Source organism: Aquarana catesbeiana, linkage group LG08 (assembly GCF_042186555.1).
Source record: "Aquarana catesbeiana isolate 2022-GZ linkage group LG08, ASM4218655v1, whole genome shotgun sequence".
Taxonomy (NCBI): Eukaryota; Metazoa; Chordata; class Amphibia; order Anura; family Ranidae; genus Aquarana; species Aquarana catesbeiana.
Genome location: NC_133331.1, coordinates 45,175,935 through 45,320,113, shown reverse-complemented (window position 1 = coordinate 45,320,113; position 144,179 = coordinate 45,175,935). Strand labels below are relative to the sequence as shown.

The following is a 144,179-nucleotide window of genomic DNA, read 5'->3' as shown; positions in this document are numbered from 1 at the left end:
CCCTCTTGTGGCTACTGATCCCAGCACCACCTCTTCATGCACTGCTAACCCACCTGGCTGCAGCTGCCCCTTTCACTAGCCCTCCAGGCTAACTCCACACAGCAGTCCTCTAGACCAGTGTGTAAGAGTCCAGGGCTTACTATGCATGCGCCAATAGAGCGTTGCCGCAAGAGGAAATCCGTGCCAACTAAGCATGCGCCAAAGACGCCTCAGTGCGCCAACCCGCACCTGTGCAGAAGACCTGATGGAAAAAGGCAGGAAAATGACCAGGAGGCACACAAGAAGTGACCTCAACCTGATGGAAAAAGGTGGGAAAATGCCCAGGAGGCACACAGGAAGTGATCTCAACCTAATGGAAAAAGGCAAGAAAATGCCCAGGGGGCGCACAGGAAGTGACTTCAAACTTCCCTATATAAGCCCAGCCCAGACACTGCCAAATTGCTGGATTATCTTCAGTCTCCCTTTGTTCCTGTGCTAGTGTGTGATCTGTCTGAACTTGTTGTGACCTGGAATTCTATTTGACTACTCTTGATTGCTGCTTGGCATTGACCTCGGATTTGTACCTTGACCATTCTACTTCTTTGCCCCTTTAGTACTCAGCTGCCAGATTGGAACCGACCCTGGCTTTGCTCTCGACCATTCTTCTTCTGATTTAACCCTTTTATACTTCATTGCCAAACTGGACTTGACCTCGACTCGGATCTCGGACTAAGGATTGCACGGTGCTCCGCACCTCTAGCACCGTGCCACTCGGTGTCCGCCAAGTCTCTGTCTCTATCTCCAGAGGCTTCAAGAACCCGAGGTGCAAGGGAGGCCTCCCAATTACTTCGGTCTCACCTCAGGTACGTGGCCCTCGTGACACAGTGGTTCTCAGCCCTGTCCTCAAGTACCCCCAACAGGCCATGTTTGCAGGTTTTCCTTTAAGAGAAATTCCTAAAACATGGCCTGTTGGGGGTACTTGAGGACAGGGTTGAGAACCACTGCTATGAGAACCACTGCTCTAGACTGCCCTGCTGGCTCTGAAGAAGATCTCCCAGTAGTTCTGGTGTTCTCACACTTGCTCTGGTGCCTCCAGGAAGGGCTTCCCCTGTGTGTTGGGAAAACAAAACAACTATACTGCACTGTCTCTTTAAGTTGTTATATAGCAGCCGGTGTTCTGTCGGATAGTGCCCGCTATCTAAAAGTGCCTGGGATGTACTGTGCATGCTCCGTACGGAACAGCACAACAGCTGATTTTACTATCAGCTGTTGTGATGGCGAGACGACGCCTGCGCACAATAGCCAATGGAAGAAATTTTTCTGTCAGATTATGCCTCCTGCTACCGAGGCGTCTTCATATCGGTGAGGAGCGGATTTGTATATGTTGGGGCGGATTGTAAAATTATGGGCAGTGCTGGAAAGATGGGGGTGGATTTTTAAATATTGCCTCATGTCGGTGAGAGGCGGATTTGTACATGTTGGGTGCAGATTTTTAAAAGATGGGCACGCCCCGCAAGTGTCCATGAAAAATAGCAGAATAAAATTTGTTTTGCAGCGCTGGCCATCTTTGCAAAATCCACCCCCATCTTTGCAGCACTGCCAATCATTTAAAAATCCGCCCCCAACATTTACAAATCCGCCCCTCACCGACATGAACACGCCTCGCCAGGGCCAGGCACAATCTGACAGAAAAACATTTCCTCCATCGGCTTTTGTGCGCATGCGCAGTCTCGCCGTCACGAAAGATGATTGTGAAATCAGTTGTTGTGCTGTTCCGTACGGTGCATGCGTGGCGCATGCACGGCGCATGCGCAGTACATCCCGGGCACTTCTCGATAGCAGGCACTATCCGAAAGGACACCGGCACAACAAAGGATCAATTGCAAAGTGAAAAAGTTATAAACAAGTGCAGTGCTAATATACCGTCTTAGAATAAACCAAGAATATTTGTGCAAGATGTACACTGTATATGAACCCCTTGGATGGTGAAAAAACCTGTGATGGGATAAATGTGATTATATACAAATTAAATGTACACAATACACAAGTATAATTGGTGAAAACAAATCTTAAAGATAAATGGCACTCAATGTAATACTTATGCCCTGTACACACAGTCGGATTTTCCGACGGAAAATGTGTGATAGGATCTTGTTGTCAGAAATTCCGACCGTCTGTGGGCTCCATCACACATTTTCCATCGGAATTTCCGACACACAAAGTTTAAGAGCTTGCTATAACATTTTCCGACAACAAAATCCGTTGTCGGAAATTCCGATCGTGTGTACACAAATCCGACGCACAAAGTGCCACGCACGCTCAGAATAAATTAAGAGATGAAAGCTATTGGCTACTGCCCCGTTTATAGTCCCGACGTACGTGTTTTACGTCACCGTGTTCAGAATGATCGGATTTTCCGACAACTTTGTGTGACCGTGTGTATGCAAGACAAGTTTGAGCCAACATCCGTCGGAAAAAATCAATGGATTTTGTTGTCGGAATGTCCGATCAATGTCCGACCGTGTGTACGGGGCATAAGAGTGACGTATCTCTAATATATACAAAGTCAAGTGGATAAAATGAAACAAATGAACGTAATGACAATTAAGCAAAAGTCCAAAAGTAATTCAGAGTCCATAAATGGATGGACAAAACATCATTGTGACTTCAAATATAGGATTGTGCAGAAAAGTTGCCGATAGACGATCCACCCCCAATAAGTAAAAGGCTTACCGGAAACATTGAGCATACGCCTAATGCCGCGTACACACGACCGGACTTTCCGGCAGAAAAGGTCAGACTGAATCATTCCGTCGGACATTCCGATCGTGTGTGGGCTTCATCAGACTTTTTCTTTCTAAAATTCTGACGGACCTAGAAATAGAACATGTTTCAAATCTTTCCGGCGGAATCAGTTCCTATCGGGAAAACCGCTCGTCTGTATGCTATTCCGACGGACCAAAAACGACACAAAGGCAGCTATTGGCTACTCACTATTGAACTTCCTTTTTCTAGTCCCGTCGTATGTCATCGCGTTCTAAATGATCGGGCTTTGGTGTGATTGTGTGTAGACAAGTCCGTTTCAGCGGAACTCTGTCGGAACTCCGTTGGAAAGACCATTGGAGTCTGTTGTGACGGAAAGTCCATTTGTGTGTACACGGTATAATGAGTCAATCAGACTTGCGGTGTGACACACCAGGGGATAATGGCCTCAACACACACAACTTCCTGTTAGGGGTATAAACTCCAGTGGTCCCTCACAATGACACTCCAAAAGCATTGAGCTGGAGAGCCAGATGGATGATCTCTCCCGTGTGATGTAGTTATAAGGAAAGAAGGAAAGGGGCCACATAGTCCTTCTCCGCGGGATGTGGAAACCTTGCGAAAAGACCTGAACAAATGAATGGGGTGGGCAACTAAATGGCAGATGAGGATCAATGTAGAAAAATGTAAAATTATGCATTTGGGTGGCAAAAATATGAATGCAATCTATACACTGGGGGGAGAACCTCTGGGGGAATCTAGGATGGAAAAGGACCTGGGGGTCCTAGTAGATGATAGGCTCAGCAATGGCATGCAATGCCAAGCTGCTGCTAACAAAGCAAACAGAATATTGGAATGCATTAAAAAGGGGATCAACTCCGGAGATAAAACGATAATTCTCCCACTCTACAAGACTCTGGTCCGGCCGCACCTGGAGTATGCTGTCCAGTACTGGGCACCAGTCCTCAGGAAGGATGTAATGGAAATGGACCGAGTACAAAGAAGGGCAACAAAGCTATTAAAGGGTCTGGAGGATATTAGTTATGAGGAAAGGTAGAGAGCACTGAACTTATTCTCTCTGGAGAAGAGACGCTTGAGAGGGGATATGATTTCAATATACAAATACCATACTGGTGACCCCACAATAAGGTTAAAACTTTTTCGCAGAAGGGAGTTTAACAAGACTCATGGCCACTCATTAAAATTAGAAGAAAAGAGGTCCTTAAACTACGTAGAGGGTTCTTTACTGTAAGACCGGCAAGGATGTGGAATTCCCTTCCACAGGCGGTGGTCTCAGCGGGGGGGCATAGATAGTTTCAAGAAACTATTAGATAAGCACCTGAACGACCGCAATAAACAGGGATATACAATGTAATACTGACATATAATCACACACATAGGTTGGACTCGATGGACTTGTGTCTTTTTTCAACCTCACCTACTATGTAACTATATAACATAGTGTAATTCCTTTAAGGAAAAAGGGTATTTAATGAATAAAAGGAACACTCACATTTGTGAAGATTAAAAAAAAAACGCTTGATATAAAATATGACGCATCAGCAGAGCCCGTCCCGACATGTTTCGTCTAATAAGACATCATCTGGGGTGTTGTAGCAGGATCCTTCCAACACCCAAGCCCCGGCCCACCCCAAGATCTTACACCCGACTGCCCCGCCGGCATGGCTCATACCTATTTATGAGGCAAGCCTTGCCCCCTGCCAGCCCTTTACTGGGGATTTGCTGAGGCCCTCATAAATATTCCAAACAGCTTCTCCTAAACTCCACCCACTAGCTCTAGATATCTTTACAACTTTCTAGGCCAGGGGAAGGCACCAGAGGAGCTGGATGCACAGCTAAGGCTTAGTCCTGAGCCAAACTAAATTTTCCTACACTAACAAACCTACCTTACTGCTAGCACACTACTAGAGGGTGCCACACAAGAAAGAAGCACACATTCTAGCATGAAGTATCCACTTGCTGACCGTAATACGTATATATACTATGTTGAGGTTTGCAAGTGGTTTACCGAGATTATGGCTGAAGTTTTCAGCTATAAGTCCAGTCCAGTATAAGTCCAACGGTGCGGCTGGCTGGTCACCGGGGTCGATAAAAGACCAGATTTGATCGCCTCTATGGCCTTGGAGGACCGGAACAACATTATGACGTCACTTCTGGTCCAGGGTGGAAGTAAACCATTTCTTCTTTATTAAAGCAAAGGATCAAAAAAATGTTTATTTTTTTTTGATCCTTTGCTTTTATCCACTTGCCGACCAGGTGCCGCAGTTTTACTGCGGCAGAATGGCACGGCTGGGCGAAACGATGTTATGTTACGTCGCTTCGCCCTGTGGTCACTAGGGGCGTGCACCCGCTGCTCCCCCCCCCCCCCGAGCCGATGCGAGTGCCCGGCGGGCGCAATGACTACCAGGCTCCCGCGATCGCTCGTGACACACCGAGAACCGGGATCTGTGTGTGTAAACACACAGATCCCAGTTCTCTGAGGGGAGAAGAGACAGATTGTGTGTTCATACTAAGTATGAACAGCAATCTGTCATCTCCCCTAGACAGTCCCATCCCCCCTTCAGTTAGAACACAGAGAGGGAACATGGTTAACCCCTTGATCGCCCCCTAGTGTTTAACCCCTTCCCTGCCAGTGACATTTTTACAGTAATCAGTGCATTTTTATAGCAGTGATCACTGTATAAATGCAAATGGTCCCAAAAATGTGTCAAAAGTGTCCGATGTGTCCTCCATAATGTCGCAGTCCCAATAAAAATCGCCACCATTACTAGTAAAAAAAAAAATAATAACAAAAATGCCATAAATATATCCCCTATTTTGTAGACACTATAACTTTTGCGCAAACCAATCAATAGATGGGGTAAGTGTGGGGCTGATGACCAGGGGGTGTGGGATGGATTGCCGCTCCCCAAAGAATATACCAGCCACTGATAATAATAGTGTGTGTGACTGTGGGTGGGACATTAGAGTGTAAGCTCCTCTGATAGAGAAACTGATGTAAATGTCTCAGTGCCGGTTCACACCAAATGCTGTGTGGAAAAAGCGCATTTTGTGCGCGTTTCTCACACACCGCTTGAACGCACTGCCCTCGCAATATGCTGCGGTTGCCAAAGTCATTTTAATGTTACCCAAAAGCAGCACGTTTGTAGGCAGCAAATCACATAATACCTCAGTACCATGCAATTTGGTGTGGCATGTTTTTAAAAGTAGTGCATACACTTATTTTTTTGCTTTGAGGGATGATTTGCAGCCCTTTCAAATGAATAGGCTGCAAAATCACACCACACGGGAATGTGACATGTGTTCCTGTGTGATTCCGCTGTGAACTGGCCCTCAGTGTTCTCTGTACAGCAGGGGTCTCCAAACTTTCTAAACAAAGGGTCAGTTTAGTGTCCTTCAGACTTAAAGGGGAGCTAGACTGTGGCCACTGGGAGTAGAAATTGTCCTGGCATCAGTGGGAGTATACAATGCATCTTTAGTGTCCATGGGATGAATATTGCCCATCATTGGTGTCAGTGGAAAGAATAGTGCCCCATCATTGGTGTCAGTGGGAGGAACAGTGGACCATCATTAGCATCAATGGGAGCAATAGTGCCCCATAATTGGTGTCAGTGGGAGGAATAATGCCCCCTCGTTGATATCAGTTTGGAGGAATAATGACTCGTTGTTGGTATCAGTGGGAGGAATAGTGCCCCATCATTGGTGTCAGTAGGAGGAATAGTGACCCATTGTTGGTGTCAGTGGGAAATAGTGACCCATTGTTGGTGTTAGTGGGAGGAATAGTGTCCCATCATTGGTATCAGTGGGAGGAATAGTGACCCATTGTTGGTGTCAGTGGGAGGAATAGTGTCCCATCATTGGTATCAGTGGGAGGAATAGTGACCCATCGTTGGTATCAGGGAGGAATAGCGACCCATCATTGGTGTCGGTGGGAGGAATAGTGACCCATCACTGGTGTCAGAGGGAGTAATAGTAACCCATCATTGGTATCAGTGGGAGGAATAGTGACCCATCGTTGGTATCAGGGAGGAATAGCGACCCATCATTGGTGTCAGTGGGAGGAATAGTGACCCATTGTTGGTGTCAATGGGAGGAATAGTGCCCCATCACTGGTGTCAGAGGGAGTAATAGTAACCCATCATTGGTGTCAGTGGGAGGAATAGTGTCCCATCGTTGGTGTCAGTGGGAGGAATAGTGTCCCATCATTGGTGTCAGTGGGAGGAATAGTGTCCCATCGTTGGTGTCAGTGGGAGGAATAGTGACCCATCATTGGTGTCAGTGGGAGGAATAGTGCCCCATCATTGGCGTCAATTGGAAAAATAGTGCCCCATTGTTGGTGTCAGTAGCAGGGATTATGCCCTATTGTTGGTGTCAGTGGGAAGAAAAGTTCCCCACAGGCTGGATAAAGTCGAGCAAAGGGCGCATCCGGCCCCCGGGCCGCAGTTTGGACCCCCGCTGTACAGCATTGCAGAATATGTCAGAGCTATATATAGTATAATAATAATAATGTTGGGAAGCATTAGAGTGTAAGCTCTTCTGGTGCAGAGACTGATGTGATTGGCTCATTGTACAGCACTGCGGTATATGTCAGCGCTATGCACATATGGAGAATGAATGAGGCCGGGAGAAATGTGGAGGAAGGCAGCAGACTGGCATTTGTGGGTGGAGCTGTGTCGGTGATGAGTCAGGGTGAAGCTGTGTCCAGCCAAGTTCTGCAGAAGTTTCCAGCAGTTACTTGCACCCTCTGTCTCCTCCTCCTCCTCCTCCTCCTCCTGTATACTGGCAGCCTCCCTGCCCAAAGTGCCACTCTACTCCGAGTCTCCGCCCACAGCGTCGCCCACTCTCTAAGTCCCCGCCCCAAGCCCCACCCATTCGTTGAGTTCTCCGCCCCAAGCTGCCATCTCCTACATAGACTCACTCTCTCGTATCTCCGCCCACTCCTTTGAGCCCCCGCCCATTGTCCCCGCTGTCTCCGCGCAGAGCCCCGCCCTCTTCTCCCCCCTCCCGGTGTCGGGTGTCCTCGGTTCTTCCAGACATTTCCAGGTCGGTGTCTGGCGTCACCTGAAGTCAGTAGATAAAGTGTGTCGGGGTCGGGATGGCACATCAGCCTCTTACCAGGAGCACCATGAAGACTCACCTGTCCGGAGACCCGCTGCCACCCGGCTGGGAGATCAAAGTGGATCCGAACACCGGCTGGCCCTTCTTTGTGGATCACAATAACAGGACGACCACCTGGAGCGACCCCCGGATACGGGACAAGGTGAGACCTGCCGGGACACCATCTGTACCAGACAGGGGCCCCAAACATCCAGGGGCCCCAGACATCCAGGGGCCCCCAGACACACACTGCTACATTTAAATGTCCAGGGGCCCCCAGACAGCACTGTCACCAGCCATTTAGGGGCCCCAACGAATGATACATGTAAACATCCAGGGGCCCCAGGCACTACTGTCATAGGGGCCCCAGGCACTACTGTCATAGGGGCCCCAGGCAATACTGTCATAGGGGCCCCAGGCACTACTGTCATAGGGGCCCCAGGCACTACTGTCATAGGGGCCGCAGGCAATACTGTCCCAGGGGCCCCAGGCACTGCTCTCATCTGTTATGCAGGGGCCCAGGCATTGCTCTCATCGGTCATGCAGGGGCCCCAGGCACTGCTCTCTTCGGGCATGCAGGGGCCCCAGGCACTGCTCTCTTCGGGCATGCAGGGACCCCAGGAACTGCTCTCATTGGGCATGCAGGGGCCCCAGGAACTGGTCTCATCGGACATGCAGGGGCCCTAGGCACTGCTCTCATCGGCCATGCAGGGGCCCTAGGCACTGCTCTCATCGGCCATGCAGGGGCCCCAGGAACTGGTCTCATCGGACATGCAGGGGCCCTAGGCACTGGTCTCATCGGACATGCAGGGGCCCTAGGCACTGGTCTCATCGGACATGCAGGGGCCCTAGGCACTGGTCTCATCGGACATGCAGGGGCCCTAGGCACTGGTCTCATCGGACATGCAGGGGCCCTAGGCACTGGTCTCATCGGACATGCAGGGGCCCTAGGCACTGGTCTCATCGGACATGCAGGGGCCCTAGGCACTGTTCTCATCGGGCATACAGGGGCCCTAGGCATTGCTCTCATTTGGCATGCAGGGGCCCCAGGCACTGCTCTCATCAGGCATGCAGGGGCCCCAGGAACAAAGCTGAATTTAAAGGTCCAGGGGCCCAAGATACTATTGTCTTCAGGCACTGAGCTCATCAGACAGGCAGGGGCCCCAGGCACAGCTGAATTTAAAGGTCCAGGGGCACCAGACAGCATTGTCATCTGGCAATGATCTTATCAGACAGGCAGGGGCCCCAGGCACAGCTGAATTTATAGGTTCAGGGGACCCAGACACCATTGACACCAGGCATGCACTGCTAAATTTAAAAGGCCAGGGGCCCCAGATGCTGTTGTCATAGGGGCCCCAGATGCTGTTGTCATAGGGGCCCCAGATGCTGTTGTCATAGGGGCCCCAGATGCTGTTGTCATAGGGGCCCCAGATGCTGTTGTCATAGGGGCCCCAGATGCTGTTGTCATAGGGGCCCCAGATGCTGTTGTCATAGGGGCCCCAGATACTGTTGTCATAGGGGCCCCAGATACTGTTGTCATAGGGGTCCCAGGTACTGTTCTCTTCAGATACAAGGGGCCCAGAGCACTGCTGGCATTATACAAGCAAATCCCTATTGGCTAAAGATGGTCATACACATTACAATCTGATTGTACAATCTCCTTGACCACCACTGACAACTCTTTAGTGCTAGGGCCCGATGGATAAATGGCTGTTTAGCTGGGCTGGCATTTAAAAGAGGTTGTACAATCAGATTGTAATGTCTGTGGCCAGATTTAAGCAGATCTTTATTTGTGTTTATGACTCTGGTGTGATTTCTTTTCCTGTCTTCCCGTGAAATAGCTGGGCATGTCACCAACTGGCAGAGACTTTCCTGTGACCCCCCGGATTCTAGATCGGTAGTCTATAAGGACAGACATACTGTGGGCTATGACAACATTTACATTGTGCTGAAAGATTATTTGAGATACTTTGTGATGAATGATACATTGTAGCAGATACTTTGTAGCTAACTTGTTATTATTCAGTATTGTATTTATTTAGCATCAACAGTTACAGTTCAATGCAGGAAAGGTTAGGAGGGCCCTGCTCATAAGAGCTTACAATCTATTTACAATGTTAACTCGTAGGGGCTGTATCAGTGGTGATGGAATCACACGCTCACTGGCTGAGACTTTCATTAATTAGTGAGAGAGCCACTAAAGTTTCTGGCCTGCCTATAGTGAGGGAGGTGCTCCATAGTGGCTCAGTGGTTAGCACCTCATCCCTAGCAGCACTGGGGTTGTCAGTTCTAATCCCAATGGTGACACTCCCTGCCTGGAGTTTGCATGTTCTCCCTGGGCCTATGTGGGTTTCCTCCGGGTATTCTGATTTCCTCCCACATTCCAAGGACATGCTGGTAGATTAATTGGCCCTAGTGTGTATGTGTGTGGGACCATAGATTGTAAGCTCCTGGACAGTAGGGACTGAATGTATAATATATAAGTAAACCGCTGCGTAAATTCACAGCGCTATATAAGTATCTGTAATAAATAAATAGAAGGTTAGCGAACCAATCACCTATTATGACCATATTTGGGTATTGACATTGTCCAGATATGGTCATGAGGCCATATTAGGTCATTGATGTCACCAGCATCCTCACCACTTTGTTACGTGGAGTTGCAGGGTGAAGAATTCCACGACTGCGGTTGATTGGGCCGGTGGCCTGATATCATGTGACAGTTTCCCATAGGTTTGTGTCAAAGTGAGTTAAGCTTGAACCTTACATCACCATACTGTCTATGGGGGTGTTGGGTACAGCAGCTTCTAGCCATAATCTGTTAGCCATGATGTTTATTATCAGGAAGGGGGTGCCATACCGTCTATGGGGGTGTTGGATACAACTGGTAACAGCCATACTCTGGTGTTACTGTCTATTGGCAGGTAGGGGTGCCATATAGTCTATGGGGGTGTTGGATACAACTGGTAACAGCTATACTCTGGTGTTACTGTCTATTGGCAGGAAGGTGTGCCATACTGTCTATGTTGATGTTGGGTACAGCAGCTTTTAGCCGTAATCTAAAGTCATTATCTATTATCAGGAAGGGGGTGCCCTACCGTCTATGGGGTGTTGGGTACAGCTGCTAACAGCCATACTCTGTTGTTACTGTCTATTATCAGGAAGGGGATGTCATACTGTTTTTGGAGTTTTTTGGTATGGCAGCTTCAATGGGTATTGTGGTGGAATGGGAGATGTTAGAACTGGCAGATATCAGAGCAAGACTGTAAGGTTTTAGCACCAGTGAGGTAGATTTACCATTTTATGGGGTACCTTAAAAGAGAAGTATGTTTTTTATTTTTTTACCTAGGTGGATGCAGCATCGGTCCCCCGCTGACTCATAACACCGAGAACCGAGTGATCAAACACTGCAGATCGCTCGGTTCTCAGGGCTCCCTGAGCAGAGAGCTGGTGACTGTCACCAGCTTTCTGCTCTGCCCCCCCCCCCCCCACCACCTTGCTCACTGGAGTGCTGGGCTGTGGAAGGGGCAGGAGCGGTCAGCTCAGGCTCTCAGCAGATTGCTGAGCCGGGTGCCAGTCTAGGCATGTGATGATGAAGATATTTTGCCAGCACACCACGGATCATCAAGTTGAGTCCTAAGCAGCTTTTATTGAAGCAGGATCACATCACAAAAAAGACAGTGCAACGTTTCGAAACTACGCAGGACCCCTTCGTCAGGCTATCGGTGGATCCCAACTTCATTGTCGCGATCTTGCCCAAGCCTGGACCGGATCTGTGATACCAACCGACAGCGCTCTACAGCCCGCTGTCTGCTAAAAACGGGTCACAGGAATGCAGAACAAACTGCACTCCTGTGATCCATAGAAGTACAGCTAAACTAACTTTGGCTGTACTTCTCGTTTAAGTTGGCCATACATTATAACATTTTTCTGTTCAATTTCCTTTAGGTTTACCTTCAACTATGCAGTGCAAGGGCCTGCCTGATTCAATTTGTATGCAAAGTGTTTAGGTTCGACCTCAATATTATATGGTTTTGGAAAATTGTACAGGAAATTGTATAATGTATGGCCAACTGATCTCAGGCTGAAGATTAAAGAGACCTGTCAGGATAGAACTATGGGAGCCGCCATCGCTAAGCTGGTTATTAAAGGTGTTGGCTCTAGGTGTGTCATCCTGAATCCAGCCTCGCCACCCGGACACTCCCTCCCTCTCCTACATCCTTGTCTCAGGCCAGTAATTCCAGGGATTAGGATATCGTTTGCAAACCAAGTCCTGGATGGAAGCTCCAAAATTTCAAGCTAAGAACATTTTCAACAAATACAGAACATGCCTGTTGATCTTGGCAGAAATGCCGTGTCCTTGTCATTCCTTGTGAGCTGCACCGAACAAGACGTTCCTTCCTCTAGCTATCTTCTGTAAACTACCTATTGCTTGTAATGTAGATGGATAGTTATGGACATGTTTGTAGTCCATATCAGGAGAGCAGCCTAGGATGACAACCATGGCTCCCTTTATAGATGAAGTGGAGCTGTTGCAACCCACCACACCAAGGACCAGCAAAGCAAGCCGTAGATTATGTATTCTTCTTTAATTCAACAATGGGTTTAAGGAAAGAAAATCAGTTGATTTCCCCCATCGCCACAATCGTGGTTAATGGGGGAATCCTTGCTGCGCTAGCAGTGGCGTCGCTATGGGGGTGCACACAGCACCCGCCAAAGGGGTGACATCATCAAGTAGGAAGTTCACCCCTATCCGTAACAGCGAACAGATCAGCGCGCTGGCACCGACCGCATCATTTACAGGGAACGGTTTGGGGTGCGCACCGTGACCTTGCGCCGCTGACCCAAAACTAGCCTGCCCAGGGCCCTGTGGCAGGCTTGACTGGAGAGAACCCATTGGAGGGGGGGTTGGCTACCAACCCTAGTGAGGCCACTGTGCGCTAGCCTCTTGGTTCCCGCTGAACTAACCAAATTTAAATTCATCTATAGCCGACCTAAGCTGCAACATTTTTGGGTTTGGATACACTTTAATTTTAGGGGTTAAGTTTGGGTAGACAAGGCTTATCGATATGGGTGAGGTGAGCTGTTGAGGGATAGGTTGTACCATGTATTTTCCTCACTATGGCCCCCAACACTGAGATGAAGACTAAAGGTGGCCATCCTTTAGCTTTACCAAAACGATGTAATATGAAGACAAACCTAAACAATCATTTGAATTGGTATCAAATCAGGCAGGGCCTTGTACTACATAGTTGACGGTAGATCGAAAAAAGAGATTACAACCAGATTATATATTGTATGGTCAGCCTTATGAACCTGCATTGAGGAGAGTTTCAGATTTTCATGTTGTTCTAAAGTAGAGAATTGTACAGATTATGAAGTGTGGATGTCGAAGGCCTGTTAACTGCTGGTGTCTCCTCTTCAGCCGCATTCCAGATCATCGGAATGTTCCGCTATTTATATCGCAGCAGCAGGTTGGACCTTTCTGTAGAATATTATGTGAGCGGCCCCTGGTCTCAGACATAAAGCAGAACATTGGCGAGTCCCATCATGCTCCGCAGCTTGTATACATTGTACAGGCACACCCTGCATCTCTGGCTCTACCAAACCCAAGAATAGTTTTCTATAAAGCAGTGACACCGGGGTGTCATGACTGCAGGGTGACAAGTTCTTCCTGATTGTGACCTTCCCCTAGGAGAATCCCAGCTGTCTCTGCTCTCCTGTCACTTGTCAGCCGTTCAGCTGTTGCGTATTTCGGGGTAAGCCACGATCTGGAACACTCTGAGATTTCTCCTAGCATTCACACTATACCAACCATGCAGAACATTAGGACACCCCAACGTGAGATAGAACCCTGAAACAGGACCTCTAAGAATGAAACTGTATGGGGACTGCCATTTGCTGGCTTGGTTTTTGAGGCTGCATTCACACCTGAGCGTATTGTTTTCAGGCGTTTTTTAGGGGATTTTTTCGGGCGTTTTTGTACAGGCCTTTTGAGGTCCAAAGGTCACCAATGTAAAACGCCTGTAATCTGCCTAAAAAGAAGCTTGTGTACTTTTTTGAGCTTCAAGCGTCAGAACGCTTAGATGTGAACAGGGTTTTTTAAATGAATGGGATTTTGCTTGTTGGGCGTTTTGGAACTTTTGAGATGAGCGTTTTACGAGCTGAAAATGCTCAAGTGTGAATGCAGCCTAAAGGTACAGGTGTTTTGTCAGATTAGGCGACCTGTCAGAATGTGTAACGGAAGTGACGTTCCGTCACCGCCATCTTGCTACACCCGCACTCCTCCACAGTAAAGATACACTTTTTTACAGCTGAAAAACTCCTCTCAGAACCCACTACTTTTGGGGGTTTTTTTAAAGCCAAAAACTGCTGATAACAGCCTATGTGTGCATGGGCACATAGGATAACATGATGGGGAGTTTATTGACTGTAGAAAAAAACTGAAGCCAAAAACAGCTGCTGTAAAAATGTCCAAAAATGTCCTGTGTGCATGAGGCCTAAAAGTTCTGGAGCCTGTGTTTCATCAGATTCGGTGACCCGTCAGAATGTGTAACGGAAGTGACTTTCCGTCGCCGCCATCTTGCTACACCCCACACTCCTCCATAGTAAAGATACACTGAGAAGGGGGAAAGTGGACATCTTGTTACACCCACCGGAGTTTTGCATTTTACACTTCATTTTAACAGTAAAGTGAGTTTATATTCTGAAATATAGTACTTAGAACTCCGTATGACTGTTTGATGTTGAATTTTTACAGCAGTGAACTTCTGTCAAATTAGAAAACCTATGAGATGAGCAGGCTTGCTGCTGCTTTTAAAATTCAACATCTTACCAGTCATACGGAGTTCTAAGTACTGTATTTCACTATATGAACTCACTTTACTGTTAAAAATAAGTGTAAAATGCAAAACTCCGGTGGGTGTAACAAGATCTCCGCTTCCCCCCCTACTCAGTGTATCCTAACTATGAAGGAGTGCGGGGTGTAGCAAGATGTCGGCAATGGAAAGTCACTCCCGTTACACATTCTGACGGGTCGCCTAATCTGACGAAACACAGTCTCCAGAAATTTTAGGCCTCATGCACACTGGACGTTTTTGAACATTTTTTTACAGCAGCTGTTTTTGGCTTCAGATGTTTTTTTCTACGGTCAATAAACTCCCCATCATGTTATCCTATGTGTCCATGCACACATAGGCTGTTATCAGCAGTTTTTGGGTGGGATGTTTTTTGGCTTTAAAAAAACCCCAAAACTAGTGGGTTCTGAGAGGAGTTTTTCAGCTGTAAGAACACTCTAACGTCAAAAAACGCTGATAATGGTGGCACAGTGGTGTAGTGGTTAGCACTTTCGCCTAGCAATAAGAAGGGTCGCTGGTTCAAATCCCAACCACGACACTACCTGCCTGGAGTTTGCATGTTCTCCCTGTGCCTGTGTGGGTTTCCTCCGGGTACTCCGGTTTCCTCCCACACTCCAAAGACATGCTGGTAGGTTAATTGGATCCTGTCTAAATTGTCCCTAGTATGTATGAATGTGAGTTGGGGACCTTAGATTGTAAGCTCCTTGAGGGTAGGGACTGATGTGAATGTACAATGTATATGTAAAGCGCTGCTTAAATTGACAGCGCTATATAAGTACCTGAAATAAATAAATAAAAATGAAATAAACGCTCAAAAACGCGGCTCACCAATGTTTTTTAACATTTTTGATCCATTAAAAAAAAAAAAAAAGGCCAAGAAACACTATTGCAAAAACGTTAAAAAATGTTGAAAAACTCACTGCAAAGCTCAAACCTACTGGTGTTTTTATAACGTTATTTTAACGTCCAGTGTGCATGAGGCCTTAAAGTGATTGTAAGGGTTCGTTTTTTTCTTTTAAATAAAAAACATATCATACTTGCCTCCACTGTGCAGCTCGTTTTTCACAGAGTGGCCCCGAACCTGGTCTTCTGGGGTCCCCCGGTGGCTCTCGCGGCTCCTCACCCACATCAGATAACCCCCTAGGAGAAGCGCTCTCCTGGGGGGGTTACCTTGCGGGCGCGCTCCCAAGTCCATCATTCGGCGTCCATAGCTGCCGAATGTATGACTCGGCCCCCCCCCCCCCCCTCCCCGCGTCATTGGATTTGATTGACAGCATTAGGAGCCAATGGTTGCGCTGCTATCAATCTATCCAATCAGGTCATGAGACACCGTGTCGGAGCTGGTGTGCTCATTCCTGTCACGCAAATTTTGAGGCTCTGGTAAGTAGGGGGGTTCGGGGGCGCTGCTGCATTCAAAAATGTTTTTCACCTTAATGCATAGAATGCGTTAAGGAGAAAAATCGGCGAGGGTTTACAACCCCTTTAAACACATCCATGGTTCACAAGCTAGTGAGTCACAATCCTGGAACAAACACAGCGCCAGTCTGAAAGCCTGCCTTGCATAGTTGTTCCAGGTCAGTGACTCACTAGGTATTGAAGCCAAGTTAGCCATGCACGCTCCTGCTTTTCTATTTAAGAAGTCATTGATCATAATAAGATCTTTTCATAAAAAGACTCGAGAGTAGGTGGCATAGACCCACGTTTTTTTCCTGGTAATACAGTTTTCTGCCCATAGCACATGGGGCTGGCTGGAATGTGGCACAGACAATGGCTGTACTAGGGCTCATACACACGGGCGCTTTTGCTTGTATAGAGTAAAAACCAGGTGTATTCTGGTGCCTAGGAGGATGCACAGGTGGTGCGTACAACCCACTGCCAGCAGCCCTGTAATAATCAATGACAGGCTGAAATGTGTGGTGGCTGTACGCTGCTCTAAGTGGTATTATCATTCAGGGACATATTCCCCGAGACATTCCGTGTTCAAGGCATAGGACTCTGAATGTACAGTGCTTTGAAAAAGTATTCATACCCCTTGAAATTTTCCACCTTTTGTTACAACCAAAAACCTAAATGTATTTTATTGGGATTTTATGTGAATGACCAACACAAAGTGGCACATAATTGTGAAGTGGAAGGAAAATGATAAATGGTTTTCAACATTTTTTACAACTAAATATCTGAAAATTGTGGTGTGCATTTGTGTTCAGCCCCCCTCAGTCAATACTTTATAGAACCTCCTTTCACTGCAATTACAGCTTCAAGTCTTTTTGGGGATGTCTCTACCAGCTTTGCACATCCAGAGAGTGATATTTTTGCCCATTCTTCTTTGCAAAACATCTCAAGCTCTGTCAGATTGGATGGAGAGCGTCTGTGAACAGCAATTTTCAAGTTTTGGCACAGATTCTCAGTTGGATTTAGCCTAGGTTCACATTGAAGCGATTGGGCATGCAATTTGACATGTCAAATCGCATGCCAAATCGGCGGCTATTGCCGGCAATGGCGCCGTCTGAATCGGTGCAACGCCGTTCCGTTTCCCAAAAGAAGTTTCTGTACTACTTTTGGTGACTTCAGGCTGCGATTTGTATAGACATCTGTGCAGGAACCCACACAGATGTCTCTGAAACTGCTCCCCTAAGTCGGACTGACATGCGGGAATGAAATTGTGCGAGTTCAGCTGAACTCGCACGATTTCAACCCCGCTGTCAGTGTGAACCTGGGCTCAGGTCTGGACTTTTACTGGGCCATTCTAACACATGAATATGCTTTGATCTAAACCATTCCATTGTAGCTCTGGTTGTATGTTTAGGGTCGTTGTCCTGCTGGAAGGTGAACCTCCGCCCCAGTCTCAAGTCTTTTGCAGACTCTTCAGGTTTTCTTCTAAGATTGCCCTGTATTTGGCTCCATCCATCTTCCCATCAACTCTGACCAGCTTCCCTGTCCCCGCTGAAGAAAAGCATCCCCACAACATAATGCTGCCACCACCATGGTGTGTTCATGGTGTGTTTAGGGTGATGTGCACTGTTAGTTTTTCGCCACACATAGCGTTTTATTTTAAGGCCAAAAAGTTCAATTTTGGTCTCATCTGACCAGAGCACCTTCTTCGACATGTTCGCTGTGTCCCCCCACATGGGTTCTTGCAAACTGCAAATGGGACATCTTATGACTTTCTTCTTGCCACTCTTCCATAAAGGCCAGATTTGTGGAGTGCACGACTAATAGTTGTCCTGTGGACAGATTCTTCCACCTGATCTGAGGATCTCTGCAGCTCCTCCACAGTTACCATGGGGTTCTTGGCTGCTTCAGTGATTAATGCTCTCCTTGCCCGGCCTGTCGGTTTAGGTGGACGGACATATCTTGGTAGGTTTGCAGTTGTGCCATACTCTTTCCATTTTCGGATGATGGATTGAACAGTGCTCTGTGAGATGTTCAAAGCTTGGGATATTTTTTTATAACCTAACCCTGCTGTAAACTCCACAACTTTATCTCTGACCCGTCTGGTGTGTTCCTTGGCCTTCATGATGCTGTTTGTTCACTAAGGTTCTCTAACAAACCTCTGAGGGCTTCATAGAACAGCTGTATTTATACTGAATTTAAATTACACACAAGTGGACTCTATTTACTAATCAGGTGACTTCTGAAGGCAATTGGGTCCACTATATTTTAGTTAGGGGTATCAGAGTAAAGGGGGCTGAATACAAATGCACCCCACACTTTTCACATATTTGTTTGTAAAAAATGTTGAATACCGTTTATTATTTTCCTTTCACTTCACAATTATTTGCCACTTTGTGTTGGTCTATCACCAGTGGTGGCTGGTGGAATTTTTTTTTTTTTGGGGGGGGGGGGGGGGCAAACAGTATGACACTGACACCCTCCGTCAGTCGGTGGGACAGTTGGTCGCACTTACCCCATCATGGCTTCCCATGCTCGGCGGCGGCCTCCCGTTCCCCTGGTCTCCACGGATTTCCAGGTGTTTCAAAAAAATGTTAAAGCGGAACTACACTGTATCTGAACACCACAAACCAAAAACACAATTTAATTCATTTTTGTTATTCAAATCAAACTCAGCCATGCATCCATGTCTCCATGCTATATTTTGCTGAGAAATCACGTTGAAAAAGACTCCCTGCATTTCTGGCCACAGCCATTTTGAGTAAGGGCAGATGATTCTTGTTGCATTTACTTCCTGGAAGTCATCTGCCCTTAGCCCATGCATACAGGCAGGAGGGTTTGCTTTACCCCTTGCAAACCCATTCTTCCCTCCCGAAGACTCCTGGGATATATTGTATCATTTATCTAGGCATGGAAAGCAGGAAGTAACTTAAGAAATGCAAACAAAGTTTAAAACAAGTAAATATGATATACTTTCCTATCTGTTTACTAATGCATAGTGGTTACAAATAATCAATGTTGATTGAGAAAGTGAAGTTCCACTTTAAGTCACCAGCAATCCAAATGAATGTTGCTGTGAAGAAAGCATCACATAAGGCATACCAAACCAATGTTTCGGGTTCTGCAGGTTGCCTTTCTAGGAGAGATTACATGCCTAGAGTTTGCATGTTCTCCCTGTGCTTACATGGATTTCCTCCAGGTTCTTCAATTCCCTCCCACACTCCAAAGACATGCTGGTAGGTTAATTGGCTCCTGAGACTTTCTCTCCCTCTGGCACTACAGCCCTTGAAAAGCTCTGCACCTTGCTTGGTGTTACCCTTATTCCCCAGTGTCTTCCCAACTGTTAGACCAGGGGTTCTTTACCTGGGGTCAATGGACCCCTAAAGTGGTTCATGGGAGGGTTTGAGGGGGTCTGTGGGGGTCACATAAAAAACACTATACAGTCCTTCCCCTTGTCCCAATCAATGGTTTCCTTTGAAGGAAATGTTAGAAAGTGCACCCTGCCACAGCTTTTAGCATGGACCAGTAAGTCTCTTGACTCGTTGTTGGCCCATGTTAACCATTCAAAATTGTATCATTGTGGGGGTCTATAGCTTTCATCAGATTCTTAAAGGGGTTCGTGGCTAGAACAGTTGTTTTAGACCATCTCTTCTATGGTTACTCATCTTTCTCTTGAAGTTCCGAGAGAAGTTTTCTGGATTCTTTCTCATATCCTTTTCACATGACCAATCCTTCTAATGCTATTCTTTTCGCCTCTAATATAATTTCATATTTGAAGTGTTGTGTCTTTATTTTTCCAATTATTAAACCTCCATAAAACCCTTTTTTATGGCCACCTTTGCCTTCCTTAGTACTCAAATCTTTGAATAAGAAAGGTTGTAGGACAATTCCAAATTCTGAATCTCAGAGCTGCCTTCAGGAAATAGTAACGCTGTGCTCTGCCTATACTTCTTGGGAAACTATGGGTTCTATTTCTTTATTATGGAGCCCCGGCAGTAGAATGGTTTAGTTTTTATCTTTCCTCTCTACACTACATTTCTTCTCTTATTTGTTCAGAGTAAATGAGGGTGAACACAGTGGTGGAATAACTGTCCAGTGGTCAATCAAGAATCAAGTTCAGTAATACAAGGTTGGACAAATTATTATGAAATTCAGGAGCTAGTCTTTTCAATCCAGAAGCCAGTTTTTTTTTTTTTTTTTTATTAGGAGATCGCTCCATTGACAACAACTAGAGAGAACCTTCGAAAGTTAGGCACCAACTGTAATTTTTAAGGAGTATTGTCTACCTGGCTCATGGGCAGTGGCGTAACTAGAAACTACAGGGCCTTAGCGCAAAAAACCATGAAGGACCCCCCTGACCCCCAGCCGGGGCACTTCCCTCCGAGCCCAGTGGCGGAACACCAGGGCACAGTCACAAGTGCGACCTTTGTGACCCGGGTAGTACTGCCACTGATGTTAGTGTTTTTTATTTTATCATTTTTTTTTTTACCGATTTTTGTTTTTTTCATCATTTTTTTTTTTTAAAGTTCCCTTGGGGACTTTGGTGAAATATCAGGGATCTAAACAGACCTGATGTTTCACCTTTAGGACAGAGAAAGGAGATTGAGGGCACAGCCCTCAATTCCCAGCTCTGCGGCCTCAGCAGCACAGAATAATTGGACAGGAATAGCTCTGTACAGAACTTCTGGTTCATTCACAAACGGAAGCATAGTAAATATAGTTTACTATGCTTCAGTTACTCTCTGCTTCAGAGAGTCAGTGGTCTGTACTGATCACTGACTCTCCATTCAGAAAAGGAAGGAGCCAGTAAATGACTTACCGGCCCCTTCCCCGCTCTCCATCTTGACAGATCTGACAAATACCAGAGGGGAGCATGGGGGATCCCAGGAGAGAGCACAGGGGGGCGGGAAAAAGTACAGGGGGGTTGGAGAGCACTGGGGGGGGGGGGGGGCAGCAGAAAGCCTGCTTCTCCTTCTCCCCCCCCCCCCCCAGGCATTCACTCTGCAGGAGGAAAATTGAGAGTTTGATTTCTCTATATACAGCCGCTCTTCCTGTCCAGGTATACAGGGAGAACGCACGGGATTTGCCTTGCCTTGATTTGAAGCTGAATTTCAGGTATGGCTATTTTTGCATAATTAAAATGGTCAACCTTGGGCCAATGTAAGTATGTAGGTGCCATAGCTGGCCGATCCCCGTGGAAATTGGAAATCACTGTAGCAGGTACTGCTATGACAGTTATTGCCTCTGAGTTCAGGGTTCTTTGCCGAATACCACCCGTGCTGGGTAAGCAACCTCCTAAATACACTAAACAGAAGGGCAGCTGCTTGGCATGTGACCTGAAAACTAGTGGTGATCAATGGAGTAAAGGTGCCTACTACAGTTCCAGCTTCAATGGGGATTACACAGGTATGGCACATATAGAGATACACCGGTCCAAGCTGGACCAGTGTTACTATGGAATATAGCCATACCTACTGTAAATTTCAGCTTTTAATATGCTATTCTGCTTTATCCTGAAATGTGTAGTCAAAAATATTGGACCAAATAAAAAAAAAAAAAAGTCCCTGCAGTAAAAGCAGAGCAGTTTCCCGAAGCAACACTTTCACCTTTTCTTTTCCAATAATTTTTCTCATTAGTTTTTCCAATAAAAGGGGGTATTCAAAACATAATGAAGTTGACACAAAATTGTACAATTGTCTGCCTTACATAGAAAAAAAAAAAAAGGGAATATATTGGGGTTGATTTACTAAAGGCAAATAGTCTGTGCGTTGTAAGTGCTCCATATCTGAGGGGAACATGCAAGGAAATTAAAAGACAGCATTTTTGATCGCACATGAGTGGATGATAGAAATGAGCAGAGCTTTCCCGCATTTCAGAGCTTTCCCTCATTTCAGAGCTTTCCCTCATTTCAGAGCTTTCCCTCATTTCAGAGCTTTTTCCTCATTTCAGAGCTTTTCCCTCATTTCAGAGCTTTCCCTCATTTCAGAGCTTTTTCCTAATTTCAGAGCTTTTTCCTCATTTCAGAGCTTTCCCTCATTTCAGAGCTTTCCCTCATTTCAGAGCTTTCCCTCATTTCAGAGCTTTCCCTCATTTCAGAGCTTTTCCCTCATTTCAGAGCTTTTCCCTCATTTCAGAGCTTTTCCCTCATTTCAGAGCTTTTCCCTCATTTCAGAGCTTTCCCTCATTTCAGAGCTTTCCCTCATTTCAGGCTGGGTTCACACTGAGGAACGGAGCTGCTCACAGCAGGGGGTCCGGTGTGTCTCCATTCGCTGTTTTATGTCCGATATCAGCCCAAATTTTTGACTGAATTCGGACCTGAAACGGACCAGAAAACGCACAGGACTCCTGTGCAATTCGCATTGGAGCCGCTGCGGAGATGTGTGAACCGGCTCCATAGAGAGCCGGTCACTATCTCCTGACATGCGAATTGGAGGCGAGGAAACCCACATCCAATCCACACTGGTGTGAACCCAGCCTCAGAGCTTCTCCTCAGATCTAACTTGCAAGTGCACAGGCTATTTGCCTTTAGTAAATCAACCTCATTATGTTTTTGGTTACAGACAATAACATAGAAAGCTTCCACCTTTGAGTTGATTTAAGAAACCTTGTAATGGCTCAAATTATGCTCCACTTTGTTTAAAACAGACCTCGATTTTTTTTTCTTATTTTGGATAGAAGGATTAAAAACTGTCAGGATTTTATTGCTCCCAATGTTCCTTTTGAAGAGATTCGCTCACTTCCTGTGTCCATGACTACACCGAAAGTGAGAAAAATCTCAACTGCTTCACCCGATATTGGAGGCTCTGACAACTCCTACTACTCATGTCCTGTCAGGGTGACTACACAAGGGGTGGGGTGAAATCTCATCTATGACATAGACATAAAGGAAAAAAAAAACAAACAGAAAAAAAAACAGGTTCCACTTCTACATTTACGTCAACGTTCTAAGAAAATGTTTTGGTGGGGTTTTACTTCATTGGATATTATTATGTGTGTGACACCATTGTGATGGTAGAGGCTTAGTGCTGTGGACTGATGAGAAGGAACGTCAGCCGAGGTGACTCAGACTTCAGACATTTATCCATTGCCTTAGTCACTGTCCGAGGTCTGACCTCAGACACAAGGCCTTCTTCCCATTACCCCGCGGGATCCTTCTCAATGTGTATCACCGGGGCTATTTTTACCTTCTCTCAGCCTTTACCGTGACAGCTGCATGACAGCCTCCCCCATAAAATGTCCATTGTAATAAAATGGGGTTAAAAGGGCCATCTTTGGCCTTAACTGTGTCCTTCATGGACAGGCTGTCCCTTCTAACTCAGCATAGTAAAAAATGCCAACAGATGCCGCATGTGCCCCGAAGGGAAGATCCAGCTTTAGGTTAATTTAACATATACTGGGAATAGAAGATGCAGGTCTACTAGGTTTCTAAGTCAGACACAGAGACAGAACCGGTTTTATTAATATTTATAATGTATAAAGGGCAGGAGCCAGATAACCAAATCTCTAAAAAGAAAAAAAAAAAAAGATGTATGGTTCACTGTTATTAGCGGAAAATATAATTCATTGAAGTAATTGGCTTCCAAATGCTAATGCTTTGCTATGTACAGTGGCACCGCTTTGATACCAATCATATAGAAAGTGTGTCCAAGTCACCTTTGGCCCCAGCAGTGTGCAATGAAGAAAATGTTAGAAAAGAACGTGGGTAGGTAGGCCCTCCATTTGCTTCATTCATTTATGAAGAATTTTGGCGTGCTTTGGAATTGCCATTTAAAGCGCCCGTCTCAACTTTTACTAAAGTCTTTTAACCCTTTTGCTGCCTGGCCCTGGGCTCCACTTTTAAACTCACGTGGCCAGACCATTTTTGCAATTTTTTCATTGTTTTTTTTTTTATTTTTCTCTTACAGCTTTCAGTTTGTGAAAAAGCAAAACCTATATTTTCTGAAAGCATAGGACTAGTAGAAAAAAAGAGAAGGTGCTACTGATTTTTATTTTTTTTTAAGGCCCTGTGATATTTTATATATCAAAACAATAGTATTGCTAAAAATACACTAAAATCATTATTAGTGAATACATACATGGCAACATTTCCAAATTCCCTGCCAAATTCCTACTAAATTTAAAAGCTAAAATGGTATTGAGTTAAAGTGACTGTAAAGTCTAGTTTTTCTTTTCTTTTTTCTTTTTAATAACAAACATATACTTACCTCCTCTGTGTAGTTGGTTTTGCACAGAGCAGCCCCAATCCTCCTCTTTTCGGGTCCCTCTTTGCTGCTCCTGGCCCCTCCCTCCTATTGAGTGCCCCCTCAGCCAGCAGCTCTCTATGGGGGCACACGAGCCGAGTCAGAGCTCCGTGTATCCATTCAGACACGGAACCCCCGACCTTCCCGCCCACCCTGGCATTCCGTTAAACAGTTCTGAATGCCTAGGTGTGGGAAGAATTGATGATCATGTGACTGTTGTCACAGTGATCACATGATCACAAGCTGATCCCATAGTCTACCGATCTTTAGTCTGGACAAGTGGCAGCTGGTGCTAAATATTTTGGGGAGGCGGCAAACTAACGCAAGCCCCCCCCCAAGAGAGACGGACAGGAAGGCGGCAGTCGCTGAAAGCACCCACCACCCCCAGAGGAGAAGGACAGGAAGGCAGCGATTGCATCAAACATGCCCCCCCCCCCCCCCTCGGGAGATGGACGGTGGACGGGAAGGCGACGATCGCCGCAAGCACTCCTCCACCATTAGACGGACTGACCTTAGGAGGCAGGGGGAAGGAAGAGCCAGGCCGTTGCTTCCCCTCCCGGCTGTGTGCTGACTGAGACATGATTGGCCAAGTAGTCCTAAGACTCCCTGGCCAATTGGATCTCAGGACCGGCTTCCTGATTGGCCGGGGGGAGAATCTGATAAAGAAGCTCAAGATAGAAATTATGCTAGTACCATCTCCCAACCAAAGTGAAATTTTGCAATTACTCTGGGAAGGTAAGATGGACAGGGTCTTAGGATGGCTATATCTGGGAACAGCTGGCAGTTGGACTCCTTAATTTAAAATTCCTAGATCTACGGAACTCTGAGCACAGAGACAAGAGCTTATGTAAAAATGCTAAAGAGAACAAGAGGAGGTAGAGAGACAGGGAGAACAGGCCAGTCTCTTTAGGACCAAGGGCAAGTTCAAAAAGATCAGTTAAAAAGGAGGTCCTATTTTTATTGCAGCTCTGATGAATTTCACCAAGAGTGGCTCTAATGGCATGCTTCTATAAAAAAAAAAAAAACCCTTTTGGAATCCATGCGTCTGGTGCCCTGCATGTAGATTAGGGGCCAGGAGAATGGATCGGGGGGGGTGGTGACCCTGCGCCCCTTATGGATGGGCCGCCATTGGTCTGGACCGAGAGCTGTCTTTGACAGGTTGGTCTTTGTGCAGTGAGCGCGCTTTCTCAGCACATAAACATCCGGTTCCCAGCAGTGTGTGGCATGGAGGCTCTAAAGATCACCATTTTGCCACCACACATACAGTATGTGTTGGGCGATCTTAAAGGTGTAAAGTCTTCAATATTTTTGACTCCAATGGTCCAACACCTGCAAGTTCCCTTCTCCCTGGCTTCTTTCGGGTACCTGGTCTTTGGCAATCTTGATTGTTGCCTGCCCAGGGGTTCAGTCTCCCTGGCACAGTTCCGGGAATGTATACTGAACTGCACATTTTAGGGAACACTGCAAGAAGGCAGGTAGGTATATTTTATTACAGAAGGGACATTGCATATTTCTTCTGCAATAAATAGTCTACCTGTTCGCACATACGTGTGCTGTTGGAGGAAAGAGTAGAGCTGATGACCTAAAAGTGTGCTGGTGCTTCCTTATGCCGCGTACACACGGTCGGACTTTTCGGCTACAAAAGTCCGACAGCCCGTCCGACAGACTTTCAACGGACTTTTGGCGGACTTTTGTCAGACTTGCGGCGGACTTTCTAACGAATGGACTTGCCTACATACGATCACACAAAAGTAGGACGGATTCGTACGTGATGACGTACACCGGACTAAAATAATGAAGTTGATAGCCAGTAGCCAATAGCTGCCCTAGCGTGGGTTTTTGTCCGTCGGACTAGCATACAGATGAGTGGATTTCTGGGTCCGGCGGAGTTACGACGTAAAGATTTAAACATGTTCCAAATCTAAAGTCTGGCAGATTTGTGGCTGGAAAAGTCCGCCGAAAGTCCGGGGAAGCCCACACACGATCGGATTGTCCTCCAGATTTGGTCCGTCGGCGTCCGTCGGACTTTTGTAGACGAAAAGTCCAACCGTGTGTACGCGGCATAAGACTCCATTCGCATTTGGCGTTTTTGGATCTCTGGCAGAATCACTGCGATTCTGCTTGTGATTTCAAATTGCACTATAATCGCAAAAAACCCATGTTCAGGTGCCATTCTTTTTCAATGGCACCGAAATGCGGTGCGGTGTTGCCGCTATTATTGCTCGATAAATCACGGCAAACTGCAACAGGTGAAGCTTGTTGCCCAAAAGAAGCTCCTGCTCAGTTCTGACGGTGATCTCTAGGTCTCCTGGGTCACCCTTTACCTTCTCTGCTTCTTTTCCCTCTCTCTTTTGACCTCCTTCTGTGGTACTTTCTCATCCTTCTTTATCAATTTTCTTCTCCCCTTTATGGTACTTTCTTTTTTCCCTCTGTTTTTGGAGCTATGGTTACAAGGTTGTTATCATTAGCCTTCCTTGAAATTGGTAAAGCTCCGATAGATTATAGGGAGAAATTGGTCTCTGTATTCGGAATTGTAATTGCAACTGCTTAAGACTGTTTGTTTATATGTTCAATTTTCTAATTGTGTAAAACTCCCATAAAAACTTTTGAATGTAAAAAGCCCCTGCTCCTTTTTGGGTGACAAGCTTCACGCGTTGTGGTTTGCTGTGATTGCCGTGCGATTTATCACCCGATAATGGTGGCAAAACTGCACCGCATTTTAGGTGCTATTGAAAATTAATGGCACCCCAACATGCCTTTTGCGATTTAAATACGATTTTGAGATTGCGGGCAGAGATCCCACAAGGCCAAATGTGAATGGAGCTTATTGTCCAATCAGCCTCAAAGGGAAGCTGAACCAACTGTATTTCTTCTACCTTTGCTGAACACAATTGCAAATTCTTTGCCAGACAAGGCAATTCTTGTACTACATGTGTATTTCAACTCTGGAATCCAGCTTTAATTATTTTTATTTAATACCCAACTGCACTATACAGTGTTCTTTTATAGCTGCCTGGAGTTCAATTTTAGAATCTAATCTCAAAACCTACTTTTTCAGTATGTTTGGCATCATGCCTTACAGTGTTCTTAACCACTTGCTTATTGGGCATATATGCCCCCTTCCTGCCCAGGCCAATTTTAAGCTTTTAGCGCTGTCACTTTTTGAATAACAATTGCGCGGTCATGCAAAACTGTACCCATATAAAATTTTTATCTTTTTTCCACACAAATAGAGCTTTCTTTTGGTGGTATTTAATTGCCACTGGGTTTTTATTTTTTGCTAAACAAACAAAAAAACACAGAAAGATTACAAAAAAAAAACAGTTTTCATAGTTTGTTGTAACATTTTGCAGTACTGATGGCCACTGGTGGGCACTGCTTAGCAGCAATTACTTTCAGTGTGTAGGACCAATGTCTTGTTTACATAAGCCGGTAATCGAAAAAAAAAGCAGATTTCCGGCTTCTGTTTACATCACGAGATCAGCTGTCATTGGCTGACAGCTGATCACGTGGTAAAGGATCGGTATCGATCAGCGGAGTCCCATTGACCTGGTGAGCACCAAGCATGCCGACCGCACCCGCAGGGGGCGCACGGACAGCACGAGCATAGGAGGACATACATGGACGCCCTCCCGGCAATTTAAGCCTGCGCTGTAGGCATCTTTCAGCTATGGCGCGGACGTGAAGAGGTTAAATATAAACTTCGGCCTATCCTTCGGTCTTGCACAGTTGCACACTCTGATTTCACTGCACACTGAGTTCCTTACAATGTAGATTTAGAAGTTGCAGCAATTGCTTGCTTCAGAGCCGAGGGCTCTTTAGAGAGTACTGTGGCAGGGTGCTGTGATGTTTTTCGGGTAACTATGCTGTCAGTGCCCATGTGCATCTTTTTCGGGACTGAGCAGAATAATTCGGATCAATTCCAGCAAATCAAGTCAGAAAATGTTCCACACAGCTCCTTAGATATTTCAGTCGAGGGATGTTGGGTGGGAGGTGGCCGGCAGAGACCACTCCCTGAGGAGCAGAAATTTATACAGTGTATGGCCAACTTGATTTCTTTAGTTCAGGGCTGGCCCTCCAGCTGTTGCCGAACTACAAGTCCCATCATGCTGCTGCCTGTGGGAGTCATGCTTGTAACTGTCAGCCTTGCAATGCCTCATGGAACTTGTAGTTTTACAATAGTCGGAAAGCCACCAGTTTGACACTTGTGCTAGTTGACTGTATTCCATGACATTACTGGGGTGTGATGGTCCCTCACACCACTGAATCAAATAGGTAAAATTGTGCCAATTTTTTTGTACAATTAACTGGTCCCCACACAAGAGCAATTTGGATCATGATTTATTTTGTTTTTTTGGGCCTTTCTCTGGATGAACTGTGGATATAGGATAGTGTATATGGAGGTTTTTTATTTGTGTGTTGTTTTTTTTTTTTTATGGGTTGAACTGGACGAACTTGTCTTCTTTTCAACCAGATTAACTATGTAACTATATACAAAAATATATAAATCTTTATTTAATTTGACCATTTATTTTCTTTCTTTCTTTCTTTCTTTCTTTCTTTCTTTCTTTCTTTCTTTCTTTCTTTTTCTTGCTGCTTTTTTCCCTTTCTTTCTGCGTTTTTCCTTTCTTCGTTTTTCTTTCTTTCTGCTTTTTTCCTCTTTCTTTCTTTCTTTTTCTTTCTTTTTCTTTCTTTCTTTCTTTCTTTCTTTCTTTTTCTTTCTTTCTTTCTTTTTCTTTCTTTCTCTTTCTTTTTCTTTCTTTTTCTTTCTTTCTCTTTCTTTTTCTTTCTTTCTTTCTTTCTCTTTCTTTCTTTCTTTCTTTCTTTCTTTCTTTCTTTCTCTTTCTTTCTTTCTTTCTTTCTTTCTTTCTTTCTTTCTTTCTCTTTCTTTCTTTCTTTCTTTCTTTCTTTCTTTCTTTCTTTCTTTCTTTCTTTCTTTCTTTCTTTCTTTCTTTCTTTCTTTCTTTCTTTCTTTCTTTCTTTCTTTCTTTCTTTCTTTCTTTCTTTCTTTTCTCATACTATTCATGTGGAATTGGCCTTCATGATGATGATGTCTATTTATTTTTTAACACAGATGAACCAGACAATGGCCAATGGCCCACCCCAGGAGAGTCCAAGGCAAAGCAACATCTATTACCCTCAGCTTAGGCCTGGTTACATCCCAATTCCAGTGCATCACAATGGTGTGGACAACCAACAGCAATTTCCCTGCTTCTACCTACAACAGCCAGGCAAGCAGAGAGTCAAATGTGAGCCTGCCATGCGGCCACAGTCTCCTTTAACTGGATTTAACCGCCCTCAGTCTCCCGCCTGGACCTCGCCAGAACCTCTTCAGACCGAGAAACCAAGCAGCCAGCACTCTGGATCTCCACAAGGACAATCGGTAATGCCTCTCATGCATGTACTAGATAGTCTACTTCGTTAAAGGGTAACCCCACTCTAAAAAAAATAGAATTGCAACACAAGTCATATTGTAATTGAATGTTATTAAAACCTTTCCTTTTCAATCTGCAGCGCTGTGATTTTCTGTAAAATGCAATGCAACTTGGCTACCTGGAGGTATTCTGTACACAGTTGGTGTACAGAACGCCCCTGAGAAATGTCATTTCCTGCTGCACTAAGATACAAGTCAAATTTTGGGCATCCCCACAACAAAACTGTCATTTTTGGTGAGATACACCCAAAGGGAAATCACGTCTAAAGGGACGCAGACCTTGCAATTTTCCTCATTAGAGCCCTGCAGGTGCAGCAGCTAATTGATAATTATAAAATCACTCCCATACAGATTTATATTGAAACAAAGAGAAACTAACAGCTATTCCTTCAGAATAATAAAAAAAGTTAGGAATCTGCAACAAAGTTTGTTAAAATGTTTGCAATGTACATAGATCGCCCAGAGGGGAGTGTTTTTTTTTCTCAACAAAAGTGGAGTTACTCTTTAAACTATTAATAAACACTCTGTATGTCTATCTGATTTTTAATATAGACGGGCTAATGGAAATAATCACTATGTCCAGTAACAAATCCTTAAGCATGATCTTTATTTTTCAGCCACCTCCTTCTGTCGCAGACTCAAGCAGCCTGTCACAGTCCCCTGGCAGGCAGGGCTCTGGGAGACCAAATTCTGGAAGCCACCAGTTGCCACGTGGCTATATTCCTATACCGGTGATCCATGAAGGAAATGGGGCCCGCCAGTCTCCTCAGAATGTCCAGCAGGCACAGAAGACAATCTACTCACAGCCTGAATGCCACTCACACCAGCCAGTGTTCCACAGAATCCAGGATGAAAGAGACTCCAAGCAGCCGGTGAAAGGAAGAACAATGTCTAGTCGAGAGAGTTCTCCTCCCAGAGTGAGCTCCCCATCTCCATCTTCTGCCCGAGTTCAGGTATGTAGAATACCTCCATTATAATAATGTATTAAAGCCATAGTCCCATAGGAGTTGATTTACTTAAACGGGAGCACTCAGAATCTGGTGCAGCTGTGCATGGTAGACAATCAGCTTCTAACTTCAGCTTTTTCAATTAAGCTTTGACAATAAAACCTGGAAGATAAAACTGTCCTAAGGAACAGCATTTTTGCTTGCACACGATTGGATGATAGAAATCAGCATTTACCAAGATCTGGATCAGCGGCGGCCAGTCCATAAGGGGCGCAGGGGCGCCGCCCCCCTAATCTTCATGCGCCGGCCCCTAATCTCCATGCGGGCTGGCGGATGCATAGATTTCTACCAGCTTTTTTTCTTTTTTTTTTTTTTGAAGCACATGATTAGAGCCTGAGGCTCTAATTGGCTTCAAAAAGTCCACCCACTTGTGACATTAGCGAATCAACATTCACTATTGTCTTCCTGCTAGTCCTCCCGGCCAACCAGGACAGGAAGTGGGTCTTAAGACCAGATTGGAAGGGAGGAGAAGCCGGGGAAGCCGTCCGCAAACTGGATGGGGTAAGTGCAGACCTGGGGGGGGGGGGGGGGGGGGGTTTAATTTGTCGCCCCCCCCCCCCCCCCCCCCCCCCAAAAAAAAAAATTAAGCACCAGCCGCCACTGATCTGGAGCACAGTATATTTGCCTTTGGTAAATCAACCCCAGTGGGTGTTAACTTGTTTTTAGGAGTATCTGCTGTGAGCTCTAAAAGATTATATTACTGACCCAACATTTATTAGGTAATGGCTACCTATCAACAATGTTAATCACAAACAATCTTTGTTGCAGACTCTGGACTAATCAGACTTCATAGCAAAGACAAGGAAACAATAAATAAAGAGAGGAGGGGTTTGGCAGGGACAATAAAAGATGGTTGAAGAGTGCTGGAGGCCCTTTAAGTTGGAAAGCCTCTAACGTTTCCCATAGTAACCTACTCATTTTACAGCTCTGTTTAAAGTCTATGCCAAAGCTGATGTAATTATAATAGGATACAAGTATAGGTATCGTGTTTGTATGATTGTTGGGTCATTAGAGCAATGTAGGTTTATATCCGATGACCAAAATATTTTTAAAGGGGGCTATTTATAAGAAGAAAGAAAATGGAGAAAAGTAAATGGGAACAACAGTGGAGGTATTGTTCAGAGTGACCCATTGTGTTCAGGTGTGGAAAATGAAACAATAAATCTGATTGGGCAGCAGTTCCACTTGCGATTGCAGACCTTAGGCCAGTGCATTGTCCTCCTATGGAGTTGCCTGCTACAGGTCAGGTGTCAAATAATAGATGCCTAGCCATCTCTGGTTCAACACATTCAGAGACTGATACAGAACAAGCTTGTATCGGGCAACCACATAATTCTTGTGGGAGAATAATTCAGAGAGTACTGATGCCGATGTACCAGAATGACAGGCAGGAAACTAGTACTGTGTTTTGGTAGCCAGCTATGACAGCTTTCATAATTACTTAGTAAAGTAAAGGTTTAATTTTAAACAGTTAAACATATAGGAAAAACTTCATCATTTTGGATGGAGTAAGGGAGAGTTATAACCCCTGTAAGGTTTATTTTTGCCATCTTTGTACATTGGGGAGATTTACCTTCACTTCCTGTCCCATAGTCAAACTGATCAAATGAGAGGAAATCCCTGAATATTAAGGGAATCCCTTGGTCACCACACCTAGTGTCCCCATTGGAAGATTTCTCCTCTATTATTTTTCTGGGGACAACCTAAAATTTAGGATTTTCTTTTACTTTCACTTTCAATGATAATGGTAAACAGGACAACTAGAGAGAGTGAATCTCCCTACCGGGGGCCACAGGCAACAATAAAACTGACAGATGTTCTAATCCATTTCCACTCCATCCAAAACTAAAAAAAAAAGTTTTTTCCTTTAGTTTTACATTAATAAAAAGTTATAATATTGAATGTTGTAATTTACTATTTTAGTCTTATCCTGTCTCTTTGTCTACCTATCCAGCAGATTCCTGTGCAACGGATCTCCCCTTCAAGAGTTCATATGGATAATCCTCCCACCACAGTCCCAGTGCAGATGGGTTCTCCCACCACAGTCCCAGTGCAGATGGGTTCTCCCACCACAGTCCCAGTGCAGATGGGTTCTCCCACCACAGTCCCAGTGCAGATGGGTTCTCCCACCACAGTCCCAGTGCAGATGGGTTCTCCCACCACAGTCCCAGTGCAGATGGGTTCTCCCACCACAGTCCCAGTGCAGATGGGTTCTCCCACCACAGTCCCAGTGCAGATGGCCTCTCCCACCACAGTCCCAGTGCAGATGGCCTCTCCCACCACAGTGCCTCTGCAGACAAGATCAGCCACCCCAACCTCATCGCAAATGAGATCTGCAACCATTGACTCAACCCAGGCTACTTTCCCAACTCCCACCCTGAACCAGGTAGGCTCTGCCACCACCACTAGCCCAGTCCAGGCAGAACCTGCATGTATAAGCTCAGTTCAGACTGGTCTTGCCACCGATACTCCAAGCCAGTTTTCAAACACTGTCCCAACTCAAACTAGCTCAGCAGAGGTAGAATGCAAACCATCATATGCCCAGAAAGAAGTCAAGGATGAAATGCAGTCTTCAAATGTTGTGGAGGAAAGACCTGACTTCAAGGAGTCTCTCCATGAAAAAGAAGCTGAAGTAGCAGAATCCCAAGAAAAGCATCCTGGAGTGCTGCAGGTGGAGCGGATATTAGGCAGGGTGCAGGCACTGCAGGAGGCGGTTGCCAACTTCCGGGGCAGTAAAAATAAGAAGTATCTGATGCTGGAGGAATACCTTACCAAAGAGCTACTGGCCCTAGACTCAGTAGACCCTGAAGGTCGTGCAGATGTTCGTCAAGCAAGGAGGGATGGTGTCAGGAAAGTCCAGAACATTTTGGAGTATCTGGAACAGAAAGCCAATGATAGCCAAGCTATGGACATGCCTGCAAGCTCACAAGATTCAGTGGAGGGTGACGGCATAACTGGTGCACTGTCTACTTCTTCAAGTGTGGAAAATGCCTCTGTACCCACCACTGATGCGCATTAGCTGCTTGAAGTGTGAAAGTTTACAGACTTTACGATCGCTGGTTGGGTTTGAATTTTACAGTCGAAGAAGTGCATGCGCTTTTGTTTCCTTCAGACTGCTGATCTTTTTCTGCACCTACCAGCATGTGGACATGAATGAATGAAAGTAAAATTGTACGAAATCAGTAATGATGCTCTTAAACCGAACCTACAAGGAAGCGTTTAATAAAAAGTTGTGTTTTCCTTTTGATGTTTTTTCGCGTTGCTTTCACAAAAGTTTTAGTTGTTATGTCGGTTAGCTTTCCTCAAACCTTATGTGGCGAATTGTCATCTACTGAAAGAAACTTCATATTATAATGTTAGAGGAATTCATGTTTGTGCATATTGTCAATGATGGTGACAGAATATCTATGATAGATTTTTGCACGTAGTTGAAGGGTCAGAAAATGTACTTGGGGAATGTAAAGATCCTTCTTGGATAACGCACAAACTTCAAACACTATGCACTGAAAGATTTATAACAAACTGCGTTTTGTATTTGTTTCTCTGATTTGCATTTTCCTTTTAGCTGGAGCTCTGACTGGGTTTGCTGCTGATGGGACAGTGCCACAGTTCTGTCAAGGTTCTTACAACGTTGCCCAGTCCGACTTGGATTGGCTATAAATGCTTCAGTTACATTGGAATGTTCTTACATATACATGTGTTTAACTTTCACACATTAGGAATCACTAATTATTAAAAAAAAGTAATTGGTGGCAATCTGGCACCAAAGACTTTGGTTAAAAAATGTTTATTTACTCTCACCACACGCACAGGTAGGCCAAGCATTATCTAGAACATTATAGGATGTTAAGACACATGATGGCGGCAGCAGCAACCATAAAATGGTCGTGAGAACTTCTTCGGCTACCAAGTGTGTGCCAGTAGAAGCCAGGCTTTTTACTCTCAGTGTCAAAGTAAGGGGAAGTGATGATGTTTTTTTATTTATTTAGCCTCATATGGTCCTTATTTTATCGAGGGGGTGAGGTGGCTGATTATTTCCGCCAAAGGGCTTTCAGGGTATCTTTGTGAGCTTTACATCGGCTTAATTGACGCTCTAAGTAGTCAGTTGTTGATGAATGTGATAGTTTCCTGTCCATTGCACCAGCCATAGAACAATTCCCAGAATGCTCTTGGGTTGCAAAACATGTCAGCTGTGGTTCATGATAGTGTATGGAAGGTCCACTAGCATAGTATGCAAAGCCATGTGATGCCACTTTACACTGTAATGTGCACCTTATGTAACCCTGTAAAGAGTGTTTAAATTCCCCCCCCCCCCCCTTTTTTTTTCTGCCCTCCTCTTTTTTTACCACTTCTCCCCTCTTCTACTAACAGAAAAACTTTTGGATATGCTCAGATTAAAACGCTCATAGCCTTATCTGACTTTTGAGCATCTAGATAGCCTGAGCATTGGGGTTTCCGACATATAGGTTCCTATTTTGCAGCATATCCTAAACTCCCGGAGACTTTACTGTTTACTTTCAACTGTAAATCTACCTTGCAAATGTTTCAAAACAACTATCAGACTCATCTATACAGTTATGTATTCATTTGTTAACTGATGCAAATCCTCTAAATAAAAAAAAAAAAAAAAAAAAAAAAAAAGAGTGTTTAAATACATATATATTTATATGTGTGAAGAGAGCATTAAATGTATATTTTAAAATAAATATTTGATACAACCAGCAAACGGTTTTATTTTTATATGTTTCTGCACAAAAGGTAAAAGAAGAATTATCATTATTACTGAGTTCCCCATAGAACATATTACATATAGCGCTTTGTCCCATCTCCTTAGGTGCCCTGTAACACTAGCTGTTATGTTGGGCAAGGCACCCCCTCCCTTGGAGTACAGCCACCCGACACTGCAACTAGCAAGGGGTTGATTTGTTTTGTAGCTCCTGTCCCTGGCTCCCAGCACTCGCACCTTACCTCCCTCTGCATTCTGCTTGCCAGTGCTCGCCTTGGGCAGCTGCTGGGAGCCAGAGACAATCACACCTAGATGCTACTTGTAATTTGTCCTGCAGAACATAATACTATAAAAAAAAAAAATGGATAATTCTTATTTTTAAACTTTTTTTTTTTTAAATGCTACCTTATTGTAAGATAAAACTTGTCCTGTACTGTATGTACAAATCAGAATTTTCCTGGTTTACGTCATGCCAGGTTACTTGTTGGCCAACACCATCCCTTGATCTGCCAGGACAATCCTACGAAAACCATAACTCTGCCTACATATAAATAACACAGGTACTCCAAGTCATCTTGAGAGTATGCAAATGCTTATTGCCTACCAAGTCCCGCTTCCCCTCTCTGGCAAGCATGGCCCTAAAGGCCTTTCATGTTTGTGTTCCGCTTTGTTGGGTAACGCTACCCACCAAACTAGAATACCAAATATGCCTTAAGGAGGTGGCAAGGGCTAAAGTCTGAGTGCCTTGAGGAGGTGAAGCCCTTTATTTACCAAGGTGTAGAGGAGAGTATGCAAGATTCAATTCAAAAAGAGGCAACAAAGAGGAATGATAGAGAGCCACACAAAGAATAGATGAGAATCCTACGCAACACCATGCTTTTGATCAAAACCATCAAAGGCATCAGTGGACTTAGACTTGTGGCATGAATTATGTCTTGTTTAGTGATGAGTCAATGTGTTCTCTGGCTTAAACATTTCTTCTTTCATACAAGGCCTGTGTTCTGTTTACTTGAGGATGCATTCTGACACTGGAGGATGCAATTAAGAGAGTCATATGGTACAAGCCATTTGTACTGCAAGACTGAAAAAAGAAGCCATCCTTTTGATCTTTTAAGATCTCGCGACCAGTACAGAAATACTAGAACCTATTGTCCGGGCTGAGATTTTCTCAAGACATTGGGGAGAGTTTTGAATTCTAACTTACTTTTAGCCTTCCATAGAAAAGACTGTAGCAACCTTCTGAAGAAACCTTCTGTAGGTTTGGCTACCCAGTGTGTGCCAATATGAGCCTGTCTTGCTCTATTTGCTCAGGTTTGGGAGGAAAATATTTCATAGGCCTGGATGGTGACAACTGTGTGCAGAGAGTACAGACTTTAGTTCTCCTCCTGTATGGGAGATATGGGAGACTGTGTAAAGATCAAGGAATTTTATTAACTTTTCCTGAACAATGAGGGGTGTGCATGAGCTACATCGTTTTCTAGTAGTCTACAATTCGGCAATGTCATGGGAACCTCTGCTGGATACAGTTTTGTTTTCTGCTTCTATGGCAGAGAGGTCCCTTGCACCATATGATCATTGGATCCCGATTACTTTGGACACCAAAGAAATCCAGGAATGGGGGGCACAATCAACATACCATAGGATATGGAGTGGATTTATTGAAGCAGCAAAGGAATATATGTGGAAATGAGAAAACCCTTCAATCAGCAACATCCTTGAGTTTCTTCAATCATCCCTGCAAAAGCTGCCTAGTCTCTAGGACTTTGAAAACCCAGGTATCCACCTTTTCAACTCTCACATGAACACACTGGGCAGACCACACACTCTTGGTGAAATTCATCAGAGCGGCAATAAAAATAAGACCTCCTTTTTAACTGATCTTTTTGCACTTGCCCTTGGTCCTAAAGAGACTGGCCTGTTCTCCCTGCCTCTTTACCTCCTCCTTGTTCTCTTTAGCATTTTACTCCGGTGATAGTTTTCCTCACAGCTGTTGCCTCTGTCCTCAGAGTTTTGTAGACCTAGGAATTTTAAATTAAGGGGTCCAACTGCTAGCTGTTCCCAGATATAGCCATCCTAAGACCCTGTCCATCTTACCTTCCCAAAGTAATTGCAGAGTTTCACTTTGGTCGGGAGATGGTACTAGCATCATTTCCACCTTGAGCTTCTTTATCAGATTCTCTTTTCCTGAAGAGACTACAGTTCATATCCCTGCTATTGGAGTGTCTTTGGAGAACTAAATACTTTAGGAAGTCACATAGACACTTCATCCTACCTAAGGGTCGAAGAAATGGAGCTACAGTGAGGGAAAAAAAGTATTTGAACCCTGCTGATTTTGTACGTTTGCCCACCGATAAAGAAATGATCAGTCTATAATTTTAATGGTAGGTTTATTTTAACAGTAATGCCGCGTACACACGAGCGGATTTTCCATCAGAAAAATCTTGGATGGTTTTTCTGATGGAATTCCGCTCAAGCTTGGCTTACATACACACGGTCACACAAAAGTTCGCTGAACTTTCGACCGTCAAGAAGGCGGTGACGGACCTCACTACAACGAGCCGAGAAAATGAAGTTCAATGCTTCTGAGCATGCGTCAAATTGTTTCCAAGCATGCGTAGGAATTTTGCGCGTCGGAATTGCTACAGACGATCGCATTTTTGGATAGGAACTTTTTCCGACCGAAAAATTGAGAACATGCTCTCAATCTTTTGCTGGCTGGAATTCGGGCAGCAAAAGTCCGATGGAGCATACACACGGTCGCATTTTACGACCAAAAGCTCTCATTGGTCTTTTGCTGGCCGAATTTCCGATCGTGTGTACGAGACAGGATATCAACAAAAAAATCCAGGAAAATGCATTTCAAGAAAGTTATAAATTGATCACCATCCCCACCGTCAAACACGGAGGTGGAAACATTATGCTTCTGGGGTGTTTTTCTGCTAAGGGGACAGGACAACTTTACTGCATCAAAGGGACGATGGACGGGGTCTTGTACCGTCAAATCTTGGGTGAGAACCTCCTTCACTCAGCCAGGGCATTGAAGAGTGGCGGCCCATTCATAAGGGGCGCAGGGGCGCTGCCCCCCCTAATTCATGCGCCCGGCCCCTAATCTACATTCAGGGCACTGGACGCATGGATCTCAATTGTTTTTTTTTTTTTTTAAAGCACCTGATTAGAGCCTGAGGCTCTAGTTGGCTTCGTAAAAAGGCAGGCTCAGGGTGCAGAGCACTGCGCCTTGAGCCCACCCAGTTGCGTGACAATAGCGAATTAATATTCGCTGTTGTCTTCCTGATTCTCCTCCTGGCCAATCAGGAAGCGGGTCCTGAGACCCAATTGGCCAGGGAGTCTTAGGACTGCAGTGACTTGGGATGGGCGTGTCCTCTGTGCCTGGAGCTAGAGCCGCAGCCGAAGGGGCGTGTTTCGGGCGGGTTTAAGGCTCTCAGTCTGGATCTGGCAGTGGAGGAGAACAGATCAGGAAGATGTTGGCCTGCCCTGCCCTGTGCACCCTCTTCATTGCCCTCGTGTACCAAGCCTGGCCCAGTACATCGAGGTGAACCCAGTATATGTGACTTGTATAATGTCCTTCCCTGGGGGCACTGCAGGAGCTGTCATAGTGTTTGGAATTTATCCACCTCTATGGGAAGAGAGAGAGAGCCTAGCCTCTGTGTGTGCGGTGTATACATGGACTGGGTGATGTATGGAGTGTATACCCTCTTGGTGTACAGTATATACCCCCTGTATACTCCTATAGAGGTGTATGTTGGTGGGGGGTTAGACAGCATATACCCGGTTATAGGAGTGTGGAGCCTGTATACTGTATAAAGACTATCATTGCTGCCTTCCCATCTGTCTCCCATGGGGGAGTGGGAGCACGAGCCGCCACTGGCATTGAAAATGGGTCCTGGATGGGTATTCCAGCATGACAATGACCCAAAACACACCGCCAAGTCAACAAAGAAGTGGCTCAAGAAGAAGCACATTAAACTGATTGTAAAGTCTCGTTTTTTTTCCTATAAAAATAACACACATGTTATACCTGCTCCGTTGCAGTGGATTTGCACAGAGCAGCCCGGATCCTCCTCTTCTCAGGTCCCTCTTCTGTGATCCTGACCCCTCCTTACTGTTCAGTGCCCCCACAGCAAGCAACTTGCTTTGGAGTCACCCGAGCTGAGCCACAGCTCTCTGTGTCCATTCAGACACGGAGCCCCAGCTCGGCCCCATCCCCTCTCTCGCATGACTGGCTAGCTGACTTTGACAGCAGCGGGAGCCAATGGCGTTGCTGCTGTGTCTCAGCCAATCAGGAAGGAGAATCTGAGATGGCTGAGACACTCGTGGACATCGCTGGACAGAGAGGGATCTCAGGTAAGTGTTAGGGGCGCTGATGGGGCAGCAGCACACAGAAGGCTTTTTATTTTAATACATAGAATGCATTAAGTTAAAAAAAACCTTCTAACTTTACAACCCCTTTAAGGTTCTGGAGTGGCCTAGCCAGTCTTCAGACCTTAATCCCATAGAAAATATGTGGAGGGAGCTGAAGGGTCAAATTACCAAAGGTCAGCCTCGAAAACCTTAACTTGGAGAGGATCTGCAAAGAGGAGTGGAACAAAATCCCTCCTGAGATGTGTTCAAACCTGGTGGCCAACTACAAGAATTGTCTTACCTCTGTGATTGCCAACAAGGGTTTTGCCACCAAGTAATAAGTCATGTTTTGCGAAGGGATCAAATACTTATTTCTCTCATTAAAATGCAAATCAATTTATAACTTGTTTGAAATGTGTTTTCTGGATATTTTTGTTGTTATTCTATCTCTCACTGTTATTATTATTATTACTATACAGGATTTATATAGCGCCAAAAGTTTACGTAATGCAATAAAATTCAAGAGGATTAAGAGGGCACTTTTCAGAAGAGCTTACAATCTAATAGGGTGGGGCAGGTGGTACAAAAGGTTGTAACTGTGGGGAATGAGCTGATGGAAATGGTAAAAGATTAGTTGGAGACGTGATAGGCTTTCCTGAAGAGATGAGTTTTCAGGGATCGCCTGAAGGTAGCAAGAGTAGGGGATAGCCGAACAGGTGTAGGTAGCGAGTTCCAGCGGATGGGAGAGGCTCTGGAGAAATCCTGGAGATGAGCATGGGAGGAGGAGACCGTTAAAATAAACCTACCATTAAAATTGTAGACTGTTCATTTCTTTGTCAGTGGGCAAACATACAAAATCAGCAGGCGATCAATTACTTTTTTCCCTCGCTGTATGAGTTTATCTAGGACAATCTTGGGCTGGATTGTCAAAATCATTTCAGATGACATATACAACTTCAGGCTTTTCCCAACCACAAGGGCATTATGTACAAAGGTTTTGGCAGATGTGTAGAAAGCATCCAGTTAGAGCACTCCCATCGTGGCCACTACAAAGTGGATGTAGTCTGCAGTCCATCTCAATCCTTTGGTCAGTGGCGGCTGGTGCTCAAAATTTTTGGGGGGCGCAAACAAACTGAAAAATACTGAACCCCCCCATCAATTGCAGCCTCACTGTGCCCATCAAATGCAGCCACTGTGCCCATCAAACGCAGCCACTGTGCCCATCATATGCAACCACTTTTGCCCCATCATACACAGCCACTTGTGCCCCATCATACGCAGCCTCTTGTGCCCATCATACGCAGCCACTCGTGCCCATCATATGCAGCCTCTTGTGCCCATCATACGCAGCTACTCGTGCCCATCATATGCAGCCACTTGTGCCCATCATATGCAGCCACTTGTGCCCATCATATGCAGCCACTTGTGCCCCATCATATGCAGCCACTTGTGCCCCATCATATGCAGCCACTTGTGCCCCATCATATGCAGCCACTTGTGCCCCATCATATGCATCCACTTGTGCCTAGTATATGCAGCCACTTGTGCCCAGTAAATGCAGCCACTTGTGCCAATCAAATGCAGCCACTTGTGCCCATCATATGCAGCCATTTGTGTCCGTCAAATGCAGCCACTTGTGTCCGTCAACTGCAGCCACTTATGCCCGTCAAATGCAGCCACTTGTGTCCATCATACCAAGCCACTTGTGCCCATCATATGCAGCCACTTCTGCCCCATCATATGCAGCCACTTGTGCTCCATCATATGCAGCCATTTGTGTCAATCATATGCAGCCACTTGTGCCCGGCATATGCAGCCACTTGTGCCAAGTAAATGCAGTCACATGTGCCAATCAAATGCAGCCACTTGTGCCCATCAAATGCAGCCATTTATGCCCGTCGATGCAGCCACTTTTGCCCGTCAAATGCAGCCACTTGTGCCCATCAAATGCAGCCACTTGTGCCCTTCATATGCAGCCACTTGTGCCCATCATATGCAGCCACTTGTGCCCATCATATGCAGTCACTTGTGCCCGTCAAATGCAGCCACTTGTGCCCGTCAAATGCAGCCACTTGTGCCCGTCATACGCAGCCACTTGTGTCCATCATACCCAGCCACTTGTGCCCATCATACGCAGCCACTTCTGCCCCATCATATGCAGCAACTTGTGCTCCATCATATGCAGCCACTTGTGCCCAGTGTATGCAGCCACTTGTGCCCAGTAAATGCAGTCACTTGTGCCCATCAAATGCAGCCACTTGTGCCCATCATATGCAGCTATTTATGCCCGTCAAATGCACCCATTTGTGCCCATCAAATGCAGCCACTTGTGCCCTTCATATGCAGCCACTTGTGCCCATCATATGCAGCCACTTGTGCCAATCAAATGTAGCCACTTGTGCCCAGTATATGCAGCCGCTTGTGCCCAGTAAATGCAGGCACTTGTACATTCAAATGCAGCCAATTGTGCCCATCATATGCAGTCATTTGTGCCCGTCAAATGCAGCCACTTGTGCCCATCAAATGCAGCCACTTGTTCCCCATCAAATGAGCCCAATTGTGCCCATCAAATGCAGCCACTTGTGCCAATCAAATGCAGCCAGGCTTGGTTGTCACTTCACTAACCCCCCCCCACGCGGCTGGTCCGGCGGCACTCACCACTCCTCTCCTGGAGTGATGGGGCTCTCCTCCTCGGCGGGAAGTGACGGCTCTCCTCGGTGGCTCTTGTCTCTTCCTCAGCGGCTCTCCTCGGCGGGAAGTGGCGACTGCGGCTCCTGTGTCCGCTCGTCTCCTCTTCCGCCAAAGCGTTAGGCATCCAATAGGATCGCCTAATGCTTTGGCCAATCAGGAGACAGGTCTCACTGACCTGCCTGCTGATTGGCAGGGAGGAACGTTAGTGTGAAAATAGCGAAAAGTCATTCACTATTCCACACAATAGGGTGGGATCGGGACGCAGTGCTCTGCTCCCCAAGCCCACCCTATTTTGAAGCCTATTAGAGCCTCTGGCTCTAATCACATGCTTCAAAATACACACCCCTGCCTACCCCTGCCATAGTATTTAATGAGTGGAAGGGGCCGGGCACATGAATAGGGAGGGCGGTGGATGTGCCGGGGGGCGGCGCCCGTGCGCCCACAATGCACGCGCTGCCACTGCTTTGGTGCTTCAGTCTTTTTTTCTTTTGCCTTGTCTCACAATTAACATTTTTGAGCAGCTTTGATCTTCTGTGTTTTTCCATTTTCCCCTCCTTTTTTTATTGCTAGTCAAATCCCACAACTATGCTTAGATGAGCGGAGGTAAGAATAAAGAAAATTGTTGACATACTTGCTATAAATTTCCTTTTCTTTTCCTCATGATAGCATAAATCTGCTGGAGTAGTTGGAGGCAGATTTATGCTTGTAGTCCTGGCTGGTCAAGGGGCAGGGATGACCCACAGGTATGGTGAGGAAAGCCAGGAATGAGAAGTTATAAAAGGTATTTCAACAATTTCCCATAATATTGGTGAAGCTGTGCATAGTAAACCAATCGGTTTCTAAGTTCAGTTCAATTAAAGTGGTTCTAAAGGCTCAAGGTTTTTATAGAATGCATGAAGGTAAAAAACCTTCTCTGTGCAGCAGCCTCCCTAATATTTACCTGAGCCCCATCTCGATCCAGCGATGTGCACGAGAGCCTCGTCTCTCCGGGGACTCTCCCTTCTCATTGGCTCTCGCTGCTGTCAATCACAGCCAGTGAGCCAATAGAGAGAGGTGGCAGGGCCGAGCCATGGCTCTGTGTGTAAATGGACACGAGGAGCCACGGCTCGGGAACAAGCCTGCTTGGGTGCCCCCATTGCAAGCTGTTTGTTCTGGGGGAACTTGGCAGGAGGGAGGGGCCAAGATCGCAGAGGAACCCGAGAAGAGGAGGATCGGGGCTACTCTGTGCAAAACCACTGCACAAAAGTGGGTGCGTATGACATGTTTGTTATTAAAAAAAAGAAAGCCTTAAGGCCAGGTTCACATTGGATGCGGTGCGGGAGCCGCATGTGATTTGAACAGGAATTGCACCGCATTCCTGGTAAATCACATGCGATTCTGCAGCAGTGGGATTAGAGCCATTCATTCTGTATCGCTCAAATTGCACCAAAATCGTGACTTTTTTTGCCGCGCCAAAATCGGATCGCATGGGTGTTCACACCTATGCGATATGATTCTGCAAATAGCACTGCGTTTTGCGAGCCAATTTTGGGGTGTCGTTAACCTACACATCTGCAGCATGAACTGGGTGGGATTTCTTTATGCAGTGCAGAAACCGCACAGAATTTCACTGGGGATTCCACACCCCATCAGTGTGAAAAGGGCCTTAACCACTCGCAGACCGCCCACTGTACATTTACTGTGGCAGGACGGCTGCCCTCTGTACCAGATCATGTACCTAATATGTGATCTGACACTTCTGGGTCTGGAGCGCGCCCGACGCCGGCGACCTGCTCTGATTATACACAGCGGGAGCCCAGCAGTGGGTACCACTGACTCGATATCCACCGGCACCCACCGATTACACAGGGCACAGGCAGAATGACAATCTGCCTATGTAAACAAGGCAGATTGTCGTTCCGTGAGAAGGGAAGGCAATGATCCTGTGTTTCTGCTAAGCAGGAACACAGATCTTAGCCTTCCCCTAGACAAAGCATCTCCCCCATAGTGAGTAAGCACAACCTAGGCACACAGTTAACCCTTTGATTGCCCCTGCTGTTAACCTCTTCCCAGCCAGTGTCATTAGTGCAGTGACAGTGCTTTTTTTTTTTAGCACCGGTCACTGTATTAGTGTCACTGGTCCCCAAAAAGTGTCTAAAGTGTCAGTTAGGTGTCCGATTTGTCTGCCGCAATGTCGCAGTCCTGCTATAAGTCGCTGATCGCTACCATTACTATTAATTTTTTTTTTAAATAATTAAATAAAAATATCCCATGGTTTGTAGACACTATAACTTTTGCGCAAACCAATCAATATATGCTTATTGGAATTTTTTTTACAAAAAATATGTAGCAGAATACATATTGACCTAAATTGATGAAGAAATTTGTTTTTTTTTTTACATTTTTTTATTGTTTATGCTTTATAGCAGAAAGTAAAAAATATTGTTGTTTTTTTCAAAATTGTCGGCCTTATTTTGTTTATAGTGCAAAAAGATCAAACCCGCAGAGGTGATCAAATGCCACCAAAAGAAAGCTCTATTTGTGGGAAAAAAGGACAAAATTTTGTTTGGGTACAACGTCGCAGGACCACGCAATTGTCAGTTAAAGTAACGCAGTGCCAGATCACAAAAAATGGCCTGGTCATGAAAGGGGGTAAACCATCCGGAGCTCAAGTGGTTAATATCACTTTAAGCTTTGACAATGAAATCTAGAAGCTGATTGGTTACTATGCAGAGCTGCACCACATTCTGTGTGCACCAGTTTTAGTAAATCCCCAGAGTCTGTCTGTATTAATCACTTTACTCCCTGCTCATTCCGGGGGACAACTTAGTACATCTGGGAGCTGTCAGCCTCCTACGCATTCTTTACATGATCATATCAGAGGGGCAGCTTTTTATGCAAGATATGACACCTTGGTAAAAATGGCAGAACTTATCGGGAAGCATGCAAGACTTCAGCCATGCCATGTGAATGAATGTCAGGAGTGTAGCTCCATGATGACAGTCATGGTGTCACGTATCTTATGGGTAGAGCCTGGTTTCTGCAGAGGAAGGCCTCTCTTACACCTCTGACTCTGGGCCCCTGGTAGAGTATACAGGTAGCGCATTAGTGCAGAGTCGCACATGTGTCGGTAAACATGCTTGCTGTTAGGCTGCTGATCCAGTAGTCCGCCAGATGGCAGCGGGTCTCCGTGAGCAGGAACAGGCTGGTACTTAGCTGAAAGAGCAGGTCCCAAAGACAGCTGGACAGGTGCTAGTAACTTGGTAGCTCTGGAGGGCTGGAACGTAAGCAGAGTCAGACAAGCCGGGTCATACACAAAACGATCAGATCAAGTACAGATGCAGAGGCAGGAGAATGGTCAAAGGACAAGCTGGGGGGTCGATGCAGGTGGAAAACAGGAATAGTCAGGAACAAGCCGGGTCAATACTTCAAGAGCAGATGCAGGAAACAGGATACTCACAGGACGCTGTAGACGAGACAGCACTGATCCTGGGTGCTGATCCAGCTTAAATAGCCCATTTGCCACCCTTATCTGTCACGGATTGTGCATGCACATATGCGTTCTGCATGTTCACATCTTCGCGCATGCGCATATGCGTTTGCACGTTAGCACGCGCTAATGCTCCTCTTCTTCCAGGCATTTGGGGAACAGGGATTCTTCTGCGGCTATTATTCTGTCTTCTGACAGAGCCTTCCTGACATTGCCCCCCCCCTCCCAATGGGCAGCCTCTGGACACCCAACTGGGCCATCTTCTCTGGGTGGGCTTGGTTGAACGCTTGGATAAGTCTTCTGTCGTGGATGTTGTTTTCAGGTTCCCAAAAATTTTCTTCGGCACCGTACCCTTTCCACTTGATTAGGTACTGGGTCTGATTCCTCCTTTTTCTGCAATCCAGAATCGCCTCGACCTTATACTCCTCTTCCCCGTCCACCAACATTGGCTCGAGTGGGCCTGTATTCCGCGCAGGAAAAAGATCAGGAATGGCAGGTTTTAGTAGGGTCACATGAAAAACCGGGTGGATTTTAAAGGAGGCTGGTAATTCCAATTCATAAGCCACATCATTGATCCTTCTTTTCACCGGGAATGGCCCCACAAACTTCGCCCCCGAGACAGCACTGATCATGGGTGCTGATCCAGCTTAAATAGCCCATTTGCCGCCCTTATCTGTCACAGAATGCGCCGCACACATTCATGCATGCGCATATGCGTTTGCACGTTAGCACTCGCTAATGTTCCACTTCTTCCAGGCATTCGGGGAACAGGGATTCTTCTGTGTCTATTATTCTGTCTTATGACAAAACCTTCCTGACACATGGGCTGAGGAACTGTGCAGCAGAACTGGCAAATGAGTCATATGGCTTCCAATAGCATTTCTATGGTGATGACACCCAAATCTATCTCTCCTCCTACCCCTCAGCTCGCCCCATCAGTCTCCTCACACAACACTGATTTACTAACCGAGATATCTGACTGGATGTCACACCACTTCCTCAAACTCAATCATAGTATTACCTTCCCCACGTGCCACTTCTCCTGACTTCTCTGTCAAGAGCAATAGCTCAACTATCAGTCCGTCCCCAGGGGTAACCCTAGACTCTGAACTGTCCTTTCAGGCCCACATCCAATCCCTGTCCAAATCATGCCGCCTTAGCCTCCGCAACATCTCCAAAATATGTCCCTTTCTAACCAATGACACCTCCAAGGTTCTAATTCACTCCCTGGTCATCTCTCGCCTCAACTACTGAACTGTCCTTTCAGGCCCACATCCAATCCCTGTCCAAATCATGCCGCCTTAGCCTCCGCAACATCTCCAAAATATGTCCCTTTCTAACCAATGACACCTCCAAGCTTCTAATTCACTCCCTGGTCATCTCTCGCCTCAACTACTGCAACTCCCTCCTCATTGGATTACCTTTACATAGGGTATTGCCCCTTCAGTCCATCATGAATGCTACTGCCAGACTCATCCACCTTACCCGACCGTTCAATGTTCTCCACCCCTCTCTTTCAATCCCTCCACTGGCTTCCACTTAGCCAACAAATAAAATTCAAAGTACTAACAACAACTTACAAAGCCATCCACAACTCGGCCCCCACCTACATCACTAACCTGATCTCAAAGTATCAACCAAGCCGCACTCTTCGGTCTTCCCAAGATGTCTAGCTCCCTTGTCACCTCCTCCCATGCTCGTCTTCAGGATTTCTCCAGAGCTTCTCCCATCCTTTGGAACTCCCTACTCCAATCTGTCCGACTGTCCCCTAATCTATCCATCTTTAGACGATCCCTGAAAACCCTTCTTTAACCACTTGCCGACCGGGCCATAGCCAAAAGACGGCTGCAGTGCGGTCGGCTAGTTCTGGGTGGACGTCCGTGGGACGTCATTCCAGAATGTTGCTCCCGAGCACCCGGGAACATCCGTGACCACCGGGTCCAGAGGACCCGGCGCATCACGGATCACGGTAAATAGCCGCTGATCGCGGCCGTTTAACACGTGATCGTTCCGTCAAATGACCATGGCTGGTTAGGAAGGGGGTTTAAGTGCCCAGTGGTCAAGTGGTTAAAGAAGCCTATCCTGCTTCCAACTAATACATTGTTTTACTCCCTCCATCAGCTCCCGCAGCTATTACCTTTGGTATCAATTGACCCTCTCTTCTAGATTGTAAGCTCAAACGAGCAAGGCCCTCTGATTCCTCTTGTACCAAATTGTAATGTAACTGTAATATATGCCTTCACTTTGTTAAGCGCCGCACAAACCATTGGCGCTATATAAATACTGAATAATAATAATAATAAATGTCCAACCTGTATCTTCTGTAAATTGGAAGATTCACTATTACAGTATGTAACTGAAGTGCCACATTCCTCACCATAAGGTGTGACTCTGTGATTATTCATGCTACACCACTAGTGCATGCTTTCCTCACATAAACGCACAGTATGCTTCCATCCTTGCATGGCTCTGTCTGTCCTAGGGACACCGTGTTGTGTAACATGACACACGCATGTAACCCATCTATTTATAGTATTCAGCTGGAGCCGGGGGAGGTGGAAAGATCAGCCTCGGGAGCAAAGATTTGCAGATAGGAAAATAACTCTGGAAAAAAAAAACTCAGTGAGTAGAGACGGCTGCACTAGATCAGAAGGCCCATTGTAGGTGGGATCCATGTTAGGTTTAGCTTGGTTCCCCTTACCCATTCACTTAACTTGAAGCCCAGGCTTTTTTCTGGCACTTTTTGTTTACAAGTTTAAATCGTATTTTCTTGCTAGAAAATTATTTATAACCCCCAAACATTATACATTTTTTTTTTAAGCCGAGACCCTAGTGATGGCAAAAATTGGCTCCCCAGGTGTTTCGGAACTACATTTCCCATGATGCTCATGCACTCTGCAGTGTAGTTGAGCATCATGGGAAATGTAGTTCCAAAACATCTGGGGTGCCAAGGTTCGTCAATACTGCGCTAGGAAATAAAATGGTTATTATTGCAATTTTTTATGTCACACAGTATTTGCGCAGCAGTTTTGCAAATGCATTTAAAAAAAAAAAAAAAATACACTTTAATGAATTAAAAAACAAAACACAATAGTTATCCCAATTTTTTTGCATAACGTGAAAGATGATGTAATGCCGAGTAAATAGATACCTAACATGTCACGCTTTCAAATTCCGCACGCTCGTGGAATGGCAGCAAACTACTGTACTTAAAAATCTCCATAGGCGGCTCTTTAAACACCTTTACAGATTACCAGTTTAGAGTTATGGAGGAGGTCTAGGGCTAGAATTATTGCTCTCACTCTAATGTTCGTGGCGATACCTCACATGTGTGGAGCCAATACTGTTTACATATGCATGTGCGACTTACATATGCATTCGCTTCTGCGCACGAGCACGGAGGGAGGGGGGCACTTTCAATTTTTCAAAATTATTATTTATTTTACTTTTTATTTTTACATTGTCCCTTTAATTTTTTTTTTTTTTTAATCATGTTTACTCTTATTACAAGGAATGTAAACACCCCTTGTAATAGAAAAAAAGGATGACAGGTCCTCTTTCTGGAGACATCTGGGGTCAAAAAGACCCCAAATCTCTTCTTTACCTTTCAAAGCAAAATATCAAAAAAAAAAATGTAATCTTTCGTTTAAAAAAAAAAAAAATTTCTTTCAGCCTGGACCGGAAGTGACATCGCTCTGGTACTCCAAGGCCATAACCCATAGAGTCGATCAAAGAGTGTTAACTTGTGTGACAATAGCGAATGAATAGGATAAACCATGAGGATGGTGGCGTAACACGTAGAGGTGGAGCCTGGCGATGGGATTGTACATGCATACCTCCCAAATTTTTGAGATGGGAATGAGGGACACTTATCAGCAAAAGTATGCAGGCATAGGACACACCCCTTGCCACGCCCCCTTAAAGGAGAATTGTACAAAAAAAACTAAATTGGTTAACCCCTTCCCGCCGACCGTACGCAGATATGCGTACTCGGCTTTCCGGGGTTATACCGGGATGATGCCCGCAGCTGCAGGCATCATCCCGGTACCGTTGTTTACAGCGGGCGATCGGCTACCCGTGTATAACAACCGATGTGGCTAAAAGCCGCTCGGTTGTTATACCGAAGGAGCGGGAGGGGACATCCCCCCCCCCTCCCGCCGCCTCCCGCTGCTGTTACCGGGCCTCCCGTGCGATCGGGAGGCCCAGTGTCCAATCGGGTACCTTCGGCGGCTGGGGGCGGGCTGGAACGAAGCTGTGAGCGGCTTCGTTCCAGCCTTCTCGTTGTAAACGCGGAAGCTACGTCATGACGTCACTTCCCGTTTACTCGGCTGCCAATGGCGCCGAATTTAAAAAAGTACACAGTATTCAGAATCGCCGTTTTCGGCGATCTGAATACTTTGAAGTGTAAAGGAGTGATGGGGGGTCTTTTAGACCCCCCATCCCTCCATAAAGAGTACCTGTCACCACCTATTACTGTCACAAGGGATGTTTACATTCCTTGTGACAGCAATAAAAGTAAAAAAAAAAAAAAAAATTTTTTTTAACACAACACAATTTATAAAGTAAAAAAATAAATAAAATAAATTTAAAAAAAAAAAAAATTTTTTAAAGTGCCCCTGTCCCCGCGAGCTCGCGCAGCGAAGAAAACGCATATGGAAGTCGCGCCCGCATATGTAAACGGTGTTCAAACCACACATGTGAGATATTGCCGTGATCGTCAGAGCGAGAGCAATAATTCTAGCCCTAGACCTCCTCTGTAACTCAAACCTGGTAAACGTAAAAAAAATTTTAAATCGTCGCCTATGGAAATTCTTAGGTACCGTAGTTTGTCGCCATTCCACGAGTGCATGCAATTATAAAGGGTGACATGTTTGGTATCTATTTACTCGGCGTAACATCATCTTTCACATTATACAAAAAAATTGGGGTAACTTTACTGTTTGGATTTTTTAAAATTCATGAAAGTGTCCCTTTTCCAAAAATTTGCGTTTAAAACACCGCTGCGCAAATACCGTGTGATAAAAAATATTGCAACAATCGCCATTTTATTCTCTAGATTCTCTGCTAAAAAAATATATATATATAATGTTTGGGAACTCTAAGTAATTTTCTAGCAAAAAATACGGATTTTAACTTGTAAACACCAAATTTCAAAAATAGGCTTAGTCATGAAAGGGTTTTTAAATCAACAAGTGCTTTATATACCACTACTATTCCTTTATATTGGCTTTTGGAATTTACAAATGCAGCAATTTAGAAATCAGATGAAAGGTTTAGCACTGGAAAACACTTTTTGATAGATAAAAAGTGCATTTTATATACTATACAAATCAGACCAAAATGAGGGACAAATGAGGGGGAAAGAGGGACAGAGGGACATTGCTCCAAATCGGGGACAGTCCCTCAAAATCAGGGACAGTTGGGAGCTATGTACATTCATTACATGAGACCTGCTGGATTTGTTTCTATAGGCTGTATTTTATCTAAATAAATGTGAGTGCAATTTATTAAGCTGGGGTGGCAAAGTTTGTTCTTTTTAACATCCAGGTACCGCACTATTGGAAGCATTCTTGTCTTTCTATGTCTGCTTGGAGCTGCTGGTGATTATTGAGGAGCCGTTTTCAAAGGAGAATCTTATTGTGTTCAGAGGGCATTTGACCCTGTCATAGAGTCTAAAAAGGAGGTGAGCGTGCATTTCACCTGGTGAAGGGAGCACAAGTCACGCAGTGGAATTTGCTGCGAGGCACAGTTTATTCACGGCGAAGCTTGTCGTGCATTGTCTATAAGAAGACCCTCTTACAATTAGTTTATTGTTAATGGACTTTTAATGAATCGTTTGCACATATTGATTGTTTTGCACTTTATCCATTGGCACTGACAATTTAATAATTACATGTCATGGGCACTTTTTTTTATATAAGTTTAAGCAGCGCTATCACATTGATACTTAATAATATTTCTGTTGACGTGAGAACACGTAGGTGATAGCAGCAGCTTTTTTTTGGTTAATTACCAAACTTTTTTCACTTACCACTAGGTGGCAGCGTGCAACTATTTGATTGTTTTTTTTTTTAACCAATTGCAATTGCTGCCTGATCTGATTTTGAGTCTAGCTGCTATTTATTGTATGTCTCAGAGGTGGGGGAAGCTGGGGGACCCAAAGGAAATGTTTGCCCAGGGTCCAATCAATATTAACCACTTCAGCCCCGGAAAAATTTACCCCCTTTCTGACCAGAGCACTTTTTGCGATTCGGCACTGCGTTGCTTTAACTGACAATTGCGCGATCGTGCGAAGTGGCTGCCAAACAAAATTGACACCTTTTTTTCCCCACAAATAGAGCTTTCTTTTGGTGGTATAAACAAAAATAGAGCGACAATTTTGAAAAAAACGCATTATTTTTTACTTTTTGCTTTAATAAATATCCCCCAAAAATATATAAAAAAAATTTTTTTTCCTCAGTTTAGGCCGATACGTATTCTTCTACATATTTTTGGTTAAAAAAATCGCAATAAGCGATTATTGATCAGTTTGCGCAAAAGTTATAGCGTTTACAAAATAGGGGATAGTTTTATGGCATTTTTATTAATCTTTTTTTTTTTAAATGGCAGCGATTTTTATCGTGACTGCGACATTATGGCGGACACATCGGACATTTTTAACACATTTTTGTGACCATTGTCATTTATACAGCAATCAGTACTATAAAAATGCACTGATTCCTGTGTAAATGACACTGGCAGTGAAGGGGTTAACCCCTAGGTGGCAGTGTAGGGGTTAAGTGTGTCCTAGGGGCGTGTTTCTAACTGTGGGGGGGGTGGCTACATGTTACACGTCACTGATCTCTGCTCCCGATCACAGGGAGCGGAGATCGAGTGACACTGTCACTAGGCAGAACGGGGAGATGCTGTTTACATCAGCATCTCCCCGTTCTTCCTCCCCGTGAGGCGATCGCGGGTATCCCCGCGGTGATCGAGTCCGCGGGACCCGCGACCTGACTCACGGAGCTTGCCGCGGGCGCGCGCGCCCGCTGGTCGCCTCTTGAAGGGCAACGTACAGGTACGTGGTTTTGCCCGTACGAGCCCTTCTGCCGCAGTATATCTGCGTGAGGCGGTCGGCAAGTGGTTAAAGACGGCCTTGGTGCCAAGTAAATTGCACTAGACGACTTCTACCAGCTGTATTAATATACAGATACCGATCATTGCTTCCATTACGCAGCCCACTTCTTCATGCCTCTGTGCTTTGCTGTTGGCCAGCAATACTGCCAATTACAATTAGTACCCAACAGAAAAGTGCAGAGGCAGGAGGAACCAGAGCATGACCATGGAGGCTTCAATATTTTCATAAAAGAGCCTTCTGAGATTTGGTGATTGCAGGGTGCTGGAAAAAACTAGAACTTTATTCAGCACAGCTCATCATGAAATGCTCTTTTTCCCTCTAATAGAGATACAATGGAGACAATGAACAGATAATAATGGTGCACAGGGGCGGACTGACAACTCATGGGGCCCCTGGGCAATAGGAGATTATGGGGCCCCTGGGCAATAGGAGATTATGGCGCCCCTGGGCAATAGGAGAAGATTATGGGGCCCCCGGGCAATAGGGGATTATGGGGCCCCCGGGCAATAGATAATGGAGCCACACAGTATACACACACATACAGTATACACACACAGTATACACACACACATACAGTATACACACACAGTATACACACACACATACAGTATACACACACAGTATACACACACACACATATATTATACACACATAGTATACACATACACATACAGTATACACACACACATACAGTATACACACACAGTATACACACACACACATACAGTATACACACACAGTATACACACACACACACATATATTATACACACATAGTATACACATACACATACAGTATACACACACAGTATACACACACACATACAGTATACACACACAGTATACACACACACATACAGTATACACACACAGTATACACACACACACATACAGTATACACACACAGTATACACACACACACACATATATTATACACACATAGTATACACATACACATACATACCCTGAAAAGGTACTGGAGAGGTGGGGCAGCTATAATCTTGGGATTTTTTTAAAAACACAGATTTTTACATACTGTCCCCTGGTTTTATTGAGGCTGCCAACCCTGATGGGGCCCCTTAGTGGCATGGGGCCCTCGGGCAGTGCAATAGGAGCAATAGGAGATTATGGGGCCCCTGGGCAATAGGAGAAGATTATGGGGCCCCCGGGCAATAGGGGATTATGGGGCCCCCGGGCAATAGATAATGGAGCCACACAGTATACACACACATACAGTATACACACACAGTATACACACACACATACAGTATACACACACAGTATACACACACACATACAGTATACACACACAGTATACACACACACACATATATTATACACACATAGTATACACATACACATACAGTATACACACACACATACAGTATACACACACAGTATACACACACACACATACAGTATACACACACAGTATACACACACACACACATATATTATACACACATAGTATACACATACACATACAGTATACACACACAGTATACACACACACATACAGTATACACACACAGTATACACACACACATACAGTATACACACACAGTATACACACACACACATACAGTATACACACACAGTATACACACACACACACATATATTATACACACATAGTATACACATACACATACATACCCTGAAAAGGTACTGGAGAGGTGGGGCAGCTATAATCTTGGGATTTTTTTAAAAACACAGATTTTTACATACTGTCCCCTGGTTTTATTGAGGCTGCCAACCCTGATGGGGCCCCTTAGTGGCATGGGGCCCTCGGGCAGTGCCCGAATGGTCAGTCCGCCCCTGATGGTGCACAATTTAATGAAAATCAGAAATTCTGGTGGCCCTTCAACTATTGAAGCCCATGTTCCTCAGTGGATGAAGGATGGGCGCCATGTTGTTTTTCTTGTTTCATCCTGTAAGGGCATCAGGTTAACAGTGGTAAACTCCAACAATGAAGACATCAAGACTGATTGTTCGCACCGCATACTCCCTGCAATCGGTAAGGTCACACGTGTTTTTACTGAATTGGGCATTAATTAAAATGTGGTACTAAGCAACAGCACTTATATTTTATTGGCACTTAAAGCAGAACTTTACCCATAACAGTTTCATAACTATTAATGTTCTTTAACAAAAGAAAAGACATTCCATATTAATAATTATGCTACCAAAATTAGTGTGGGCTGTAAATTGCCTCCAGCATTGCTCCTGATTCTTCTTGCTGGAGGCCGCCATTTTGTTTAAAGTGTTTGTTACCCCAACATTTCATATTCCTGATATGTGCTTGCTGTACCACGTACTTGTATGAAAAAGTATCCTGTTCTTTCTGTATTGCTTCATTTGTGTTCAATCCCTGGTGTTCCTGCCTGTCCCTCTGCTTACCTATTAAAAACTGACCACACTAAGCAGGAGAACACATCGTGGTCAGTTCTCGAGCGATGCTGGGAACTCAGTGTGCTCTCCAATGATCAGACTTGTCCTGACACCCCCCCCCCCTCCACAGCCTGTCACTTGGAAGTTCAGTGTGTTGCTGTTTCTCCTCCCCCCAGCTCTTGTGCAGCTGAGAACCAAGGAAATGTGATCACTTATAAAAAAGGGGGAAGGGTATAGTTTTTTTTTGTATATCTATTCAAAAATATGTTGCCTTTTATTTCTATTTTAAACGGAATGGCTTGTTTTATAAGGTGATCGTTTACAATCGCCTTAAGCCCAGAGCAGTCACTTCTTTATTGAGAACTCTCCCCTGCTACCCCTCCCCAACTATATGACACTTTCTGTAATTAAAATGTGTGCATTTCCAGCCTTCAGCCTTGATTGTGTGTCTTGGCTTATCTGAAGAAAGAGACTGGTTTATAGTTCACAGGCTGCCAATGAGGGAGAAAGGAGAGAGAGAATATCAGGGAGATAAGATAGGATACCATCCTTGTAAATTTAGCTCTTTATTGTCTCCCTGGCAGCAGAGTTTTTCCTGTCATCTGTCTGCATTTCTTTTCTCCTTCTGTAATCTGAGGTCACTCGGTGCAGTCTGTGTCATTCCATTTGCTTTCCCATTTCCTTCGGACTCAGCTGATCACAGAACGGGGTAAAGGGCCAATCACAGCTGCCCTTTACCATGTGATCATAGCTCCCAACTGTCCCTGATTTGAAACAAAGTCCCTCTGTCCCTCTTTCAGTGGAGGCTGGTGCTCAAATTTTTTTTGGGGGGGCGCAAACAAACTGAAAAATTCTGAAAAAAACCCCATCAATTGCAGCATCACTGTGCCCATCAAACACAGCCACTGTACCAAACGCAGCCATGTGCCATCAAACACAGCTACTGTGCCCATCAAACGCTGCCACTGTGCCCATCAAACGCAGCCACTGTGCCCATCAAGCGCAGCCACTGTGCCCATCAAACGCAGCCACTGTGCCCATCAAGCGCAGCCACTGTGCCCATCAAACGCAGCCACTGTGCCCATCAAGCGCAGCCACTGTGCCCATCAAACGCTGCCACTGTGCCCATCAAACGCAGCCACTGTGCCCATCAAACGCTGCCACTGTGCCCATCAAACGCAGCCACTGTGCCCATCAAACGCAGCCACTTTGCCCATCAAACGCTGCCACTGTGCCCATCAAACGCAGCCACTTTGCCCATCAAACACAGCCACTGTGCCCTTCAAACGCTGCCACTGTGCCCCAAATGTTGCCACTGTGCCCCAAGTGCTGCCACTGTGCCCCAAATGTTGCCACTGTGCCCCAAGTGCTGCCACTGTGCCCCAAATGTTGCCACTGTGCCCCAAGTGCTGCCACTGTGCCCCCCCGCCCGCACGCCGTCATTTCAGCCAATCAGGTGACAGGTAACACAGACCCCACAACCTGATTGGCTGAAAGGCGGTTCAATTTTAGCAAAGTGAATTCCTTCATTGTGCTAACATACAGCGCACAGCGTTGCGCCCACTTCTCACAATTTTGGGCGCCTATTAGAGCCTATGGCTCTAATCAGGTGCTTCCAAAAAACACCCCCGCCAGTGAATAGGTGGTGTCAGCAGCGACCATAGATAGATTCATGCAATGTTTGAATCTATCTATGGTGATTAGAGTGGTGCAGGAGAGGGGGGGCGGCGCTCCTGTGCCCTTTATGAACGCACTGCCACTGCCCTCTTTCCTCCTTATTTGTCCCTCATTTTGGTCTGATTTATACAGTTGTATATTAAATGCACTAATTATCTTTCCCAGTGCTAAACATTTCATCCAATTTCTAAATCACTGCTATTCGCTTTCCTAACACTAAACCACCTCTCCGCCGATCAGGTGCTCGGATCTGTTAGCCATCACCTGATTCGCTGAAACTACAGGCGCTGTGATTGGACGCCAGGCGGCCAATCATAGCAGAGGACGGGAAGAGAGGACGGGAGAAGACAACAAGGAGCTGTCCCACAGAGACAGGTAAGTGCAGACGGCGGGCTGGCAGGGGGCGGCACACTGGCATTTGATATGGCACAGTGGCTGCGTTTAATGTGGCACAGTGGGAGCAACTGAAGGACACAGTGGCGGCAATTGATGGGCATAGTGGGAGCAATTGATGGGCACAGTGGCGGCAATTGATGGGCATAGTGGGAGCAATTGATGGGCACAGTGGTGGCAATTGATGGGCACAGTGGGAGAAGTTGATGGGCAGAGTGTCGGCAATTGATGAGCACAGTGGCTGCATTTTATGGGGCACAGTGGCTGCATTTGATGACACAGTGGCTGCGTTCGATGGCACATTGGTGGCAATTGATGGGCACAGTGGCTGCATTTGATTGGCACAGTGGCTGCGTTTGATTGGCACAGTGGCTGCGTTTGATGGCACAGTGGCTGCATTTGATGGCACAGTGGGAGAAGTTGATGGGCAGAGTGTCGGCAATTGATGAGCACAGTGGCTGCATTTTATGGGGCACACTGGCTGCATTTGATGACACAGTGGCTGCGTTCGATGGCACATTGGTGGCAATTGATGGGCACAGTGGCTGCATTTGATTGGCATAGTGGCTGCATTTGATTGGCACAGTGGCTGTGTTTGATGGCATAGTGGCTGCGTTTGATGGCACAGTGGCTGCATTTGATGGCACAGTGGGAGCAATTGATGGGCACAGTGGGAGAAGTTGATGGGCAGAGTGTCGGCAATTGATGAGCACAGTGGCTGCATTTTATGGGGCACAGTGGCTGCATTTGATGACACAGTGGCTGCGTTCGATGGCACATTGGTGGCAATTGATGGGCACAGTGGCTGCATTTGATTGGCACAGTGGCTGCGTTTGATTGGCACAGTGGCTGCGTTTGATGGCACAGTGGCTGCGTTTGATGGCACAGTGGGAGCAATTGATGGGCACAGTGGGAGCAATTGATGGGCACAGTGGGAGCAGTTGATGGACAAAGTGGCGGCAATTGATGAGCAAAGTGGCTGCATTTTATGGGGCACAGTGGCTGCATTTGATGGCACTGTGGCTGCGTTCGATGGCACAGTGGCTGCGTTCGATGGCACAGTGGCTGTGTTTGATAGGCACAGTGGCTGCATTTGACGGCACAGTGGCTGCAATTAATGTTTTTTTTTTCAGAACTTTTCAGTTTGTTTGCGCCCCCCCCAAAAATTTTGAGCACCAGCCACCACTGGGAGGTATGCACGTGATCATCTGTCAGCCAATGACAGATGAACAAAGGATTAATGGCATTTCTTTCCTCACAGAGGAGGAGAAAAGAAGAAAGTCAATAACCGGCTTCTGTTAAAAGGGACATTGGTACAAACATTGCCCACCAGTGGTACCTATTGGTGGATAACCCGGCCAATCAGGACAGGAGGCGGATCGGGTTGGCTGAGGAAGCCACGGCGCCACGACCGTAGAGGGGTGAGTGCGGACCTGGGGGGGGTTTGTCTGCCGCCCCCCCCCCCCAAAAAAAAAAATTTGCACCAGCCGCCACTGTTTGGTAATAAAATTAAATTAGGCGATATCATTGTCATTTACCACCAACCTAATGTCCAGTTTGTCCTGAAAAAAAAATACAAAGGTATATATCACCTGGATACACTAAGTTGTTGTCATGATATGTACAGTTAGTACTAATACATGACAAAGTTGCAAAACTGGTTTCAGCTCAGGCATTAAGGTTTGTTTTACTTTCATCTTGCAAGAGTAAATAAAGATCTTTGAAAACACATTGTTTCCTGTTCTTGGCACTGACCTAGTCCTTGGTGAGGGCAGTAGGTTTTGTCATCTCTGTCATCTCTGCCAATGAGAAAAAAGAGAAAATCCTAGCATTGCCCATTCCCTTATGTGCTGGGTGTAGTACATGAAAGCTGCCATTAGATGTCCCACCTGTACCATCATCACTGGAGTTCTTCCCATTGCAGTGTGTGAGACTAGACAGGACTCTGTTCACAAAGTCATTCATGTAAGCAGCACAGAAGGTGGAACTAATGGCAAATATTTCTGTATTAGAGAGAAGATCAGGGCTGCTGATATACAGTACAACTGGTCCTGTTGTACTGGGCCCAGGCCTCATCAGCTAAACAGGGGGGCGTAAGGGCGGGGTTTGATGGCCCCATCAGGAAGGCTGTACAGGGCCCCATGATTTCTAACAGTGGCCCTGGGGAAGTCGATACTGCTAGAAAGTGGGAGTTATTATTTAATCCTTCCTCACTGTCTGCAGGTTCATCTATACTATAAGGTTTAAACTGGAGTCCCACCCAAAAGGCAATGCTGCGCTTTTTTGCACCCTTCCCCAAAATGAACTTTTTGGGAGGTGGGTGGGTGGGTGGGGGGAGATACCTGCTTTTAACAGGTATCCACTCCCACTCCTGGCTCAGACTGCCGTTCGTCCTCCCCTTCTTCCCTCACAGTGTTCTGGGACACATCACAGGTCCCAGAAGACTACAGGACCACTCACAAGGCGTACCACGACCCGTGCATGCGCAGTAGGAAACCACTGGACCACCTCTTCCTAGCTAAAAGACAGCCCCTCCCCCACTCAAGTGTTCGATAACCTAGCCTGCGACAGGCCACTAAGGAGGGAGTCCTGTGCTGACGTGAGAATAGACCAGGAAAGGGAAATTACGGTAAATATTTGATAACAATTTTCCCTTTTCCTGGCCCAACCTCACGTCAGCACACAATGGGATATAACTAGCTGAATAAATAGAGAGAACGCATGAAAACAAACATTGACAATCAAAGAAAAGCTGCTTAGGACAAAAATTATTTATAGGTCTCGTCCCGAACTTTGCAGAGCTTGCTGACTGCACGCCTAGCTTGTAAAGTCGAATGAAGGACTAGCTGTCTCACACACATCTTCCTCTGAAATCCTGGCATAACTGCCCCAAAGGCTGCCACCCCTGAGGTCGAAGGAGCTTGCCCCTGTTCCTGAGCAGAAAGGCCTATTTCCTGCATGCCAATGTAATCACCATGGTAAACTAAAAAAAGATGACTCGAGAACCTGACAGCGAAATAAAGTTTGTCCTCCTTCCTCACGTCCTTTGACCTTTGCATGTACACTGGTAGCAACTTGTCCATGTGCAAGGACCTGAAGTGTTCTTGCTGTGTACTCAGTGACTCCGTGTGAATGCTCAGAATCGGAGGGACTGCCCCCGGTTTTCATGGAAACTGGATACCACTTTAGAATGAAGCTTTGGAGATGGACGTAGTATCAGTATTTCTGGTAAAAAAAAAAAAACACAAAAGGGATCTTTGCAGGAAAGTGCTGCAATCTCCAACATCCTTCTGTCTGAAGCAACTGCTGTCAGAGGAACTAGTTTTACCACTAGGAACCGCAATGGAAATTAAGCTATTGGAGCAAAAGATGAAAATCCCTGCACCTCTAGTCTGGCCGAATCAATAGCCAGGCTATTAAAAGACTGAATTGGGGTGCTGCCATGGACGGTGGAATAAAAGATCTTGTGTGACTGGAAACTGGATGGTGCTGATGACATCTGGAGGAGCAGTGAAAACCAAGGCCCCCCTCGACAGGTGGAAAGCATCTGTATGGCATAAACGTTTTCTGTCCAAATTTTCTGAGAAATCTTCATAATCAAGGACACTGGAGGAAGACAGACACCAGCTTGAAAAAAAACTCATGGCACTGTGAATCCATCTTCTATCATTTCACCTTTGTACCTTGTTGCAAATACCGGAACCTGTGTGTTCAGTGGACTCTCTATGAGAACTACGGCTGGAATGCCCCATAGAGCCAATACTAGTTGAGGTACTTCTTGTTGGAAAATAATTTGCCTAACTGATCGATTAGTGGATCCTGCTTTCCCAGTAAGTAGACTGCCATTAACTGCCTGTAAGCGGCTCTCCACCCAGCAAAACGTTTTCGTTGAGAAAAGTAACAGGAAAAGACACTTGGTGCCCCCTAGGCGGGCAATGTAGGCTACTGCTGTCTTGTCAATCATCAACTTCACTCGGCTCCTGGGAGGAAGATCCTGAAAGGCCTGCAATGCTAGAAAAAACTGCCTTCCATTTAACACAGTCCGAGCATCTGCATTCCACCAGGCTCCAATGGCCTTGCACTTGTCTCCTCAGACTGGAGATAGACTGGCACCCAACCTCAGAATTATTCCATCTTCTGGGCTGAAAATCGCACCACAAAAGAGGCACACTGGCAAATGTCCAAAACTCTAGTTCTTGCTAATTTGTGCAGACACAAAGACCTTCTGATCCATAGACAGCCCATCCAATTGACTGATGAAGGCAAATTGAAAAGCCCCCATGTGCCACCTAGCCCAAGGCAACACTGGAATGGGCGCTGTAAAATGTCCTAATGGGTACAATGCAATCCCTCCCTGACATAAATGCTGTCTCCATGACTCTTCGTTTGCAGATCTTCATTTTGGAAATTTTGCAGTTTTGAAAAACCACTTGACTTATTCGGGCATAAAATACTACTCCAAGATCCTTCAAAGATTAAAAAGAAGTTAACTGCTTTCTCGGTTTGTTCACTAGTCGACTGAACTTGGAAAAGGACTTGTAGGACAAGGTTGTGATGCTTTTCCAGCTCCTGGCTTACACATGCAACAATCAAAACATCGCCCAAGTAGTGGTAGAGCCTTATCCACAAAAAAAATTACTGCCACCGCTGCCAACAAAATGTTTGAAAAGATTCTTGGAGCTGTGCCGATTCTAAAAATGGCAACATCTGAACTGGAAGCGACAGCAGGTCACTGCAAATCTCAGATGTTTCTGGTGTTATGCACTGATTGGTACATGGAAGTTTACGTCAGCCAGGTCGATGGACACTAACTGGTGTTCATGCTGAACTATCGCCATGACTGTTTACACGGACTCTATTTTGAACCTTTTGGTGTGTATGTACCCATTCGATTTCTTCAAGCCCAGACAGTAGGGAAAGCTCCTGATGCCTTGGGTACTAGAAAGAATGGGGAGAAACACCCAGATTTTGTTCTTTGGTGGCACCAGCACTATGGACTTGTTGCAGCATAATTCTTATATGTAATCTTGCAATAATTGTTTTCTTCTTGAGACCTGTTGGTCATGAATAAAAGGACTTGGTGTTTGTACTCCCCACCTAACTGTCTTTGATGTTTTTCACACAAGCCCTTCAAAAAGACACTGGTTGGGCCCACCTTCAAAACACTTTCCAGATGTCTAGCAGGATTTGATTCCATGTAAAAAGAAAGGCTGAGCCTTCACTGTGATTTCGTAAATTTCAGCCTGGCCTCCTGAACCCTTCTGAAGATCGACCAACGACCGAAAAGACGGCTGCTTCCTCTTATTAGACTGTGGCCACAGTCTGGACACTTCTTCTGCCACTTGCTTCGTCCAGCATTTTGCCAAACGATCAACTCCCATTATGGAGAATGTTACAAGCATGTGTAGAAGCTTCATCCACCCTCCAGTGGTGCAACCACAAAACTCTCATGGCTGTGTCTGAATGCGCCAGGCCTAAAAGTAGGTCTACTGAAGCCTCCGCCAAAAGTCAGCAGCCAGGTTCAAGTCCTCCAGAACTATGCACACTCCTGCAGATTCCACTTGAATCAAAGGCCATTCTTAATACTTTAAACATCACAGTTAAAGCTGTAGCTAGTCAACAGTATAGATTCTCTACAAGTCTGAGGGCCAGTTCACCACAATTTAGAAGAGGTCTTTCTGCATGCGCGTTTTTGAAGTTTTCAGGTGCTTTTTCAATGCATTTTGCCATGTTACAGATGCGTTCCATACAGAAAAAAATGCACCATGTTCTACTTTAGTTGACTGTACTGGAACACACTGCACTGGTGTGACATAGGCCATTGGAAGCCATGGTAAACACTGTTCATACATTTTTGACTAAAAACGCATCGAACTGCATCTGGTGTGAACCAGCCTTAAATTAACTTTTCAATCCATAGGATCCCTATAGATTGAAATCCATAGGAGGGTACTGAAAGGCAAAGACACTTGCGCAACCAGACGCAGGCCCCATCCACTAATGGAAGTGCGTTGCTTAACCACATAAGGACCGCCCACCGCATAGATATAGCAGGGCGGCCCTATTGCGTGATCAGGAACAGCAATCTTTCTGTACTCCCTGTCAGTCCACTCCCCCCACAGTTAGAAACACCTCCCTAGGACACACTTAACCCCTTGATCACCCCCTAGTGTTAACCCCTTCCCTGCCAGTGTCATTTATACAGTGATTAGTGCATATTTTTAGCTCTGATCACTGATTGGCTCCCCCCGCTGGCCAACCTACGGCGATTCCCGCAACCGAGCCAGCTTGCTGCAGTATAACTGCGGCGGCTGGTCGGCAAGTGGTAAAAAAACAAAACAAAAAAAACCACGAAGCTTTAATATCACTTTAACCACAAAGAGAAGATCTTCAACTACTGACTGAGCCGTGCTGTTGGGTTTCAGAGTGTGCATGTAGACTCTGTACTGCTATGGGGTGTATACTCCTTTCCTCAATACAATTGGATGTGGGAAATGCAATAAAAGTGGTGCTGGCCTGCTGTGTGCTACACAATTTTCTCACTGAAAAGGAAGGCGGCTGCTTTCAACCTTCGCTCCCAAACCCTGCTCAGAACGCTCGGTTTATGGACGTCTCATGTCATAAACATTTGAAATCAATCGGATTTCTTTCTTTCCCCAGATTGAGTGTCTTGGCAAAATGAAAATATGTAGTAACATTTCCCCTGAGGTCAGTTGTCTTTGAATTTTCTCTACTGTCTTCATGCTTAAAACAATAAGGAATATATTTTTTTCATTGGAATAAAGTTTTTCAAAATATCTTTTTTGGTTTATCGTTCTCTTAGGCCTGGTGTACACTATTGCGGGTGGTTTGCGGGAATTGCAGCGATTCCTGCACCTGCAGTCAAAATGCGCTGCTGCTGAACACGTGTTGGCGATGTGGGGAGTCTGTGGGGACCATTGAAACGCTGACCGGAGTGTCCCTCTGTAGGAACCTGGTAGCTCACTTATTGAATGACACCCCGTTGTCCAACAAAGAATGTAAGAACTCTCTATTGAGACATCCACTTACGGCAGCCAGGGCCTGTATTCCGGATTTGTGGAAAAACACAAGCCCCCCTACAATCTCTCATTGGGAGACGAGAGTCGCAGACATCCAGGTTATGGAGAATCTTACTATGACTTTAAGGGGTCATTTACACTTGCTTTTGGCTTCAGCAAGGCTTCGGACACGCTTTGTTAAAGCTCTCTGAACAGCAGTCAAAGCTCCTGTCACTAAATAAAATGGTTAGCTTACAGTCCTGTTTACACCTTGCTTTGGCTTTGCTTCAAAAATTATACCCCATGTAGCTTCAGTGGTGCTTCAAAGCGTCTTCGAAGCCTCCATAGAAGTCTATGGCAAAGCTCGCTTGAAGCCCCACCAAAGCCCCATGAAGCCTTATCGAAGCCCCACAAAGCCTCACCGAAGCCCCATAAAGCCTTATCGAAGCCCCATAAAGCCTCACCGAAGCCCCATAAAGTCTTATCGAAGCCCCATAAAGTCTTATCGAAGCCCCATAAAGCCTTATCGAAGCCCCATAAAGCCTCACCGAAGCCCCATAAAGCCTTATCGAAGCCCCATAAAGTCTTATCGAAGCCCCATAAAGCCTTATCGAAGCCCCATAAAGCCTCACCGAAGCCCCATAAAGCCTTATCGAAGCCCCATAAAGCCTTATCGAAGCCCCATAAAGCCTCACCGAAGCCCCATAAAGCCTTATCGAAGCCCCATAAAGTCTTATCGAAGCCCCATAAAGCCTTATCGAAGCCCCATAAAGCCTCACCGAAGCCCCATAAAGCCTTATCGAAGCCCCATAAAGCCTTATCGAAGCCCCATAAAGCCTCACCGAAGCCCCATAAAGTCTTATCGAAGCCCCATAAAGTCTTATCGAAGCCCCATAAAGCCTTATCGAAGCCCCATAAAGCCTCACCGAAGCCCCATAAAGCCTTATCGAAGCCCCATAAAGCCTTATCGAAGCCCCATAAAGCCTCACTGAAGCCCCATGAAGCCTTATCGAAGCCCCACAAAGCCTCACCGAAGCCCCACAAAGCCTCACCGAAGCCCCATAAAGCCTTATCGAAGCCCCATAAAGCCTCACTGAAGCCCCATCGAGCCTCCACCAAAGCACCAAGCAAAAGCAGTTGTAAATAGGACTTTAAGCTAACCATTTTATTTAGTGACAGGAGCTTTGACTGGCGTTCAGAGAGCTTTAACAAAGCCTGTCCGAAGCCATGTTTTGAAGCAAGTGTAAACTAGCACTAAAGGAGCAAACAGAGAAATACTGGAAAATCTGGACTCCCTATTTCATCTATAGAGACCAGACACTGCTGGCTTCACAGCCCATGGAGTGGACGGTGGAGTGATCTGGTCAAAAAAGCAGTGGCGGCCCGTGCACTGGGGGGGGGGGGGCACCCCCTCTCTGCAATGGGTAGATTCATGTATAGTATGAATCTATCCTTGGCCGCCACGGCCACCCCCCTATTCATGTGTCCAGCTCCTTTCAGGGCACCGGATGCATGAATTACAGCGGCTGTTTTTTTAATGCACCTGATTAGAGCCAGAGGCTCTAATAGGCTTCAAAATCGGGTGGGCTCGGGTCACAGAGGATGCGCTCCGATCCCACCCAGGTGTGTTACAACAGCGAATGAATATTCGCTGTTGAAACACTGATCCTCAAGGGTGAAGAAGGGAGTGGGGGGGGTAAGGAATGTGAAGGGGGTCAGGGCAATGACGGGGGGTGGAGATTTGAAGAGCGGAGGAGGGAGGGTGACGGAGGGAATGGAAGGGTAAGAAAGGTGAAGGGGGTCAAAGCAGTGACAGGGGGGTTGGGCTGAAGAGTGGGGGAGGGAGGGTGAGGAAGGGGATGGGGGGTAAGGAAGGTGAAGGGGGTCAAAGCAACGATGGGGGGGTGGGGGTGGGGCTGAAGAGCGGGGGAGGGAGGGTGAAAAAGGGAATGGGGGGGTAAGGAAGGTGAAGGGGGTCAGGGCAATGACGGGGGGGGGGGGTGGAGATTTGAAGAGAGGGGGAGGGAGGGTGAGGAAGGGAATGGGGGGTAAGGAAGGTGAAGGGGGTCAGGTTAATGACGGGGGGTGGAGATTTGAAGACCGGGGGAGGGAGGGTGAGGAAGGGAATGGGGGGTAAGGAAGGTGAAGGGGGTCAAAGCAACGATGGGGGGGTGGGGCTGAAGAGCGGGGGAGGGAGGGTGAAAAAGGGAATGGCGGGGGTAAGGAAGGTAAAGGGGGTCAGGGCAATGACGGGGGGGGGGTGGAGATTTGAAGAGCGGGGGAGGGAGGGTGAGGAAGGGAATGGGGGGTAAGGAAGGTGAAGGGGGTCAAAGCAATGACGGGGGGATGGGGGTGGAGAGCGGGGGAGGGAGGGTGAAGAAGGGAATGGGGGGTAAGGAAGTTGAAGGGGGTCAGGGCAATGACAGGTGGGGGGGGGGGGGGGTGGAGAGGTGAAGAGTGGGGGAGGGAGGGTGAGGAAGGGAATGGGGGGTAAGGAAGGTGAAGGGGGTCAGGTAGGGTTGCCACCTTTTCTTCAAGTCAAACCCGAACACTTTAGCGGCGCACAGTGATTTTTTTTTTATAGATATATTTTGCTAATAAATAATATTTCTAATCATATGAATTTAAAGTGGTTGTATAGTCTTTTTTTAACTTTTACCTACAGGTAAGCCTATAATAAGGCTTACCTGTAGGTAAAAAAAATATCTCCTAAACCTGTACGGTTTAGGAGATATTCCCCTTGCTATGAGCCGCTGACTGCAGCGGCGCATGCGCACAGAGAATTCTCGGCTGAAGGCCCGGCAACTGCCGGACCTTGCCGGGTAAGAAATCTCCCGCGCGCATGCGCGGGAGTGATGACGTCACGGCTCCAGCCACTCACAGCGCTGGAACCGCGATACCCGGAAGACACGCCGAGGCAACATGACAGCTCCCTCGGCGTGGACCAGGTAAGATACTGACGCCTCGTTCTAAGGTAAGTATTTCATAATGAGCTAGTATGCGGTGCATACTAGCTCATTATGCGGTGCATACTAGCTCATTATGCGGTGCATACTAGCTCATTATGCCTTTTGCTTTACAGGGGTAAAAAAAAAAAAAAATTTCAGCGGGTATACAACCGCTTTAACCACTTGCCGACCGGGCCATAGCCGAAAGACGGCTGCAGCGCGGTCGGCTAGTTCTGGGTGGACGTCCGTGGGACGTCCTCCCAGAATACTGCTCTCGTGCGCCCCCTGGGGCGCGCACCCGAGAACTTCCGTGACCGCCGGGTCCAGAGGACCCGGCGCATCACGGATCACGGTAAACGGCCGCTAATCGCGGCCGTTTACCATGTGATCGCTCCGTCAAATGACGGAGCGATCACATGTCAATAGACCGGCGTCATGACATGACGCCGGTTCCTCCCGCCCCCTCTGTACCGATCGGTACAGTGCGAGGGGAGAGGGGGAGGGATCGGATGGCAGCACCGCTGTGGGCTGTATGTGTAGTGCCCACAGCGGTGCTCAGTGACAAATACAGTCACATCCATCCATCCCTCCATGCTCAGCCATCCCTGCAATATGCCCAGCAATACTCTGCATAATACTCTGCATAATACCCTGCAATACTCTGCATAATACCCCGCAATACTCTGCATAATACCCCAAAATACTCTGCATAATACCCCGCAATACTCTGCATAATACCCCGCAATACTCTGCATAATACCCCGCAATACTCTGCATAATACCCCAAAATACTCTGCATAATACCCCGAAATACTCTGCATTATACCCTGCAATACTCTGCATTATACCCTGCAATACTCTGCATTATACCCTGCAATACTCTGCATTATACCCCGCAATATTCTGCATTATACACGGCACTACTCTGCAATATACACGGCACTACTCTGCATAATACCCCGCAATACTCTGCATAATACCCCGCAATACTCTGCATAATACCCCGCAATACTCTGCATAATACCCCGCAATACTCTGCATAATACCCCGAAATACTCTGCATAATACCCCGAAATACTCTGCATAATACCCTGAAATACTCTGCATAATACATACAATACTCTGCATAATACCCCGAAATACTCTGCATAATACCCCGCAATACTCTGCATTATACCCCGCAATACTCTGCATTATACCCCGCAATACTCTGCATTATACCCCGCAATACTCTGCATTATACACGGCACTACTCTGCAATATACCCCACAATACTCTGCAATATGCCCAGCAATACTCTGCAATATACCCTGCACTACTCCGCAATACTCTGCAATACCCCGCAATTTTTAACCAGTTCCCGCCCACAGTCATATGACGTCCTTGACTTTGAGCGGGGATATCTGAATGATGGGTGCAGCTACAGGCATTATTCAGATATCAGCTTTTTCAGCCGGCGATTTCCTACACCATAAGAATGATCATAGTGGCTGTTACACTGCTTGATCGTTCTTACGGGAGGCGAGAGGGGACGCCCCCCCCTTCCCGCCACCCTCCGGTGCTTCTACCGACTCACCGCTACGATCGAAGCCAAGATCGTTTTTTTTTTTTTTTTTTATTTCAGGCTTCCCAGCCTAGAGGTGAGATGTGAGGTCTTATTGACCCCATATGTCACTGTAAAGAGGACCTGTCATGCCATATTCCTATTACAAGGATGTTTACATTCCTTGTAATAGAAATAAAAGTGATCAAAAATTTTTTTTGGGGGGAAAAAGTGTCAAACTAAAATAAATAAAGTAAAATAAACAATAAAAAAAAAAAAAAAAAATGTTTAAAGTGCCCATGTCTGTGTGCTCACATGCAGAAGCGAACACATACGTAAGTCCCGCCCACATATGAAAACGGTGTTCAAACCACACATGTGAGGTATCACTGCGAACGTTGGAGCGAGAGCAATGATTTTGGCCCTAGACCTCCTCTGTAACTCAAAACATGTAACCAGTAAAAAATTTTAAAGCATCACCTATGGAGATTTTTAAGTAGCGACGTTTGGCACCATTCCACGAGCGTGTGCAATTTTGAAGGGTGACATGTTAGGTATCTATTTACTCGGCGTAACTTCATCTTTCACATTATGCAAAAACATTGGGCTAACTTTACTGTTTTATTTTTTTTTAAAGCACAAAACTGTTTTTTTTTCCAAAAAAAACGCGTTCGAAAAATTGCTGCGCAAATACCGTGCGAGATAAAAAGTTGCAACAACCGCCATTGTATTCTCTAGGGTCGTTGCTAAAAAAAATATATATAATGTTTTGGGGTTCTATGTAATTTTCTAGCAAATAAATTATTATTTTTACATGTAGGAGAGAAATATAAGAATTGGCCTGGGTGCTCCAGAACGCCTGGAGGTGCTCCATGCATGTTGGGCCTCTGTATGTGGCCACGCTGTGTAAAAGTCTCACACATGTGGTATCGCCATACTCGGGAGTAATAGCAGAATGTGTTTTGGGGTGTAATTTGTGGTATGCATATGCTGTGTGTGAGAAATAACCTGCTAATATGACAATTTTGTGAAAAAAAAAAAAAAGAAAAAAAAAAATCTTGATTTTGCAAAGAATTGTGGGAAAAGATGACAATTTCAAAAAACTCACCATGCATCTTTCTAAATACCTTGGAATGTCTTCTTTCCAAATAGGGGTCATTTGGGGGGTATTTGTACTTTTCTGGCATGTTAGGGCCTCAAGAAATTAGATAGGCCGTCAGTACTTCAGGTGTGACCAATTTTCAGATATTGGCACCATAGCATTTGGACTCTCTAACACTCACAAAGACCAAATAATATACACCAAGTTGTACTTATTTTTACCAAAGATATATAGCAGTATAAATTTTGGCCAAAATTTACGAAGAAAAATTACTAATTTGCTAAATTTTATAACAGAAACAAAAAAAAATTCATTTTTTTACCAAATTTTCAGTCTTTTTTCTTTTATAGCGCAAAAAATAAAAAACCCAACGGTGATTAAATACCACCAAAAGAAAGCTCTATTTGTGTGAAAAAAAGGACAAAAATTTTATATGGGTACAGTATTGTATGACTGAGTAATTGTCATTCAAAGTGTGAGAGCACCGAAAGCTGAAAATTGGTCTGGTTAGGAAGGGGGTTTAAGTGCCCAGTGGTCAAGTGGTTAATCACAAGAGTCCCCCTTTAAATCAGGGTCCACAGAGTTCCTCTTTTACATCTGAACTCGCAGAGTTCCCTTTCACTGTAAGGGGGGACTCTGCAGACTCTGATGTAAGGGAGAACTCTGGGACCTCTATCATAAAGGATGCTCTGGGAACCCTGATTTAAGGGGGAACACTGAGTACTCTGATGTACGGAGAGGACTCTGATGTAAGGGGGGGCACTGTGACCTGTGGTGTAAATGCCAACTCTGATGTAAGGGCGGGGTGCTCTGAGAACCCTGATTTATCTTATTGTACTCACTCAGAGGCAGAAGAGTGAAGGGGGGAGACTTCAGTAACAACAGGGATGGATGGTGAGCTCACTCACCCCTTGGCAGTCAGCACCTCTCATCCAGATGTATCTGAGGCTGCTGGACTTCACATTTCTGGCCTCCACTTTCCTTTTCTGAGGCACAGCACCAGGGACTGGAGTGTGGGCAGACACAGAGGGGTAGGGGTGGGGGGAAGAGGAGCAGATCGAGCCCTCTCTCCTCTCCTGTGTGTGTGTGTGGGGTGGGGGTGGGGGGTGATTGTTAGTGCTGGTTTTAAGCAGCATGAAAGAGAGAGTAACAGACACTCTCAGCTTAGACAACTGCAGCCAGCAACCCTGCTGGGAGGCCATAGTCCAGTCTGAATAATGTGTCCGGGTTTCAGGTAGTCTGAAACCCGGATGCATGATTCCAAACTTGAACTGTCCGGGTGAATCCCGGACAGGTGGCAACCCTAGGGTCAGGGCAATGATGGGGGGGGGGGTGGAGAGGTGAAGAGTGGGGGAGGGAGGTTGAAGAAGGGAATGGGGGGGTTAAGGAAGGTGAAAGGGGTCAGGGCAATACCTATAATGTAACCCAACCACACAGAGCACTCTCCCGGCCCAATCACCGCCTAGAGAAGCGGCACACCCAATGAGAAGCGATGATATCTATGGAGCTGGCAGGGTTAGGACATCCAGGTACACTGCACTGGACATCCAGCAGGGGGAGCCCTGAGAGCGACAAACATATTACAGGAAAGCCTCTACTAGAGAGTGTTTCGTCAGATTAGGTGACCCGTCAGAATGTGTAACGGAAGTGACGTTTCGTCGCCGCTGCCATCTTGCTACACTCCGCACTCCTCCACAGACAGTAAGGATACACTGAGAAAGGGGAAAGCGGACATCTTGTTACACCCGCCGGAGTTTTGCATTTTACACTTATTTTTAACAGTAAAGTGAGTTTATTTAGTGAAATACAGTACTTAGAACTCCGTCTGACTGGTAAGATGTTGAATTTTAAAAGCAGCGGCGAGCCTGCTCATCTCACCGGTTTGCTAATCTGACAGAAGTTTGCTGCTTTTAAAGTGGTTGTATACTTATTTTTTAAACTTTTACCTACAGGTAAGCCTATAATACGTGTATACCTATACTATACCTATATACCTATAATAGGCTTACCTGTAGGTAAAAAAAATCTCCTAAACTTGTACGGTACCCGGAAGACACGCCGAGGGAGCTGACATTTCCCCTCGGTGTGTCTTCCGGGTATCACGGACCGGGTGAGATGCCTGCGCCTAGTTCTAAGGTAAGTATCTCATAATGAGCTAGTATGCGGTGCATACTAGCTCATTATGCCTTTTCCCTCGCAGGTGTAAGGAAAAAAAAAAAGTCAGCGGGTTTACTACCGCTTTAAATCTAAATATAGAATGCAAAACCCCGGTGGGTGTAACAAGATGTCCAATTTCCCCCTTCTCAGTGTATACTTACTATGGAGGAGTGTGGGGTGTAGCAAGATGGCGGCGACGAAACGTCACTTCCGTTAAACATTCTGACGGGTCGCCTAATCTGACAAAACAGCGGCCTATTGGTCTCTACAGACGCACACGTCTCTAGACGGTGATTGGTGACCTATGGCCCCACCCCCAAATGATTCGCCGGGATACAGCTCCGACCTGGAAACATATCGCCCAGAAGGGGATTGTGGGTAAAGTTTCTCTCCATGGTGACGGAGCAGAGTGTCATGGAAGGGGCGGGGCTCGGAATGTACCTGCGCCTGGAGGGAGGAGCGCGCCGGGAGGGAGGAGCAGGGGGCGGAGCCGAGGCTGACAGCGATGCGGAGTGTGGTCACACCCGGAGCTCCCGGTCGCCTCTGATGGAGCTCTTCCAGTCCCAGGAGCATTACATCGTCCAGAGCGGGGACCGGGCCTTGTGGTGCAGCCGCCGGGATGGGGCTCTGTCCACCCGACCAGGTGAGATGGGGGGGACGTGTGGGGGTCCAGACACCAAGGGCCAAACACCAACACAGGGGCCCCACACAGCAGGGACCTTAGATGAGCTCTGGGGCCACACAAAGCAGGGACCTTAGATGAGCTCAGGGGCCACACAAAGCAGGGACCTTAGATGAGCTCAGGGGCCACACAAAGCAGGGACCTTAGATGAGCTCAGGGGCCACACAAAGCAGGGACCTTAGATGAGCTCAGGGGCCACACAAAGCAGGGACCTTAGATGAGCTCAGGGGCCACACAAAGCAGGGACCTTAGATGAGCTCAGGGGCCACATACAGTAGGGATCTAAAATGGGCTCAGGGGCCACACACAGTGGGAACCTTAGATGAGCTCAGGGGCCTCGGGCAGCGGGGACCTTAGATGAGCTCAGGGGCCTCGGGCAGCGGGGACCTTAGATGAGCTCCGGGGCCCCAGACAGCGGGGACCTTAGATGAGCTCAGGGGCCTCGAGCAGCGGGGACCTTAGATGAGCTAGCTCAGGGGCCCCAGGCCGTGGGGACCTTAGATGGAGTGAGCTCAGGGGCCCCAGGCAGCGGGGACCTTAGATGAGCTCATGGGGCCCCACACAGCATAATACCCATACGGGGGCCCGCATTAGCATATGAGCCCTACCCTTCAGGGACTTAACACCAACACTGGACTCCACACCAGCACAGGAGTTACAGGCTTGTCTGTGGACCCCACACACAAGTGGTCTGATACCATCATAGGAGCACCACACTAGGGTCACAGGGGTTCCACACCATCACAAAGGCCCAACTTGCAGGTTCTGTGGGACATTGGGAGAATGGACAGGAGAGACGGTGCGACATTGGGAGGATAGGCTGGAGGGACGATAGGAGAGATGGCGGGACTAGGGTTGCCACCTCACCCCTTTAAAACTGGACACATACTAATTACATGGGCTCTGTGGTTGATTAAGGCAGAAATTAAACTCACTTGGTGCCTTATCTGTGTTAAATTATCCTCAGAACCTGTGTAATTCATATGTGTTTGGGTTTAAAGGGATGTGGTGGCAACCCTAGGCGGGATGCTGAGAGGGTGGGCTGGAGAGACGACAGGACGCCAGGAGGGTGGGCTGGAGAGACGGCGGGACGCCGAGAGGGTAGGCTGGAATGATGCTGACATCCCAGGACACATGGAAGATTGACTGAAGAGATGGTAGGATCCCATAACTCGAGGAGGATAGACTGAGAGACGAGAGTGATCCTGAGAAATAGAGGATAGACTATGGAAGGTGGGAGACACTGGGAGGATAGACTGGAGATATGGCAGGATTACATCACACATGGAGGATAGACTGAAGAGATGTTGGGGATCTCGGGACACAGGGTGGAAGGACGTGGAGAGATGGTGGGAATGCTGGGACACGTAGAGGATAAGGCCTAGGTAAATGGTCAGCACCCAATTTAAGATACAGCCGTTTGTACAGGAACGTGTGCGTTGGGAGTATTGCATTGGCGGTAAATGGTCAGGACACATGGGGATAGACTGAAGAGATGGAGGATAGATTCCATACATGACAAGATCCCAGGACATAGGGAAGATAGACCTGGAAAGATGTCAGGGATCTTGGTGAGATGGTGGGGATCCTGGGACACATAGAGGATAGACCTTGGGATTTGCTGGAATTCTGGGAAGATAGACTGAAGAGATGGTGGCATCTTGGGATACGTGGCAGATAGACTGAAGGTATGGTAGGATCCCATGACACATAGAGGATAGACTGGAGAGATCTTGAGACATGGGGAGACTAGGCCTGGAGAGGTGTTGGTCTCTCCACCATATCTCGGGATACAGAGAGAATGGATCACAACACATTGGGAGAATAGACCTATGGAGATTGGAGGGATGGTGGGATTCTAGCAAACTGGGAGAATAGACCTGGAGAGATGGATAAATTGGAGAGATGGACTGATCCACAACACTCAAAAGATAGACTGAAGAAATGGTGGGATCTGGGAAGGAGAGATTTGAGAGAGAAACTGATCCCGGGACCTGCAAAGGATTGGCTGGATAAATGGCCGGGGCCTGGGATATGGAAAGAATAGACTGGAGAAATGGTGTAATCACAGGGCACGGGAGGGATAGACAGGTGAGACGAAGGGAGCTTGGTACTCGGAAACAATAGAGTGCTGTGCAGTATGTGTCGCTCATTGTGTCTTTATTTTCTATACGTATGTAGATCAGTGGTATTTTATAATTGAGTTTTGTGTCTATGTTGGACTTTCCTCTAGATGAGAGTGGTGTGTTTGTCTATAAATAAATGTTCCTCTAGACGTGACTCTGTGTTATGTCTGAAGGTATTTGTGTCTATATTGTACATTCCTCTAGATGTGACTGTGTTTATATATGGAAGTATCTGTGTCTTTATTGGACATTCTTATAGACATTACTATGTGTTGTGTACAGTGAATCCAGAAAGCATTCCTATCGCTTCACTTTTTCCACATTTTGTTATATTACAGCCTTATTCCAAAATGGATTAAATTCATTATATTCCTCAAAATTCTACAAACAATACCCCATAATGACAACGTGAAGAAAGTTTTTGTAATCTTTGCAAATTTATTAAAAATAAAAAGCAAAAAAAAGTGTTTGGTAGTAGCAGTGTGTGTCGTCGGTGTGCCAGTACTTGGCATGCTATCAGTGTCTGGTATTCGCTTTGTGTGGTCAGTGTGCTGGTGCTTGGCATGCTTCAGGTATCAAGTAGTAGCAGTGTGCAGTCATTGTTCATGGACTTGGTGTGCTCCCAGTGTCCAGCAGTAGCAGTGTGTGGTCAGTGTGCTTGTACTGAAAGCGGGGTTCCACTCAAATTTTTAACTTAATCTTACCCCCTTCAGTTAATTGCATAGATGTTCAAATGCCACACGGAAACAGTTTTTATCGCTGTAATTACCTTTATATTGTACTTTATTGTGGCACTTCCTGTCTCTCCTCCCATGGGAGTAGGCGTGTTTATTGCCTTTCCCCGGCACCGCACTGTCTCCTGGGAGCTTAGTGTCAGGCTTCCCAAGATTCAGTGCGGGAACAATGATCATGCGTGTGAACAAGCTGTGAATGAACAGCATTCACAGCATCCAGGAAATCAATGCTTGTGGGCTTCACATGCCCACAAGCAAGATGGAAACAGCCAGCATCACATTTTTTAAGTTATTCTTCAGTACAAAAACAGACAGAGGCGGAAATATTACACCCAAACTGTGAGTATTATTTTGGGATTAGCAAAGTGTCTCAATGACCTAAGAAAAAAAAAAAAAGATTGGTCGCCGGACTCCCGCTTTAATGTGCTCTTGGTGTCTGGTAGTAGTAATGTGCGGTCAGTGTGTGCTGGTACTTGGTGTGCTTCCAGCGTTGTATACTAGCAGTGTGTGGTCATCATGCTGGTACTTTTGATATGCTCGTGGGTTGGCTAGAAGCAGTGTGTGGTCATTGCGCTGGTACTTGCTCTTTGTGCCTGTACTTTTTGTGCTCCTGGTGTCCGGTAGTAGCAGTGTATTGCCAGTGTGCTGGTTCTTGGTAAGCTGCTGGTGTCGCGTAGTAGCAGTGTGTGGTCATTGGGCTGGCATTTGGCGTGCTTCTGGTATTAGCGCTGTGAGGTTGTTGTGCTGGCCTAGTACATGGTGTGCTACTAGTGTCTGGTAGTAGTGTGAGGTTGTTGTGCTGCTACTTGGTGTGCTCTGGTTTCTGGTAGTAGCAGTGTGTGGTCAATGTTCTGCTACTTGGTGTGCTGCTAGTGTCAGGTAGTAACAGTGTGTGGTCAATATGCTGGTAGTACCCTAATATTGGGTAATAGCAGTGTACAGTCAATGTGCTGGTAGTGCTCTAGTGTTTGGTAGTAGCAGCGTGCGGTCAATATGCTAGTAGTACCCTGGTGTTGGGTAGTAGCAGTGTGCTGGTAGTACCTTTTTGGAGTTGAGTGATAGCAGTATGCGGTCAATATGCTGGGAGTACCCTGGTGATGGGTAGTAGCAGTGTGCTGGGAGTACCCTGGTGATGGGCAGTAGCAGTGTGTTGGTAGTACCCAGGTGATGGGCAGTAGCAGTGTGTTGGTAGTACCCTGGTGATGGGCAGTAGCAGTGTGTTACTACCAACACACTGCTACAGCTAAGTCCCTGCTTTGTGGCATTTCTCAGAAATAAGCTTTTAGTTCTATTTGGGAAATGTGAGCAGTTACAGTATAGAGAATTCTTTGTTCTCAGTACAGATGGATTGTAGACTCATTAACCTCCGATCCCCTCCCCACCATTGATATGAGTGATGACCCCCCCTCTGGATCTGGATCATGTTCAGGTCAGGCATACAATGGAGTGAAGTTCCACCCTTCTGGGTCATAGTATTGTGTCAGTTTTTCCTTGGACCCGGACCCCAAGCAGCCAGTCATCAGGGCTTGCCTGGGTGTGTTTGGCTGTGAATCCCCCCAGGCTGTAGACGTGATGTTTGGTATTCGGAGTATTCTCTGTCTCCCAGCATGCCGCTCTTTATCCGCTCATGCTGGAGCCGTGTTTACATTACATGATGAAATGAGTTCAATTATTCAGGGCGACCTTCTGCCAGGACTCTGATACTGCAGACCTTTCCTTATTAATGATGTGGCTCATCTCATGTATACCCGAGGAGAGAGACGTGTGACGGGTCACCATCCTGTGGATGTGTCAGGGCACCGCCATACCATGACCATCTTCCTCGTTGTATGTAAACATGGCTCCATTATACAGAACACTAATGGTACATATACAGTGCCTTGAAAAAGTATTCATACCCCTTGAAATGTTCTACATTTTGTCAGGTTACAACCAAAAACCTAAATGTATTTTATTGGGATTTTATGTGAAAGACCAACACAAAGTGGCACATAATTGTGAAGTGGAAGGAAAATGATAAATGGTTTTCTAAATTTCTTACAAATAAATAAGTGAAAAGTGTGGTGTACATTTGTATTCAGCCCCCCTGAGTTAATACTTTGTAGAACCTCCTTTCACTGCAATTACAGCTGCAAATCTTTTTGGGGATGTCTCTACCAGTTTTGCACATCTAGAGAGGGACATTTTTGCCCATTCTTTTCTGCAAAATAGCTCAAGCTCTGTCAGATTGGATGCAGAGCGTCTGTGAACAGCAATTTTCAAGTCTTGCCACAGATTCTCATTTGGATTTAGGTCTGGACTTTGGGCCATTCTAACACATGAATATGTTTTGATCTAAACCACGGGAAGGCAACCTGGGACCCTCCAGCTGTTGTGGAACTACATTTCCCATGAGGCATTGCAAGTCTGGCAGTTACAATTACTCCCAGAGGCATGATGGGACTTGTAGTTCTGCAACAGCTGGAGGGCCCCAGGTTGCCTACCCCTGATCTAAATCAGAACATTGTAGCTCTGGCTGTATGTTTAGGGTCGTTGTCCTGCTGGAAGGTGAACCTCCGGCTCCTCCCCAGCCTCAGGTCTTTTGCAGACTCAAAGAGGTTTCCCTTTAGGATTGCCCTGTATTTGGTTCCATCCATCTTCCCATCAACTCTGATCAGCTTCCCTGTCCCTGCTGAAGAAAAGCATCCCCACAACATGATGCTGCCACCACCATGTTTCACAGTGGGGATGGTGTGTTCAGGGTGATGTGCAGTGTTAGTTTTCCCCCATACATAGCGTTTTGCTTTTAGGCCAAAAAGTTCAATTTTGGTCTCATCTGACCAGAGCACCTTCTTCCACATTTGCTGTGTCCCCCACATGGCTTCTCGCAAACTGCAAACAGGACTTCTTATGGCTTTCTTTCAACAATGGCTTTCTTCTTGTCACTCTTCCATAAAGGCCAGATTTGTTGAGCGCACGACTAATAGTTGTCCTGTGGACAGATTCTCCCACCTGAGCTGTGGATCTCTGCAGCTCCTCCAGAGTTACCATGGGCCTCTTGGCTGCTTCTCTGATGAATGCTCTCCTTGTCCGGCCTGTCAGTTTAGGTGGACGGCCATGTCTTGGTAGGTTTGCAGTTGTACCATACTCTTTCCATTTTCACATGATGGATTGAACAGTGCTCCGTGAGATGTTCAAAGCTTGGGATATTTTTTTATAACCTAACCCTGCTTTAAACTTCTCCACAACTTTATCCCTGACCTGTCTGGTGTGTTCCTTGGCCTTCATGATGCTGTTTGTTCACTAAGGTTCTCTAACAAGCCTCTGAGGGATTCACAGAACAGCTGTATTTACATTTGTATGCAAAAGTTTAGGAACCCCTGACAATTTCCATGATTGTCATTTATAAATATTTTGGTGTGAATCAGCAATTTCATTTTGATCTATCAAATAACTGAAGGACACAGTAATATTTCAGTAGTGAAATGAGGTTTATTGGATTAACAGAAAATGCGCAATATGCATCAAAACAAAATTAGAGAGGTGCATAAATTTGGGCACCCTTGTCATTTTGTTGATTTGAATACCTGTAACTACTTAGCACTGATTAATTGGAACACAATTGGTTTGGTGAGCTCATTAAGCCTTGAACTTCATAGACAGGTGCATCCAATCATGAGAAAAGGTATTTAAGGTGGCCAATTGCAAGTTGTTGTTCTCTTTGACTCTCCTCTGAAGAGTGACAACATGGGGGCCTCAAAAACAACTCTCAAATGACCTGAAAACAAAGATTGTTCTACATTATGGTTTAGGGGAGCTATAAAAAGTTATCTCAGAGATATAAGCTGTCAGTGTCCACTGTGAGGAACATAGTGAGGAAATGGAAGACCACAGGCACAGTTCCTGTTAAGGCAAGAAGTGGCAGGCCACATAAAATATTGGAGAGGCGAAGGTGAGAATGGTCAAAAACAGCTCACGGACCACCTACAACATCAACTTGCCGCAGATGGTGTCACTGTGCATCCTTCAACAATTCAGCGCACTTTGCACAGAGAGAAGCTGTATAGGAGAGTGATGCGAAAGAAGACTTTTCTGCACACACGCCACAAACGGAGTCGCTTGAGGTATGCAAGCGCACATTTGGACAAGCCAGCTTCATTTTGGAATAAGGTGCTGTGGACTGATGAAACAAAGATTGAGTTATTTGGTCATAACAAGGGGCGTTATGCATGGAGGCAAAAGAACACAGCATTCCAAGAAAAACACTTGCTACTAGGGGTGTGGAATTTAATCGCTGCATCGCAATTCGGGTGTCCCCGATGCGGCATCGATGCATGCGACCTGAAAAATCGATGTCGGGTGACCTCATCACGACTTGCTCCGCCCCTCCCGGAAGAGCGCTCCGAGCGTTTTTGTCAAAATAGCTTTTGTAATTAATGCAGAGTTATAATCCATTAAGTGGCCACCACTGTGTGTGTTTTTAAAAATATATGCAGCTTCATACCTCATTTCTTAGTGTGTTATAACTGTATATGCCGCTCATGTGACTGCTCGGTCCGGCCCGCCTCTCTCCTCTCACGTCTCTCCTGACATCAGCCCCACCCGCTTCTCTTCTGATCTGATAACTACAGTCGGTGGGCGGGGCTGAGAACTCCCACTGACGTCAGGAGAGACGTGAGAGGAGAGAGGCGGGCCGGACCGAGCAGTCACATGAGCGGCATATACAGTTATAACACACTAAGAAATGAGGTATGAAGCTGCATATATTTTAAAATGCACATACAGCAGTGGGCACTTAATGGATTATAACTGCATTTTTTACTACACAGGTATTTTAACAGCAGTATGTAGAGTACAAATGTGTTTGTACTCTACTTACACTGGCTCCTACATATGCTCTGTGCTGACATTTCCCCGGCTCCCCCCGTTTGCACATTCCACTGTGTTAACTCCTAGTGTGTTGGAAGGTGCAAACATGGAGCCCAGAGAAATGTCAGCACAGAGACAGTACAGGGAACTTCACAGGGCTGTTTGTCAGTTGTGGATTCTAATCCCTCCTGACCTCCCAGCAGCCGTGTGTGTGAATTCCTGTACCCTGTAGTGCACTGAATTAGTGCACTTCGTAAAGCGGAGTTCCACCCGTTTTTTCGTTTATTAAAATTCAGCAGCTACAAAAAGTGTAGCTGCTGACTTTTTTAATAATCAGATCCTTACCTGTCCCACGGTCCATCGATGGGGCAGCACAGAGCCCCGTTCCTCTCCCCCTCCTCTCCTCGGTGCTGTCATATCTACTGTGGGCAGTGACACCCGGCCGTGACAGCTTACAGCTTCACGGCCAGGCACACACTGCGCTCTGCTATTGGCCAGCCAATGGTCTCAGAAGATCGCTGGCAGGGAGCGGCCGCCTAGAGCGAGCGAGAGGAGGAGTCACCTAGGCAGCTGGGACAGGAAGTCCCACTAAAAAGAGCACACACACACACACTCCCCCCCCCCAAAAAAAAATGGCATGCCAAATGTGGCATGTCAGGGGGCGAGGAGTGCTTAACGCGGAAGTTCCACTTTTGGGTGGAACTCCGCTTTAAAGGAGTGAGGTTATTTTTAATTCAAAGAAAGAGTTCCAGTAAATTTTTTGTTTATTAAAAGTCAGCAGCTACAAAAACAGGGTATCTTCTAATTTTTAATAAAAAGACACTCGCCTGTCCCACAATCCAGCGACGTGGCCACCCAAACCCTCCATTCTCTCCCCTGCCTGTCCACTGCGCTGGCAATACTACTGTGGGCATCCGGCTGTGACAGCTTGCAGCTTCACAGCCGGGTGTGCATGTCTCACTGCGCTGTCCTGCACAGCCGGGCAATCTTCTGGGACCTGTGATGTGTCCCAGAAGATTGCAGGGAGGAAGGGCCGCCTAGGAGGCCCAAGCAGAAGTGGGAGCTCTTCGGTAATCGTGATGCATCGCGGAATCGAATCGTTGACCAGATAATCCTGATCGAATTGAATCGTGAGACCACATGAAGATGCGCACCCCTACTTGCTACCCACAGTAAAATTTGGTGGAGGTTCCATCATGCTGTGGGGCTGTGTGGCCAGTGCCGGTACTGGGAATCTGGTTAAAGTTGAGGGTCGCATGGATTCCACTCAATATCAGCAGACTCTTGAGAATAATGTTGAGGAATCAGTCACAAAGTTGAGGTTAGGCCGGGGCTGGATATTTCAACAAGACAACGACCCAAAACACTGCTCAAAATCTACTCGTCATTTATGCAGAGGAACAAGTACAATGTTCTGGAATGGCCATCCCAGTCCCCAGACCTGAATATCATTGAACATCTGTGGGGTGATTTGAAGCGGGCTCATTTCACTACGGAAATATTACTGTGTCCTTCAGTTATTTGATAGATAAAAATGAAATTGCTGATCCAAACGCCCAAATATTTATAAATGACAATCATGGAAATTGTCAGGGGTTCCTAAACTTTTGCATACAACTGTATACTGAAATGAAATTCTATTTACTAATTAGGTGACTTCTGAAGGCAATAGGATCCAGTAGATTTTAGTTAGGGGTATCGGAGTAAAGGGGGCTGAATACAAATGCACTCCACACTTTTCAGATAAATATTTGTAAAAGATGTTGAAAACCATTTATAATTTTCCTTCCACTTCACAATTATGTGCCACTTTGTGTTGGTCCATCACATAAAATCTCAATAAAACACATTTATGTTTTTGGTTGTAAGATGACAATGTGGAAAATTTCAAGTGGTATAAATAGTTTTTCAAGGCACTGTATATAGATATACATTGATTGCAGTGACCTTCAGACATGAGCTCTGGAGTCATCCGATGTAAGCAGATCTGTCCCTTACATATACAGTGCAGCATATGCAGGGCGGGGTATGTAAATATTTCTCACGAGGTGTAAATATTGTTGCATGGTTGGTGGTGGGGATTTTCTCTATTTACTGTCATCATTGTGTTATGATGTATGCCAGGCGTCATCCCCTCCCCCGCTGTACTGCCCCCCCCCCCCCCCCCCGTGTGGTGTGTATCGTTGTATTGTCCCTCGTATGGGGTTAGTTTGTCTCTGTTCTGTCCTCCTGTGTGGTGTGTTCATCTCTGTGTTGACCCCCCTGTGTGGTGTGTGTCTCTGTGTTGCCCCCCTGTGTGATGTGTGTATCTCTGTACTGTCGTCCCCCCCCCCCCCCCCGTGTGGTGTGTGCATCTCTGCATTGTCTCGCCTATGGGGTTAGTGTGTCTGTTCTGTCCCTGTCTCCCCCGTGTGGTGTGCGTGTGTCTGTTCTGTCCCTGTCTCCCCCGTGTGGTGTGCGTGTGTCTGTTCTGTCCCTGTCTCCCCCGTGTGGTGTGCGTGTGTCTGTTCTGTCCCTGTCTCCCCATGTGGTGTGCGTGTGTCTGTTCTGTCCCCCCCATGTGGTGTGCCTGTCTCTGTGCTGTCCCCCCCCATGTGGTGTGCCTGTCTCTGTGCTGTCCCCCCCATGTGGTGTGCCTGTCTCTGTGCTGCCCCCCCCATGTGGTGTGCCTGTCTCTGTGCTGCCCCCCCATGTGGTGTGCCTGTCTCTGTGCTGCCCCCCCATGTGGTGTGCCTGTCTCTGTGCTGCCCCCCCATGTGGTGTGCCTGTCTCTGTGCTGCCCCCCCATGTGGTGTGCCTGTCTCTGTGCTGCCCCCCCATGTGGTGTGCCTGTCTCTGTGCTGCCCCCCATGTGGTGTGCCTGTCTCTGTGCTGCCCCCCCATGTGGTGTGCCAATCTCTGTATTGTTGCCCCTGTGTGGTGTGCCTGTTTCTGCGCTGCCCCCCCCCCCATGTGGTGTGCCTGTCTCTGTGCTGCCCCCCCCCCATGTGGTGTGCCTGTCTCTGTATTGTTGCCCCTGTGTGGTGTGCGTGTCTCTCTTCTGTCCCCCCTGTGTGGTGTGCATGTCTCTGTATTGTCCCCCCCGTGTGGTGTGCGTGTCTCTCTTCTGTCCCCCCTGTGTGGTGTGCATGTCTCTGTATTGTCCCCCCCGTGTGGTGTGCGTGTCTCTGTATTTCTCCCCCCCCCCCCCGCGTGGTGTGCGTGTCTCTGTATTGTCTCCCCCGTGTGGTGTGCGTGTCTCTGTATTGTCTCCCCCGCGTGGTGTGCGTGTCTCTGTATTGTCTCCCCCGTGTGGTGTGCGTGTCTCTGTATTGTCTCCCCTGTGTGGTGTGCGTGTCTCTGCATTGTCCCCCCCGTGTGGTGTACGTGTCTCTGTATTGTGTCCCCCCCCCCCCCCGTGTGGTGTGCGTGTCTCTGTATTGCCCCCCCCATGTGGTGTGTGTGTCTCTGTATTGCCCCCCCCATGTGGTGTGTGTGTCTCTGTATTGTCCCCCCCCGTGTGGTGTGCATGTCTCTGTATTGTCCCCCCCCGTGTGGTGTGCGTGTCTCTGTATTTCTCCCCCCCCGCGTGGTGTGCGTGTCTCTGTATTGTCTCCCCCGCGTGGTGTGCGTGTCTCTGTATTGTCTCCCCCGCGTGGTGTGCGTGTCTCTGTATTGTCTCCCCCGCATGGTGTGCGTGTCTCTGTATTGTCTCCCCAGCGTGGTGTGCGTGTCTCTGTATTGTCTCCCCCGCGTGGTGTGCGTGTCTCTGTATTGTCTCCCCCGCGTGGTGTGCGTGTCTCTGTATTGTCTCCCCCGCGTGGTGTGCGTGTCTCTGTATTGTCTCCCCCGCGTGGTGTGCGTGTCTCTGTATTGTCTCCCCCGCGTGGTGTGCGTGTCTCTGTATTGTCTCCCCCGCGTGGTGTGCGTGTCTCTGTATTGTCTCCCCCGCGTGGTGTGCGTGTCTCTGTATTGTCTCCCCCGCGTGGTGTGCGTGTCTCTGTATTGTCTCCCCCGCGTGGTGTGCGTGTCTCTGTATTGTCTCCCCCGTGTGGTGTGCGTGTCTCTGTATTGTCTCCCCTGTGTGGTGTGCGTGTCTCTGCATTGTCCCCCCCGTGTGGTGTACGTGTCTCTGTATTGTGTCCCCCCCCCGTGTGGTGTGCGTGTCTCTGTATTGCCCCCCCCATGTGGTGTGTGTGTCTCTGTATTGTCCCCCCCCCCGTGTGGTGTGCGTGTCTCTGTATTGCCCCCCCCCCATGTGGTGTGTGTGTGTCTCTGTATTGTCCCCCTCCCCCCCGTGTGGTGTGCGTGTCTCTGTATTGTCGTCCCCCCCCGTGTGGTGTGCGTGTCTCTGTATTGTCCCCCTCCCCCCCCGTGTGGTGTGCGTGTCTCTGTATTGTGTCCCCCCCCCCCCCCAGTGTGGTGTACGTGTCTCTGTATTGTCGTCCCCCCCCCCCCCCCCCCCCCCGTGTGGTGTACGTGTCTCTGTATTGTCCCCCCCCCCCCCCCCCCCTGTGGTGTACTTGTCTCTGTATTGTTGCCCTTGTGTGGTGTGTGTTTCCTTGTATCTATATGACGCTAGTTTGAATACAGGAAGGTGTGCGATCCTCCATGGGGAATAATAGAGAGGGCGCGCTCATCACTCGGTCATGCTCCAGCTCTTCTCATCGCATTACATCTGGTGTAGGAATATAATGAAGACAATGGTAATCAGACTCCAGAGACAGCAAGAGAGGGGACCCTGGGCTGCAGTGTGTAATCCATGGTGATAGAGCTGAATCTTGTTTGATCTGTTCTGCACCAGAGGCTGGAAAATAGAACTCCGATCCTATATTTAGAAACTCGGACTTCTTTATATAGGAAGGCCAGTCACCCAGGCTCTGTGCAGTAGCCATATGCCATTCTGGCATGGAGTGCACCACCTGTATTTAGGGGCACATGACAAACCCAGTATCTGCATGGCCATGACCTATCAGTTTTCTGCAGCAGCACCCCTAGTGGTTGCTTTGTGGACTGGTGAGGGGATGAGCCTCCTGTATGTAGTGTGGAGCGCAGTTCCCGCACATCGGTGATGTAGAGTTCATATACCTCTTATAGCATTCCTAGGGGCCAGATCATAACAGCTCATAGCAGAAAATAATAAGTAACCCTTGTTTGTTATGTAAATGCAGAATAGGACTGATGCTATATAAGTACCTACAAAAAACACAAAATAAATAATAAATAAAATATGTCTTATTGTACATGTTGCATATATAATACAACATTGTTGTCCTCCTCCTTCACAGCCACTGACCTGCTCCTGGCTTGGAATCCCATCTGTCTGGGATTGGTGGAAGGAATAATCGGAAAGGTACAGCTGCATGCTGGTGAGTGTATTATGACACAGCCGGCCCTTGACTATGTCATTGTGCTTGTTGGTGAGATCTTAGACTCCCCTTTCTATTTTATTTGTGTAATACACATTGCAAATTCTATGCAGTCACTTGTGTGATGAGAAGTCCCCATTGCACAGTTGCTTTAATAAAAACAACCAAATAAATCTATCTTCACAAAGGAGCCTGATATGTTTCACTTGTGTTGTAGCAGATGTCCTAGAAAACCACTTGGCCTAGAAATCTTGTGATTTAAGGCAGAACTCTAGCCAAAAATAAAGATAAAAATGAAAAGACCAATAAAGAAAAGAATAGCAATACCAGCTTTTGCTGCAATATTCACCTTCAGTCCACAGATTTCCCCTGCAGTATATTTTCCTGCCCCTAGATGTCCCCAGTCTAATGGCTAGCATCATTCGACCTGAGCCCATGTTGTCCTGGGCCTGCCCAGTGGCTCCTGCTGGTGAGAAATGGAGAGAAGGTAGAGATGCCCTTTGTTATTACAGAATGGAGATGGGGGGAGATGGGGCAGAAAGGTGAGGAAAGAGATTGATGTCCTCTGATAATAGGCAGAAAAAGGGGGTGACCAACTAGTTTAGGAAAAGGAGCCGTGCCACGTCCAATAATCTAAGACACAAAACAAAGAGTTCCCCTAGGTGGACTTTTCCGGCACTTGCAAAGGCAAAAAATGAGGTATATGAAAACAAAGGGCGTTTGTACATAATAAAAAACATATAATTTTATTCGTATTGAACAGTACAATTGATAAAAACAAGCAATAGATATCTAGGGTAACATAGTAAAACTACATAGTAACCATGATAAGCAACACAAGATAAGTTGTGATGAAAAGCTCTTCTCAAGCCCAAACTCAAATTCTGATAATAGACAGGTGCCCTCCAGTCCACAATGGTGAGGAGAAATGTCCTTTGCTAGTACAGAATGGTGAACTGAGATGTTTTCTGCCAGCCGAGGAACATTGAGGCGAGAGACGCGTCCTCTGCCAGCCGAGGAACATTGAGGCGAGAGACGCGTCCTCTGCCAGCCGAGGAACATTGAGGCGAGAGACGCGTCCTCTGCCAGCCGAGGAACATTGAGGCGAGAGACGCGTCCTCTGCCAGCCGAGGAACATTGAGGCGAGAGACGCGTCCTCTGCCAGCCGAGGAACATTGAGGCGAGAGACGCGTCCTCTGACGGTCCAGAATGGAGATGAGATAGAGTTGCCCTCTGTTGGGACAGGATGGAGAGGAGTGAGAAAGTGCCCTCACAGAAGTGAGGGGGAATAGTGATGCCATCTGCCAGGACAGAATGGAATAAAATTGAAGGATGGCCAGTACAAAATACCAAACTTTTACAGTGGCAGAGCGAGTTTGGCTGCTACCTTATCTGAAGTATTTCCTGAGTTGGAATATTAAAACAGTTGCAGGAAAGACGCGGTCAGATAACACTATAAATGTCTGACGTCACTCTCTGATATAAATAGTTGGATTTGTAGCTGTAGTTTAGCTGTACAATATATTATAATATAATTGTCTGTCAGCTTCTCCTGAACTCTAGCTGTGGGGTTGAGGAAATTCCTTCCTTTCCTGGAGGAAAACCTTTTAAGTAGCTGTGAGAATCTAAAGCCAAGTGCCACATTCATTGGAATTCTTCCTTCGGTTCAGTAAGCTTCCAACCCTGGCAGTCCCATTGATTTTTTTATTTATTTTTTTCCCCCTGTATATTCAGCCCCAGTATGCACCCAACATCCATGCCTGCAGTGAGATGGCCCCTCCAGTACACACGGCTATCCCCCTTTTTATTTTTTTTTTTACTTCTTCTGTAAGAAAAGAGCATTAGAGTCTTTTTACACCCCCAGTGAGTATACTCCTATCTCTCTGCCTGCTCTTGCCCCCCGGTGTTCACTCCACCTTGTATTATTATTATTATTATTATTATTATTATTATTATTATTATACAGGATTTCTATAGTGCTAACAGTTTGTGCAGCGCTTTACAATCTAAAGGGAGGCGGTACAGTTACAATACAATAAAATGGCTTAAGAGGGCCCTGTTTATAAGAGCTTACAATCTGGTAGGGTGGTGCAACTTGTCCAAAAAGTAATAACTATGGGGGATGAGCTGATGGAAGAGGTAAAATTTCCAGCTGTTAGTTGGAGGCGTCTCCAAAGAGATGAGTTTTCAGAGATCTCCTAAAAAAGGCCAGAGTAGGACATAGCCAGATTGAGGTAGAGAGTTTCAGAGGATGGGAGAGGCTCTGGAGAAGTCCTTGCCTATCTCCTGTGCAGCAGGGCAGCTGCACATAGCACTTTGCACCCTCATGGCAGCACATAGTAGATGAAGTACAGACACACACACATATATAGAGGAGTAAAGTATAAGGTCACCAGTGTTAACACAAGGGGCAAAGACCAAAGTAGACCTGGGTGTCAAGAGGACACCGACCTGTTTGACAATCTAAAATATTTGTCTACTTTAATTGTTATAACACTTTACTGTTATATAACCCTCTTATTGCCCCCTTCCAGAGCATGCGCATTAACCCCTCGGTGACCCTTCCACGGCACATATGTGTAAATCCTCAGTTTTTAACTAGATACAAATGATGGTTTAGTTGTGAGTGATAGCTATAGGGGATACATATATTCATACACGCATATAAGCATGCACTTCAACGTACATACACCCACGTATTTACATGCATACATACCCTACGCATTTTGCTTACCCAATACTCTCCAGAATAAAATTAGGTGTCATTGGATGTATTATAAAGATGAAAAAGGGGGGCCATTCTAAAAGAATTATTCAGTTAAGACACTGGGTAACCAGTTGCCGATCCCTGGACAGCCCACTAGGATATGATCAGGAAGATCTTACCAGCCCTATTAAATAACAGTGCTGATTTCGATCTCCTCGTTCGTTCCTCTAGGTGACAGTGTATCTAAAGTGCAAAATCCAATACGTTTCCTGACAACACAACCTTTTGAAACGTTCTGCCGGGGAGAATTTGTCTGAAATGGATTCAAAGACCCATACTTTTTAAGTCTTTAGAGGATTGCTTGTGGTATTCAAAAAAGTGGCGGGGAACGCTATGTTTGGGGAAACCAGCATCTACAAACCTGCGGTGTTCCCCAAATCTGTCACGAAGGGCCCTGATGGTACGGCCCACATATAACGTGCAACAAGGAAAACATAAACCATAAACCACAACATGGAGGAACAATTGTGAAAAGTGTTGAATGTGTATGTCTTTCCCTTTTATGGACAAAGGATTTTTGGCCATGTTTCATTTGAAACATGCCCACCAGAGGAATAATTGTCAATTAAGTTTTGTCAGATGTGGATTGAATGGATTTGATTTTGCTAGGAGCCACTTTCCCCTTTGACATTCGGAGCCTTCCTATAAGCAAAAATTGGTAGTTTTTAGATGGGGGTTTTGCTGTAGCATAGCCCAATGTCTTTTCAATATACTCTCTCCATTTTCCAGTGTTTATTGTGGTATTGGGTTATGAATCCTTGCTCCTACATTTTCTTGTGATCACTGTTTGGATTTGGGGATGTCGTTTAGTCCTGTAAACCATATGAGCCTGATCAATAGGGTCTGAAAGGTAGCCCTTTTTCTATAAATTTCTGTTTGAGGGGGACACTTTGTATATTATAGTCCTTTAGCCTAGTACAATTGTACCGTAAACGGCAACATTGGCTTCTAGGAACATTTTTAACCCATCTAGGGTGATGACAGCTTGTAAAGTATAGAAAGAGTTTCCTGCTGTAGGCTTGGTGCAGCTTTTGGCTGTGATGGTGGACTCTAGGTGACTGAGTTCCAAGTCCAAAAAACAGAGAGAGGTGGTGTTTACCTCTGAAGTAAAGGAGAGACCAAAGCTGTTATTTGCAATGTGACACAAATTCCTGAACAGTATAAAGAGGACAATCCCAGATGATAATGATATCATCAATGTAGCACCCATAGAAGACCAGGTGGGCTGCGAATGGGTTGTGATCCCAGATACACCTGGTCTCCCATAGGCCCATTGTGAAATTGGTGTAACTGGGGTCAAACTTGGCCCCCATTGTCTTCTGAAGGTAACAGTCATCTTCAAATTTAAAGTAGTTCTGTTCCTGACAGAATCTAGTGGCTGCCAGAATAAATTGAGACTGGAGTTGATCTCAGTATCCTCAGATAAAAAATGCAGAACTGCCTGGAGTCTCGCCTAACGTGGAATTGAAGTGTACAAGGTGCACACATCTAAAGAGACCCACAAGTATGTTGGTTCCCAAGTGTATGGTTGCAATAACGCAAAAAGATAGGTGCCATCCAGATGTAGGAGGAAAGGACTATGAAGATTCTTGTGTACCTTGGGAAGATGGTAAAAATAGGGTACGTTATAGTAATGTCTATGGAAAAAGGAAGCTTCAGATTTTCAAAGTACTTCTTCAGATAAAGCCATGGCAATCAAATTCTTGGATTCCCTGATGTAATTTGGTAAGGGATCTGTTTTAAGCTTAGTATATGTGTTGTGATCGGAAGGAGGCAGTGTGATTCATCGCCTTTGTCTGCCAATTTAATGATTATGTGTTCATTCTTGCTTAACCTGTTTATAGCTAGACTTTCTTGGGCAGTAAGCTTTGGCTTTGTTACGTGCAGATTTGGAATTCGAGTTTTGGCATATATTCAGACGTTCTGAGTGTGACAGACTTACCCGGGACAGAGGCTTTTGGAGGGGACTGAATGCTAGCCTCTTGCCTACTGACTATGGGCCCTGGCATTTGAGGAAGCTACAAGCATTTAGGAAGATATTCTGTTATGTAATGCAACAGGACATTATTAAGGAGGCCATGATGGCCTCTGCCAGCTTGGGACTCTGTGGACAGATGTCAGTGAAAGGAATGCTGATTAATGAGATCTAGGGTCTTTCACCCAATAATGTATTGTGCTCATTAACACACCTTTGTCTCCTAACAAACTATTGGGGGATGTGTTTATACTTATGAGTTTTGTAAGTTGGGAGTGAGGAGACGGCAAGTCTACCCTGAAAGGTCATATTTCGGAGTCACCTAGTCTGGAAATGATTAGATAACTAGCTCATGTTAAATAGGTTTCTGGTTACAGTTTGTATTGTCAGCCTGCTGTATATATTTGTGTGCCATATCAAATAAAACAGCCCATGTTCAGCAACAAAACGAGTATTGTCTTGATTGTGGTTGTTAGTGGTTGGGATATCTGATATCTATATTCAGACTGGGAGGAAGCGGTATATGATAAAAGCACTCAAGCAGAGTGTGGGACGTTTTTTTACAAACCAATTTCTCCCCCATCAAAAGTTGACTAACAAGGTCCCAGACCGCCACCTGGTCTGGACATGTGTTAGTTGGGCAGAGTGAACTCACAAAGTCTGTCCGCATGATCTCCGTTCTTGGCTGCAAGGAGTAGTTGAACTCAGTAGGTATTGGGTAGAGGTCATTGACTCTCTGTCCAGCTACCAGCGCTTCAGCTGGGTGGTTTTTAACATTCCGGGGCTCAGTCTGCTGCTGGGCAGAGGGGCTGTTTGCCCCAGCTTCCTGTAGAGACCCTGTAGGTGCTAGGCAGAGGCCAGCGGCGCTCTGCCCTGTTGCCAGTGATTCAGCTGGGAGTAGAAGCTTTATTACATCAGCTTGTCGCTGGAGAGGGGGGGTGACTGCCTCGGCTCCCTGGAACTCCACAGTTGTTGCCGGTGCTGGGCAGAGGTTGGTAGCACTCTGCCCTGTTGCCAGCACTTTTGCTGGGGACTCCCACATCCTCCTCTCTGGCTAACCGTTGGGGCAGGAGACTGGCTTCCTCCACTCCCAAACTGTGTAGCTGTCATTGGGGAGGTGAGCTGGCTGCTTCCTCTTCCATTCCCTCATCTGGCTGCTGAGTCCCAAACTGGCAGAGACCATCATGGCCTCCTTAATAATGCCCTTTTGCATTACATAACAGAATATCTTCCTAAATGCTTGTAGCTCCCTCAAATGCCAGGGTCCATAGTCTGTAGGCAAGAGGCTAGCATTCAGTCCCCTCCAAAAGCCTCTGTCTCGGGTGAGTCTGTCACACTGAGTATACCACCTGGTAAAAGGATTCTATGTAGGGACTTTTATTATGTGTAGGCTTAAAAGTGGTATGTTTAATAGGTGGAGAATAGGCTAGTTGGGATTCCAGAATTTGTGCCATATCGTCACAATCATCCCATAATTCTACCAGATCACTCAAGGCTCGTGTTTCTACTGAGGTATTGAATATAGTGTCAAGCTCTGGGGTGGTATCAGCAATGACAACAATGGCATCTTTTTGTTTAGTAGCCTGTAAGTTGAAATGTCTCTTGAGGGTAATGTTGCGGATGAATTTATTCAAATCTTTGAAGATGGTAAATGAATTGGGCAGAACAGTAGGGGCAAAATTTAAGGCCTCCTTGTAGTAGTGATAGCTCAGTGTCTGTAAACTTGGTGGAAGACAGACAAATTATAGATCTTTACATTCTCCGCATTTTCTTTGGGTGTGGTGTACTTAGATCTACCCCCTCTCCTGCCCCGTCGTCGTGTTTTCTTTTGTTGGGGCTGGATCAGGGGGTTAACCATAACAAAGATGTGTTGGGGGCACTTGGGCGACTGGGTATGTTACCAATGTTCCCAACTATATTGTGTGATGGATCATTATGGTTGGAGTCAATGGCATCGTAGGAAGATCACAGATTGGAGCTATGATGTTGGCCATACCCGAAGTAGATGGTACATCATGAAAGATAGGAGAACCGATAGATATAGAAGCGATAGGCATATCCTCCATCACTGTGGTGATGGTGGGTTTGGTAGATGGAACAGATGTTATAATGGATGATTCTTTGTTGGTAATAACATTTGTACAACTCGGTGCCTGATGTAGCGTGTACAGACGTTAACTGATGGGCCTGTGATCCATTGTTGAGGGAAGATGATGTTCTGTGCTTGTGGGAAGATGGAAGGTGACCAGGAGTTTTGGGTTTGGAAGGTATAGGATTAACAATCTGGTGATCAAATCTGGAGGTAATAGGGCTGGAATGATTGTGAGTATGGGAAGTTGAAGTAGAAGACATGAGTGGAGGTATATTATTCAAACCTTTTTTTCTTTTTCCAATTGAGAACTCTATGGAACTTGGAATCATTGGACCATTCTCTGGAGGCTGAGGGAATGGAAGAAGATAATGATATGATATTATTCCTTATCTGCTGTTTCAGGGTAGAGAATTCCCTGTCTCTCTGTGTGATCAATAGTGTGATCCATTTTTGGGTACAAAAATCTGCGATTTGCTCCCACTCTATTTGGAGATCTTTATCTAAGAAAGGGCAATTCTTAAGTACACAAAGTCCCCGTGGGGACATTTGGACTCAGAATACTGTTTCAGAAACAGACATCCCACCACTGTTGGTTGGCTGACATGATCAATTCTTCAATTTTCTTAATTTTAGTGCAAGCATCTTTAGTGTTAGGACCAGATAAAGGGACAGTGGAGGAAAAGAGAAAAGCAGGAAAGGATTCATTAAACTGTTCAAGGATGTCATTCATCGTTGGTATAAACAAGTTGAAGAATTGGGGTGTTTATGAAGAGTCCAGGGCGACCACGCACTTCAGAGAAAAGGTGCAACTAATTCAAGAGGCTTTTCAACGAAGTCTGCACTTGTCTGCTCATGGTGCTAGTGGAGAACTTGCAATTCCCTCATACGACTGTTTGTTTAGCGTGTATTAAGAGGGAGGACATACAGATTGCAACTAGTGCAAGCTCTTCGTATAAGTGACAAAAAAAAAAACTTTTTTAGATTTCTATCTTATGCTCTTTAAATGACATGGAGGATTCTTACCGCGGTTGATTTTTAGTAATGAAGCAGCATTTTCATTTAAGTGGTATTCTAAGTTTTCCTTCACAATTTTCGCATATTAAGAAGCCACGCAAACTTGTACAGCATGAGCGAGATACAACAAAAACTGATGTTTTGTGCGGTTTCGTCTACAAAGACTTTATGGCTCTTTCTTTTTTGAGAGTTAGACTGTTATGGGACATTCCAGTCTTGAAATGCTGAAGAACTGGCTTTTCCCACAACTTAATGAAGACTCTGAAGATTCATTTTTCAGCAAGATGAAGCACCGGCCACATTGACACAGCCAAGTTTGTCGGTTTCTAAATGAAACATTGCCTCATTGTTGGATAGGTCGCACGGGACCCCAAGACTTGGCACTAAACTCTTGACCCCCAAGATCTCCAGACATTATACCCTGTGACTTTTTCTTGTGGGGATATGTAAAACCTGGGAGTTTGATTTACTAAAGGCAAATAGACTGTGCACTGCAAGTGCACTTCAACTGCACTACAAGGGAAGTTGCAATAGATATGAGTTAAATCTCTGAAATGAGGGAAAGCTCTGCTGATTTCTACCATCCACTAATGTGCAAGCAAAAATGCTGTTTTCTTTTTTTTACCTTGCATGTTCGCCTCAGATCTAGAGCAGGTGCACTTAGTGGGCACTTGTAGTACACAGACTATTTGCCTTTAGTAAACCAACCCTATGTTTTATGTTCCACCATTACCCACTGACTTGATTGAGTTCAAAAACAAAATCACGGCTGCAGTAACTTCTGTGGAAGAAGACACTCTGACGCGTTGGGGACAAATTCTGCTATCGTCTTGATGTTATCCATGCAGCGGGTGGAGGGCACATAGAGCATTTACAACATGATGAGTGAAACTTGAGGACTTAAAGTGTTACTAAACCCAGGACCCTGCATTCACTATATATGGTCTCCCACAGTACACAGAACATGGAAATGCAATAATTTTTTAGTAAATATAAACTGCCAAATACCTTTTCTCATCAGCGGTATATAGCAGTCTTGTGACTTCTTTCAGTGTCTGGTTAAAGCTTATAGGAGGAGTTTTCATTCTCCTCTCACTGTCCTATGAGGCTGCAGGACCCCCGACCCTCTGGACAGTGCTGATTGGCCCTGTGCTTATCACATGCACCCTCCCAAGAAAATAAAAAAAAGTCTCTAGCAATACACACCAAACTGAGCACGTGCAGAGTGCCCCCAGGCTCTGTGCTATCAGCAGATGGATTGGGGACAGTAAAATAAGGGAAGGATCAGAGAAGACAGGATCACACAGCCTTTTTAGACAATGAGGAGGATTAACCCCCTTCAGGTTCCACAGTGAGTATAACAAGCATGCTTTACTGCATATACACACTGATTTTACTGTTGTGGGTTTAGTAATATAACCTTTTTATTATTAAATTTACCTATTTGAAATTGGGTTGTTATTTTTGAAACACTGTACTAATGACTTTTATTCTATAACATGTATTTACTCACACAATAGAAATGAAATATTGTATGTGAAGCCTTTCACTTGCACACAATGACAACAATCGATGACCTGCACCCACCCCAGACATTCACCACATTAATAAATAGGCACATATTTGCTAGTTATTTATTAATGTCATAATTGGGCTCTTGACATAAATCAGAATTCTTGCCAGTGGATTTGTAAAGCTCACTAGAGGGTGATGAAGCGAGATGGTTTTTGCGAGGTTTGGCGTACCCAACGTCTGTTACCTAGAATACACTACTGATTCCTGAGAATTTGTGAAATATGTTTGGGGGGGGGGGGGAGTTACTAAATCTGGTGCAGCTGTGCATAGTAACCAATCGGCTTTCAGGTTTTATTGTCAAATCTTAATGGAACAAGCTGAAGGTAGAAGCTGATTGCTTACTTTGGACAGCTGCACCAGTTTTTGTAAATCTCTTCCACTGTGTCACAGCAGTAAAACTATAGGAGTTGTGTTAAAATAAACCTTTTGTTTGCAACAAATTTGATATGGTATATGTTAGAAGACTGATGGCTCCATTCATATCCAGTGGGATAAAATGGTGATGCATGTCTGCTTCTTTCCTAAGTGACATGGGTGGAGTGCCCTTGTATGGTACCAGAAAGGCCACAGCCTGGGGTCCAATCACTGCCGGCTGACACTGAGCTGTCAAGAGGAGAATCAAATGATATTGTGTTTGTTCTGCAGATCTGCCTTGGTGGTTGCTGCTCATCCGTCAGAAATCCCTCATCGGTGTCCTTCCCAAGGGCCATGAGATCTACAAGATCACCAAGATTGCCGTCGTCCCGCTGTCTACGGCTGAGCCGCAAGACCTGGAGCTGGATGTAAGTGCCCTAGATGGCTATTGTACTGATTTTAGGGTCGTGTTTTTTTTAGATGGCATTTGTACCGTTTCAGGATGGACTGAGGCAGGGCTCGACAAATCGCAGGCATCGGGAGGTGCACCGAAATGAACATTTTGGTACTGAAAATTCAGGATGCATGTAACTGAAAATGACAGTTTAATAAACATAATATTAATGAAAAAAAATAGAATAATATAATAATACTAGAAAATACAAATACAAAATATACAAAATTAAGTTAAAAAAATAAATGCATAAACAAATATGTATATGTGTGTGTATGTATATGTGTATATATATGTATGTGTGTGTATATATATATATATATAATATTATTATTATATTCACGTTCAGCAGACTTTTAATGAAAAGTGTGAGTACAAAACATAGCGTAAAAGGATTTTCATCCTTTTGCCAAAAAAATTGTTAGACAGCTGGAATGTAGCTGCTGAGAATGTAAAAACTTCTAACCATTTAAATAGCGTAGTAATAAACCAAATTTATCGCCTGCGCTTTAGAATAGGTATCAATGAGTCCGGTAAATTTGTCACAGGCCATGAAACGGAAAGTAGGTCAAAGCATCAAATCTGTATAAATGACTTTGTCACCCATGATCGCCACCTTTTAGCCCAAGTAAAGCTCAAGAAAAATACATCCCTTTTTAAATTCTAAGTCTTCACGCTGATCCTTCTTGCTGCTTTTTGGGCACTTTTGGTATTTTTGCTCCCCGTTTTGAAATTAATTGTCAATGCAGCAAGGACACATCAACAACGCACCTGAGTTGTGTTTTTAATGTGGTTTTTTGAGTCACATGACCTAAGAAAAACACACCATAAGCACGGTAAAATCGTTGTAAAATTACGTGCCTTTTCAGTGCCATTATCGGCAAAATGCCGATAATTTTTCGGCCACCAAAATTTTAGTGCATCTCTGGTCCTGACACCTAGGCTTTTGTCAGCCCATTTACTATTTCAGGGATGCGCAATTTCTATCGCTCGACACCTGGGACATGCAGTTCCCGGGCGCTGGGCAGGTAGTTTATTTTCTACATTTAGCCCTGCTGCGGGCAATCAGCACGGCTCTGCTGCTGCCCGATTGCTTCCACAGACGCGGGTAAAGTACCCCCCTGCTATGTATCCGGGGCTCTGCTTGCCCATCTGCGGGCCCAAGAACGTCATAGCGGGGGCTGCAGGGTAGAGGAGAGGGAGGAAGTGGACACACATCCGCTTTCCTCCCCATCTTGTTCCTGATCCGGAAGCAAAGTGCATGACGTCACTTCCGGGTCCCCGTTGACAGTTTTCCCCGCCAGCATGCCTGGGAAAGAATGTAATGCAGTGCGAACTGTACTGCATTATATTGAGTGGAGCACAGGGGAGACATGCAGGGTCTTTAAGATCCTGCATGTCTCATTAAAGAGAACCTGTCACCAAAAAAACCTCACATGACAGGACTTTTTGTCCCCTATGTGATAAATAAAAAGGTAAGAACAATTTTTTTTAATTGTAAAAATTGAAAATTGAAAGCACATAAAATCCTCTTCCTAATTTTTTTTTTTTTTTTTTAATTTTAAGGCCCCCTCCCCCACATATACGCACGTACAAACGCATGCGTTGGCGCTAATGCATGAAAACATTGATTGCGCTACACGTTACATATCGCCACGCACGCTCACAAACTGGATCCTAACTTTTTTTTTTTTTAAGCTGGCTCCTGGATTCAAAGCAAATTTGTCAGGACTGAGGAGTGACAGGAGGCTTTGTACAAATAATGCTGTATCTTCTTGAGGAGAACGATACAATTTTAGATTTAGTAGGTTGGAGAATATTCTGGGTCTGGGTGAAGATGAGACAATATTGATGTTGGTTGTTGTATACCGAGTAAATGTCAGATGATGTGCCATTCGTTTGCTTTCTGATCATCAACCTGCTTTTCCATTTCTCAGCTGTGTAAGAAACATCATTTCGGTATCAACAAACCAGAGAAGATCAGTCATTCTCCAGACGACTCTAAATTCCTTCTGAAGACCTTCACACAGATCAAATCCAATGTCTCTGCTCCCAATAAGAAGAAGGTCATGCTATTTATTCCTCCCAGCATGCAGCTGAAATGTGGTGACTTATTATAGGGAGAAGACACGTAGTGAGGACTATGGGCAGTGTGTGCAGTACACAGAGGGAGGAGGATTGTGGTTCCCTTAGTGCAGGTCTGCTTCGTATGGTCATGCATGTAGTAAGGTTCGGGCATATGAGAGGGGGGGCCCATGACATGTGGTGGTGCACTGAGTTAGGTCTGAGCATGTAGGAGGTGTATGAAGTGGTGCTTGGAAGGGGGTGTGAGAGCAGAGCAAAAGGGTGCCCAGGGCATGTGCATGGGGGTTTGCAGTGTGCCAAGGGGCTAATGGGGGGGGGGGGGGGGTTGGCATGTTATGCGAGTAGGGAAAGCACAGGAGGGTTGTAGATCACACGAGAAGGTGCATAAAGGGGGAATGTGAGGTGTGTTTGGATTTTTCTCTAATTTTGCTTATTAATACTCTTCATAATAATAGCAGCACTATCCAAAATAGGCAGAAAGATAACTTAAAGTGAAGCTTCACTCTCTCTCAATCAACAGTGCCTATTTTTAATCTCTATGCAGATAGAGTTAGTAAATAGATTGGAAAGTATATCACGTTTACTTTGTTTTAAACTTTTTTTTTTTAAAGAGAAGTATGGGGTTTTTTTTTTTTCTAATTCATACTTACCTAAGTGGATGCTCCATCTGTCCCCTGCCAGCTTTAACACTGAGAACCGAGCGATCGAACACAGCCGTTTGCTCGGTTCTCACAGTTCCCTGAGCAGAGAGCTGGTGACTGTCAGTCACCAGCTGTCTGCCCCTGCAGCACTCAATGGAGCGCTGGGCTGTTGAGGGTGGAGGGAGCGGCCAGCTCAGGCTCTCACCGGCTCACAGGTCAGAGCTCCTCGGTGGCCCTGGATCGCTATCCAAACTGCTGGTTTTAGAAGAGGGACCTGTTCTGGCACAATAAATCATTTTTGAAGTTTACATTTTTGAAAGAAATCTAGAAAAGCCTGTGGTTGTTCTGGAAGAGCCTGTTCTTACTAACAAATTTTAAGTGGTTGTAAACCCTCACATATCTTCAGTGAAATGACTGTCCTCAGGTGATACAGAGAGATGAAACAAAGCCTCCTACATAAGTTGTACCTGCAGTCTTCTCTTCTCAGAATTTATAAAGCTTGTCTGAGCTGTCAGAAAAAGGTGGCAGAGAGCTGAAATTACACACTGCAGAGCTCAGTGAACTTTGAGAGCTGATTGGAGGGAAGGGGCCCCCCTTTCACACAGCACCAGAGCTAAGAGCTGTCAATCAGAGTTCCCTCCTCTGTCACCTTGTTTTTTTTTTTTTTTTTTTTCTTGGTGTCAGGAAAAATTGTCAGAATTGATTCATGCAGATAGCAGAAGAACGGGCAGCAGACAGAAATAAGACAAGTACACACTATAGAACGATATGCTTTGTTCATATTTCATGTTTGCGGTTTGCAACAACTCTAATCTGCATGATTTTGTTGTTTAAGATCTACATCTGATATATCTCTTATTGGATTACAGGTGAGGGAAAGTAAGGAGAGGGAGAAGCTTGAGCGGAGGCTGCTTGATGAATTGTTCAAAATGTTCATGGACTCGGACTCCTTCTACTACAGCTGGACCTATGACCTGACCAACACTGTGCAGAGGCAGAGCACAAGTGAGAAGACTGGGCTACCTCTATGGCAGAAGGTAAGTGACTACAGGGGTATGTCTACCTACTCCATTTCTTTTATAGGCATGCTGCTGCTTGGCTGGAGGTTGAGGAGTGAAAGAAGAGGAGTGCGTTTTCCTACTACATGTTGGGCCCTGCTACTGTTTATCAGCAGTGTGGGGGCGCCTGATCATGTGCTGGGCAAAAGGGCTCCCCATCGTGTTGGTGGAATAGAGGGCGCTACTATTTGTGTGTTTATCAGGGTGAAGGGCTCTCCTCTTTGTGTGTTTTTGGAATGGTGGGGTCACTGTTTGTGTTGCTTAATGGGCGCCCCTATTGGGTGTTGAAGGTACGAGGGGCACCACTGTTATGTGTTGGTGGCATGTGGGGTGTGCGTCGGTGCTGTAAGGAGGAGCTTATTATTGTGTCTTGGTGGCATAGGGAGCGCTCCTGGTGGTGTGCTGGCAATGTGAAGGGCGCTCCTGCTTGTGTGTTGGTGGCATGAGGGGCACTCCTAGTTTATATGTTGCCAGTGTCAGGGTCATTACCTGTTGTGTGTCAGTAGTGCAAGGAGCGCCCCTGTTGTGGGTCCTCGTTCAGGGGTGCTTCGTGTGTGTCAGCATAGAATGTTTGTGTGATGACAGCGGGGGTGGGGGCGCTCCTGGTTGTGTGTTTGGCGGTGTAAGGAACGCTACCAATTGTGTGTTTGGCAGCATGAGGGGCGATCCTGGTTCTGTGTACATTGATTCGGGCCTCATTTTCTTTTTTGTCATTGTTAGGTGGATGAGCGATTCTTCTGGAACAGACACATGCTGCAGGATCTCATAGAGCTCCAGGTGACATATATATAATTGTATGGCTTCCATCAATCCCTATTATCCAGAAGTGACCTCCTACATAACTATATTGTCAAAAGTATTGGGACACCTCGCTTTACAGGCACATAAACTTTATTGGCATCCCAGTCTTAGTCCGTAGGGTTCAATATTGAGTTGGCCCACCCTTTGCAGATATAACAGCTTTAACTCTTCTGGGAAGGCTTTCCACAAGGTTTAGGAGTGTGTCTATGGGAATGGTGAGGTCAGGCACTGGTGTAGACGAGAAGGCCTGGCTTGCAGTCTCGGCTCTAATTTATCCCAAAGGTGTTCTATCAGGCTGAGGTGCAGGCCATGGTGTGGGGTTGTTTTTCAGGGGCTGGGCTTGGCCCCTTAGTTCCAGTGATGGGAACTCTTAAGGCGTCGGCATACCAAGACATTTTGGACAATTTCATGCTCCCAACTTTGTGGGAACAATTTGGGGATGGCCCCTTCCCATTCCAACATGACTGCTCACCAGTGCACAAAGCAAGGTCTATAAAGACATGGATGAGTGAGTTTGGGATGGAGGAATTTGACTAGCCTGCACAGAGTCCTGACCTCAACCTGATAGAACACCTTTGGGATGAATTAGAGCGAAGACTGTGAGCCAGCCCTTCTTGTCTACATCAGTGCCTGACCTCACCAATGCGCTTCTGAAAGAATGATCAACATTCCCATAGACACACTCCTAAACCTTGTGGACGGCCTTCCCAGAAGAGTTGAAGCTGTTATAGCTGCAAAGGGTGGGCCAACTCAATATTGAATCCTACGGACTAAGACTGGGATGCCATCAAAGTTCATGTGTGTGTAAAGGCAGGCGTCACAATACTTTTGACGATATAGTGTATATTGTCGATCAGTTTGGATTTTGGAACTCTGTTGTGTGTTTTAGTTCCTCATCACAGTTCCAGCTTATTATGAGAAATGACTAAACAGAACAATGAGTCAGTATTTTTTATTTTTATTTTTAGTTTTGATGGGAATTTATTCATTTACACATTTATTAGAGGTATTGATTAGATTATCCAATAGCCATACTATTTTCATTGCATATTGGGGCTGATTTACTAAGAACAATGCACTGTGCCAGTTCATACCTTAATCAGTGCGCTGGAAAAGTCATTAACTGAACCAGCGCACTTTGAAGTGCAAAACGATATTAAATATGTAGCCTACAATTGTCGCTAAGGTAACTGCAGTTTTCTCATTGATAATAGCACACGCCCATACCAGTTGATTAATTTCATCTCATTGAATGTGTCTTGTTAGGCAATTAGTAGGTGTTCTCAGTTAATTAACCCTTTTCGTGCTAATCTCATTCCTTTACATATTCCTATACTTCTAATATATCTTTGAAATGTGTTTTTTTTTTTTTTTCTATTTTTACCCAAATCTTTCAATACATTACAAAGAACAGAGAAGTGTTTCTAAACCCAATAAATTAATTTTTTCAGATCTTGATCTTTTAAAGGTGACCATACACTGCAATCAGTTAGATCTTAAATAAATTAAATTTAGTGCAAGAGCCTGATTGATTTCCTATATTTTGAATGAATTGTTCAAGTGCGTCTTCCTATTACCTATTTTGCTGAAATTTTGAGTTGTACAGAGATTGGCCAATCAGATTGCATAGTACATGACCATTTTAAGTGCCAAATTTGGAATGTAGATGTGCCATGACCCACTTGTATTTTCCTAACGATATTTCTTGGGCATTATACAAGGCACATGAGAAACCACCTTTTTTGAAGACATGCTAGAGTGATCAGGAATCTTCAAACTACGGCTCTCCAGCTGTTGCGGAACTACACATCCCATGAGGCATTGTAAAACTCTGACATTCACAGACATGACTAGGCATGATGGGAATTGTAGTTCCTGAACAACTGGAGGGCCGTAGTTTGAAGACCCCTGTGCTAGACCATTATTATGCCTCCAGAATTAGGAGTGTGGCATCTACCCAACTTCTCTCTGCTGGTGGACACAAGAACCTACATGTATAGATATATATTTGGGCAGCACAGTGGTGTAGTGGGTAGCACTTTCACCTAGCGGCAAAAAGGGTCCCTGGTTCGAATCCTGCCCGTGACACTATCTGCCTGGAGTTTGCATGTTCTCCCTGTACCTGTGTGGGTTTCCTCCAAGTACTCCGGTTTCCTTACGCACTCCAAAAACATGCTGGTAGGTAAATCGGATCCTGTCTAAATTGGCCCTAATATGTATGAATGTGTGTTAGGGACCCACACAAACACCACCCCATGTTAAAAAAAAAAAAAAAATTATTTTCTTAATTTGGAAATAAGGATCATCTCTTCCTCAGAGAACAGGGAGAATTTCTGTACATGGTGGTGGGAAAAGATTAGCAGCAGTACAAGCAACTTCCTGTAGGGGGCGTGATGTCATTCCTGTGTGCTGGCCACCACTTCTGGGAACCAGATATGCGCCACGGGTACATACCTCCACACACACAGCAGTTGCGCATCCCACATACACATCGGTGGCGCCTCTTGCTGCAGGAACCCAATTTTTAGGGAAATAGTAAAGCAGATGCAGATTTCCAGGACTGGACTAACAAATGTTTCTAGTGAAAGGCAACTGGTGTTTTCTATTAAACAAGGTCTAAATGGGCCATTGACATGCATCGCAGTTGAACTTAGGAATGTGTCTTTGCAAAGTTAAACTAAATGAAATCCTTTCTTATTTTTGCTTGGGGATAAAGTGCAGAGGCATTAGAAGTCTTGTCAGTTTTTGGGGATGTCTGCACCCCTGATAGGGTGAAGACACCTCACAAATTTTGCCACTTTCAAATTTATTCACTTCCTGTCACATAGCCAAACAGGAAGTGAGGGTAAAACCCTACCAATATCTTTCCTTGGACACACAGGTCAATCTAAATAGCTTCCCCATTAGGTAAATTGCACTCTAGCATTTTGCGGTGTACACCCCAAATTATTAGGTATCTTGGACCTGCACTACAAGTGCACTGGCTGGAAATCTGAGGAGGACATGCAAGGGAAAAAAAAAATCAGCATCTCTGCTTCTACATGATTGGATGATAAAATCACCAGTGCTTTCCCTCAGATTTGCAGCAGGTACACTTGCATTGCAGAGTGGATTTGCCTTTAATAAATACCTAATAATTTGGGGTGCAGACAACAAAGTGCTAGAGTGCAATTTGCCTAATGGGGACACTAGTTAGATTGACCTGTGTGTCCCCAAGGAAAGACATTGGTAGGGTTTTACCCTCACTTCCTGTTTGGCTATGTGACAGGAAGTGAAGCCAATTTTAAGAAAAGGGACAAAAAGTCCAACCTAAAAAAGACAAGCAGGGGTTCTAACACTCTCACTTGGTTTCTCTCAAATGCCCACAATTAGAATAGGATTGTCTTGAGCTTGATTTTAGCTCAGTGCTCTAAATCAGTGCTTCTCAACCCTGTCCTCGAGTACCCCCAACAGGCCATGTTTGCAGGTTTTCCTTCTACTTTCCCAGGTGCTTTAAATCAGTCAATGGCTTGGTATTTTGGACAGCTATTCTAGCTAAGATAAATTCCCAAAACATGTCCTGTCGGGAGTACTTGAGGACTGAGGCTGAGAACCACTGCGCTAAAATGGAAACTTGAATACTTTCCTCTATGTAATTTTCCTTTCCTGGGGCCTATCCATGGCAGCATACACACAATCCATGCATATGCTACCATGAAGGCACCAGGAAAGTAGTGTTTAGACAAATCACACCTTTTTATTTTTTTTGTTTTGCCATGCCAATCAGCCTGGTTAAGCTGCTGCTGGGAAATCTGTTGTATGAAAATGAACAAAACACATAAAACATAAAAATTGTCTATAAATTTTATTGGTCAACAAAACAGGACTTGGATAAGAGCAAGGAAAGCAAAAAACACATGTATGTTAATTTGAGACACTAACAGAATATGGTTATGAGGTCTGACCATTTTGCAGAGGAAATTAACAGGAGTGCGCCCACAAACTGACATCTATTAAGGATTTAAACATTAGTCACAACATCTTGAGGAAGATTTTGCAAAATAATGCAGCACAGGCAATTAAATCAAAGTGAAACAACATACAAATGACACACATTGACAACATTAAAAATATTTCAGGGGAAAATATCCCCCCACCCAAAAAAAATACAATAAACCAAAGTAAAAAAAAAACTTGCTCTAAAACACATCTGTTTTGCAAAGACATAACAAACAAAATATAGAGAGAAAATACACGTGTTCCAAACTCTATAGGGACACCCAAATGTACTCTCTTGCTGGCCCCACACACACAATCTTGCCTCTTTTCATTGCAAGTTAAAGAATGCTATCTGCAAGCTTTATATAACATAGGCTTGCGTGCTAATGAGGCAAATGAAAACACATGTCCATGAAACACACAAAATGCAAGTTCACCCAGTGTAGAGACAGAATTTCAAAGCGGATAAACCTGTTAAGGTTGTCCTTAAATTATTAACCCAAAAAGCACACTCACTGATCATGCCCAGAAAAATCCAAGTGCCGTTCACAAAAAAAAAGCAAAGTCCCTGAGCATGCCTAGACCAACCCAAATACAGCCACCCCACTGTCCAAAATTAAGCACATCATCCAGCATTCTACAAGATTACAGATGGGACAAACACCCCCCCCCCCCCAGTCCAGGGGGGCAAACAAAGAGCCTAATGTGGGCAAAAGTTATACAACAAATACCATTGCAGTCTATGGGAAATGACTTGTTAATTTTGCTAGTCCCCATTTGGCGGGCTTATCTTCTAGTGAGTGGCCTTAAAATGGGTATGGGGGCCCAGATCCCACCCTGAGGGTAATAATATCAATGTCACCAATTTGGACAACCCCAAAAACGAAACAAGGAGAAGTGCCTTTAAAAACGCAAAATTGCTGAAAAATCTTTACTCTGCCTGCAAAGTGGTGCATCTGTAGTATGTATCCAAAATGCTGCTTCAAAGATGTACGGCTTTAGAGAAAAGTTACAAATCTACATTGCAGCTGAAAGATTTTAACAGCAAAAAAAAAAATGCCGCCCCCCCCCAATACATACAAGGTCATTTGGATCTGTTTAGGCTTAAAATGAGAACCCCCACGTGAAAAATACCACCCCAAACTAAAAAAATATTGTGCCCCTCCCAAACGCCATGCCATTTTAGGAGGAGCGAGAGTCTTTTTACATAATTTTACCAAGGTGCATGTCACATGTTGGCAACGTAACATGCTAACATGACTTGTGTGCAAATCTCCTTAAAAAAATACATGAAGTTGAACCAGCATAACCCATGCAATTGCATTTACGTTGCTTGACATTTACTAACATTTAACACTGACATTTACTAAGATTTTGGACGCACAGTGAACAAACGCATTTGAATGAGCGCTTGCGCAGTTCTTACATTGATCTCGCGCAGTTCTAAACATACTTTCAGGCACAGCAGGCTTGCTCTGAAAAAGTTACTTTCTCATTCTATTTTGGGCATATTTATTGGGCAGTTGGTAATAAACTTCCTCACATCACCCCATAATATTGGCACCTCCATCTTCTGTTAATATTGAATTGAAGATGCCGTGCGCCATGTCCATAGTGGTGCAAAGATTGCATTCTCCCATGCGCCGAGATCGCTATAGTAACTGGGGGATTCGCTCTGTACCCGGCGCACCATTTCGTAAATATGAAAATGTGCGTTGCGCCTCACCGTGCACCTCTACTGATGACACATGGCTTTCGTAAATCGGCCCCATTGTACCTTATCAAACCACATAGAGTGTTAATCTTTGCATATTAAAGCACTGACGTCTTATATTGCCTAGTCCAACTACTAATCCTTCCGAAATGTGGGGATTTTGGTTTTACCTGAAGGAAAGTTGAATATATTGTAGAGTGATTAGGAATCGGCAAATCCGTGACCAAAATATTATGCTAGGCTTTCCAACTGCTGCCAGCTGCACAGCTAGTGGTGTTAAAATCTATCATTAAAGTGGATGTAAACCCGATTCATGAAATTTGAGGTGGGCACATATCTGTAGTGTTTTCTCTCTCCACAACCTTAAGGCTGGGTTCACACTGCTGCCATGTCAGACATCACGTCATGCGCACTGCTGTGTAAATCACATGCGATGTCTGTGCGATGCGAATTCAGCCATACAGATTGTATGGCTGAATTTGCATCGCATTTGGACCAAAGTCACGCAGAACCCTTTTTTTTTTTTTTTGTCCGCACCAGAATCTGATCCGATTCCTGTCCGAATCGAACCGATCATTACCTTTGTATCGACACCCGAAGCGCTTCGCATAGGGCTGTGTGAACTACCTACGAGTTGTATGCAATGCGGGAACCCGTACTGGATTCGGACAGGTTCTCGCATCACAGCAGTGTGAACCGAGCCTAAGTCCCGTGACTTTCTCCTGCTCCGTTCTTCTGTTATCAGCATGAGAACTTCTGACAAGTTCTCCATCAACTGTGATAAAACCCAGCCGGAAATTTGTGTCAGGGTGGGTGCTATAAATTAGCAGAGAGCTGGTCTATTCACAGCACAGCTTTGCGTTGTTTCTTCCTTTTTCTGCCTATGTGGAGAAGGGGGTGTGTGCCTTTCCTCCAATCAGCTGTCTCACAGTGTTTGGCAAGAATCCACACCCACAGGTGAATCGGGAAGAGAAAATTCTAACAGGACGTGAACTTTCTAAAAGGTATATAAAGAGACAGCAGATCTACATGTAAAACTTATGTAGGGAGATTTGTTTCATCTCTGTGTATTATCTGAGGCTGTTCACTTCACTGGGTATATGTAAGGGTTTACATCCACTTTAAGGTTTCAATCTGATGGATGCTCAGCCGCATACAGTGTGAAGAAACCTTTGTTGTTCTATTTGGCGTTATGATGATTTGCTTGCCTGTATAAGTGAATGAAGACACAGTGGCTGTAAGAACTGAACACACACTTGTCTGCCTTCGGGGCCCTGCATCTGTCCCTGTGTACATGTCAACTCAGCTGTGCAGGTTGAACAAAAGTAATCGCTTAATCCCCCCCCCAAACAGCATGGATGGACAAATCTGCAGTGCCGGCTATCCTATTCTGACAACCAGTCCCCACAGCTGTAAGAATACTCCAACGGTCCAATTAACAGCCAATTTTACACCCAGCACTTTGGACAAAAGTTGGTTGAAAAATAGAATTTTGTTGAGTCCGGTGGTGCTCGCAGGGCCACGAACGGAACAACTTTCCAACGACTCAGCATGAATCAGACAAAAATGTAATCCGTGTGTGACCAGCTGTTGGGTGGAGATGGAACAGCCCTATTATGTTCCCAATTCCTGGCAAAAGTAGTTCCTAAAAATAACTGAATACATTACTTCCATCAGATAGTACCGCAGCTTCATCATCCCCTGCCACTAGTGGAATAAATGGCATATGGATGATATAAATCGGGGGTCTCCAAACTTTCTAAACAAAGGACACTTTGCTGACCTTCAGTCTTTAGAGGGGGCGGACTGTGGCTAATGGAAGTAGAAAATATCCCAGCTTCAGTGTCCCATCATTGGTATCAGTTGGAGTAATAGTACCCAATTATTGGTTTTAGGGCCGGTTCACACCACATGCAGTCCGGTGTGTGTGGTTTTTTTTTTTTCCAATGGCATAGTTTATACCAGTGCAGTTAGTTCCAGTGCATTCCAGTTCCAGGAAAAAAAATGGTAGAACATGCTACATTTTTTCTGCTCTGAATTGTACTGGAACATGGTAAACGCACATGTCCTTATTTAAGGACAAGAAAAAAGGGGGAAAGTTTACTGGAACCCATCAAAAACGCAGCAGAATGCACCAAAAACGCACATGCAGGAACACATCCAGACTGCGTTTCTTTGGTGTGAACCAGCCAGTGCCCCATTGTTAATATCAATGAGAAGAATAGTTCTCCATTGATGGTGTCAGTAGAGGGAATGTTGCTCCATCATTGGTGCCAGTTGATGGAATATTACCCCAAGGGACAGATTAAGGCAAGAAAAGGGCCACATCTGGCCCCGGGCTGCAGTTATGAGACCACCGATATAAATGTTAGAGACAGCAAAAAGCTACCGGATGGCAAGTGTGGCTGTATACGTTTTTCTTGGGGTCCATTCACACAGGCGATTAGCACACCTTGCGAATTCCAGCAGCAAGAATCTGCATCTGGAATGACAGGTGTGTGTGAAGAGCTGAGGCTGCTCAGCCTATACAGTGCAAAGGCAGGCTGACGGTGGCTGCAGCTATCTAGGACTTGAGCTGTTGTGGGTCATTGTCTTTCCAGAATATCCAACTTTTTTTTTTTTTTTTTCTACAGTTTCCTAATTGTAAGGACACTTTCACGCATTCAATCTGTCTGCGATTCCCCACTCAGCAGACGGATGGCTTGTCCGCTGTCCTGTGTGGGCGGTTGGATATAAACGGACCGCCTGTCCGTTTACATCTGACGGCCATCCGATCCGCTGGACGGATCCTTATCCCTTCTGTTTTTTTAGTGGGAATGCTTCAGGAGTCTCACTATTGTTGTTAATTTTTTTTATATATTAATTTTAATTAATAAATAAAAAAAACAATAGAATTGGAGATAGAAGCAGATAGAATTGGATCGGATGTCGGCAGGTGTCAACAGATCAGAGTGGATATAACTCAATCGTGTTTTTTTTTTTGTTTTTTTTAAATCAAAAAAAAATCAGACTAATTTTTTTTTTTTTTTTTTTTTTTTTTTGATTTGAATCTTTTTTTTATTTTTTGTATTTTTTTGATTTTTATCAATTTTTTTTAATAAAATGCTTTTGGAGTAAAAATCTATCTAAAGATTTGTTTTCTATTGAAGATCCATAAATAATTTGAGTTTATTCAGCATGAAATGGAGCTTAGTTATGTAACGTGAGGCTGTATATTCTGCAATATTTACATTTTTGGTAAACTCATTCAGTGAATCCAAGCTCTACAAACTGAGATAACATGCACTGCATTGATGCATTTACACAATTTCACAGTAACCATGAGATAAACCGAAGTTCAGGAATATTCCTTTATCCCATTGTTTTGCAAATCTATGTACACTACAAACTGTACAGTTCTGATATTGTTGTTTTACTAACCTGACAGTTTATGATTCTAAATGGGAAACCTTCATTTTGTTTGCAAATATTAAAGAGTCTAACTACAGCAAGAATAAGTACTTACATTTAAAGAGCACCTGTCATTTCTGATCCATCATGGCAGCGCCTGCTAGCGACATCCACTCACCTGCTGCCGCCACGTCCCTTACCTTGTTGTGTCACTGCAGCATCACCAGCCGTCCCATTAAACTGAATAGGACTTGTTGGTGAGTCAACAGCGGGTCAGAGGAGGAGCCGCCGGGGGGACTGAGATGACAGTTGCTATTTAAAAATTAAGATTTAAGTCGAGTTGATTTAAATCAAGCCTTTTTACTAGTGATTTAAGGGCCAGTTCACACCAGATGCAGTTCCGTGCAGTTCAGTTTTTTGTGCACCGATACAGTCGGTTCCAGTCAGACTGCATGGTGTAAACTAGAGCCATTGGAATACATGGAAAACACCGTGCATGCATTTTGTGCAGAAAAAAAGCGCACAGAACTGAACGGAACTGCGCCTGGTGTGAACTAGCACTTAATCATGATTTAAATCAAATCTACTCTGCAACAGACACATGTCCGCTGACACCCGCCGCTCCATAGAGGGCGATGGATGGTCCGATCAGGTCCGCCTGTGTGAAAGGGATCTAAAGCTTGCCTGCACATGTGTATATATTTCTTTCATTCAGCCTTCAATATGTAGCAGATTCCATCCACAAAAACAGCACAGATTGACAGATCTCCGCTGAGGACTATTGTGTTCTGACAGCCAGAGCCATCTGCTGTCGGAATACCCAAATATTGCCTGCTTCATATTGGCTGCAGATGCTTTTCGGACGGGAATTTTGTTGATGCTGGTGTTACTGACAGTGTCACCCATGGTGCAAATTTCCGCTGATTCTGTATGACATGGCTGAAATTTGAAGTGTGTTTGGTCACTGAGTTTTTTTGTTTTTAGTAGAATCCATTCTTTCTCAACCCACACAGGATCTCCTTTCCCTGCTGGCTGTCACAAAACCCCAAGCATTGGGGTGGAAGGGGTGAGGAGAGGAGGAAACCTCCAAGGCAAAGGGGTCTCCAAACATTCAAAACAAGGGGCCAAATTACTGCCCTTCAAATAATAGGGGAGACGAACTGTGGCAAGTGGGAGTAAAAAAATGCCCTGGCATCGGTGGCAGTAAACCATGCCAAAGACTTGGTGGTCAGTGGGAATAAAAAAAATTACCTTGTTGGTGAGAGGAGTAGTGTGCCATCACTGGTGTGTCAGTTGGCAGAGTAGTGCCCAATAATTGGTCAATAATTGGTGTCAATGGGAGGAATGGAGCCCAATAATTGGTGCCAATGGGAGGGATAGTGCCCAATAATTGGTGTCAATGGGAAGAATAGTGCCCAATAATTGGTGTCAATGGGAGGAATAGTGCCCAATAATTGGTGTCAATGGGAGGAATAGTGCCCAATAATTGGTGTCAATGGGAGGAATAGTGCCCAATAATTGGTTTCTGTGGAAAGAACAGTGCCTCATCAATGGGGAGGAAAAGTGCCCAATAATTGGTTCCAATGGGAGGAATAGTGCCCCGTCTTTGGTGCCAATAGGAGGAATAGTGCCCCGTCTTTGGTGCCAATAGGAGGAATAGTGCCCAATAATTAGTGTCAATAGGAGGAATAGTGCCCCGTCTTTGGTGCCAATAGGAGGAATAGTGCCCCGTCTTTGGTGTCAATGGGGGGACTAGTGCCCAATAATTGGTTTCTGTGGAAAGAACAGTGCCTCATATCAGTGGAAGGCAGTCGTGCCCCTAGGGCTGGATAAAGGCAAGCAAAGGGTCATATCTAGCCCCGTTGGCCACACTTTGAAGACCTCTGCACTAAGAAGTTTAATTTTCTTCAAAGGCCTCTCCTTTTTCTGCAAATAAGTTGTTTTTCTTTTCATTTATTATTAACAATTTAAAATTCATATAATTTAAACCCACTCAGTCTTAAAATTAATTGTGGCTTATCTGATTGTTGTGTACTTTGGATATGAGGTGGCTGGTCCTTGTGCAATCTAAATCCATCAAATAATACAGTAGTGAAACCACTGGAAGAGTGCCTAAACTTCCACACGTGCCGCATGTTGTCTTTTTCCAGTCTCTTAATATTAATTTGTCTTTTTGTGGTATAAATTGGCAAAACATGCAATTCAACCAAACGTGCCCAAACCTAGCGTGACTATGTAGCTCTGTATATCTATCTAATCTATCTGTATGCAAATTATAACATAAATATTGTGACCTTCATACTTTGACCTGTGCATACCATCTGGATTTATTGAGTGGCTGTATAGGCATGAGATGTCTGTTTTGTGTAGGACCAATGCAGAGCTTGTAGTTATATATATAATATATGTCGTATGTATAGGACCAGCAGGGAGGATACTGGATCCTGCCCATCATACAGGGCTTCGTTCAGATAGAGGAGCTGGTGGTGAACTATAACGAGTCTTCAGATGATGAGAAGAGCAGCCCAGAGACCCCTCCTCAGGAAAACATGTGTGTGGATGACATACACCCCCGATTCCTGGTGGCCATCATCTCCCGAAGGAGTCGACATAGAGCAGGTAAGCCTTACCCTGCCATCACAGGTTGGAGGGGTTGAATCTACTTGGTGTCCTATGGTTGAAGGTGATGTCCTTGTGTGATTCCCATGGTGGAAGATTCGTCTGTGGGGTGTTGGGGGGGGGGGGGGGGTTTAGTTTCTGTAGTGTCACCAGTGGAGGCGGTTATGTCTTTGTGCGTTTTTACTGCTGGGGGTGTAATTCTCTGTGGGGTGTCAATGCTGGGGGGGGGGTTGTCTCTGTGAGGTGTCGCGAGCAGAGTGGAATGTTGATGTGGTGTTGGCCAGATTGTACTTTTCATACTGCTATGTTGGATGGGGCCATGTGTTTGGTTCTTCATTCCCACAGGAGATGGCTGTGCATGCAATCACCAAACTTTATAGAGGAGTAGCTTCCTGTGACCTCACCAGTGGCGGAATTACCAGGGTCGCAACAGTCGCACTTGCGTCTGGGCCTTGGCATTCCACCAGTGTGGGGGGGCCCCCGCACCTCCCCCTGTACCTCCGGCTGGCATCAAACTATACAGGGGAGGGGGGGCAGAAGGGGGCGATCGGCACCTATGTGATGTCTGTGGGATGTCCCTCCAGCAAGCACAGTTCACTTCCCGAGTGTCCGTGTATAAAATGGAGAGGGGAGGGGCCTCTGACTCGAGCAGGCACCAGACTCAGTGCACACGTTTGTCGCTCTGCTTGTACACTCTTACCAATACATGCTCGGGTCAGAGGCCCCTCCCCTCTCCATTCTATGCACTGACACTCGGAAAGTGAACTGTGCTCGCTGGAGGGACATCCTGCGAATATCACAAGGATATGTACAAGGCCTGCTGCTTCTTGCATTTAGACTTCTTATGTGAGGTAAGCCTGACACTTGGCCCCCCACCTGCCACCTGTGACACTGGGCCCCCCACCTGCCACCTGTGACACTGGGCCCCCCACCTGCCACCTGTGACACTGGGCCCCCCACCTGCCACCTGTGACACTGGGCCCCCCACCTGCCACCTGTGACACTGGGCCCCCCACCTGCCACCTGTGACACTGGGCCCCCCCACCTGCCACCTGTGACACCGGGCCCCCCACCTGCCACCTGTGACACCGGGCCCCCCCACCTGCCACCTGTGACACCGGGCCCCCCCACCTGCCACCTGTGACACCGGGCCCCCCCACCTGCCACCTGTGACACCGGGCCCCCCCACCTGCCACCTGTGACACCGGGCCCCCCCACCTGCCACCTGTGACACCGGGCCCCCCCACCTGCCACCTGTGACACCGGGCCCCCCCACCTGCCACCTGTGACACCGGGCCCCCCCACCTGCCACCTGTGACACCGGGCCCCCCCACCTGCCACCTGTGACACTGGGCCTGCCACCTGTGACACTGGGCCCCCCACCTGCCACCTGTGACACTGGGCCTGCCACCTGTGACACTGGGCCCCCCACCTGCCACCTGTGACACTGGGCCCCCCACCTGCCACCTGTGACACTGGGCCCCCCACCTGCCACCTGTGACACTGGGCCCCCCACCTGCCACCTGTGACACTGGGCCCCCCACCTGCCACCTGCGACACTGGGCCCCCCACCTGCCACACTGCCCACGTCATATTATTTCCCCATCACACTGCCCCCACCTGTCATATCACACCGCCCCTTTGGCACAATACCCTCATGTCATACTGTCCCCCTCCTTTCACAATGCTCCCTAATTACACTGCCCCCCTCCTTTCATACTTCTCAGGTATCATTTTCCTGTCACACTGCCCCCCTCTTGTCACAATATCCCCCTGTCATACCGCCCCTTCCTGTCACACTGCCCCCAGCGTACTGCCCCTTGTCACACTGCCCCCCTTCTTTCACAGTGCCCCCTCCTATCACACTCCCCCCTCCGGTCACACTTTCCAAATACCCTTCTTTGGTCACACTGCCCCCCTCCTGTCAAAATACCCCATCATACTGCCCCCGCCACACTGCCCCCCATCCTTTCACCACTCCCCCCCCCCCCCCCCCCCCCATCATACTACGGGTCAGGGGCCCTTCATGGTTTCTTGCACTGGGGCCCTGAAGGTTATAGTTGCGCCTCTGCTTGTCTCGCTGACCAATGCGCTGCCACACTCAGCAGGCGGGGTGGTGCTGCATCCTTACCGAGCCCTGCAATTCTCTCCATTTATGCTGATGACGGAGTCCTGCCAACGATGCGTTCGGGCTGAATGTCAGAAAACCACTAAACCCACACATGGGTTTGTATATATATATATATATATATATATATATATATATATATATATATATATATAAAATATTCTGCTGCAGATCAGTAACACTTACAGATCTTGTCCCAAGCCTATGATTGGATAGTGAAAGGAGAAACAGCGGACTGATGTTAGCACATGCGCTCTGCATCTTAAAGTAGAACTATAGGCAAAACTTTTTATTTATTTTTTTACTTTCAGGCTGGGTTCACACTTAGGCTCGGTTCACACTGGGGCGACTTGTCAGGCGACCTAGTCGCCTGACAAGTCGCCTCCCGTTCTGTGCTATGGAACCGTTCTAATTGGAGCGACGCAAGTCGCTCCGACTTAGAAAAAGGTTCCTGTATTACTTTGGGGGCGACTTGGGGCGACTTGCATAGACTTCTATGCAGAAGTCGTCTCGCAAGTCGCCCCGCAGTCGTTTGCAGGTCGCCTCGCTGAGGCGACCTGCAAGTCGTGCCGCCCATGTGTGAACCGAGCCATATGCAATTTGGATGTGGGTTTCCCCGCATCCAATTAGCATAACAGGAGATTTTGACCGGCTCTTAATGGAGACGGTTCACACGCCTCTGGGGCAGCTGCGGTCCGCATTAGGAAATGGTCCTGTACGTCTCTGGCTCAATTTCAGGTCCGCATTCAGGCAAAAATTCGGACTGGATTCGTACCTGAAACGGAGAACGGGGATGCACCGGACCCTCTGCTGTGATCCGCAGCTAGTATGAACCCAGCCTCACTTTAATAATAATGGTAAACTGGGCAAATAAAGGATGAGTTCCGCCTGGGGAAAAAAAAAATCAAAAGTCAGCAGCTACAAATACTACAGCTGCTGAGTTTTAATATATGAACACTTACCTGTCCAGGGAGCCTGCGATGTCCTCACCTTGTCCCTCGGCTCCGGGTGCAGGCGCCGACATCCTTGCTAAGGGGAACAGGAAGTGAAGTCTGTTTCCTACTGCGTGTGCATGATCTGAATGGTCCCTGCTGTCTTCTGGGACCTGTGTGTCTCCAAGAAGACAGCGGGGGTGTTGGGGGTGGAAGTGGGAGAGTAGATGCCTGGATTTGACAGGTATCTGCTCCAGCCCCCCCCCCCCCCCCAAACCCAATATGGCACCCGAGGTGGGGAGGAATGTGATCAGCGGAAGTTCCATTTTTGGGTGGGACTCCGCTTTAAGGTGGAAGTAAACCACTGTATGCCGGACCTTCAGAGCGCATGCGCCGGTGACATCACCAGCTGCATCCAGGGTGAATATCTCCTTTAAAAGAAAAAAATGCATGTTTAAAAGATATTCATTTTTACCTACAGGTAAGCCTTATTGTAGGCTTACCTGTAGGTAAAAATCACAATGCTGACTTTACTACCACTTTAACGGGGGCACAGACCGCAAGAAAACTGACGGGGGGGGTCCTAATCCTTCTCCACTCTATCCAAAACTAAACAAAAGTTTTGCCTTTTAGTTATACTTTTAATTAGTATGTTAATAAGGGAGGCAAAATGGAGACAGAAAAATTCTTTTGATGAGAAGTTCTAGAACCTGTCATTTTTTCCCTCACTTCCTGTTGCAGTGACTACACAGGAAGTGAGGGGAAAGCTCCCAAATGGGAAAACGAATGGAAGTGAAAACAGGTTAAAATATGTCCAGAATGGAAAGCAAAAAAATGTCTGGTGACATGGCTCCTGGCTTTTTGTCACACTTGTGTAATGCGGTAAAAAAAAGGAGTGCAGGGAAGCCTAGAAGATGAGGAAAGCTAAGCACTGGAAGAAATGTTCACCCTGTCAATTTGGGGACGTGGTGTAGAGTCTCGAGCAGAATGAGTCCCATCAGGATATCTGAGTTCTGTTGCTCCATATTCTTTGGACAGGTGACTGCCATGCAGGAGAGCCACAGCCTGTGGTGTGGAGAACGTAGGAAAAGGACACAACAAAAGGGCATCAGATGAAGAAAGCCATGTGATGTTTATTTTGCCCTTGGGTGTTATCTCGCTGTGAGTGCAAATTAGTTCTACCATCAGCTGACCTGAACACCCTTCTGGTGCCAGGCGTGTGAGTGACTTCTCTGTGACATGACCATAGATGAAGGGACTTTTGTGCCCAGAAAAGTCAATTGAAGAATCACGGATTATCACTTGCTAATCCTATTGATTAACGCTTTGGGTCAATCTACTTGGGTGATTAATAATTTCTTGCTTCTGTCAATGCTAACTCACCGTACTGTATGTATGGAGAAGCAGTGTTATCACCCTAAGACCTAACTACAGGTTTTCTCCCTCTCTCCTCCATAATATGGGAGAGGTGTTCCATAGTACACAAAGGTAAATTGGGGTCATTAACAGATAACCGTGCAGCACAAGCAGCGAGCCCTGGAAGTTATTAGCTTTTCTCCATTTCTTGCAATGACTTGACCTCCTTTTTCTGTTAAAAAGGATTGCAAAACCCTTTGCACTGTCCTTTCCTTGTCTCAAAGTTGAAACATCAGAGGTCTGTTTAGACCCCCGATATATCTTCAAAGCCCCCCCTCCTCCCACCAGGGCACCCAAAAAAAAAAAAAAAAAGAATTGTAATAATTACAAATAAATGGTTAAATAATAAAAATAAGAAACTAACACCAGTGGCAGAACTACCAAGGTTATACTTGTGACCAAGTCCTGGTGTTCCGCCCCTGGGCTCAGGGGGAAGGGCCCTGGGCCTGGAAGGATGGGATGGGGATCAGGGGGCCCTTTTATGGTTACTTGCTCCGGGGCCCTGAAGGTTCTAGTTACACCTCTGGACCTCACAACTCTGATGATTCAGGCTGCATGTAGCGGCACGAATGCTTTGAGTTGTAATTGCCACTTTTGGGTGAACAAGAGTAGGAATGCCTTTTATATACTATATAATTAAAATCTACACTCTCTGGCCACTTTATTAGGTATGTACACATGTTCAGTTGCTTGGTAACACAAATTGCTAATCAGCCATTCACATGGCATCAACTCAAAATGTCTGGTTGATGTCAGAGGAGAATGAGCAGACGTTCGAGATGATAGAAAGACAACAATAACTCAAATAACCACTCGTTACATCCAAGGTATGCAGAATACAATCTCTGAACGCACAACACATCCAACCTTGAAGCAGATTGCCTGGACTGAGTCTCGGTTTCAGCTGCAACATTCAGATGGTGGGGTCAGAATTTGCCATAAACATGAAAGCATGGATCCATCCTGCCTTGTATTTATGGTTCAGGTAGTGGTGGTGTAATGGTGGGGGGGGGGATATTTTCTCTGCACACTTTGGGCCCTTTAGTACCAGTTGATCATCGTTTAAACACCATGACCTACCTGAGTATTGTTGCTGACCATGTCCATCCCTTTATGACTACAATGTACACATCTTCTGATGGCTCCTTCCAGCAGAATAATCCACCATGTCACAAAGCTCAAATCATCTCACCACTGGTTTCTTGAACATGACAATGAGGTCCCTGTACTCCAGTGGCCTCCACACTCACCAGATCTCATCCAATAGAGCACCTTTGGAACGTAGTGGAACAAGAGATTTGCATCATGGATGTGCAGCCGACAAATCTGCATCTGTGTGATGCTATCGTGTCACTATGGACCAAAATCTCTGAGGAATGTTTACAACACCTTGTTGAATCTATGCCATGAAGAATTAATGGTATATATATTACCAAGTGTCTGGCAACGTGGCAACTTCTGTCTCAACAGTGACTGTAGAAAATGTTGGTGAGGAGGGGAGGAAACCTCTATGGGGCATCACCAATGAGTGGAGATGTCGGTGAGGTTCCACCATTGAGGAAGGAGGGGGTGTTTATGGTTGTTGATGGAGATGCCTTTGTGGGAGAAGGGATGTTGGTGGGATTTTGCCAGTAAGAGAGGGGAGATATCTTTGTGGGGTGTCACGGTGGGGGGCCTGTTGTCAGTGAGTTATAACGTTTTGTTTCTTTGCTCTTCTAGGAATGAGATACAAGCGTCGTGGAGTGGACAAATCTGGGAATGTGGCAAACTATGTGGAAACAGAGCAGTTCATCCATGTCCACAATCACACCCTGTCCTTTGTACAGACCCGTGGCTCTGTGCCAGTCTTCTGGAGCCAAGTGGGGTATCGTTATAATCCACGTCCTCGCCTAGATAAAGGTGAATGTCATGTGACTCTTGGAAGGTGACTTTTTATAAGGCTGAGTCTTCACAGGCATCAGATGGGTGTTGTGTATGCTGTGTGCACCATGTAAGGTGTCTTCACTACGGACAATCTGTGCTGTGTGCTCTGTGTATGTTCTGTGTATGTCCCGTATTGCATATTCTGTATTGTGAATGGACCCACCTCCTGCACTTCCTGGCAGAGATAGTGGACGGCGGTGGGAACACTTCTATTTATCCTTTAATTTAGTTTTTTTAAAAGTCAGCAGCTACAAATCGTGCAGCTGCTGACTTTTAAAATAAGGACACTTACCTGTCCAGGGCACCCACGATGTTGGCACCCCGAAGCCGATCAGTCCCTCGGCTCTCGGGTGAAGGCGCCTCCATCTTCGGTAAGGGAATCAGGAAGTGAAGCCTTGTGGCTTCACAGCCTGGTTCCCTACTGCGCATGCGCAAGTCGCGCTGCTCGATTCCACTGGTCCCTGCTGTCTTCTGGGACCTGTGTGTCTCCCAGAAGTGGGAGCAAATACCTGGATTATACAGGTATCTGCTCTGCCCTCCTCCCTGAAAGGTGCCAAATGTGACACCGGAGGGGAGGAGGATTCCGAAAAGCAGAAGTTCCATTTTTGGGTGGACCTCCGATTTAAGGGCCATTTTCACACCTAATGAAGTGGGATGCATTTTGAACTGCACTCCAACTCCATAGACAGCCCAAAATCAAGGTAATCCTATGAGCATAGTTCACATCATTGCAATGTGAACTATGTGCGTGGTGTGGTGCATTTGTAGTGCGTTCTCTACATTGAAAAATGCAGCATGCTCTACTCCTTCTTTTTTTTTTTTTTTTTAACTGCAATGATGTGAACTTTACCCATAGGATTACCTTGATTTTGGGTTGTCTATGCAGTTGAAGTGCAGTTCAAAATGCAACCAACTGCATCCAATTGTGTTTAGTATGAATGGGCCCAAAAAAAAAAAAGAAAGTAGAGCGTGCTGCATTTTTTGCACCGTAAATGCAGAGAATGCGCTACAAATGCGCCGTGCCTTTTTAAGCCAAGAAAGCCAAGCCCAAAAAACATATAGCATAAATGCACTACAAACCGCAGCGCAAAACGCATTTAAGCAAATGTCAAGCGTGCTTCAATTGTATGTAAACTGCTCACATCGTTTGTAATAAAAACAGTTTTGCCATTCTAAAGCTTCCCGCCAATTGCTTTGCATATTATTTTATATATACTGTGATTCTGTATTTGCCAAATATGCTGCAGAAATCTCCCACCACTGAGTCTGGCTAAACTGTTTACTTCCTGGATTTACACAGACACACAGAAGCACACCTCCAGCTCTGCAGCTCTCATTGGCCCTCTTATGACTCATCCTCCCTCCCTTCCTGGCAAACAATCACAAGAGAGAGATAGCTGTGCATGATGTTATAAGCCTAGGCTTTTTACCAGACAAGAAACAGGAAGTGGGCTGTATAAGATATTTACTGGCAGAAAAAAAAAATGTTTTACTATTCAAAGGTAAAACAACAACAAGAGCAGAAGATTTAATAGATGGAAAGATGAAAAAATGTCTGAAGTTCCACTTTAACATAAAATTCTTCAGTGTAAAAGGATAATAATCTTATTTCACACTGGTGATCAGTATATTGTATAGAATGTTGTGTTCCATCCGGTATGATTCCTTTACTTTTTAGGTGAGAAGGACACCAGCCCGTATTTCTGCCTACACTTTAATAAAGAACTTGAGATCTATAAGAAGCAGGTAGGTCTTTTTGTCATGTTGGTATTGGGATAGAGGTGGTTGTATCATATTTATGACCAGATCTCTTGTTGTCCTTTGTACATGACAGGCTATTCTTAATCTTGTGGATCAGGCTGGCAGAGAGAAGATCATTGGCGATGCCTACCTGAAGCAGGTCTTGATGTTTAATTGCCCCGGTCTCACCTATATCAGCTTTGACTTTCATGAACACTGGTAGGTTCATCTTCCTGGGGTACTGCAGTCATCTCTTCTAGTACACCACATTTTTTTGTGGCCTTTATACTGAGCCATGGCAGTATTGCCTAAGCCGATTATCAATAAATATCAAACTGCTCCACATGGATCTCTTGGCTGTTGTGCCCATCCGCTTTCACCAGCTGTTGGTCTGGTTTGTCTTGCCAACAGATTAGTACTAAATATTTGATGGATTTGCTGCATTAACCAGACCTTGGAAAACCTTTTTTTTTTAGTTTGTTAAATTGCAATATACATCTCTTTACATGCTTAACGCTCCTTTTTTTTTTTGTGTCCACAACATTTACGAGCTGTATCCTTTGCCATTTATGGGGAAAGGTTCACATTACCCACAGCTGGAAATGAGCTTGAGAATTTCTGCATTTCACATAGCGAGGGACTACTCTGAACTGCCTGGTGGTGACCAGATACACACAATAGACTTGTATTATTCTAGTTTTGTAATCCACACCTTCTGGGACTGCTTTAGGGCTCTACAGAGAGATGCAAGCTGAAGTCCATAAAGCACTGTTACTTCACAAGCCAAAGTCCTAGAACCTGATCCAGGACTAGAGCCTAAGGCAGGCCAAAGAAGATGCGATTCTCTTTTTTGCAATCACGAGTTGCAGGAAAGCAATTTGCTCTATTTCCCCTATCAGTACAGTCGGTGTTCATGGGGAAATCCCTACCATGGAGCTATTGGGTTCTCCTGGTGGGGGTGGGAGAGCACAAGGGCTGTATGCCGATATACACACACCTGAGCAGAACTTGTGTACAGAGATGAATATGCTGCCTTAAACACAGATCAGTGCAAACATCCCTATACGCAAGTATTACGTGGATGTGTGGTGTAAAGCCGCTGCATATTTCATTGATTTTCACAGCTAGCTGTACATTGCACTTGTGACTCCCAGGCATAGAATTATGCCTGAAGGTATGCTGCATGGCCCTCTTGCAGACATGTGCATGAAGCCAAATACTTCAATTTATTACATAAATTCTAATATATATATATATATATTAGAATTTATGTAATAAATTGAAGTGTTTGGCTTCATGCACATGTCTGCAAGAGGGCCATGCAGCATACCTTCAGGCATAATTCTATGCCTGGGAGTCACAAGTCCAATATATTATATATGGAATTGTTTGGGCTATAGGGGTACCTCATCCTTTGTAATATTTTAGAAGATAGGACTGATGTAACAGACTTTAACGGTACCAGTGATGGACAATCAGAGCAAAATCATGCTAAATATTTTTATTACAAAATTATTAAAAATGTTTTACAGGTAAAATCAATTCAAAATTGTATGGCTCTATTCAGTTTGGTCTATCAAACAATTATTATGTAGTCGATCTCTGTTAATACAATGTCAAGAGGTCGACGCGTTTCACATCTATGCTTCCTCAGGACCTTGCATTCTTGACTAAAAACAGAGATCCTGTTCAAAAAAAGAAAAGAACACAAACATTATTTACATTTTTATTAGGTGACACATACATTTTGACATACCATCTAATTGGGTAAAGAGACGTGCATCGAGGGCCACTTACATATAGATAGGAGCCCTCAAGAAATGACGTGCCAAGTGTCATAAGAGAGGGATCCGATAGCTAATGTCTTCAAACAATATGTAAATAAATATATAGAGAGAGCAAGAGCTGACCGTGTAGTCCTATTCTGAAAAAAAAAACAATAGGCATGAAATTGGTAGGTTAAGGCACGGGGTAGATGCAAAGTTAATTATTAGCCGAGATAATATAGCACTTACTGAGGATGGAATCCCAAAAGGAAAGAAAGGAGAAGGGGAGCTGCCCTCAGCCATAGATAAAGACCTGAAGACCTTGCAGTCAGTTCATCAATAATGCCCCTATATAATCCATACAAGATACATAGCAAATATTATATACACTGAATCCAAGTTATTAAAGTCCTCACAGAAAAGCAGGCAGGAAGAATATACCTCCATAGTATTCAAGATGTTACTTGATAGTACTGTTCAATCCCGAGTCCTATTGTCCCCTTTAAGGATGTTGTTAGAAATAAGATCTAAAAACAATCCAAAATAATACGATATATTCCTCAATAGTGAGGAGGAGAGTCACTTGGAACAAATTTCTACAATATTACCTTTTATCATAAGAATGCTCTCTCTGGTCAATAGGATTAGATTGTCCCTGTCCCCTTGTCACCATTGCTGCTGAGATTATATTAGACATTCAGATCCTGATGGAGAATTATGGTCTCCTTTAGTAAATGGCCTGGTATACTGTGTAATATTGAGATGGTCCTTAGGATGAACTCCTCTTTACCTGTTCTCTGGTTGTGTTTCATGTCACCAGCCGTGGGATGAAGTTTGAGAACGTGCAGACGCTGACTGACGCCATCTGTGATATTATAACTGACATGAAGTGGTGTTGGTGAGTGTGCAGATTGTGGGAATCCGATTCTGGGACTTGTATAGATGGATGTTTACATATGTCTGATTTATGGGTAGGGTGGATCAGGCTGGAGTCATTTGCAAGCAGGATGGTATTTTTCGAGTGAACTGTATGGACTGCCTGGATAGGACCAATGTGGTTCAAGCTGCCATCGCTCGTGTTGTCATGGAACATCAGGTAATATTATTTGAATTCTAAAGATACAAAACATTTCCATGCACCTCCCACTTCATTACCCCAAACCTGACCTGCACATTAAATGCTTCATATTTTTAAATGCCCCTTCACCTACTCTTTATTCTACCTTTCTGTCCGTCGCATCGCCTAACTTCTTTTCAACTTTTATAGTCCTTACAGTCAACTCCCACCCCCACTCCTGTCATTTCAACTTTTTGCACAGTCCTATTCATCCCTTTGTGCTGCCCTTCTATTTATATGACATATTCTGCCTGATTATAGGCATTTTGTAGGTGGGAGACGTTGTCTAGTCTTATATTTGTATCTCCGTATTCCCTCAGAGCATTCAGGGTTGTGGAGGCAATCCAAACACACCAGTTTTTTCTTTGTGATCGAAAATAGATTGTGGCCATCTGCCAAACTATGTAATCTGCAACATGGAAATTATCAGTCACTTCAAGTTATGGGGGTTTTATCTTCTCCATGTCCAATCTGTCATTTTATATTTGTCACCCTGGTGTTTTATATTATTACCTCCTATAGTCCTCCTGTCGTTTTTTATAGTTCCCCTTTCAGAGTCCTCCCATTGTTCATAGACCCCTCTGAGTCCTACTGTCACTATAGTCCCTTCCCTTGCAAGATCCTCCCGTCACTTATAGTTCTCTCCCACGGTCTTCCCGTCACTTATAGTCCCCTCCCAAGGTCCTCCCGTCACTTATAGTCCCCTCCCAAGGTCCTCCCGTCACTTATAGTCCCCTCCCAAGGTCCTCCCGTCACTTATAGTCCCCTCCCAAGGTCCTCCTGTCACTTATAGTCCCCTCCCAAGGTCCTCCCGTCACTTATAGTCCCCTCCCAAGGTCCTCCCGTCACTTATAGTCCCCTCCCAAGGTCCTCCCGTCACTTATAGTCCCCTCCCAAGGTCCTCCCGTCACTTATAGTCCCCTCCCAAGGTCCTCCCGTCACTTATAGTCCCCTCCTTTGCAAGGTCCTCCCGTCACTTATAGTCCCCTCCTATGGTCCTCCCATTATTTAAAATCACCTTTCATCACTATGTTTCCTCCCAGAGTCCTATGTTATATTGACGTCTAATTTTTGCAATAGATGTGAAGTGGTAAGAAGTTTTATCTCCCTTCCCAGCTAAAGAAACTTGGTGTGATGCCCCCAGAGCAGCCACTGCCAATGAAATGCTATCGGCTCTACCAGATTATGTGGGCAAACAACGGAGATTCCATAAGCAAGCAGTATGCAGGCACAGCCGCACTGAAGGTCTGTTTATTACCTTTCACTTTTCCATATTTACCTTTCCAAAACTTGTGTTTACTGTGTCACCCACATCGCACTGCCTTATAGGTGTTTGCAATGTATACTGTGCCCATGTCACTGCTGTAAAATCTACCTTTATATCTGGAGAGCTGTGATTTCACTCTTGTATAATATAACTTTTATGTGGAGAGTGGTGATGTCACTGCTGTAAAATATAAATTTATATCTGGAGAGCGGTGATGCCATTTCTATATAATATAACTTATATCTGGAAGGTGGTGATGTCACTCCTGTATAAAATAAATTCTATCTTGTTGACAGTGCTGTGTAGCCACCCCAGTGATGTCTTATGGTTTTACGTGAACATCTTCCCTGGTATAAAACCTCACTAGAAAGCCTCTATATCAGGGATATGCAATTAGTGGACCTCCAGCTGTTGCAGAACTACAACTCCCATGAGGCATAGCAAGACTCTGACAGCAACAAGCATGACACCCAGAGGCAGAGGCATGATGGGACTTTTTGCAACAGCTGGAGGTCCACTAATTGCATATCCCTGCACTATATGGTCTAACATCCTCACATTGGGCTCAATTCACACAGGGGTGTCCAATCAGCAGCTAACGGGCCTTATGCAGCCCAAGACAGCTATGAATGCGGCCCAACATAAAATCGTAAACTTGCGTAAAAAATGTAGATTTTTAAAAATTTTTAGGAGGGATTTTTTTTTTAATGCGTTTACACATAGCGAACACATGCGGCTAAGGAAAAATGTACAGTGTCTCTTTACTGGACTTTCATAAATGTTATCTTCCCAAAGAAAAATCTCCCACTCTCCACAATCATGCCCTTATTCATGTCATCAGTTTTCGGCAGCACCTATATTTATGAGCAACTATTTTCAAGGATGAAGCACACGAAGGGCAAAATTAGAACCAAAATATCTGATGAATTTCTCCATCCATTGAACCGGATATTGATGAGTTTATCGCACTAGTTTTATGTTGCCCTCATTTACTTATATTATAAAAAAAAAATTACCAAACAAATTAAGTTTTAATACATTATTTATATCGGTGATCGTTAACTTGTGATCTGCCCAACTTTTTCTGCTCATCAGCTCTCCTTATTGTTCGTGTAATTTGTGTGACCCAAGACCATTCCTCTTCTTCCAGTGTGGCCCAGGAAGGTCAAAGGTTGGACATCCCTGCTTTAACATATTTTCTTTTGGCCACTTGACTAATTTTTCAAACTTCATTGGTCTCTGCTAAGAAAAAGTCAAATTTTTAGAAAAAAGTATCCTAATATGTTGGCCCTGTAAATAAAGACTGTGTATAAGGCGTCTGTCCAGCAGTGGTGCAGATTGACACCGATCCTTTGTATTAGGAGGTTGACCTGTAATATAGCAGTGTGTCACTGGAAAAATGACCAGTTGTGGTCTACAGTGACCTTGATCTCTTGTATAATGTTTGGGAAGGTTGGTATTAGTTGGCATTGTTTTTTTTTTTTTCCTAATATGGCATGTCCCCACAGGGGGATTTTACGCGCACTGGAGAGAGGAAACTGGCCGGTGTAATGAAGGACGGAGTAAACTCTGCCAATCGATACTACCTAAACCGGTTCAAAGATGCATACCGACAGGCTGTGATAGGTAAGAGTTGTGCACAGAACTTTGTAAGACTGATTAGATATGCGTGTGTCATGTATTCTTTACATGTGACCTCTGAGTGTCACATGACCTGTGTGGTTCTTGCAGTGAGTCTTGCCATGGTATAGGTTTGCTGTCACAGTCAGACTGTATGAAATGGAGCTGCTCATGTCTGGTTGAATTTTCTGCAGATCTGATGCAGGGGGTCCCAGTGACAGAAGATCTTTACTCCATATTCACTAAAGAGAAGGAACACGAGGCTCTCCACAGACAGAGCCAGAGGAACCACCAGGAGCTCATCAGCCAGCTGCTTCAGAACTACATGCAGATCCTCCTGCCGGACAGTGAGAAGTTCCATGGTGGCTGGGCACTTATCGACTGCGACCCCAGGTGTGTCTGCAGCAATAAACTCAACTTGACACAATGGTGCCCACACTGAAGGGCTTTAACTTTTATTGTGATTGCTATGCTTAATTTAATTTATCATCATACCAAGCAAGAGCAAAGACAGTGGAGAACCTTTGTATGTCCAATTGTGTAGTCAGAGCACATATAGTGGATTCCCCTATTATTCGCTATAGTGTCCTCCCAGACCCACATTGTTCCCTTGGTGAGGTCTACCCACAACTGACATGCTTCCCTGTCCTGTTGACTGCTCCTATAGTCTTATAGCTGCATTAGTATTTCCTTTTATACACTTCTTTTTTTTTTTTTTTCAATATGAGTAGGGCCCTCTAATTCCTCCTGTATTGAATTGTATTGTATCCCTACTGTCTGCCTCCAGGCTGTAAAGCGCTGCACAATCTGTTGGGGCTATATAAATCCTATATAATAATAATATTATGGTGTGACAGTCCTGACCCTACAATGTGAGTTCAAAAAGCCCTTTAAACCAAATCAGAAAATCATTTGGGCCTATCTTCTCCTCGATGTATAGTAATCACTCCCAGCCGCTTTCACCATTTAAGTATTCCCTTTCCTTAGTTTGCTTCCAGCTGCCTTTAAAAGTTGCTTTACTTTCTGCCTCAGTTACTCGGAGTTACATTGTGTTTTACTACTCTGCCCTCCTGGTGTGGAGTCTGGGGGTTGGGGAGAGGGAAGGTGTACTCTGCAGTGTAGTGTGGTCTGTGAAGGAGAGTGTGATGTCTAGGGATAGGGAATCCTAGTCTGGGGGAGATGTATTCTGCCCTCTAGGACCAAGTCTGGGTGGATGTGCTGTGCCCTCTAGCGTGCGGTCTGGGCGGAAGGCACTGTACCCTCTAGCGTGCGGTCTGGGCGGAAGGCACTGTACCCTCTAGCGTGCGGTCTGGGCGGAAGGCGATGTGCCCTCTAGCGTGCGGTCTGGGCGGGAGCCGCTGTACCCTCTAGCGTGCGGTCTGGGCGGGAGCCACTGTACCCTCTAGCATGCGGTCTGGGCGGGAGCCGCTGTACCCTCTAGCGTGCGGTCTGGGCGGGAGCCGCTGTACCCTCTAGCGTGCGGTCTGGGCGGGAGCCGCTGTACCCTCTAGCGTGCGTCTGGGCGGGAGCCGCTGTACCCTCTAGCGTGCGGTCTGGGCGGAAGGCGCTGTGCCCTCTAGCGTGCGGTCTGGGCGGAAGGCGCTGTGGCCTCTAGCGTGCGGTTTGGACGGGAGGCGCTATGCCCTCTAGCGTGCAGTTTGGGTGGGAGGCACTGTGCCCTCTAGCGTGGGGTCTGGGCGGGAGGCGCTGTGGCCTTTAGCGTGGGGTCTGGGCGGGAGGCGCTGTGGCCTCTAGCGTGCGGTTTGGGCGGGAGGCGCTGTGGCCTCTAGCGTGCGGTTTGGGCGGGAGGCGCTGTGGCCTCTAGCGTGCGGTTTGGGCGGGAGGCGCTGTGGCCTCTAGCGTGCGGTTTGGGCGGGAGGCGCTGTGGCCTCTAGCGTGCGGTTTGGGCGGGAGGCGCTGTGGCCTCTAGCGTGCGGTTTGGGCGGGAGGCGCTGTGGCCTCTAGCGTGCGGTTTGGGCGGGAGGCGCTGTGGCCTCTAGCGTGCGGTTTGGGCGGGAGGCGCTGTGGCCTCTAGCGTGCGGTTTGGGCGGGAGGCGCTGTGGCCTCTAGCGTGCGGTTTGGGCGGGAGGCGCTGTGCCCATTAGCTTGCGGTCTGGGCGGGAGGCGCTGTGCCCATTAGCTTGCGGTCTGGGCGGGAGGCTCTGTGCCCTCTAGCGTGCGGTCTGGGCGGGAGGCGCTGTGCCCTCTAGCGTGCGGTCTGGGCGGGAGGTGCTGTGCCCTCTAGCGTGCGGTCTGGGCGGGAGGCGCTGTGCCCTCTAGCGTGCGGTCTGGGCGGGAGGCGCTGTGCCCTCTAGCGTGGGGTCTGGGCGGGAGGCGCTGTGGCCTCTAGCGTGGGGTCTGGGCGGGAGGCGCTGTGGCCTCTAGCGTGGGGTCTGGGCGGGAGGCGCTGTGGCCTCTAGCGTGCGGTTTGGGCGGGAGGCGCTGTGGCCTCTAGCGTGCGGTTTGGGCGGGAGGCGCTGTGGCCTCTAGCGTGCGGTTTGGGCGGGAGGCGCTGTGGCCTCTAGCGTGCGGTTTGGGCGGGAGGAGCTGTGCCCATTAGCGTGCGGTCTGGGTGGGAGGCACTGTGCCCTCTAGCGTGGGGTCTGGGTGGGAGGCACTGTGCCCTCTAGCGTGCAGTCTGGGCGGGATGTGTGCTGTCTAGTGCTGATAGTAGATAGAAGCTTCTGTCTATTTTATGGAAAATTGTTTCACTGGTAATTGCTTTCTTGTGGTCTTCTAACAGGGTGTCTCATTTTCTTGTAGCCTCATTGATGCCACTCACAAAGATGTTGAAGTCCTCCTCCTGCTCTCAAATTGTGCTTATTATGTGGCCTAGTAAGTACCTTCTCATAATGTCAAGTGTCCCTGAGCAGTGGCCATATTGGGAGAATTTGGCTATATCCGTCGCTAACTCTGTTTCTGCTTTTGTTCAGCTATGATGATGAGGTGGACAAAGTGAACCAATATCAGCGCTTAAGTTTGGATGATTTGGAAAAGATTGAGATTGGTGAGTCTTATCTTCCTGGACATGATCTAGAAATTGAAAAAATTTGCTCTTTTTCACTGGCTTAGGCCGAGCCTGTCCTCTGTTGTGTGGTTATGGTGGCATCCCATCCGGCTTCCATCCATTTTTCTTCCAGGTTCCCCGTTTTTCAGTTGTGCTTCTGTTCTTGTTTTCTTTATCCCTTCTCTGTCCAACTCCATCTTTTTCTGTCCTCTCCTTGGTGTCTTTTGCAATCTGCTACTATATTGTAATGTTTTTCTCTGGTTCAGGCCCTGAACCTACCTTTTTTGGGAAGCCCAAATTCTCATGTATGCGGCTGCACTACAGACACAAGGGGACCAGCGGCTACTTCCACACATTGAGGGCTGTGGCCCGGAGCCCTGAAGAAGATGGAAAAGGTAAATCCCAATTATTTTGAGTTACTACACAATGGTTTTGCTTTACTGCTTCTCACAGTACAAGTCTATGAGTCCACTGACCTGCTGAGAAGAATGCACTCCCTGTGTGGCTGTTTGTAATCTTGGCAGTTGTTAAGCGGTGAGCCCGTATGATTGTAGTGGATTGAAACCTGCAAATATGTGAACATCAGACCAAAATGTATGTAACGAACACTAAAATAATTTCTCAAAATACCAGCACGTTTAAAGCTGGGCAAAAAAAATTCTCTCCCATGCAGTGGGGCAGTCTCCACACTGCTCGGGTTATCTGCTCCTTTTTGTCTATTGGAGACAGGGCCGTCTTTAATTTTGATTGGGCCCTGGGCAAACCTTTTCTTGGGGCCCCCCCTCCATTCTGAGACATACAAAAAATAGCAGGTAGACTCAAAATCAGTTTACTGCAGCAGATCACGCAGCGATTGCAATTGTTTGCCAGAGGTTACAGCCTATCATTACTGCTCAATGGCTGGTTTCTAGAGGTTACAACACATAATTTCTGCTTGCCGATGGGTTGCTAGAGGTTAATGTACATTATTAGCGCTCACTAATTGGTTGCTAGGGGTTGCAGCACATCATTACCTCTCACTGAGCAGTGGAGCAATCCCAAATAATTGAGCAAGTAAAGGGGCACATTAATACACATACTACAGGAGAGGTTCAGAGACTGCGGACATACTGCAGGAGACAATCAGAGACTGCGGACATACTGCAGGAGACAATCAGAGACTGCGGACATACTGCAGGAGACAATCAGAGACTGCGGACATACTGCAGGAGACAATCAGAGACTGCGGACATACTGCAGGAGACAATCAGAGACTGCGGACATACTGCAGGAGACAATCGGAGACTGCGGACATACTGCAGGAGACAATCGGAGACTGCGGACATACTGCAGGAGACAATCAGAGAGTGCGGACATACTGCAGGAGACAATCAGAGAGTGCGGACATACTGCAGGAGACAATCAGAGACTGCGGACATACTGCAGGAGACAATCAGAGACTGCGGACATACTGCAGGAGACAATCAGAGACTGCGGACATACTGCAGGAGACAATCAGAGACTGCGGACATACTGCAGGAGACAATCAGAGACTGCGGACATACTGCAGGAGACAATCAGAGACTGCGGACATACTGCAGGAGACAATCAGAGACTGCGGACATACTGCAGGAGACAATCAGAGACTGCGGACATACTGCAGGAGACAATCAGAGACTGCGGACATACTGCAGGAGACAATCAGAGACTGCGGACATACTGCAGGAGACAATCAGAGACTGCGGACATACTGCAGGAGATTACCAGAGACTGCGGACATACTGCAGGAGACAATCAGAGACTGCAGACATTATACAGGGGATGGTCAGATAACTTTCAGCAATGCACAGCTTTACAGTTAAATAACAGCTCAGGGTTTAAACAGTCAGGCATTCTATGGTTGTAAGGACATACCTGGCCAGCCAAACTTACTACATACATTCAGGACTGTGGGCGGGGCTTCCACTCTCTGCTCTCACTAAAGCAGCTGGGAGCTCCACTGATGCTTTGTTGGGTGGGCCCTGGGCCCACATCACCCGTGAATGGTCGCCCCGATGACAGCTTTGCAGAGCGCACAGAGGACACGGGAGCATGTATTCCGCGCTAGCCAGCTGAGAGGGGCGGGGCCGGGATCTCCACTGACGCTCTGACCCCGCCCACGTGCAGCCTGTGTACTGGGAATAGAGCGCCTGTAGTGAGAGCCAGTGATCGGAGTGGGAGTGTCATTGGAGCTCCCGGCCCCGCCCCCAGACCTCTGTATTCACCAGGCAGTATAGAGGGGGCAGGGCCGGAAGCTTCACTGACAGTCGCACTCCAATCACTGGCTCTCACTACAGAAGCTCTTTGCCGAGTACACAGGCTGCACGTGGGCGGGGTCAGAGCGTCAGTGGAGCTCCCGGCCCCGCCCCCTCTCAGCTGGCTAGCGAGGAATACATCCTCCCGTGTCCTCTGTGCGCTCTGCAAAGCTGTGATCGGGGCCCCAATTCACGGCTAGCCCGGGCCCCCCAACAAAGATTGGGCCCGGGGCAAGTGCCCCGTTTGCCCTGCGCTAAAGACGGCCCTGATTGGAGAGGAGAGCGGAGATTTACTTGCCTGATCCTCCCAGCACAAAACCGGTCTGGCACCCCCGCGCTACAGCAGACTTGAATAGTGGACTGTTCCTGACGTCATGTCGCCCAGAACAGTCCACCACTGGACGTGGGAAAGTACTTTTTTTTTCTGAAGCATTGGGCTTTGTGCTACCCCCCCCAAAAAAAAGGAGCAGGTAACCCATAGCCCCACTGCATAAGGGGAATACATCCCCTGAGATGGGCTTTAAAATATAATATGCTTACATTTTTATTTAACCCAAGTACAGTTCCTTTACTTACATCTTTCTACAGTCTCAGCCAGAATCTGTTTGCTTTACAGACACATTGCTGTGTATAGCGGAGATGCTGCGGATTACCAAACAAGCCATGGAGTCCGATGTCCCGATCGTTGAGAAGAAACTAGAGAGGTGAGGAGGTGGCTGATGATATGTAGCTGAAGGAGATGGATTTGTATCATTATGTATGCAAAATATCTGCCCCCACCATGGTGGTAGAATGTGAAGTATCATAAACCAGCTTTACTGTGGTGTTCAGTCCGTTATCTTATATTGGTGGGATCGGGCATGTGGTGTGGGGCATAATTATTATGTTTCTGGTTTGAAGTCTTCCTGATATAAATGTGTATTTTAGGTGAAAACATGCTGTGTGTATAGCTTGGCCCAATATTTCACTTTTTAGTGTGATTGGAGGCATCGGCATGGTGTCGTATGGTATGAAGAGGTTGGTGCAGTATCTAAACCTCTAGTATGCCTGACAGCATTGGTGTCACACTCTTTGGTGTTATTGAAGGGATTGGAATGGTGGTGTAGGTTTCTAGTGTGAAGGGATCAGCATGGTGTCCTGCTCTTGGCGTGATTGAAGGGATCGGCTTGTAATTTTTGGTATGAAGGGATCTGCATGGTTGCATGCTACCTGGTGTGAATGAAGGGATTGGGTCAGGGTCTTGCTCTCCAGTATGCACAAAGTGATTGGTGGCTCACTTTTTGGTGTGATTAAAGGGATCAGCATGGTGTCATGCTCTGGGTGTGATTGAAGGATCTGCTTGTTTGTTGTTTCTCTTACGAAGAGATCGCCATGGTTTAGCTTATGGTATGAAAAGATTGGCCTTGTGTAACTCTATTGGAGTGATTGTAGGAATGTGCTTTGAGTTTGTAGTTACTGGTATGAAGGGATTGCCTTGGTGTTGTAGTTTCTATTAAAAGAGATCGGCATGGTGTCAGGCTTTCTAGTATACATGAACTGATTAGCGTGCTTTTTTTTTGTTTTGTTTTTATTGCTGTTACAGTATACAGAATCACATGGTGTCAGGCTTTCCAGTATACATGAACTGATTAGTATACAGAACCACATGGTGTCCTAGTCTGTACATCTCGTCCCCTTAGATGATTGTTTTCAAAGTGTCTCTGGAAGTCCCAGCAAAGCAAGCTGTTCTTTTGCACTGTAATGCAGGTTTATTTATTGTATGTTCTCCAGATGGTGACTACCTTGTCTCGTTTACAGGAAGAGCAGCAAACCTCATGAGGATATAATGGGGATCAATTCCAAAAGCCAGAAACTAGGGATGAACAGCATGGGCCTTGCTCAGAGCAAGAACTTCTTGATGAGTAAATTTTCCTCCCTTAACCAGAAAGTCAAACAAACCAATATTGGAAGTTTTCGCAAGTTAGGTACATTCAACAAAGCAGAAGTGAAGGGCTTCCTTAAACCCAACCTGCAGGTCAATCTGTGGAAATCTGACAGCAGCCTAGAAAATCCCAGTACAGAGACCAAAGATCACACAGAGTCAGACTTGGAACTCTCGTCAGACAGCGACTCTTTTCATTCCGATGACTATATTCCTAAATCAGATGACGATAGGCAGATCACAGGCTCCCTAGAGAACATTGGACAGGTTGACTATGTACTACCTAGCTGTGGCATCATCGCTTCTGGCCCACGATTAGGCAGCCGATCGCAGTCTGTCAGTAGCGCTGAGTTAAACCTTCACATTCCTACTGAGATCCAGGTAACCCAGTGTGAAGCATCACCGGAGGAGAATGTTCTTATAGATTTTGGAACCCCGATTGATGCTTACTGCCACCAGTTTGTCCATGATGCCCAGACCAAAGATGGTGACTGCAAGGGTGGTGATGCTGATACTAAAGAACAAATGGGCCATGTATTATTGAGCAATAATTCCCCACAAACCGCATCTACTGTAATGGACCCAGAAACAGAGCAACTTTCTCGGCCTTCACAGCTTGAGGTATCTGGAGCCGACACTGGCTCCAGATTGTCTGTAGACCTTTCGGCAACCTCTGGCCGGTCCAGCCCTGGGTCTGCAGCTTCTCCAGCCGACAGCAATGGCAGCAGAGTCGTCTCTCCCTTTGCCAAGATCCGCAGTTCTGTAGTCCAAGTGGCAAACATCACTCACGCTGGACTGGCACAAGGGATTAATTTTGCTGTGGCTAAAGTGCAGAAGTCTCCAGAGCCGGAAACCGTTCCAGTCCAGATACCAAATGACTTCAAAGAACTGTTCACACAGTGTCAGACACGAATTATACAAATCTAATGAAGTTGGTGCCACAATTCCCATCCATATATACGGCATCACTTCCAAGAATGTTTACATTTTTTTTGCTATAGATAGGAATAATGTCAAACCGGGAGCCGGGTGAACGAACACTATTGTATTCAGACTATTCCTTCAACTTCTGTGGTTTTTTTTGTTTTTTTTTTTAGTAGGAAAAGCACTGTATTTTAGTTACTATTTATTTTTTAGATTTTTATATCTATTGTTACCTGTGAGATGCTGTATATCATTGTGTCACTGACACCTTTTTCCCATTTGCACAGTCTTCCCTCTTTGCCTTATAACTTTCTACAAGATTTCTAGGCATTAAACCTTTCACTGCCTGGCCAGTCAAGTATTCGATGGTCCAACACTCTTTACACTGGAAAGATCTAGGTACGGGCTCTATTAGAGATTCGGGGCCTTGGCGGTTCTGTAGTAGAATAGAAGTTGTGTACTCCGCTCTCTCTATAATCTACTATATTTGAACTGTGATAGATTGTGCTCCACTGTATCCATCAGCGGTATGTATAACATTGTGTACTTCGTGATGTGCCTCTGTCCCAATGAAATTATTTATTTGTTGTGTGGCTGTTCTATGTCATGAGAGGGAATTATTTTAATAAAAAAAAAGTACCTTATACAGTATACTGGATGTGGAATTAATAATTAAGGGGATTTTTTATTTGGGAACACTGCAGACCTCTGTAGTATTAGTTCCACCCTTGTGAGGATGGACCCCAAGGGTTATATTTTTAACAAATTTGCTGAACTTTTTTCATCCTGTGAAACTGCATGTACATTTGTTCTGTGCAAATGGTGACAAAATTGAATGTTACTAGGTTATTTTCTCTCCAGATCAAATGTTACTCATTCGTATTAAGTGAATCTGGAAAATACTGCATTAGGGCTGCTAGATGGGAACTGATTGTAGTGGGGCTGAAACAACTAATCAACATATTTGACTGTTATCAATTAGTTGGCCTGCATACAGAATGCATTATTTACATGTCGGTATACACAGTGCAGCACACATACAGCTCAGGTCACTGTACAAACATGTCAGTATGTGCCTGAGAATGTGTGAATTAAAATATGGGAGGAGCAATGCATCATGGGACATGTAGTCCTGGGCAGGAGAAGGAAGTGGTTTAAAGTGATTCTAGGGCAGAAGGGTGTTTTTTTTTTTTTTTTTTTTTTTTTTTTTTTTTAAACCTTAAAGCGGATTTTCACCCAAAAGTGGAACCTCCCCTTATCTGCTTCCTCACCCCCCCCCCCCCCCCCCCTGGTGCCACATTCGGCACCTTTCGGGGGGGGGCGTGTACCTGTTTTTGACAGGTACCCTCCCCCACTTCTGGGAGACAGCGCCGCAGCACTGTCCCTCAGACATTTGGCCTCTCCTCCCTATCGGGCCAGTTAGAATGCTCAGCGCCCTTCGCACACGCACAGTAGGGAACCGGCTTCCCTCACCATGATTGGCGGCGGCAGCATCTGAGAGCCGATCCGAAAATCAGCTGGGGTGCTGACGTCGTGGGAACCCTGGACAGGTAAGTGTCCTTATATTAAAAGTTAGCAGCTACAGCAACTCGTCTTTAAAGTGATACTGAAGTCCTAATTTTTTTTTTTGTGTTTCAAAATGGCAAACATGTTCTACTTACCTGCTCTGTACAGTGATTTTGCACAGAGCAGCCCAGATTCTCCTCTTCAGCCCTCCTGTCGAGTGCCCCCACAGCAAGCAGCTTGCTATGGGGGTACCCGTGCCGACCTGCAGCTCCGTGTGTCCATTCAGACGCGGAGCCCAAGCTAGGCCCCGCTCACTGACTTTGATTGACAGCAGCGAGAGCCAATCAGCCATCAGGAGTGAGATACCCGGGCAGCCGAGTCTCCTGCAACTTCCCTGGATAGAGATGGGCTCAGGTAAGTATTAGGGGGGCTGCTGCACACAGGTTTTTTTTTTTTTTTTATCCTAATGCATAGAATGCATTAGGATAAAAAAAAAAAAACCTGCCTTTACAATCACCTTAATGCATTCGATGATTTTGAATGAATATTTTATGCATTCTGTGCATTAAGGTAAAAAAAATAAAAAAATCTTCTGAGACCAACCCCCCCTGTTTATTTATCTGATGCAGAGCTGTGCCCAAGAGCAGCAGCACTCTCTCTCTCTCCCTCCTCACAGGACTTGGATACAGCTGCGGAAGCCATTGGCTCCTGCTGCTGTCAGTCACAGCCCGTGAGGAGGGAGCAGGGGTTGAGGCCGAGTCACTGTGTGTGTTTGTCAACAGAAGCACACAGTGTGGCTAGGGATCAAGCTGCTTGCTATATAAATCCTGTATAACAATAATAATAATAATATTGAGGCACTCTGATGGCAGGAGGAGCCAGAAGCACCAGTGGGGAACCCCAGAAGAGGAGGATCTGGGCTGCTCACATATATATATATATATATATATATATATATATATATGTATGTGTGTGTGTGTATATATATATATATGTATATGTGTATGTATGTGTGTGTGTGTGTGTGTATATATATGTATATGTGTGTGTGTATTTTATATATATATATATATACACCAACAGCTGCTCTGGCCCCAGATCAGGAAGTTAAAACCCCAGTTTAACAGCCAGAGAACTAATCAACTGCATGGAGAGCAATGCCGGATCAGCAGTGATCATTTTTTATGCATTCCAAAAAATATATAATCAAAGCCCAATGATGTACAACTCTAGGGAACCAAATCTTTGCACACACAAATGCAACAAATTTTGCAGAAAAATCTTACATTGGACGTTCAGATCCCCAGCCATTCCTCGGTGGGTGTTTAATGTCTCAGGACATTGATGTCAGACTTTCACCTAATCTGTCTTCATTTCACTGGAAACTATTTGTCATAAACCTCATGCCTCCTTCCAGTCTGTAGGCTTTCAATTCCATTTCATTAATGCAAATACAGTAAAACCTTGGTTTGAGAGTGTTTTCCAAGACAAGCAAAATTTTTTAAATACATTTTAACTAGTAACATTAAGTCACAACTGAGTATAAAAGAGAAGAGAGGCGCCTCTCAAGTGTAGCAATATGGTTACATTTAATGAAGGTACAACATTTAGCAAGTCACATGGTTGATGATTAAAAGAGGCACATCTAAGTATGCAGGCATTTGGGATAAAGCTGTCCACATAGACCATCCTCCGCACCGCCATCAACCTTAATCCCTTCCATGTTGCACTCTACGAGCGCTTCAAGCCTCGCTTTCAAATCGCTCTACTGCAGGGTGGTCTTCCCGGTCACGACTGCAGACTGACAGCGGTGAAAGCTGGCAGTGCGGGGGATGGTCTATGTGGACAGCTTTACCCCGGATGCCTTCATACTTAGATGTGCCTCTTTTATTTATCAACCATGTGAGTTGCTAAATGTACTTTCGTTAAATGTAACCATATTGCTACACTTGGAGGCGCCTCTCTTCTCTTTTATACTCTGGAGCTCCTGCTGGATTTTGCTTCAAATCCCCTTGTGGAGGCTTCCATTTGTGGATGGACATTGTATGGTTACACAACCTATCACATCGCTATGATCTTTTTATATGGACTATAAACTGAAGGATTTATGAATAAATGGTTGTGGAACAAATCATTTGAGTTTCCTATGGGGAAATTCGCTTTGATATACAAGTGCTTTGGATTACAAGTAATTATTTATTTGTTATTATACAGAATTTATATAGTGCCAACAGTTTACACAATGCTGTACAACTACAATACACTTTAATACAGTAAGAATCAGAGGGGCCTGCTCCTTAGAGCTTACAATCTAATAAAAATATATATAGCCAGTGGCAAGCTAGCCAAACCAGGAAACAAAAGCCTGGGTTTGAAAAGTCTAGGACAGCATTTTTTTTTTTTCAAACTAAGGTATCCCTGAGGTTTCTGCAGGGGGGGCCTTGGCAAAATGCCCCAAAATTGTTTACAAGCCAGCAACTGGATCAAGTCTGCCTTTTAGTTACACAAAGCCACAGATTTTTATTGTGAAACCCTTCTAGCCACCATTTGATAAGGAGGATGTCAGGCGCCTGCATAGCATTCTTGTTTGACCCTCTCCATCAGCATTGAGGGTACCTTAGCGCAATGATGGAGAAACATTGACATACAAATCAGTACCAGTTTGCAAAAGTGTAGTTGGTTTGAAAGAATAAATCGCCTCTAACATTGTGTGTCCTACTTGTGTGGATGTTTCTGCATAACTATTAGAAAAGTTTTTACATTTTAGAATAGGGTGCATTGAGACTATCCAGTTTTTTTTTTTTTTTTTAAAGGGTGCCTTGACTGATAAAAAAGGTTGTGAAACCCTGGTCTAAAACATACTTGTGGTGTGTGGAATAAGCAGTAATAAGGAAGTGTACAATGTGTCCCCAGCTACAAGAGACAGTTTGAGGGATCAAGCAGCCAGTACAAGTCCTGAAAGGACGGGCATGGTCATAATAAAGTCAGCCCCACACCACAGTCCTCCAGCCAAAAGAAGAGCAAGACATCTGAGCTGATTTCAAAGCCAATAGGGCTGTTTTACTAAATAATTGAGCTTCACTCAAAAAAAAAAAAAAAAAATTTTGCTTAACCGCTTGCCGACCGGCTCACGCCGATATACGTCGGCAGAAGGGCGCGTACAGGCAGATTAACGTACGTACGTTACCCTTTAAGAAGCAGTTTGCGGGCACGCATGCACGCCCACTGCGACCTCCGTGAGTGTGATCGCAGGCCCTGTGTCCGTGGGGATACCTGCGATCGTCTCACGGAGAGGAAGAACGGGGGAAATGCTGATGTAAACAAGCATCTCCCCGTTCTGCTTAGTGACAGGACACTGATCACAGCTCCCTGTAATCAGGAGCGGTGATCAGTGTCGTGTCACACATAGCCCATCCCCCCCCCACAGTTAGAATCACTCCCTAGGACACACAACCCCTACAGCACCACCTAGTGGTTAACCCCTTCACTGCCAGTCACATTTACAGTAATCAATGCATTTTTAATTGCACTGATCGCTGTATAAATGTGAATGGTCCCAAAAGTGTCCGACTTAATGTCGCAGTCACGATGAAAATCGCTGATCACCATTACTAGTAAAAAAAAAAAAATAATAAAAATGCCATAAAACTATCCTCTATTTTGTAGACGCTATAACTTTTGCGGAAACCAATCAATAAGCGCTTATTGCGAGTTTTTTTTTTAACCAAAAATATGTAGAATATGTATCGGCCTAAACTGAAGGAAAAAAAAAATTTAAATATTTTTTGGGGATATTCATTATAGCAAAAAACGAATGCGTTTTTTTCAAAATTGTCACCATTTTTTAGTTTATAGCGCAAAAAATAAAAACCACAGAGGTGATCAAATACCACTAAAAGAAAGTTCTATTTGTGGGGAAAAAAGGACGTCAATTTTGTTTGGGAGCCACATCGCACAATTGTTAGTTAAAGCGACACAGTGCCGAATCGCAAAAAGTGCTCTGGTCTTTGGGAAGCCAAATGGTTCGGGGCTTAAGTGGTTAAAGGATAAGTTTACCTTTTAGACTCCATTCACACTAGGATTTCAAAGTTGCATCGACTTTAAGGTGCAACTTGGATATAACTTGTGACCAGTGATAACGGACAACTGTTGCATTGTATAACGTTCATGCAACTTCTGAGGGTTAACATTGAAGTCTATGGCCCTCAAGTTGCATGAACTACTTTGAAATTGCTGCAACTTTAAGCCTTCGTTCACATGAGGCCAATTTGACATGTGCAGAAGGGTATAGACCACAATATTTTTGCCCTTTTTTTTTTGCTTTGTGTTCACCTTTCTGGTGCAGGGCATATACACTCGTGCAGACAAGGATCTTGAGAAATTTTCAATGGTGTATATAAGTAGAGCAGTGGTTCTTCTTTCAAGCTGAGGTGGCAGATCGAGAACTGTCCCAAAATACATCCTAAAGGCAGGAAGCTGCCTAAGCTACTTGTGAAAACCAAACCTCACAAGTTTCCTACTCAATCTATTGCAGATTGGTGAGACTTTGCAAGTTTACAAGAAAACAAAAGAAAAAAAAAAAAAAGACAGTCTAAATATATCCTGTAAAGGAAACCTCAGAGAGAAAAAGGCTATGAATGCTGACCCCTCTTAAAAAAATAAATAAAATACTAGATATCTGGCCACCTCCAGCTGTAATCACAGCCAGTGAGGATTGGGCAGGGCCAAACCATTCTGTGTGCCAATGGACACAGAGCGCAGCTCAGGAGCAAGCACACACGAGTGCCCCCTGGCAGTTTGCTGTGCAGGCACTTGGCGTACGGGCCTGAGAAGAGGAGGGTTGGGGCTGCTCTGTGTAAAAATCCATTGTATGGAGCAAGTATGACATGTTTTTAAAAAAAAAAAAAAAACACTTTTAGGTTTACAATCACTTTAATGCCACTAGAGCTTGTATTTCAGTTTGGTGAATAGACCTCACCCACTGTCGCTCTCTATATGGATACTAAACGTAGAGGAGAGAAGGAGGCTTTAATCTTCTCCTTACAAAACAAGCATGAAAACTATTCTAAAAACCTTGCTTTACTAGAATTTTTTCCAGGCAAAACTCTGGGACCAGACTGAAGTCCGGTTGTTCTGACGTCACTCTCGTGTGTCCAAAGGAATCCTGTTTCCCTAACTTTATCTTCACTTCTCCAATCTCCCCCCTGCCATCTTTTTCCCCACTTACCCCTACAAACTCATTCCCTCCCACTGTCCTTTATACTACTATTTGTGTGCTTGGGAAACAAAGAACATCCATTGCCTTTTCCATATACAAATTATCAGTTACAGTAAAACCTTGGATTGCAAGCATAATTCGTTCCAGAAACATGCTTGTAATCCAAAAGCACTCCTATATCAAAGTGAATTTCTCCATAAGAAATAATAGAAACTCAAATGATCTGTTCCACAACCATTTATTCTTAAGTCCTTCAGTTTATAGTCCATATAAAAAGATTAAAGCAATGTGATGGGTTGTGTAACCATAAAATGTCCATACACAATTGGAAACCTCCACAAGGGGATTAGAAGCAAAATCCAGCAGGAGCTACAAAGTATAAAAGAGAAGAGAGGCGCCTCTAAGTGTAGTAATATGGTTACATCATTAAGCAACTCGCATGGTTGATGATTAAAATGGGCACATAGCACAGGCATCCGGGGTAAAGCTGTCCATAGACCATCCTCCGGCTCTCACCGCTGTCAATCTGCAATCGTGACCAGGAAGACCACCCCGATCTGAAAGCCTGGCTTGAACCGCTCGTGGAAGGGATGATGTTAATGGTGGGGAGGACGACGGTTGTCATGGATATGCAATTAGTGGACCTCCAGCTATTGCAAAACTACAAGTCCCCATCATGCCTCTGGGTGTCATGCTTGTGGCTGTCAGAGACTGGCAGAACTACAAGTCCCATGAGGCATAGCAAGTCTCTGACAGCCACAAGCATGACACCCAGAGGCATGATGGGACTTGTAGTTCTGCAACAGCTGGAGGCCCGCTAATTGCATATCCCTGGTCCATGGGGACAGCTTTACCCTGGATGCCTGCATACTTAGATGTACCTCTTAACAACCATGTGAGATGCTAAATGTTGTACCTTCATTAAATGTAACCATATTGCTACACTTAGAGGCGCCTCTCTTCTCTTTTATACACAGCTGTGACAGGACGCTACTCTTATATCAAGTCAAAACTTATCAAAAAAAAATTGTGCTCGTCTTGCAAAACGCTCTCAAAACAAGGTTTTACTGTATATGTATTTTGTGCTCAGGAATGTAATCAGAATTCACATATGTGGTGAGACGCAGCTCCAAGCCAATGCATCAAATGTGGATAGGTCTATGTATGTCCTTCAGTCAGTGTTGCTTTGATAACTCCTGACATGTTTTAACCCATCTACGAGGCGAAACATGTCAGGGGGGCATACCCAGAGCAGCGTTTGCTGCGACCATGCACAGCCATAAAATCTGAAGCACTGGGTCGGTTTTGAGCCTCTGTCTTAGCACCCCATGTATGTCCATGCTTCTGAAATATTGCCTGACGCCTGCTCCCACTTTTCTTCTACCCGTAGAGACACCCGTTATCCTCCAGCTTGAAGTGACGCTCCAAGTCTACCCGTGATCACAGAATTGGCATAATCATATTGATGTTACACTGTGAAATTATCTTATCTTTGTTGATATTCAATGTCAGGAGACTTAAAAAAATCCAACATACCGGTCCGGACAGTAACTCAGGACTGCAGGCGTTACCTGTAACTGTTCGTTAAGCAGGTGATTACTTTGTAAACAATGAATTCCCTTTCCCTGATTTTAGTCTATTTAACTAAACTTTGAAAACTAGCATTACAAGCCAAGGTCAGCGAGAGTTTTAGACAAATGATTGAAGATTCTAGCAATGGAATCTTTAAAACAGCTGCATCCTCCACAGGGAGCTTATCAGGAGTCAACCAGTCACCATAAAGAGAGAGACAGCTGTAAGCAGCAGGTACATTGGAAAGGCCTTGTAAACATGGGACCTAGACAGGTAATGGCAATGGTGAAAGTTAATAGCTGATCCTCAGGAATGAAAACTGTATTACAACAATGCATTAATGAGTGTCTTTAAGCATGGGAGTAACACCAGCAGCCTGAAGCATCATCTGATTTTTAAAGTGTTACTAAGGTCCCTTTCACACTTATACAATTTGTCCCACGATTTTGTACTGCAAAAATCGCATGACAAGTCATTCTCCATGATTTTCAATGTCTACCATTCATATTGGCACCACTTTAAAGTAGTCCCTGCACTACTTTGGTCCAGCTTCCATGCGAGTTGATGTCCATAGACCTCAATGTTAAGTAGCATGCAAATCGTACCTGAATAATATAGACACGATTTCAGTACGACTTTGTAAGCACAAGCTGAGGGTCAAATCATTTGTAAACCCCAACCCTGTAAAGTCGTACAAAGTAATACTGATCCCAAATCGCGCGACTTTGTAGTCGCACAAATGTGAAAGGGGTCTAAAAGGTACATTTAAATTATTAAAATAAACAGTTAATTTAGAGCAGCCCTGAACCTCCTTTTTTAGGGTCCCCTACAGGTGATCTTGGCTCAGTCTGTGTGACCCCATAGCAAGCCGCCTGCTATATGGGCACACAGTGTAAGGCCCCTTTCACACTTGTGCGACTTCTAAGTCGCGCAATTTTATCACGATTTGGGAGCAGAACTACTTTGTACGACTTTGCCACAACTTTGGCATTAACCATTCTCAGCTTGTGATTACAAAGTCCTACTGAAATCGTGTCTATATTATTCAGGTACAATTTGCACGCTACTTGAGGGTTTAACATTGAGGTCTATGGACATCAAGTCACATGGAAGTTTTACCAAAATAGTGCAGGGAGTACTTTAAAGTCGGCACTTAAAGTCGTGCCAATATGAATGGTAGTCATTGAAAATCATGGAGAATGACTTGTCATACG

At 45.6% G+C, this 144,179-nt stretch overlaps 2 protein-coding genes across 3 annotated transcripts; both read left to right on the top strand.

The window, feature by feature from the left end:
* Positions 1-7,717: 7,717 nt before the first annotated feature.
* BAG3 (BAG cochaperone 3) lies at positions 7,718-34,037 on the top strand. Of its 2 annotated transcripts, none has more exons than XM_073595777.1 (4): positions 7,718-8,023; positions 29,424-29,732; positions 30,401-30,736; positions 32,748-34,037. In XM_073595777.1, the coding sequence occupies exons 1-4, from the start codon at positions 7,859-7,861 to the stop codon at positions 33,807-33,809; spliced, it is 1,872 nt and encodes a 623-aa protein (XP_073451878.1). In that variant the 5' UTR covers positions 7,718-7,858; the 3' UTR covers positions 33,810-34,037. The 2 variants fall into 2 exon arrangements, with proteins under 2 accessions (XP_073451878.1, XP_073451877.1); XM_073595776.1 differs by having other exon boundaries at positions 32,745-34,037.
* Positions 34,038-72,800: 38,763 nt separating this feature from the next.
* On the top strand, positions 72,801-135,320 carry INPP5F (inositol polyphosphate-5-phosphatase F). Its single transcript, XM_073595775.1, has 20 exons — positions 72,801-73,023; positions 86,038-86,118; positions 96,187-96,323; positions 98,287-98,415; positions 99,945-100,112; positions 100,854-100,910; positions 112,437-112,635; positions 118,831-119,010; positions 120,713-120,780; positions 120,869-120,993; positions 123,361-123,438; positions 123,516-123,636; positions 124,774-124,902; positions 126,433-126,550; positions 126,739-126,937; positions 129,308-129,379; positions 129,478-129,551; positions 129,818-129,946; positions 132,441-132,528; positions 133,622-135,320. The coding sequence occupies exons 1-20, from the start codon at positions 72,816-72,818 to the stop codon at positions 134,670-134,672; spliced, it is 3,411 nt and encodes a 1,136-aa protein (XP_073451876.1). The 5' UTR covers positions 72,801-72,815; the 3' UTR covers positions 134,673-135,320.
* Positions 135,321-144,179: the final 8,859 nt, after the last annotated feature.

What these genes read in the sequence shown, in the direction of transcription:
- BAG3 (XM_073595776.1), top strand. Translation starts at nt 7,859, where the DNA reads ATGGCACATCAGCCTCTTACCAGGAGCACCATGAAGACTCACCTGTCC. An exon ending in GATCTCCACAAGGACAATCG is followed by an intron (nt 29,733 to 30,400) that starts GTAATGCCTCTC and finishes TTTATTTTTCAG; the next exon opens with CCACCTCCTTCTGTCGCAGA. An exon ending in CATCTTCTGCCCGAGTTCAG is followed by an intron (nt 30,737 to 32,744) that starts GTATGTAGAATA and finishes CTACCTATCCAG; the next exon opens with CAGATTCCTGTGCAACGGAT.
- INPP5F (XM_073595775.1), top strand. Translation starts at nt 72,816, where the DNA reads ATGTACCTGCGCCTGGAGGGAGGAGCGCGCCGGGAGGGAGGAGCAGGG. An exon ending in AAGGAGTCGACATAGAGCAG is followed by an intron (nt 112,636 to 118,830) that starts GTAAGCCTTACC and finishes TTGCTCTTCTAG; the next exon opens with GAATGAGATACAAGCGTCGT. An exon ending in TTTGGAAAAGATTGAGATTG is followed by an intron (nt 129,552 to 129,817) that starts GTGAGTCTTATC and finishes TCTCTGGTTCAG; the next exon opens with GCCCTGAACCTACCTTTTTT.